This window comes from Oncorhynchus nerka, unplaced genomic scaffold (genome assembly GCF_034236695.1).
Source record: "Oncorhynchus nerka isolate Pitt River unplaced genomic scaffold, Oner_Uvic_2.0 unplaced_scaffold_18___fragment_2___debris, whole genome shotgun sequence".
In the NCBI taxonomy this organism is placed as follows: Eukaryota; Metazoa; Chordata; class Actinopteri; order Salmoniformes; family Salmonidae; genus Oncorhynchus; species Oncorhynchus nerka.
In genome coordinates, this window is record NW_027040324.1 from 78,431 (window position 1) to 222,609 (window position 144,179).

Genomic DNA, 144,179 nt, shown 5'->3' on the forward strand with positions numbered 1-144,179 from the left:
TATTGATCTCTCAAACTGTCTGACTCATTTTAGAAGTAGTTCTTGAAAGAAGTAAAAATTGCTCGGGTCACTTCCCTTCATTTTGAACATTAAATAATCACGCAAATCAAGAAAGCAATGTTTTAATGTGAAATGCTTAGGCCAATCCCAAGGGCTATGCCTCAAATGACACCCTATTCCCAATAGTACACTACTTTTGAGCATACCCCTATGGTCAAAAGTAGTGCACTACTGTATATTGGGGATAGGGTGCCTGTGTTACAATTGTGTGAGAACTGACTGAGTCATGTTGGTTGTTTCTACCAGTTATATGTGCTTGTGTCTGTGTGTGACAGCATGGCAGAGGCACTGAATTGAACCAGCGGAGCTAAGACGTCTGTTCTGCATGGCGTGTCCTGATAGATGTACTCTGCTCTGTGCGGCTGCCCTGGCAGAGTAGGGAAAGCAAGGTTGGGATTGAGGGCTAACATTAGGGCCTCAGAGCCAGCTGATAGGGCAGGAATCTAGCTCAGTGAAGAGCAATTTAACAGGATTCTGCTTCGCTGAACCCATGGTTGTCATTAGATGATGACTTAAGGTCCCTACCCCTTCACATGAGCCATCAACATGGGAAATCTTTCTGCAGTTGAAACACAACACCACTGAAACAGGCTCTAAGTGTGTGTATGTGTATACTCTATGTCCTCCAGGGGAAGGGGCGGCGGGGTATTGGGGAATAGCATGGTATGTCAGACAAATATCACCATTCTTTTAACCCAGTTCAAGTGTGGACACTGGAATGTGAAAATTATTTAAACCTCATAAAAATAGCAGGGGCATACACTCTTGCATCAAACCACACAACTACTGTAAATGTAGACAAATCCAGAGTCCATGTCACCTACAGGGGACAAAACAACAAATTTCACCTTCATTGCACCTCAGGATAAATACATTCAGCTTTACTGAACACTTTTGATGTGCACCTGTGGGTTGAGAATTATTTACAAGTCTCTGTTGTGACTTGTATACTGCCTGGCTCTCTGTTTTGGAGTAGCTGTGTGCAGAGGGTGGCAAGCGTGCCAGGGAGGAATAGATCTGCTATTGGTTGTGTGAGGTTTTCTGACCCCTGAAATGTGTCCTGATGGACCATGATAATGGGCTTTAAAAATAAAGATTCCGTCTGTATATCGATCAGATCATCAAGGCGCCATGCCCCACCCTTGTTCCAGTGAAATGGATGTTGTATTTATGCATTTGGTTTATTGGGAATGTCACAGAGTATTAAAGCACACAGCTCTTTTGCTTACTGTGAAATGTAATGACTGACTATGAACACAACAGTTGTGATACAATGGAGATTTTTTCTGAACAAAAGTAATTGCACAATGGCTGTTTAAACATTTCTGTGCAGACAAACTTTCTGTTGTATGAAATACGTTATCAAATTGTTGTACAACTTGAGTGTTTACGGGGCATGTGAGGTAGGCATCAATATCCTGTTAGGAGGGTTGCTAGTTCAAATCAAAGTATTTGTCACGTGCGCCGAATACAACAGGTGAAATGCTTACTTACAGGCTCTGACCAATAGTGCAAAAAATGTATGAGGTGAACAATAGGTAGGTAAAGAAATAAAACAATAAAAAGACAGGATATATACAGTAGCAAGGCTATAAAAGTAGCGAGGCTACAAAGACACTGGTTAGTCAAGCTGATTGAGGTAGTATGTACACTGTACATGTAGATATGGTGAAAGTGACTATGCATATATGATGAACAGAGAGTAGCAGTACCGTAAAAGAGGGGTTGGCAGGTGATGGGTGGGACACAATGCAGATTGTCCAGTTAACAGTGCGGGAGCACTGCCCAATTGAGGAAGTATGTCCATGAATGTATAGTTAAAGTGACTATGCATATATGATAAACAGAGAGTAGCAGCAGCTTAAAACGAGGGGTTGGGGGTTGGGGGGGCACACAATGCAAATAGTCCGGGTAGCCATTTGATTACCTGTTCAGGAGTCTTATGGCTTGGGGGTTAAAACTGTTGAGAAGCCTTTTTTCCCTAGACTTGGCACTGCTTTAGTAGAGAGAACAGTCTATGACTGGGGTGGCTGGGGTCTTTGACAATTTTTAGGGCCTTCCTCTGACACCGCCTGGTGTAGAGGTCCTGGATGGCGGGCAGCTTAGCCCCCGTGTTGTATTGGGCCGTACGCACTACCCTCTGTAGTGCCTTGTAGTCAGAGGCCGAGCAATTGCCGTACCAAGCAGTGATGCAGGATGCTCTCGATGTTGCAGCTGTAGAACCATTTGAGAATCTCATGACCCATGCCAAATCTTTTTAGTTTCCTTAGACTTTGTCGTGCCCTCTTCACGACTGTCTTGGTGTGTTTGGACCATTCTAGTTTGTTGGTGATGTGGACAACAAGGAACTTGAAGCTCTCAACCTTCCTCACTACAGCCCCATCGATGAGAATGGTGGGCGTGCTAGGTCCTCCTTTAATAATCTCCTTAGTCTTGGTTACGTTGAGGGATAGGTTGTTATTCTAGCACCACCCGGCCAGGTCTCTGACTTCCTCCCTATAGGCTGTCTCGTCGTTGATCAGGCCTACCACTGTTGTGTCGTCTGGAAACTTTTAATGATGGTGTTGGAGTCGTGCCTGGCCATGCAGTCGTGGTCGAGATGATAGGAACACTATGACAATTTTCAGCAGTTGGCAACTTTGAAATATACTTAAACAGTTTTAAATAAATCAAATCAAATCAAATTTTATTTGTCACATACACATGGTTAGCAGATGTTAATGCGAGTGTAGCGAAATGCTTGTGCGTCTAGTGCCGACAATGCAGTAATAACCAACAAGTAATCTAACTAACAATTCCAAAACTACTGTCTTATAAGGGGATAAAGAATATGTACATAAAGATATATGAATGAGTGATGGTACAGAGCAGCATAGGCAAGATACAGTAGATGGTATCGAGTACAGTATATACATATGAGATGAGTATGTAAACAAAGTGGCATAGTTAAAGTCGCTAGTGATACATGTATTACATAGGATGCAGTAGATGATATAGAGTACAGTATATACGTATGCATATGAGATGAATAATGTAGGGTACGTAACATTATATTAGGTAGCATTGTTTAAAGTGGCTAGTGATATATTTGACATAATCTCCCATCAATTCCCATTATTAAAGTGGCTGGAGTTGAGTCAGTGTTAGTGTGTTGGCAGCAGCCACTCAATGTTAGTGGTGGCTGTTTAACAGTCTGATGGCCTTGAGATAGAAGCTGTTTTTCAGTCTCTCGGTCCCAGCTTTGATGCACCTGTACTGACCTCGCCTTCTGGATGATAGCGGGGTGAACAGGCAGTGGCTCGGGTGGTTGTTGTCCTTGATGATCTTAATGGCCTTCCTGTAACATCGGGTGGTGTAGGTGTCCTGGAGGGCAGGTAGTTTGCCCCCGGTGATGCGTTGTGCAGACCTCACTACCCTCTGGAGAGCCTTACGGTTGTGGGCGGAGCAGTTGCCGTACCAGGCGGTGATACAGCCCGCCAGGATGCTCTCGATTGTGCATCTGTAGAAGTTTGTGAGTGCTTTTGGTGACAAGCCAAATTTCTTCAGCCTCCTGAGGTTGAAGAGGCGCTGCTGCGCCTTCTTCATGATACTGTCTGTGTGAGTGGACCAATTCAGTTTGTCTGTGATGTGTATGCCGAGGAACTTAAAACTTACTATCCTCTCCACTACTGTTCCATCGATGTGGATAGGGGGGTGTTCCCTCTGCTGTTTCCTGAAGTCCACAATCATCTCCTTAGTTTTGTTGACGTTGAGTGTGAGGCTATTTTCCTGACACCACACTCCGAGGGCCCTCACCTCCTCCCTGTAGGCCGTCTCGTCGTTGTTGGTAATCAAGCCTACCACTGTTGTGTCGTCCGCAAACTTGATGATTGAGTTGGAGGCGTGCGTGGCCATGCAGTCGTGGGTGAACAGGGAGTACAGGAGAGGGCTCAGAACGCACCCTTGTGGGGCCCCAGTGTTGAGGATCAGCGGGGTGGAGATGTTGTTGCCTACCCTCACCACCTGGGGGCGGCCCGTCAAAGTCCAGTACCCAGTTGCACAGGGCGGGGTCGAGACCCAGGGTCTCTAGCTTGATGACAAGCTTGGAGGGTACTATGGTGTTGAATGCCGAGCTGTAGTCGATGAACAGCATTCTCACATAGGTATTCCTCTTGTCCAGATGGGTTAGGGCAGTGTGCAGTGTGGTTGAGATTGCATCGTCTGTGGACCTATTTGGGCGGTAAGCAAATTGGAGTGGGTCTAGGGTGTCAGGTAGGGTGGAGGTGATATGGTCCTTGACTAGTCTCTCAAAGCACTTCATGATGACGGAAGTGAGTGCTACGGGGCGGTAGTCGTTTAGCTCAGTTACCTTAGCTTTCTTGGGAACAGGAACAATGGTGGCCCTCTTGAAGCATGTGGGAACAGCAGACTGGTATAGGGATTGATTGAATATTTACATTTACATTTAAGTCATTTAGCAGACGCTCTTATCCAGAGCGACTTACAAATTGGTGCATTCACCTTATAAACATCCAGTGGAACAGTAGTGCATCTAAATCTTTTAAGGTGGGGGGGTTACTTTATCCTATCCTAGGTATTCCTTTAAAGAGGTGGGGTTTCAGGTGTCTCCGGAAGGTGGTGATTGACTCCGCTGTCCTGGCGTCGTGAGGGAGTTTGTTCCACCATTGGGGGGCGAGAGCAGCGAACAGTTTTGACTGGGCTGAGCGGGAACTGTACTTCCTCAGTGGTAGGGATGCGAGCAGGCCAGAGGTGGATGAACGCAGTGCCCTTGTTTGGGTGTAGGGCCTGATCAGAGCCTGGAGGTACTGAGGTGCCGTTCCCCTCACAGCTCCGTAGGCAAGCACCATGGTCTTGTAGCGGATGCGAGCTTCAACTGGAAGCCAGTGGAGAGAGCGGAGGAGCGGGGTGACGTGAGAGAACTTGGGAAGGTTGAACACCAGACGGGCTGCGGCGTTCTGGATGAGTTGTAGGGGTTTAATGGCACAGGCAGGGAGCCCAGCCAACAGCGAGTTGCAGTAATCCAGACGGGAGAAGACAAGTGCCTGGATTAGGACCTGCGCCGCTTCCTGTGTGAGGCAGGGTCGTACTCTGCGGATGTTGTAGAGCATGAACCTACAGGAACGGGCCACCGCCTTGATGTTAGTTGAGAACGACAGGGTGTTGTCCAGGATCACGCCAAGGTTCTTAGCGCTCTGGGAGGAGGACACAATGGAGTTGTCAACCGTGATGGCGAGATCATGGAACGGGCAGTCCTTCCCCGGGAGGAAGAGCAGCTCCGTCTTGCCGAGGTTCAGCTTGAGGTGGTGATCCGTCATCCACACTGATATGTCTGCCAGACATGCAGAGATGCGATTCGCCACCTGGTCATCAGAAGGGGGAAAGGAGAAGATTAATTGTGTGTCGTCTGCATAGCAATGATAGGAGAGACCATGTGAGGTTATGACAGAGCCAAGTGACTTGGTGTATAGCGAGAATAGGAGAGGGCCTAGAACAGAGCCCTGGGGGACACCAGTGGTGAGAGCACGTGGTGTGGAGACGGATTCTCGCCACGCCACCTGGTAGGAGCGACCTCAGGTAGGACGCAATCCAAGCGTGGGCCGCGCTGGAGATGCCCAACTCGGAGAGGGTGGAGAGGAGGATCTGATCTGAATATGTCCGTAAACACACCGGCCAGCTGGTCTGCGCATGCTCTGAGGGCGCGGCTGGGGATGCCGTCTGGGCCTGCAGCCTTGCGAGGGTTAACACGTTTAAATGTTTTACTCACCTCGGCTGCAGTGAAGGAGAGTCCGCATGTTTTCATTGCAGGCCGTGTCAGTGGCACTGTATTGTCCTCAAAGCGGGCAAAAAAGTTATTTAGTCTGCCTGGGAGCAAGACATCCTGGTCCGTGACTGGGCTGGTTTTCTTCTTGTAGTCCGTGATTGACTGTAGACCCTGCCACATACCTCTTGTGTCTGAGCCGTTGAATTGAGATTCTACTTTGTCTCTATACTGACGCTTAGCTTGTTTGATAGCCTTGCGGAGGGAATAGCTGCACTGTTTGTATTCGGTCATGTTACCAGTCACCTTGCCCTGATTAAAAGCAGTGGTTCGCGCTTTCAGTTTCACGCGAATGCTGCCATCAATCCACGGTTTCTGGTTAGGGAATGTTTTAATCGTTGCTATGGGAACGACATCTTCAACGCACGTTCTAATGAACTCGCACACCGAATCAGCGTATTCGTCAATGTTGTTATCTGACGCAATACGAAACATATCCCAGTCCACATGATGGAAGCAGTCTTGGAGTATGGAATCAGCTTGGTCAGACCAGCGTTGGACAGACCTCAGCGTGGGAGCTTCTTGTTTTAGTTTCTGTCTGTAGGCAGGGATCAACAAAATGGAGTCGTGGTCAGCTTTTCCGAAAGGAGGGCGGGGCAGGGCCTTATATGCGTCGCGGAAGTTAGAGTAACAATGATCCAAGGTTTTTCCAGCCCTGGTTGCGCAATCGATATGCTGATACAATTTAGGGAGTCTTGTTTTCAGATTAGCCTTGTTAAAATCCCCAGCTACAATGAATGCAGCCTCAGGATGTATGGATTCCAGTTTGCAAAGAGTCAAATAAAGTTCGTTCAGAGCCATCGATGTGTCTGCTTGGGGGGGAATATATACGGCTGTGATTATAATCAAAGAGAATTCTCTTGGTAGATAATGCGGTCGACATTTGATTGTGAGGAATTCTAAATCAGGTGAACAGAAGGATTTGAGTTCCTGTATGTTTCTTTGATCACACCACGTCTCGTTAGCCATAAGGCATACGCCCCCGCCCCTCTTCTTACCAGAAAGATGTTTGTTTCTGTCGGCGCGATGCGTGGAGAAACCCGCTGGCTGCACCGCCTCCGATAGCGTCTCTCCAGTGAGCCATGTTTCCGTGAAGCAAAGAACGTTACAGTCTCTGATGTCCCTCTGGAATGCTACCCTTGCTCGGATTTCATCAACCTTGTTCTCAAGAGACTGGACATTGGCGAGAAGAATGCTAGGGAGTGGTGCACGATGTGCCCGTCTCCGGAGTCTGACCAGAAGACCACCTCGTTTCCCTCTTTTACGGAGTCGTTTTTATTTTGGGTCGCCGGCTGGGATTCATTCCGTTGTCCTGGTTGAAAGGCAGAACACAGGATCCACGTCGCGAAAATCATATTCTTGGTCGTACTGATGGTGAGTTGACGCTGATCTTATATTCAGTAGTTCTTCTCGGCTGTATGTAATGAAACCTAAGATGACCTGGGGTACTAATGTAAGAAATAACACGTAAAAAAACTGCATAGTTTCCTCGGAACGCGAAACAAGGTCTAAAACATGTTTAAAACCTCTTCGGGCTAGGGGGCGATATTTTCATGTCCGAAAGAAATGCGTGCCCAAAGTAAACTGCCTGCTACTCAGGCCCAGAAGCTAGGATATGCATATAATTGGTAGATTTGGATAAACTCTAAAGTTTCTAAAACTGTTAAAATTATGTCTATGAGTATAATAGAACTTATTTGGCAGGCGAAACTCCGAGGACAAACCATCCAGGAAAACATTTTTTTGAGGTGACTGTGTTTTCAATGTGAATCTAGTTTTCTGAGGCATCTGGTTGCAGTTCCTATGGCTTCCACAAGATGTCAAAGGTCTTTAGAAATTGGTTGGTGTTTTTATTTTGAGTAATGAAGAAGTAGCCCTTTCCTTTCTGGGTGTATAGCCAAGTGGACTGTTTTGTTTGGGGCGTGTGACCTGGAGCTCGCTCCACTTTCATTTTGTCCACTATTGAACACAGTTTATCCCGTCTTAAATGTTATCGATTATTTACGTTTTAAAATACCTAAAGTTGGATTAGGAAAGTTGTTTGAAATGTTTGGACAAAGTCCACAGGTAACTTATTAGATCATTTGCAGTCATGTTGGTCTTTTTCTGTATCAAACGCACCAAATAAATTGACATTTTGGAGATATAACAACGGAATTTATCGAACAAAAGGACCATTTGTGATGTTTATGAGACATTTTGGAGTGCCAACAGAAGAAGATCTTCAAAGGTAAGGCATGAATTATATTGTTATTTCTCAGTTTTGTGTCGCTCCTGGCGGATTGAAATGTGATTTAATTGTTTGTATGATGGGGTGCTGTCCTCAGATAATCGCATGGTTTGCTTCCTCCATAAAGCCTTTTTGAAATCTGACATGGTGGCTGGATTAACAAGAAGTTAAACTTAAATTTGGTGTATTGCACTTGTGATTGAATGAAAGTTAACTATTTCTAATAATTATTTTTGAATTTCGTGCTCTGCAATTTCAACGGATGTTGTCAACGTTCCACTAGCGGAACCCCTAGCCGTAACATTCACGCAATTTGTAAGTACAAATTTATGCAGTACTGGTAGTCGAGATGATTGGAACAATATGAGACAATTTTCAGAATGTTGCAACTGTGAAATATAGTTATAAACAGTTTTCTATAAACAAGGTCTAAAAACATGTTTGAAGCCATTTGTAAGTAAAAACTGGCGCAGTACTAGTAGTAGAGATGATAGGAACACAGACAATTTTCAGCAGTTGGCAACTTTGAAATATAGTTATAAACAGTTTTCAATAAACAAGGTCTAAAACATGTTTGATGCATTTAGTAAGAACAAATTCGTGCAGTACTGGTGGTCGAGATGATTGGAGCACTCTATGAGATCATTTTCAGCATGTTGCAACTGTGAAATATAGTTATAAACAGTTTTCCAGAAACAAGTTCTAAAATCATGTTTGACGTAATTTTAAGTAAAAATGGGTACAGTACTGGTAATAGAGATGATAGGAACACTATGAGACAAATTTCAGCATGTAGCAAATGTGAAATATAGTTATAAACAGTTTTCCATGAATAAGGTCTAAAATCATGTTTGACGCAATTTGTAAATAATAATTAGTGCAGTACTGGTAGTAGAGATGATAGGAACACTGAGACAATTTTCAGCATTTTGCAACTGTGAAATGTAGTTATAAACAGTTTTAAATAAACAAGGTCTAAAACATGTTTGATGCAATTTGTAAGTACACACTTGTGCAGTTCTGGTAGTCGAGATAGGAACACTATGAGACAAATTTCAGCATGTTGCAACTGTGAAATACAGTTACAGTTTTCCATAAACAAGGTCTAAAAACATGTTTGATGCCATTTGTAAGCCAAGGTTAGTGCAGTACTGGTAGTAGAGATGATAGGAACACTATGAGACCATTTCCAGCAGTTGGCATCTTTGAAATATAGTTATAAACAATTTTAAATAAACAAGGTCTAAAATCATGTTTGATGCAATTGGTCACCATAGCAACACCCACCCGTAGCACGCTCTCCAGCAGGTATATTTCAAATCCCCAAAGCCAAGTCCTCCTTTTGTTGCCTTTCCTTCCAGTTCTCTGCTGCCAATGATTGGAACGAATTGCAAAAATCACTGAAGCTGGAGACTCATATCTCCCTCACGAACTTTAAGCATCAGCTTACCGATCACTGCACCTGTACACACCCCATCTGTAAATAGCCCACCCAACTACCTCACCCCAATATTATTTATTTTTGCTCTTTTACACCCCAGTATCTCTACTTGCACATCATCTGCACATCTATCACTCCAGCGTTAACGCTAAATTGTAATTATTTTGCCGCTATGGCCTATTTATTTCTTTACCTTCCTAATCTTACACATTTGAACACACTGTATATAGATGTTTTTATTGTTTTATTGACTGTACCTTTGTTTATTCCATTGTTAACTTGTGTTGTTTTTGTCGGAATGCTTTGCTTTATCTTGGCCAGGTCGCAGTTGTAAATGACAAATTGTTCTGTAGATTTTGCCAGATGTTCACTGTCTGAGGAACAGGCCGTGGAAGCTTTATTGCGGCGCAAGCTCGCAAATTTTAAAGGAAGAATCACTCTGCAGTACCCTCCAAATTCACCATTAAGCTCGATACCATATGTCTCGACCCTGCCCTATGCAACTGGGTCCTGAACTTTGACGGGCCGCCCCCAGATGGTGAAGGTAGGAAACAACGTATCCACCCCACTGACCCTCAACACTGGGACTTCACAAGGGTGTGTTCTCAGCCCTCTGCTGTACACCCTGTTCACCCATGACATGATTGTTGCAAATGATCGGGAATAACCAATTATTTATATGTACATGAGATAACTACCAGCGGGCACTGCTTGAAGCCACCTCTCCTCTATCTTGACTTTCCCCCACCTTTGAAAAATATATTTTGTAAGCTTTAGAAATACACTGCTCAAAAAATAAAGGGAACACTAAAATAATACATCCTAGATCTGAATGAAGGAAATATTATTATTAAATACTTTTTTCTTTACATAGTTGAATGTGCTGACAACAAAATCACACAACAATTATCAATGGAAATCAAATGTATCAACCCATGGAGGTCTGGATTTGGAGTCACACTCAAAATTCAAGTGGAAAACCACACTACAGGCTGATCCAACTTTGATGTAATGTCCTTAAAACAAGTCAAAATGAGGCTCAGTCGTGTGTGTGGCCTCCACGTGCCTGTATGACCTCCCTACAATGCCTGGGCATGCTCCTGATGAGGTGGCGGATGGTCTCCTGAGGGATCTCCTCCCAGACCTGGACTAAAGCATCCGCCAACTCCTGGACAGTCTGTGGTGCAACGTGGCGTTGGTGGATGGAGCGAGACATGATGTCCCAGATGTGCTCAATTGGATTCAGGTCTGGGGAACGGGCGGGCCAGTCCATCTTGCCTTCCTCTTGCAGGAACTGCTGACACACTCCAGCCACATGAGGTCTAGCATTGTCTTGCATTAGGAGGAACCCAGGGTCAACCGCACCAGCATATGGTCTCACAAGGGGTCTGAGGATCTCATCTCAGTACCTAATGGCAGTCAGGCTACCTCTGGCGAGCACATGGAGGGCTGTGCGGCCCCCCAAAGAAATGCCACCCCACACCATGACTGACCCACCGCCAAACCGGTCATGCTGGAGGATGTTGCAGGCAGCAGAACGTTCTCCACAGCGTCTCCAGACTCTGTCACGTCTGTCACATGTGCTCAGTGTGAACCTGCTTTCATCTGTGAAGAGCACAGGGCGCCAGTGGCGAATTTGCCAATCTTGGTGTTCTCTGGCAAATGCCAAACGTCCTGCACGGTGTTGGGCTGTAAGCACAATCCCCACCTGTGGACGTCGGGCCCTCATACCACCCTCATGGAGTCTGTTTCTGACCGTTTGAGTAGACACATGCACATTTGTGGCCTGCTGGAGGTCATTTTGCAGGGCTCTGGCAGTGCTCCTCCGGCTCCTCCTTGCACAAAGGCGGAGGTAGCGGTCCTGCTGCTGGGTTGTTGCCCTCCTACGGCCTCCTCCACGTCTCCTGATGTACTGGCCTGTCTCCTGGTAGCGCCTCCATGCTCTGGACACTACGCTGACAGACACAGCAAACCTTCTTGCCACAGCTCGCATTGATGTGCCATCCTGGATGAGCTGCACTACCTGAGCCACTTGTGTGGGTTGTAGACTCCGTCGCATGCTACCACTAGAGTGAAAGCACCGCCAGCATTCAAAAGTGACCAAAACATCAGCCAGAAAGCATAGGAACTGAGAAGTGGTCTGTGGTCACCACCTGCAGAACCACTCCTTTATTGGGGGTGTCTTGCTAATTGCCTATAATTTCCACCTGTTGTCTATTCCATTTGCACAACAGCATGTGAAATTTATTGTTAATCAAATCAAATCAAATGTATTCATATAGCCCTTCGTACATCAGCTGATATCTCAAAGTGCTGTACAGAAACCCAGCCTAAAACCCCAAACAGCAAGCAATGCAGGTGTAGAAGCACGGTGGCTAGGAAAAACTCCCTAGAAAGGCCAAAACCTAGGAAGAAACCTAGAGAGGAACCAGGCTATGTGGGGTGGCCAGTCCTCTTCTGGCTGTGCCGGGTGGAGATTATAACAGAACATGGCCAAGATGTTCAAATGTTCATAAATGACCAGCATGGTCCAATAATAATAAGGCAGAACAGTTGAAACTGGAGCAGCAGCACGGCCAGGTGGACTGGGGACAGCAAGGAGTCATCATGTCAGGTAGTCCTGAGGCATGGTCCTAGGGCTCAGGTCCTCCGAGAGAGAGAAAGAAAGAGAGAAAGAGAGAATTAGAGAGAGCACACTTAAATTCACACAGGACACCGAATAGGACAGGAGAGGTACTCCAGATATAACAAACTGACCCTAGCCCCCTGACACATAAACTACTGCAGCATAAATACTGGAGGCTGAGACAGGGGCGGTCAGGAGACACTGTGGTCCCATCCGAGGACACCCCCGGACAGGTCCAAACAGGAAGGATCAGTGTTAATCAGTGTTGCTTCCTAAGTGGACAGTTTGATTTCACAGAAGTGTGATTGACTTTGAGCAGTGTACATTTATTAATGTCTACATGTTATTTTTTCTCTCACTTTATTTACTCTATTAAATGTCAACTTTGGGTATGAAAAACAGTCAAACTCCACCTCTTTATTTTGAAATAGAAATTGGGGTGTGCCTTCGGTGGTTGATCAATGATGACAATAAGTTACTTTTTCTGACGAGTGAAAGTAACTGTATTAGTTGACAGTGGAGGGTTTCTATCGTAGCTATCCACTGTAGCTACAGTTAGCTTACGTAAGATAACATAGCACTAGTAGCTAGTACTATGAAGATGAGCTTACTGTAACGTAGCTGATTCCACTATAGTATCTGGGCAGAGAGGGAGATGTGAAAGATAGATTTGCATCTCCCCCTTTTCAGAGTCTGCTGTGCCGACTCCTCCAATATTTGTTCACGCTATTTCAGAGGATTTAATTTAGGACGGAAGCTGTAGAGATCGATAAGTAGCATTTCTGTAGCCAAATATCTTATCCATAAATGTTTGCAGTTGTTTTTAAGCATTAAATGACATGGTATTTTATTTTTATTGTATTTATTTCACCTTTATTTAACCAGGTTGGCAAGTTGAGAACAAGTTCTCATTTACAATTGCGACCTGGCCAAGATAAAGCAAAGCAGTTCAACACATACAACACAGAATTACACATGGAGTAAAACAAACATACAGTCAATAATACAGTAGAAAAATAAGTCTATATACAATGTGAGCAAATGAGGTGAGATAAGGGAGGTAAAGGCAAAAAAAAAGGCCATGGTGGCAAAGTAAATACAATATAGCAAGTAAAACACTGGAATGGTAGATTTGCAGTGGAAAAAAAGTGCAAAGTAGATATAGAAATAATGGGGTGCAAAGGAGCAAAATAAAGTGCTTAAAGCTAATGTATGAAGCGAGGGCCAGCCCCTGCGACCTGTATGCTCTCGTTGGCTGGCCCTCGCTTCATACTCGTCGCCAAACCCACTGGCTCCAGGTCATCTACAAGACCCTGCTAGGCAAAGTCCCCTCTTATCTCAGCTCGCTGGTCACCATAGCAGCACCAACCTGTAGCACGTGCTCCAGCAGGTATATCTCTCTGGTCACCCCCAAAAGCAATTCTTACTTTGGCTTTGGTGACAAAACGGATGGCATTGTGATAGACTGCATCCAATTTATTGAGTAGGGTATTGGAGGCAATTTTGTAAATGACATCGCCGAAGTGGAGGATCGGTAGGATGGTCAGTTTTACAAGGGTATGTTTGGCAGCATGAGTGAAGGATGCTTTCTTACGAAATAGGAAGCAAATTCTAGATTTAACTTTGGATTGGAGATGTTTGATGTGAGTCTGAAAGGAGAGTTTACAGTCTAACCTAAATATTTGTAGTTGTCCACATATTCTAAGTGAGAACCGTCCAGAGTAGTGATGTTGGACGGGTGGGCAGGTGCAGGCAGAGATCAATTGCCTCGTAGGCATGCCCAATTTAGGTTGCCTGGCTACACAGACTCGTTGCTCCGGTCAAACGCTACACCACGTCCACAGACATAGTTTCTTCTCCACCCAATTGACTCCCATTCACTCCTTGAAGGAGAGCTTTCCTTGTCCCAGAATCGTCCAGAATGCACAGCGAGCCCAATTGACGAAATGGGCAACGTACATAATATGCGTTAATACAATTACAATGGTTTCCCATCTCCTCAAAAGTATCCCTGGTACCTCCCCAAACCTTCACCGAATGCGAACACATTCGGGACCACCTGATTGGTCCAGAAACGGATGTTTTGGACAAGAGCCAGAACACACGTGGGCAAAACAGCAATTCAAAGATGATACGCTTATTGGTTAAAGGCAATCCTATCACTGATTACTTTGTTTTGTACAACACCCTCCGTGCCCCTTTGCCATCATTGAAGTAAGTTGTGGTCTCAGACTAAAGTATGTAGAGAACGACAGAGCACATCAAAATAATCTGTTCTCAGTGGCAACACTCACTACCAAGTTACAAACTGCCTCAGGAAGCAGTCAGCACAATAACTGTTCGTCGGGAGCTTCATAAAATTTTCCATGGCCGAGCAGCTGCACACAAGCCTAAGATCACCATGCGCAATGCCAAGTGTCGGCTGGAGTGGTGTAAAGTTCGCTGCCATTGGACTCTGGAGCAGTGGAAACGCATTCTCTGTTCTTGTGCTGACATCTGGCAGTCCGACAGACGAATCTGTGTTTTGCAGATGCCAGGAGAAAGCTACCTGCCCGAATGCATAGTGTCAGCTGTAAATTTTGGTGGAGGAGAAATAATGGTTCGGGCTTTACCCTTAGTTCCAGTGAAATCTTAACATCACAGCATACAATGACATTCTAGACTATTCGGTACCTTTGAGATTAATTGGAATGTCGACTGCGAGCCAGGTCTAATCACCCAACATCAGAACCCGACCTCACTAGCAACTCCATACTAGTGTCCATGATTTTGAAATTAGATGTTCGACCACATACTTTTGGTGATGTAGTGTATGTGGTGGTAATTGTTACCAGTGTGCACTTGACCGTACAAAGGAATGATGAGGGGGCCATCTTGTGGCCAAGAAATTAAAAACAATAGGTCAATCCCCAAATAGGTCAATTCTGGCTCATAGAAATCATCAACATGTATTGATCACTTCTTTACTAATGCTGCAGAAATTTGTTTGAAAGCAGTATCCAAATCCATCAGATGTAGTGATCACAATATAGTAGCCATAAAACCAAAGTTCCAAAGGCTGTGCCTAATATAGTGTATAAGAGGTCATACAATACGTTTTGTAGTGTTTCCTATGTTGTTGATGTGAAGAATATTTGTTGGTCCGTGGTGTGTAATGAGAAGCAACCAGGCACTGCACTGACACATTTATGCACCCATTATGACTGTACAAACTTAAATCCCAGTGGCTTGATGAGGAATAAAAAATGTATGGTTGAGAGGGGTGAGGCTAAATAAATGGCAAATAGGTCTGGCTGCACAACAGATTGGCAAACGTACTGCAAATTGAGAAATCATGTGACTAAACTAAATTAGAAACTACACTATGAAATAAAGAAGCATAGTAAAAAGCTATGGAGCACCTTAAATTACATTTTGGGCAAAAATACCAACTCTGCTCCATCATTCATTGAATCAGATGACTAATTCATCACAAAACCCACTGATATTGCCAGCTACTTTAAGATAAGCAAGATGGAATATTACTGAGGATAATAGCGGATGATATTGCCACTCCTAAACTCAGCAAAAAAATAAATGTCCCTTTTTCAGGACCCCGTCTTTCAAAGATATGTAAACATCCAAATAACTTCACAGAACTTCATTGTAAAGGGTTTAAACACTGTTTCCCATGCTTTTTCAATGAACCATAAACAATTAATGAACATGCACCTGTGGAATGGTCAATAAGACACAAACAGCTTACAGACGGTAGGCAATTAAGGTCACAGTTATGAACACTTAGGACACTAAGGAGGCCTTTCCACTGACTCTGAAAAACACCAAAAGAAAGATACCCAGGGTCCCTGCTCATCTGTGCGAACGTGCCTTAAGCATGCTGCAAGGAAGCATGAGGACTGCAGATGTGGCCAGGACAATAAATTGCAATGTCCGTGCTGTGAGACGCCTAAGACAGCGTTACAGGGAGGCAGGACTGACAGCTGATCGTCCTCGCAGTGGCAGACCACGTATAACAACAACTGCACAGGATCGGTACATCCAAACATAACACCTGCGGGACAGGTACAGGATGGCAACAACTGCCCGAGTTACCCCAGGAACGCACAATCGCTCAATCAGTGCCGACTGTCCACAATAGGCTGAGAGGAGCTGGGCAGAGGGCTTGTCGGCCTGTTGCAAGGCAGGTCATCACCAGACATCACCTATGCTCTTCACTGACGAGTCGCGGTTTTGTTTCACCAGGGGTGATGGTCGAATTCGCGTTTATGGTCGAAGGAATGAGCGTTACACCGAGGCCTGTACACTGGAGCGGGATCAATTTGGAAGGTCCGTCATGGTCTGGGGCGGTGTGCACAGCATCATCGGACTGTGCTTGTTGCCATTGCAGGCAATCTCAATGCTGTGCATTACAGGGAAGACTTCCTCCTCCCTCATGTGGTACCCTTCCTGCAGGCTCATCCTGACATGACCCTCCAGTATGACAATGCCACCAGCCATACTGCTCGTTCTGTGCGTGATTTCAGATTTCAGTGTTCTGCCATGGCCAGCGAAGAGCCTGGACCTCAATCCCATTGAGCACGTCTGGGACCTGTTGGATCGGAGGGTGAGGGCTAGGGCCATCCCCCCGAGAAATGTCCGGGAACTTACAGGTGCCTTGGGGGAAGAGTGGGGTAACATCTCACAGCAAGAACTGGCAAATCTGGTGCAGTCCATAAGGAGGAGAGGCAGCTGGTGGCCACACCAGATACCGACTGTTACTTTTGATTTTCACCCCCCCCCCCCCCTCTGTTGAGGGACACATTATTCAATTTCTGTTCATCACGTCTGTGGAACTTGTTCAGTTTGTGTCTCAGTTGTTGAATCTTATGTCATACAAATATTTACACATGTTAAGTTTGCTGAAAATAAACACAGTTGACTGTGAGAGGAGTTTATTTGCCATATCTTTAATTTAAGCATACTAGAAAGTGTGTGCCCTCAGGCCTGGAGGGAAGCAAAAGTTATTCCCCTACTTAAGGATAGTAAAAGCCCCCTTTACTGTCTCAAATAGCCAACCAATCAGCCTGTTACAAACTTTTAGAAAAACATTTGACCAGACACAATTTTAAAGTAAACAAATTCACAACAGACTTTCAGCACTCTTATAGGGAAGGGCATTCAACAAACTTACACAAATGACAGAGAAATTGATAATTAAAAAGATTGGGGGGGCTGTGTTGTTATTCAGTGTGGTTGACATTATCGACCACAGTTCATAGAAAAACTTGTGTTATGGCTATATTGTGGGTGTTCCCTACAATAAAATCCAGGAATTCCCCAGGGCAGCTGTCTAAGCCCCTTACTTCTTTCAATCATTACTAATGACCCTTGCTTTTATTTATTTTTTATTACTAACGACATGCCAGTGACCGAGTAAAGTCAGTGTATCTATGTATGCGGATGACTCAACACTATACACGTCAGCTACTACAGCGACTGAAATGACTGCAACACTTAAAGAGTTGCAGTTAGTTTCAGAATGGGTCGCAAGGATTAAGAGTCCTCAATATTTAAAAAAACGATACGCATTGTATTTGGGACAAATAATTCACTAAACCTCAACTAAATTTTGTAATGAATAATGTCGTAACTGAGCAAGTTGAGGAGACTGAACTGCTTGGAGTAATCCTGGACTGTAAACTGTCATGGTCATAACATATTCATACAACAATAGCGAAGATGGGTAGAAGTCTGTCCATAATAAAGTGCTGCTTCGCATTCTTAACAGCACTATAAACAAGACAGGTCCTACAGGCCCTAGTTTTGTCACACCTGGACTAGTGTTCAGTCCTGTGGTCAAGTGCCACAAAGGAAAATTGCAATTAGCTCAGAACAGGGCAGCACGGCTGGCCCTCAAGTACAGAGATAGCTAACATTAATAATATGCATGTCAATCTCTCTTGGCTCAAAGTGGAGGAGATTGACTTCATCACTACTTGTATTTGTGAGAAGTATTGACATGTTGAATGCACCGAGCTGTCTGAACTACTGGCAGACAGCTCGGACAGCCATGCTTACCCCACAAGACATGCCACAATAGGGCTCTTGACAGTCCCCGAGACCAGAACAGACTATGGGAGGCGTACATAGAGCCATGACTACATGGAATGCTATTCCACATCAAGTAACTGATGCAAGTAGTAAAATTAGACTTAAAATACAAATACACCTTACAAGAGAGCGGGGACTGTTAACCAACACAAACATAGGCACAGACACATGCATACACACGATAACATGCGCATTTATACACACACGTACACAGAGTAGGGGCATGAGAGCACACACTTAAGATGTTGTGAAATCTGTGGTAAAATGTATTGTAATGTTTTTAAAAATGTATAACGGCCTTCATTTTGCTGGACCCCAGGAAGAGTGGCATCAGCTAATGGGGATCCAAAAAGACATACAAATATTCACAGATAACGAAGGAAAAACAATTCCCCCACTCCTAAGTCAAAGACTTGACCATTTGGCCTTGTTTCTATCTCAATGGTGTTCAGATTGACTTGGTTGGTGGCACTGCTCTGACTGCACATTTTCTGAAGCTGGGGTAAGAATCATATTTTCCCTTTCTTAGTACATGTCTGAGGGGTATCCTACAAAGCAAGATCAATGACTTAGCCAGCTAACTTACAAGAATATTCTGAAATAACTATGTATTATTTTAAGAAGATAAGCATAACATGGGCATGGTCTAACTGACTCATCAACCAAAAACACCTATGAACCAGAAAATCAATAGTTATTTCAGGTTGTTTATCAATTTTAGCTGGCTTGATCCTGCTTTGTAGTAGCTGGGTAGATAAGCATCCGAGTGGCCATCGATGAGCCCCCTCCCTGACAACTTGAAGTTAGTAAAACTAAATGAAAGACAACTGTTGCTCATGGAGTCAGTTTGCACAGTTGAAGTTGAGTGGTGAGCGATGTGCACAAAAGGTTGAGAGTTTGTGTCACAGATGGGATGGAACTCACTGTTACAATGGTCCGTCAACTGAATGATGCTATATTTGGACTAACAGAGCAGTTTGATATAACCTATTGTTTATTTATGTTATGGAAGTTAGTGTAATTTTCAAAAATGTAAAACATAAAGTGGTTAAGGTAGAACAATTTATAAAGATTCCATAAATATGCAAGAAATGTTATACCATATGGGCAGGTACAATGGTGAGTTAATGACACTGAGGCATCATGAGTTAGTAAAAAAATTATACTATGCTTTGTACAAACACCATCTGTTCATCTTATTATATAGCTACTAGTAACAATGTTGAGTATCAAACCAAATCAGACGCATTTGTGTCAATAATTTGGCAAATATAAAAACCAAACTGTAAAAAAAACACACAGAATAACCCATAAAAATCTATAACAACCACCTAAATAAAATCATTAAAGCTCCGGTGAATAAACAGGCAACATGTTTGCATTATTAATAATAAAGATATTTAAAATTCAGCCCCCAAACATCAGAGATTGTTATTTTTCCATTACACATTTTTCTCATGTTGAAAAACTGATGCTTTTCATTAAAAAATTGAATTTAAGTAGTGTAAATCTTTTTTTCTTATCAAGCAAAACTCATAGGTTACTACTGTATGACTCTTTTAGGAAACGACAGGTCATTAATGCAATTTCACGAGGAGAAAAAAATGTATCCCACAATTTCATAGTGTAGTTTTAAGACTAAGTGAAATGAGCACACGGCAGTTTATGTTAGCAAGGCTCCTGTGGTCCACTTGATGTCCCATGTGAGGGACTTATGTTCTGAAGAGGAGATTTATGCAGATGAGTTGATGCTCTGCTTGTAGACGGCATGGTAAGCGTTTCTCAGTAGCACGTAGGGGAAGCATGACTCCAGGAGGTCCATGGTGAGGAATGGAGACTCTTGTACAATCTGAAACCAAACCAAATACATGTATTTTGTGACGAAACCTAGTTGTAACGCTTCGGACTCCAGACTAACCATTGCCCCATGCAGCATGGGTTTAAAGCCCACCTGCACCTTGTGTATTTCTCTGTCTTCCCCACTCACTTATGACTTTATCTCAATAAAAAAGAAAATATGAATAAAAAAAATACAGTATGTATAAAAAAGATTCTCAGCGAAAATGTGTGGGTGTGAACTTTTATTTATCAAACATATGCATAATGATAATGGGTGACATTCATAGATGGGATGGGACATTATTTAGGCAATTTGCTGTTTTAAATAATTGTCTACTTCCCACGAACATCACATAATAAAAGTAGCTAAATAAATTACTAGTTGCAGTATTCGAAATCTCCTTGGGTAATGTGCCATACCGTATTGTGCCATCCCAAATATATTGAATCTGCACAAATACTCACCATGTCCAGCAGCAGGTACACAGACTCCCTGTTTCGTGTCGTCATTTTGTCCGTCTCCTGGCCAATCTTCAGCAAGCTGGAAGATGCTAGCTGTAAATACCAAAACAGCAGAGGATTAAAGATCTACAGCAAAACTGATTTATTTTAAGTTGCTCATCAATTTCAAAAATAAGTTTGAAGTTTTCAAAGATCATGCATTTCAGAGACTGCTCAGTAGTGGGGAAAATCCTTCTCACCCCCCCCCCCCCCCTTAAAAGATTTAGATGCACTATTGTAAAGTGGCTGTTCCACTGGATGTCATAAGGTGAATGCACCAATTTGTAAGTCGCTCTGGATAAGAGCGTCTGCTAAATGACTTAAATGTAAATGTAAATGAAAAAAAAGTTGTGACAAATCTATTTGTAATGTTAAAGTGAATCTGGGATTCAAACAACAAAGCGGTCACCTAGCCACTTTTTTGACCAACAGCTGAGGGATGGGGCTGGAGAAATGTAGTCACTCTCAAATTCATAGACAGAGCCATAATACAGTGCCTTGCGAAAGTATTCGGCCCCCTTGAACTTTGCGACCTTTTGCCACATTTCAGGCTTCAAACATAAAGATATAAAACTGTATTTTTTTGCGAAGAATCAACAACAAGTGGAACAACATTTATTGGATATTTCAAACTTTTTTAACAAATCAAAAACTGAAAAATTGGGCGTGCAAAATTATTCAGCCCCCTTAAGTTAATACTTTGTAGCGCCACCTTTTGCTGCGATTAAAGCTGTAAGTCGCTTGGGGTATGTCTCTATCAGTTTTGCACATCGAGAGACTGAAATTTTTTCCCATTCCTCCTTGCAAAACAGCTCGAGCTCAGTGAGGTTGGATGGAGAGCATTTGTGAACAGCAGTTTTCAGTTCTTTCCACAGATTCTCGATTGGATTCAGGTCTGGACTTTGACTTGGCCATTCTAAAACCTGGATATGTTTATTTTTGAACCATTCCATTGTAGATTTTTCTTTATGTTTTGGATCATTGTCTTGTTGGAAGACAAATCTCCGTCCCAGTCTCAGGTCTTTTGCAGACTCCATCAGGTTTTCTTCCAGAATGGTCCTGTATTTGGCTCCATCCATCTTCCCATCAATTTTAACCATCTTCCCTGTCCCTGCTGAAGAAAAGCAGGCCCAAACCATGATGCTGCCACCACCATGTTTGACAGTGGGGATGGTGTGTTCAGGGTGATGAGCTGTGTTGCTTTTACGCCAAACATAACGTTTTGCATTGTTGCCAAAAAGTTCAATTTTGGTTTCATCTGACCAGAGCACCTTCTTCCACATGTTTGGTGTGTCTACCAGGTGTCTTGTGGCAAACTTTAAACAACACTTTTTATGGATATCTTTAAGAAATGGCTTTCTTCTTGCCACTCTTCCATAAAGGCCAGATTTGTGCAATATACGACTGATTGTTGTCCTATGGACAGAGTCTCCCACCTCAGCTGTAGATCTCTGCAGTTCATCCAGAGTGATCATGGGCCTCTTGGCTGCATCTCTGATCAGTCTTCTCCTTGTATGAGCTGAAAGTTTAGAGGGACGGCCAGGTCTTGGTAGATTTGCAGTGGTCTGATACTCCTTCCATTTCAATATTATCACTTGCACAGTGCTCCTTGGGATGTTTAAAGCTTGGGAAATCTTTTTGTATCCAAATCCGGCTTTAAACTTCTTCACAACAGTATCTCGGACCTGCCTGCTGTGTTCCTTGTTCTTCATGATGCTCTCTGCTCTTTTAACGGACCTCTGAGACTATCACAGTGCAGGTGCATTCATACGGAGACTTGATTACACACAGGTGGATTGTATTTATCATCATTAGTCATTTAGGTCAACATTGGATCATTCAGAGATCCTCACTGAACTTCTGGAGAGAGTTTGCTGCACTGAAAGTAAAGGGGCTGAATAATTTTGCACGCCCAATTTTTCCGTTTTTGATTTGTTAAAAAAGTTTGAAATATCCAATAAATGTCGTTCCACTTCATGATTGTGTCCCACTTGTTGTTGATTCTTCACAAAAAAATACAGTTTTATATCTTTATGTTTGAAGCCTGAAATGTGGCAAAAGGTCGCAAAGTTCAAGGGGGCCAAATACTTTCGCAACGCACTGTACATGGACTGGCCCTCCATGAGGTCAACATTACATGTTCTGAAGCTATACAGTGTTTGTTTACAATTACTTTTTTTTACAAACAATGAAGTAAAACAAGCTCACATTTTGAGTTTAGATGGGGTAAGAAAGCTTAACTAAACTTCTAAGTTATATCCAAGAATCAATGGCTAAATATAATTAATGTAAAAGTACAAAAATGGATCCACCAATCCAATGTGATAAATCGCAGGGAGGGAAAGGAAAATATGCATATAATAGATCAATGTTGACAAGCGCGACATGTTGCACTTACAGCCAGAAATTCTTTGAGACGATCTTCAATGCTTCCCTTGTGAATGGTGAACAAGGCAGCAGCTATCTGGTTGACAGCTTTCGCCAGACAGTGAATATTGTTGCAGTGTCCTTAGAAAGATTGAAGAAAACATTTACTTCTCAGTTATCACAGTCCAACAACAATTGCTTGACTGTTTACCTTTGATACCTCAAATCTCTCTATAGTTATATACAAAATCAATAGAAAGTAGTAGCCAAATAGTTATTGGTTACTACTTACTAAAACGACATACTGTGTACTAATCATAATACGTACAACTATGGAACATACTGTTCTAATAAAAAAATATGCAGTAAGCAACACATATCAATATGCTAGGCTCATTCATACTGAGAAGGCATCACATAACATGCAATCGCGCCTGTTCCCCGCCATTCATTTATTTTGGAAGCGCACGTCTCCTTATCTGATGATCAGCTGTTTCCGAACACACGGGTCTGAAAAGACGTTTTTCTTGTTCAATAGCATTCGTACTAGATGAAAAGCTGAAATGAGCATACCATACTGGCATATACAGCATACCAAATGTTCCATATTTCACATAGACCTACTAAAAAAGATTATATTTTCGCATACCTGATCAGAGTACTTACTATTTAGAAAGGGTATTCAGACATGGCCACTGTGTACTAACCATACTACTAGTGATGCACCGGTATGACATTTTTGGCCGATACCGATATCCGATATTTTCCTTGCCAAAAAACCTGATACCGATATTTACGTTTTTAGTGACCTTTTAAGCATTCTAGTACAGTTAAATAGTTCACACACACAAGGACGCAGCAGTCTAAGGCACTGAATCTCAGTGCAAGAGGCGTCACTACATCCCTGGTTCGAATCCAGGCTGTATCACATCCGGCTGTTGTTGGGAGTCCCATAGGGCGCCGCACAATTGGCCCATTGTCATCTGGGCCATTATTGTGCTTTTATAATTCTACTATTTGTATTAATTTGCATCACTGTCAATGAAATACTTTTATTTTGAAGGCAAACCGCAAATTCCACTATTGTGCCTAATCCTTATTGTGGCTAGCTTCACAACACATAACCGGGCCCGGTCGAGCCTCACTAGCAAGATGAAGCTAGCTGGCTGCTTATAACGTTAGCTTTGGGCAACAGGGTTAAGTAGATGGCTAGCTATTTGTTTTCATGAACTGAAGTTCAATTTCAATTAGCGAACAACAAGTGGCAACCTAGCTAATACTTACTCACAATGATTCCTAAATCATTGCTAAGAATAATGAAAATGAGTGCAGTTTCTACTGGTCATTGTTTTCAGGCTGGTTGTATTGGTGCTAGCTAGGTACCCCAGAAGCTGCGGTCGAACAAATGATGCTTCATTACCAACACAGTATTGTAAACACATCGTTTGTGGCCGGTGTTTGTAGTCTTTTGTACAGCTTTGACAGTGCTACGGTATCTTTTTTGACACACAAAGACCCAAACGGCGTTCAATAGTATGTATGTCTTGAAATGAATAGCAGTGACGCTATTACTGTCTAACTCCGGTAGGGTAACATCTGAAAAATAGCACCCTTGGTAGTGTGTACCGTTGCTCGACCAGTTGGCGAAAGCCAACATCACCCACGACAGAGAACGGTTGATTGTCAAGGGGAATGAATTCCATTATCTTGGCTTTAATGGATTTTGCCCTTGAGTTGTCTCGCTGAAATTTTCTTACTCTTTCAAATGACTGCTCTATCCACACAGAAGACATTTTGGCCTAGGTTAGGAATGCTGTGTTGCATGTGTAGAGCAACATTTTACGTGGCGTCATTACGTCATATAGGTATGCAAGGCAGTTTTGACATCAGTTTTTAACATCGGCATTAAACTAGACATCGGGCCCGATACCGATGTTGGCATTTTTAGCTAATATCGGCTAGTTCTGATATGTTCACCGATATATCGTGCATCCCTACATACTATTAAGGATATAGGGCCTGTCCGAATACCCATACTTGTGTTCTAAAAAGTACTCAGACATATCTATGTCTGCGCCTGGTGGGCTCTATGGTTAATCAGATATGGCCACTATTACCCAAACGGCCATTGACATATAGAAATGATAGAAATACCTTCGATTGCAGGGCTATATTGAGACATGACGTTGCTGGCCAGAGTTGGCATGGAAACGGCAACGAAGACCATGAGCAGACAGGCGATCTTATACTCCTCCTCTGGGCTTATGTTTTCTGGAAACAGTGGTATTATGTACAGTTAATAACTGGATGACAATCAAACAGTTGCTCTTAGAAAACAATGTCAAAGCTCTGCCAACTACACCACAATCATGTTTATGTTTTTCCAGGTAGCAGTATTCAGTACGGCCAGGCTTTCCTTTTGTAATGAATTGAAGATACACATGAGAAACCTGCACACTGTGCGGGTTTCTTCTTTTTTTCTCATCTTATTCGCCTGTTACCATGCACCTGCAAAAAAGATAGCTCAGATGTGCGAGTGCCTTTAGAATTTTGAACATACACATAAAATGAACATCTTCCTCAAATGTGTTTATTTCCATTGGCAAACACTGTCAGCCCTTTGCAGGGGCCTAGTTTTGGCTTTCACCTGATTTCTGTGAAGAAAGGGCCACCACTAAGGCTGGGTCTATCTCACAGGGCAGGCCTGCTGCAGACGACAGCTCATACACATTCATGGCCACCTGACAGGAAGAGGAAATCATAGACTCAGCCATAAAAACATCAGATCATCATCTGCAAAAGTGTTTCCAAAATCTATCCTCCAGTACCAGGGACACCAGTTCCACCTATTTTATGTATTCCAGAACTAGCACAACTGATTCAACTAATGCAGGACTTGGTGATTGGTTAACCAATTGAATCAGGTGTGCTCATACTGGAATACATCAAAAAAGTCTAACTGTATATGGGGTACTCAAGAGAGGTTTGGGAAAGACTGATCTAGACTGTTGTCTCCATTGTAACCCACCGAGAAAGGTCCTATATACACACACACGTTGCCTCCTACCTTCATGTCAGTCTCTCTGGGAATGTGGTCCTTGAAATCCTCGACGGAGCTCACCAGGAAAGGAATGTGGAAGGACAGCACCTGACGACAGGTGATGGGACAGAAAAATGGGTCACATTTGAGTGCCGGTATGTTGTCATGTTAAATCTAGTTACTGGCATCTTTCTTTCACATCTTTCATATTTTTATACATTTTATATGGACAGAGAAAGTGGGGAATAATAGGACGAGAGTGCGTTTTCAAACCCATGTCGACACTGGTATAGAAGTGCTGTAGGCGGTGGCACTAACTGTTATGGCACCCAAGCTAGATTAATGGCAATTTTGACTTGATCTTATTTGTACCCAGATATACAGCAGAGGACTTCAGTGATGATACAGAGGCCTAGTTAGTGAGAGTGATACAGTATTGGCCAGGATAAGTGTTGTGACTGGACTTACGTCGCGGAGTGCTTCCTGGGCCAGTGATCGGAATGACAAGATGACTCCAATAATGGTCATCCTTTTCAGGACGCTGTCAACAGCTACAGAACACAGACAAAGACACAAACAAGGCTTTAACCTCCCGTAAAAGAGTTTCAAAATGAAAAAACCGAACTAAAGAGACTTCAATGCTCAGTGCTGATCTGAGGGAAAACCATTTAGGGAGCACATCTTGAGTCATTACCACATACAGGATGTGCTTAATATGGCAACAAGTCACACTGCGTCTTCTGTTTTGGGGCTACAAGACATGGGCAAGGCAAGAGAGAGACAGACGTACATGAGAGCTTTTTAAAGAGGGCAGCCATCTGCTCTGGCTTATCAAAGCTGGTCCTCATCTGGTTCAGAACTTCCACGTTGTCCACCACCAGTTTCTATGGAAGTGAGAAGGAAGGGGGAGAGCAAGAAAGAGAGCCAGACACAGAAAAAACAGAAAGAACAAAATAAAGGAAAGATACTATTCATGAGATTCATGAAAAAGAGCCCAGGGGCATCAGCATCAGTACAAAAAGCTCTGAAGGAAAACAAAAAAACGCCTCTGATTCAGTCAGTGACCACACCTTGAGTTCTGCCACCTGGGAGGATATGTGCCACATGAGGCTCTCGCTAAGGAACTTCATGCCATAGGGTCCCAGCAGCTCTGAGAGTGACCTCATCTCTGTGGGAAAGACAGCGAGCAGGGGGATGTCAGAAATGCTTTGTGTCAACGCGTCACGATTCATACTCCTCTCGTTTATCCCCAATGCTTTTGGGATTTAAGTATGTAGGTGGCCATGATTAAAATGTACACATATTTAACCTGATAAAGGCTGCAAGTCTTTCCCCCAAAAATGATGTGTCCTAGAGTGGCGGAATATTCACAAAACTATATTCACTACACAGTAGCCTCAGCATACACTGTACCCATCACGTCACATTATCCTATTCAGGACAGGCTACAAATTCCTGCTCAAAGTATTGCAAGCCTCTATTATGTCTAATAAATTATTCTGATGGTCTCACCGGATATATCGGAGTACTCCTCAGCATTAAAGGTGAGCTCGTTCTCCGTAGGCAGGTTGACAAAGGCCTTCATGGCAGGGAAGTAGGCAATGTGGCCATTACTTACCTGCCGGAGCAAGGTCTCCAGATACCTATGGACACACAAGCAGACTCAATCTCACTGGGTGACACGATCGAATGGATATCTATCAAGAGTGCTGATCTAGGATCAGGTCCCCCAGTCCATGTTATCTTATTCATTGTGATCCCAAATAAGCACTGCTACTCTGAGACGCTTAATACATATGGCCCAAAACTCCATCTACGCATTGGACATTTTTTTGTCCTGGTTTTGTGAGGAATCACCTAGGTGACATAATACAGTGCCTTGCGAAATGATTAATCCCTCTTGGTGTTTTTCCTATTTTGTTGCATTACAACCTGCAATTTAAATAGATTTTATTTGGATTTCATGTAATGGACAAAAATTGGTGAAGCGAAAAAAATTACTTGTTTCAAAAAAATTCAAAAAAAAAAGAAGTGGTGCGTGCATATCTATTCACCCCTTTGCTATGAAGCCCTTAAATAATATCTGGCGCAAACAATTAACTTCAGAAGTCACATAATTAGTTAAATAAAGTCCACCTGTGTGCAATCTAAGTGTCGCATGATTGGTCACATGATCTCTGTACATATACATCTGTTCTGAAAGGCCCCAGAATCTGCAACACCACTGAGCAAGAGGCACCACCAAGCAAGCGGCATCATGAAGACCAAGGAGCTCTCCAAATAGGTCAGGGACAAAGTTGTGGAGAAGTACAGATCAGGGCTGGGCAAAAAAAAAATCTGAAACTTTGAACATCCCACGGAGCACCATTAAATCCATTATTAAAAACTGGAAAGAATGGCACCACAGCAAACCTGCCAAAAGAGTGCCGCCCACAAACACTCACAGACCAGGCAAGGAGGGCATTAATCAGAGGGGCAACAAAGACCCCAAAGATAACCTTTAAGGAGCTGCAAAGATCCACAGTGGAGATTGGAGTATCTGTCCATATGACCACTTTAAGCCATACACTCCACAAAGCTGGGCTTTACGGAAGAGTGGCCAGAAAAAATATATTGCTTGAAAAAAAATTATAAGCAAACACATTTAGTGTTCGTCAAAAGGCATGTGGGAGACTCCCCAAACACATGGAAGAAGGTACTCTGGTCAGATGAGGCTAGAATTGAACTTTTTGGCCATCAAGGAAACTGCTATGTCTAACGCAAACCTAACACCTCTCATCACCCCGAGAACCCTATCTCCACAATGAAGCATGATGGTGGCAGCATGTTTTTCATCAGCAGGGACTGGGAAACTGGTCAGAATTGAATGGTGCTAAATGGTGCTAAATACAGGGTGCTAAATACAGGGAAATTCTTGAGGAAAACCTGTTTCAGTCTTTCAGAGATTTGAAACTGGGATAGAGGTTCAGCTTCCAGCAGGACAATGACCCTAAGCATACTGCTAAAGCAACACTCGAGTGGTTCAACGGAAAACATTTACATGTCTTGGAATGGCCTAGTCAAATCCCAGACCTCAATCCAATAGAAAAGCTGCATTATGACTTTGCTGTACACCAGCTGAACCCATCCAACTTGAAGGAGATGGAGCAGTTTTGCCTTGAAGAATGGGCAAAAATCACAGTGGCTAGATGTGTCAAGCTTATAGAGACATACCCCAAGAGACTTGCAGCTGTAATTGCTGTAAACGGTGGCTCTACAAAAGTATTGACATTGGGGGTGAATAGTTACGCACGCTCAAGTTATTCATTTTCTTGTTTGTTTCACAATAAAAAAATATTTTGCATCTTCAAAGTGGTAGGCATGTTGTGTAAATCAAATGATACAACCCCCCCCCCAAAAAAAAAAACTTTAATTCCAGGTTGTAATGCAACAAAATAGGAAAAATGCCAAGGGGGTGTATACCAAGCCGACGTATGTAAACTGAGGACTGGTGTGTTGGTTGGGTGGGACTCACCAGTTGGTGTAGAGGCTGGTGATGGTGGGCTCCCCATGGCTGTCCAGGTGCTGGGTCTGCTGCAGCAGCACGTTGTTGAAAACCCGCGTGATGTCAATCTGCACATAGTTCTCGATGGACTGCAGCACCGTCATGTAGGAACGCACGCTGGTGAGCAGCTCGGAGGGCTTGGCGATTTCTTGCGTGGCCTGGTTGTACATGGTCATCCCCACGATGGACCTGAAAGAAGAGGGAGCATCATGAGTCTTGGATTGATCTATAGATTGTATCTATCGATCACATTGTTTCAATCCATGGTAATGTATCATACAGTTGAAGTCAGAAGTTTACATACACCTCAGCCAAATACATGATGCTGCCACTCCCGTGCTTCACGGTTGGGGTGGTGTCCTTCGGCTTGCAAACCTCCCTCTTTTTACTCCAAACATAACAATGTTCATTATGGCCAAACAGTTCTATTTTTGATTCATCAGACCAGAGACATTTCTCCAAAAAGTACGATCTTGTCCCCATGTGCAGTTGTAAACCATAGTCTGTTTTTTTTATGGCGGTTTTGGAGCAGTTTTTTATTATTTTATTTCACCTTTATTTAACCAGGTAGGCTAGTTGAAAACAAGTTCTCATTTGCAACTGCGACCTGGCCAAGATAAAGCATAGCAGTGTGAACAGACAACACAGAGTTACACATGGAGTAAACAATTAACAAGTCAATAATACAGTAGAAAAAAGGAGAGTCTATATACATTGTGTGCAAAAGGCATGAGGAGGTAGGCGAATAATTACAATTTTGCAGATTAACACTGGAGTGATAAATGATCAGATGGTCATGTACAGGTAGAGATATTGGTGTGCAAAAGAGCATGAAATAAAATAAAAAGTACGTTCATCTCTAGGAGACAGAACTTCCTGAGCAGTATGACGGCTGCGTGGTCCCATGGTGTTTATACTTCAAGTTTAAAAAAAAAAAAAGAAGTTATTTATTTATGTATTATTTTTTTCTCCCCAATTTCGTAGTATCCAATTGGTAGTAGTTAGTCTTGTCTCATCGCTGTAACTCCCGTACGGACTCGGGAGAGGCGAAGGTCGAGAGCCATGCGTCCCCCAAAACACAACACAACCTAGCCGCACTGATTCTTGACACAACGCACATTCAACCCGGAAGATAGCCGCACTAATGTGTCGGAGGAAACACCGTATACCCGGCGACCTGGTCAGCGTGCACTGCGACCGGCCCGCCACGGGAGTCGCTAGTACGCGATGAGAAAAGGATATCCCTGCCGGCCAAACCCTCCCTAACCCGGACGAAGCTGGGCCAATTGTGAGTCGCCCCATGGACCTCCCGGTCGCGGCTGGCTGCGACAGAGCCTGGGCTCTGTCACAGCAGAGGCTCTGGTGGCACAGCTAGCACTGCGATGCAGTGCCTTAGACCACTGCGCCACTTGGGAGGCCCCATGGTGTTTATACCTGCGTACTATTGTTTGTACAGATGAATGTGGTACTTTCAGGCATTTGGAAATTTCTCCCAAGGATGAACCAGACTTGTGGAGGTCTACTATTTTTTTCTGAGGTCTTGATTTCTTTTGATATTTCCATGATCTCAAGCAAAGAGGCACTGAGTTTGAAGGTAGGCCTTGAAATACATCCACAGGTACACCTCCAATTGACTCAAATGATGTCAATTAGCCTATCAGAAGCTTCTAATGCCATGACATACTTTTCTGGAATGTTTCAAGCATTTTAAAGGCACAGTCAACTTAGTGTATGTAAACTTTTTACCCACTGGAATTGTGATAGTGAATTAAGTGAAATAATCTGTAAACAATTGTTGGAAAAATGAAGTAGATGTCCTAACCGACTTGCCAAAACTATAGTTTGTTAACAATACATTTGTGGAGTGGTTGAAAAACGAGTTTTAATGACTCCAACCTAGGTGTATGTAAACTTCTGACTTCAACTGTATATATCGTATCATATCCATAGTATTTATTGTATCGTATGATATCCTAAAACAGCATAAATACTTGAGGACCAGAGGGATAGGAAACACTGCTGCTGAAATATGGTTGTGTCCCAAATGGAAGCCTATACCCTATACCGGGCACTTAGGGCCCTTGTCAAAAGTAGAGCTCTAAATAGGGAAAAGCGCACCATTTGGGAGGCATTCTATGTGTAGGTGGGTGGACTCACTTGGTGAAGCGGATCTCCAGGTGGGAGGTGAGGTATTCGCGGGGGGTAAAGGTGTGTTCCCACACCACCATGTTGGGCACGTAGTTAATGGAGAAGCACAGCTCTGACAGCGCCGTGTGCAGCTTGTCCAGGCTGGAAGACACAACAAGATAGAAATGAACATCAGCAACTACTAACATACACCATGACACACGCAGGCACGCACAAACAGTCACACACACGGACAACTCACTTGGTGACCAGGAGCCTGTTCTTCCTCATGCTCTCAACACCCGGCTTCTCTCGCTCCGGCTCGCCTTTCTTCCCAGTCAGCTTTTTGGACTTCTTGTTCACTGCCTGACTGATGGTTTTCGCACAGTGTTTAGGAAGCAGCTGCAAAGAGATAAAATCTAATCTGAATGAAAATCCATGTGCAATAATTTTATCTATACTTTGATAAGAAGGTAACATAGGATTCCATGAAACTGTCATATATTGTCAATAAGGCTTACATCAATATGGCCTCTGTCCATTCATTATAAAAGGCAAAACTGATCCTAGAATCAAGCACTCCTACTCTGGATCACATACTAAAAGTATATGCATTCACTGTACTGAAGTCACTATGGAAAAAAAGAGACCGCTAAAAGTGACAAACGCATCATTATATACCCTATTCCACAAGGACATGGGTCTCCATGCCGATGACCCCTCACCTGGTCACTGAGCGTGCACTGCTCTGTGCAAATGTCGGTGATGAGGTTGCGCGCCTGCTTGGCCATCTCGTCCAGGAACATGTTGCAGAGCGACAGACTGCGATCGCCAATGTGATGCCGCTGGGAGAACGCAGGGAAGGGACAGGTAGTTAACCACTCAGGAACAGTGTGAGATGGGAATCATAGGGGCAACACTTCCGTAGTGCAAAATAATTATTCAAAATGCAAAACTGACAATAAACCTCAATCTCGCAGTCTTCAATTTGAAACGTTTCAATTTGAAACGTTTCTTGACCAATGTGCTTTATTAGCAGGCTCCTTTTTAAATGTTTACTTCAGTTTAGTAAACTGATCAATACAATCACTTTGTTATGCACATTGTTGAAGAAAAGTGTCAATTATATAACACTGAGATGATTATAATGACATTTATAGTAAGTTTTGTACTTTGCACAATGAAAAATGCTGCCCTTAGTGTTTTATGAGAATCTCAAGTTGCAAAATTCCAGAAACTTTCCCAAAGTTCCCAGGTAAAAAAAAAAAAATCCCAGTTGGAGGATTCCCAGAGTCAGAAGGAAAAATGCAGGGAGGGAAACACTCCAACTGGGAATCCTGCAACCGGGATTTCTTTAAGAATGTTTCCTGAATTTTGCAGACATAGCCTTACAAAACAAATTGTAGATATGGATGTGATGTATGTTATGCTTCATAAAGGTTTCTTTCAACCATTGGTTGCGGGGCCTTACCTCTTCGGGACAGAGCTCATGGGTGCAGCTCATGAAGTGTGTGCACAGCAGGGGGAATGAGATGGAGTGGCGCGACTGTGAGGGCAGTTCCAAACACTGCTGAAACATCTTCTCAAAGGCTCGGCTGTAGAAGCTATCACCACCAATGAGACGAGGATACAGAGAAAGTGAAACTCAAAATCAATCTAGAGCAATCATATCCAAAGCAATAAATTAATTTTCATAACTTGTCATTAACATATATTTTCAAATATTTATTTATGCAATTATTCTTTACATTTGTGTTATGCCGATTTATTATTGTTAGCTCTCATGTTTATGGCAAAATCATGTGACCGCGCGCCTTGATGTCATTCAATGTTTTTTTTGTAAAAAGAAAATAAGCCCTTACTTGACTGTATTATTTACTATAACTCTATTACTAAGGTAAATTAAAACATGCTACGTGTTGCAGGAGGCCTTTAGAATAATACAAAACATATCCTTGACTATCCGAGGTGACGAGTGAGAGGAAGCGAACTACACCTAACTATACCGAAACTAATTTCACACATAAATTAGCCTAAAGACAAGATTAAATTGACAATAATGTGATGACCGATAATATTATCAGTTGTAAAATTGTACATGAAGAGATGGGCGGAGAGCATGGAATTAATTGAACGAGGCAGGGAAAGGAGCACCACTTTATCAAATCCTCCTTTAACTGCAGTCACATGCAGGTAAAACGTTTTGATTTATTTATGAGACTGTTAGAATGCTGACCCGTCATTGGCTGGATGCTATGTGTATGCTAATGGTGCCCCTGACAACATTCTCTAGTGGATACTTATAGACTAATGAGCTGAAGGATCGGATGATCACGCATCAAGAGGAGACTGAAGAGTAGTTTTTATACCCCCAGCTCATGGAATAGCCTTGAGGCCATTGCTGGTCTGCAGTGGACAGATTAGAAGTTTAAGGATGGTGATATGTGAGACTTGTGTTCTTTTTTTGATTAATATTGTTGTACAGATAGTCATTGTATTACATTTGATTGTGTTTGTACATGCTTTTGCAGCTCCCTTGTATATGAGACCCTGGTATCAATGCTGACCTACTCTGTATGAACAAAATGAAATGTATGTATATATTTTCTGTCTGTTGGGTTATGCATTACCAGAAGATTGAGATGTCTGAGGTTTCCACTAACATCTCCACCAGGGAGTCCACCATCTTGGTGTGGAATATGATGGTGTTCATCATCTTGCCCAGTTCACGGTGGTCAGCGATGCCCAGAGAGGCTTTTGACACACTAGTGTAGGCCTGGGGAGAGAGCGTGAGAGACAGACAACAGTTTCATCACATCAATCAAAATACCTTGAATTTCAAATCAAAACCATTCTCCCTTTCAGCTAGCATCATATTACAGTCTCTCTTACAACTGGTGTTTAACCCCCTAGAGTCGATTGACACGTCAATCTAAGTTACATATCACATCCGGCCGTGATTGGGAGTCCCATAGAGCGGCGCACAATTGGCCCAGCTTCGTCTGGGATGGCTGGGGTAGGCCGTCATTGTAAATAAGAATTTGTTCTTAACTGACTTGCCTAGTTAAATAAAGGTTAAAAAATATATATATATATATATATAATAATAACGAAAAAAAGAGGGATATCAGTTTTTTTTTCTTCCATTGATGAGTCTCAATTCACTGCATCCGCCAGTGTCACACTTCTGCTTCTTGTTCCCATGTTTAATGACCAGAAATGTTCCATTCGCACAACAGAGCTTATTTCTCCCAAATGTTGTGCACAAATTTGTTTACATTCATGATAGTAAGCATTTCTCCTTAGACAAGATAATCTATCTACCTGACAGGTGTAGCATATGAAGAAGCTGCTTAAGCAGCATGCTCATTACCCAGGTGCACCTTGAGCTGGGAACAATAAAAGCCCAGTTTAAATGTGCAGTTTTGTCACACAATGCCACAGATGTCTCAAGTTCTGAGGGAGCGTGCAATTGGCATGCTGACTGCAGGAATGTCCAGTAGAGCCGTTGCCTGACAATTTAATATTCATAAGCTGCCATAAACATTGTTTTAGAGAATTTAGCAGTACGTCCAACCGGTCTCACAACCTTGGTGCAGCGTATATCCCGCTAGCTGAATATCCATGTCGTCATTCAGCCATAATTCTGTGAAACATAGGATATTACAGTTTTTGATGTCACGTTGGTAGGATATTCGTGATCGTACCTCGTCTAATTTATTGTCCAATGATTGCACGTTGGCGAGTAATATTGAAGTTAACGGCAGCTTTCCAACTCGCCTTTCTGACGGCTCCTCACGAGACATCCCGCTCTGTGTCCTCTGTGCTTGCGTTTCTTCCTCTTGCAAATAACGGAGATGTTGGCCCTGTCGGGTGTTTGGAGAATGACCTGTGCGCCTTGCTTGTTGGAGAAAAAATCTTTGTCTAATCTGAGGTGAGTGATCGCTGTCCTGATATCCAGAAGCAATTTTTTCCCGCAAGATAAGACAAATAATGCACAAAAAAAAACACATAACAGCACAATTGGTTGGGCGCCCGTAAAACTGCTGCCATGTCTTCCGGCGGCAATTTATTTGGGCTTGCAATTTCTGAGGCTGGTAACTCTAATGAACTTATCCTCTGCAGCAGAGGTAACTCTGGGTCTTCCTTTCCTGTCGCGTTCCTCATAAGAGCCAGTTACATCATAGCGAATTATGGTTTGAACCTGAAGCAAGGATATGCATATTCTTGATACCATTTGAAAGGAAACACTTTGAAGTCTGCAGATGTGATGTGAAATTAATGTAGGAGAATATAACACATTAGATCTAGTAAAAGATAATACAAAGAAAAAAACATGCGATTTCAATTTTTTTGTTTTGTTCCGTCCTCTTTGAAATGCAAGAGAAAGAATTTAGATTCTGACCACTAGATGGCAGCAGTGTATGTGCAAAGTTTTATAATGATCTAATGAACCATTGCATTACTGTTCAAAATGTTGTATCAAGACTGCCCAAATGTGCAGAATTGGTCAATTGATACATTTACAAGTACATAAATATAGAGAACATCCAAAAAATATATGGTAATAACAAATGTAAGTTTACACACTCCCAGGAATGTCATAAATGGATAATTAGCATCCCTACAGAGAAGACACAAACCTTCACATCTAGGGGCAGACAGAGCAGGGGTTCAAACTGTAGAACCCAGTTCCTACATTTGAATATAAACATTGATTTTATCAAATAAAACTGATGCTACATTTTATCTCTGGGACGCTCAGGATGACAAAACAGCAAGATTACTGAATTTAAGTACATTATTTACCTTCAGAGGTGAATGTACCAAACCAGTTGCTGTGATAAATGTTTTGTTGTGCATGCTCCTCAAACAATAGCTATTACAGTGAAAAAATACCATGCAACTGTAAATTGGACAGTGCAGTTAAATTAACAAGAATGTAACCTTTCTGCCAATATAAGACATGTCTAGGTTTTAAAGTAATGATGGACTGCCATTTCTCTTTGCTTATTTGATTTAGTCTTTTAGGGCCATCTTCTGTATACCGCCCCTACCTTATCAAAACACAACTGATTGGGTCAAACGCATTAAGGAAATACATTCCACAAATTAACAAGACACACCTGTTAATTGAAATGCATTCCAGGTGACTACCTCATGAAGCTGGTTGAGAGAATGCCAAGAGTGTGCAAAGCTGTCATTATGGCAAATGGTGGCTACTTTGAAGAATCAAATATAAAATATATATGTTTAGGTTACTACATGATTCCATGTGTGTTATTTCATAGTTTTGATGTCTTCACTATTATTCTACAATGTAGAAAATGGTACAAATAATGAAAAACCCTTGAATGAGGTGTGTCCAAACTTGTGACTGGTACAGTATAGTTTTTATACTTAAAGGGGTCCTAAAGTTCTAAACCAAATAGCTAAATGATCCATAGTATGACCAGTTTAAAACAATTCCATGTCAGTTCAGCAATCCCCCCCTACCCCAAAGTCTTATATTGAAAAGAATGAAGGGGGTAAACACCACCGTTTATGTGCTGTAAATGCTGCAAACTAGCATATAGTAAACCAGGATACAATGCCAAAACGCAACGGTTTTGTTCAATTTATATTGCTCTTGAAACATTTCACTCGCCAAATCACTAGCTGTAACCCCCTATCGAATAATACATGGAGCAGATTGTTTACAAATAGACATAATATTCATAGGGACAGCTTCCCAGACACAAATTAAACCTAATACTAGTCTAAAAAGCACTTCCAAAGGAGATTATAATCTGGGTCCAAAAAAACTGTCCCATAAGGGTATAACTACAGTAGCATAGAGTTATTGAGCTTTGTAATACGAGGACTGTTTTTGATATGGCTACCATGACCAGCCCTGGTCTGGCAGTGGCTTACCTGCAGACGGAACCAGTCAAGCCTCATGCCCCGGAAATCAAACATGTCTCCGTCCTCCACTGCAACACAAGCACAAACACTCATATCCTGATGTCAACATCCGCACCCACCACAGTGTCTATACAAAAAGCAACACTTGGGAAGGAGGTAGTGGCAGGCAGTTCGAGTATCGTAAGTGGCAGGCTGAATACCTTGCTTCACGCTGAGGGAGGTCATGGTGTTCACAAAGGAGGACATGATGATGGACTCATCCTCAGGGCAGACGGAGAGGTTCTGGAAGGGGAGATATACATGTAACTGTCTTGTTGTTGCAAAATGTTGTTGAATGCAAAAAAACTAGTATTCGTGTGGCAGCGTGCACGTGTTAATGTGTGTATGGGGGGGTGGGGGGTCTCACCTGCACAAGCTCATTGAGAATCACAGCGTCAAAGCCGGACAAGTACTGCACATAGTACCGTTGCATTACGGGACCATACTTCCTGATGTGTGCCCGGAGCTCCTCCATGTAGAAGATGAGCTCTGCAACATGCCTGAGAAGTAACAAGAGAAAAGGAAAAGTCAGGGGTGTTATTGATTGGTGAACACTGTAGCAAAACAAGTGTTTCTTATGGAACAAGTTCAGGTTAGTCTAAGGCAGCCAAGCCATACTCACAGACAGACCTTGGAGAGCTATTTATAACCGGTCAGAAATGTTCAGTTGATCAACTACTAGCCCATGTTAGGTAAGTAAGGTAAACCAGCCATCTAAATCTTGTAGTTATTATGACCAGATTACGTGACCAGGGGACTTGACCACAAGGGGGCCCCCATTTTTTTTTTGTTGATTTATTAGGATCCCCATTAGCCAACACTAATGGTGACAGCTAGTTTTACTGGGATCCGACATATACCGAAAAATACATTAGACAAAATAATGTCAATTTACATGTTAATGTTTTTAAATGTGTGTGTCTGCGTCGATCAGTCACACATACATGTCAGTATATACACACAACAAGTAGGTCACATGTGGGAGAGGCGTTGTGCCGTGAAGTGTTGATTTATTTGTTTTTAGAAACCAGGTTTGCTCTTCACTTGCACTATATAAGGGAGTTCCATGCTCTTATGGCTCTGTATAATACTGTACATGTCCTTGAATTTGTTCTGGACCTGGGGACTGTAAAAATAACCCCGGTGGTATGTCTGGTGGGATAAGTGTATGTGTCAGTGCTGTGTGCAAGTTGACTATGCAAACAATTTGGATGTTCCAACACATTGTTTATTTTAAAAACAAGAAGTGACGCAGTCAGTCTTTCCTCAACTCTTAGCCAAGAGAGACTGTCATGCATAGTATGAATATTAGCCCTCTGATTTCAATGAGTCAGTCGCAAGACGTGTCGCTCTGTTCTGGGCCAGCTGCAACTTAACTTCACAGCATTCAACATTTTGGATGAAAAGCGTGCCCAAATTAAACTGCCTGCCACTCAGTCCCAGAAGATAGGATACGCATATAATTAGTAGATTTGGATAGAAAACACTAATGTTTCCAAAACTGTTAAAATAATGTCTGAGAGTATAACAGAACTGATATGGCAGACGAAAAACAGAGGAAAATCCAACCAGGAAGTACTATTATTTTGAAAGGCTGTTTTTCCCATTGAAAGCCTATCCACGATACAAAGACTTAGGACCCAGTTCACGAGCTCCGTGGCTTCCCCATGTGACCAGTCTTTAGGCATTGTTTCAGGCTTTTACTGTGAAAAAATGAGGGAGACACAGCACTTTCAATCAGTGACCAATTAAATTTTCCATTCATCAGCCATGCACCCTGATCGAGAATGCGCCTTTCTTGTATCTCCTTTCCTATTGACGAAGCTTTTATCCGGTTGAAATATTATTGATTATTTATGACACAAACAACGGGAGGATTGATTTTAAACATCTTTTGTCATGTTTCTACTAACTTTTATTGTATTTTTATTTTATTTTAAACTTTTCGTCTGGAATTAGTGCACGCGCCTTCTGGATTCGGATTACTGGACAAAACGAGCAAACAAAAAGGAGGTTTTTGCTCATTAAGAGGGACATTATCGAACAAAACATTGTATAACATGGAGACCTGGGAGTGCCACCAGATGAAGATCATCAAAGGTAAGTGATTAATTTTAATGCTATTTCTGACTTTTGTGACACTTCTCTTTGGCTGGAAAAATGGCTGTGTTTTACTGTGACTAGGTACTGACCTAACAATCTTTAGGTGTGCTTTCGCAGTAAAGCATTTTTGAAATCTGACTCAGCGGTTGCATTAAGGAGATTTTTATCTATAAAATGGTGCCTAATACTTGTATGTTTGAGAAATTTGATTTATGAGATTTCTGTTGATTTGTATTTGCCGCCCTGCAATTTCATTGGCCCCTAGCGGCAAACCGTTCCCAGTCAGGTTAACTATGTCTTTCTTTGCAGCACTTGACCAAATGTGTTTTTATTTTTTATTTAAATAGTCAAGTCAGTTAAGAACAAATTCTTATTTACAATGATGGCCTGGGCCAATTGTGTGTTGCCCTATGGGACTCCCGATCACGGCCGGTTGTGATACAGCCCGGGATTGAACCGGGTCTGTAGTGACACCTTAGACCCCTGTGCCACTCGGGATCCCAGTAATGGAGATCAGATGAAACTAGAGCCTGCAAGACTTGCTTTGTGCAGTGTGCTGTCAAAAAAGTAGAGCATCTTTTTACTAAGAACAGACCTCTCCCCATCTTTACAACCACTAAATCTATATGTTAAGACCATGACAGTTTATAATCTAAGGTAACAACTAATTTAGTCTCCTCAACTTGTTCAACAGTCACACCATTCATTACCAGATTCAGCTGAAGTCTAGAACTTAGGGAATGATTTGTATCAAATACAATCCTCTTAGTTTTAGAAATGTTTAGGACCAGTTTATCACTTCTTTGGGACTGGGGGGCAGTATTGAGTAGCTTGGATGAATAAGGTGCCCAGAGTAAACGACATGCTACTCAGGCCCAAAAGCTAGAATATGCATATAATTATATGCATATAATGTTTGAATGATGTCTGTGAGTATAACAGAACTCTTATGGCAGGCAAAAACAGAAGAAAAAATCCAACCAGGAAGTGGGAAGTCTGAGGTTTGTAGTTTTTCAAGGGATTGCCTGTCCAATATACAGTGTCTATGAGGTCATATTGCACTTCTTAAGGCTTCCACTAGATGTCAACAGTCTTTAGAACCTTGTTTCAGGCTTCTACTATGAAGGGGGAGCGATTAAGAGCTGTTTGAATCAGGGGTCTGGCAGAAAGCCATTAGTTTAGTCACGCGCGCGAGCTCCGTTCCGTTTTCGATTCTAAAGACAAAGGAATTGTCCGGGAGGAATATTATTGAAGATTTATGATTAAAAAAAACATCCTAAATATTGATTATATACATCGGTTGACATGTTTCTACGAACTGTATTGACTTTGTCTGAACTAAGTGCCCGAAGCCTTGTGAATTTGCATTTGTGAACTAAACTCTCAAACAAAAAGGAAGTATTTGGACATAAATGGACTTTATCAAACAAAACAAACATTTATTGTGGAACTGGGATTCCTGGGAGTGCATTCCGATGAAGATCCAAGGTAAGTGAATAATTATAACGCTATTTCTGAGTTGTGACACCTCTCCATGTTTGGAAAATGGCTGTATGGTTTTCTGTGGCTAGGCGCTGACCTAACATAATTGCATGGTGTGCTTTACCATAAAACGTTTTTGAAATCTGACACAGCGGTTGCATTAACTTCTTATGGTATAGGGGACGCTTGAGTCCCACTTGGCCAAAAGCCAGGGAAAATGCAGCGCGGCAAATTCAAATAAAATTATATAAAAATCAAACTTGCATTAAAATCACACATGTAAGACTAAATTAAAGCTACACTCGTTGTGAATCAAGCCAACATGTCAGATTTTAAAAAGGCTTTTCGGCAAAAGCATAAGAAGCTATTATCTGACGATAGCACAACAGTAAACAAATAGAGTAGCATATTTCAACCCTGCAGGCGCTACACAAAACGCAGAAATAAAATAGAAAACATGCCTCAACTTTGACGAGCTTCATTTGTTGGCACTCCAATATGTCCCATAAACATCACAATTGGTCATTTTGTTCGATTAATTCCGTCCATATATATCCAAAATGTCCATTTATTTGGCGCGTTTGATCCAGAAAAAAAACAGCTTCAAAAATGCGCAACGTCACTACAAAATATTTCAAAAGTTACCTGTAAACTTTTCCAAAACATTTCAAACTACTTTTGTAATACAACTTTAGGTATTTTTAAACGTTAATAATCGATCAAATTGAAGACAGGTCTATCTGTGTTCAATACAGGAAGACAACACACCAACGCTACTTTTCAAGTCTTGCTCAACTCTCAACAGTGTTACCCATTTCCTAGATGGCCATACTTCATTGCACAAAGGAATAACCTCAACCAAATTCCAAAGACTGGTGACATCCAGTGGAAGCGGTAAGAACTGAAAACAAGTGCCTAAGAAATATTGGTCCCAATGAGAACTCACTGAACAGACACCTAAAAAATCTGAACGGTTAGTCCTCTGACTTTTGCCTGCTACGTAAGTTATGTTATATTCACAGACATGATTCAATCAGTTTTAGAAACTTCAGAGTGTTTTCTATCCAAATATACTAATAATATGCATATCTTATATTCTTGGCATGAGTAGCAGAAAGTTGAAAATGGGCACGCTATTTATCCAAAAGTGAAAATGCTACCCCCTATACCTTAAGAAGTTAAGGGGAACTGACCTCAACCCTCACCTCCTGACCTCAACCCCTCCACCTAATCCACAGATATCCATCTGTCTTCCCTATATCAACACATCGCTCTACTCCAAACACATTCCAAAGCCTCTTGGCTTTCTACAGACAGCCTATTCAAGGCTTCTTCTCTATCATTTATGTAATATCTCAATGTTCAAAGTTTAGCAGATTCCAACAAAAGTACCAAGGGATGTTCCATAGTTTGAATAGAGAAGTATATCAAGGCAATTTTGTCAACTTTTCTGCTGTCTGTGATGATGGAACCAACCTCAGCACTGCTGCTGTTGATGCTTCATTCGATGGGTGCGGTTACAACATGTAGGTAAGGCAGGTCAGGATTGTTTGTGAATGGTAGATAATTTTTTGAAACATGGTGCAGGTGCTGTAACGCAGTTGAGGTGTGCTTTGGTTGATTATGAGCTGACAGACTCAATCCATATGTGTGAGATGCCGCAAATGCTGATGTTATAACAAAAACGCTCATAAAAGCGTGCTACCCATGATAGAGGCATTTCCTATTTTACTGAAAAACATTTGCAAATGAATTGCCAAAGCCAGATTTATCGCCCACCGCTACCTTAGTCTAACCCCATTTTGGCTGTTTGCTTTCGTTTGGTTCCTAGTGAATACATCCCAGGTGAGGATTTCATATAAGCAAACCACTATTAATTTGAAGCTAAAAATCTGCATTATCCCCCACAGATGGTTTGTACCATTAAGAATACAGCTTACTTGTCAATGAAGTCATCTGTGCTTTTTTTCTGTATGTTGTCTGCATGGCGGAGGAGCCAGATGATCTCATCCCGGGCGAAAGAGAGAGCCATGAACACAAACAGAGCCTGTGGAAAAACAACCTGGCCTTTAGACTCAGACATCCTATTACACTATCACACAAAAAGGGAAGGGAACACAGATGCAAAACACATGAATTGAGGCGCAAACTGAAGTGAAGAGGAAATTCAGCAACTCTTGGAGGACAGTGGAAGTTGATCAAAATAAGCCTTCATCGATTCTGGGTTCGAGCCCAGGCTGTGTCGCAGCCGGCCGCGACCGGGAGGCCCATGAGGCGGCGCACAATTGGCCCAGCGTTCTCCGGGTTGGGGAGGGTTTGGCCGGCAAGGATATCCTTGTCTCATCGCGCACTAGCGACTCCTGTGGCGGGCTGGGCGCAGTGCACGCTGACCAGGTCGCCAGGTGTACGGTGTTTCCTCCTACACATTGGTGCGGCTGGCTCCCGGGTTGGATGTGCATTGCGTCAAGAAGCGGTGCGGCTTGGTTGGGTTGTGTTTCAGAGGACGCATGGCTCTCGACCTTCGCCTCTCCCGAGTCCGTACGGGAGTTGCAGCGATGAGACAAGACTAACTACTACCAATTGGATACCACGAAATTGTGGAGAAAAAAAGGGGGTAAAATTTTCAAAAATGTTTTTTATTTAAAAACCTTTATCAACTTCCACTGTCCTTTTTGCCTGCCAAGTTAGCTGAATTTCCTCTTCAGACTATCACACATAGATAACGTGTGTTAAAATTTGAAGATGACTTGTTAGTGACAGAAGCAAATTGCACACTTAATCAACAACAATAACAATACATATCCATCGACAGATTAAAAAAGGGGTTATTTTTTACCTTTGGGCCCAGCAGTCCAGGCTGGTCAGACAGAACTGTGGCCAACTCTTTCAGGGCAGACCTAAGAAACTTGCGCCTTTCTCTATGCATGGACCCACTGCAATGAATGCAAAATGAATGCTTTATTGATTTAGCATGATGAACATTCTATTGCAAGGCAGTATAAAAAAAACTACTGGGGACAATGAAGACGATATACTTACGCTTGCGATAGTGCTTGTTCTTTGCATTCTTTGATGTCATTTAGACGTTTATTGTAGCTGGAAAACAACAGACATCATTTTAACATGGAAGGCGAAGGGAGACTTCTGTACACATTTACTAAGGTACTTTTATTTTGTAAAAATGTCACACAATATTCTCAAGGCTCCATTTACAGTACAACAACAAAATGTGACTGAATTAATTTATTACGTCTCTCTTTGCAAAGGTACTTGGTTCTTACATGGACTAGTTACTCAGCTATGATAAAAAATACACTCTGCCCTTGAAACTAATGCCGGAGTTCAAAGTTGCAGCTAGCAGTCTTTCCACACTGAGATTTCAAAAGAGAGATTTACACAGCAGTGATTTGACACTTGACTTAGAATTCAACAGTCCTGTCATTTGTGCCAGTTTGATGACATATCTGGCAGATTCATTGCTAGTACTGGTTGAGCAGATTTCAAAATCAAGGATCAACCCACCAGGAAAAAACATGTTGAATCAATGTTCTATCAACGTCATCTTTTGTCACAATTTAATGTTGTGTTTTAGTTGACCATTCTGGTTCCACTTTAAATGCAGCTGATAACGGCTTCATAAACACTACATAAATGTGTTACAAATCATCTATAACTGTGTCATGTTTTATAAAGGGTTCATAAATGTGACATAACAGTGTGACGTTACCCAGAGTCAAATTTAACATAAACCTGTGCTTTATAAAGGGTGGCGAAAGTACTGCTTAATAAAGGCCTTATGAATCATATTAAATTGAGGCTTCACAAAGCATTTATAAGCATCTCATGTATCTTGGTAGAGCATTGCAACGCCAGGACAGTGTGTTCGAGTTAAAAAATGTATTCACCCATGGCTAAGTGGCTTTGGATAAAAGCGCCTGCTAAATGTTACATATTTTATTATTACTCTTAAAACATTTCTTGGATGGCCCAGCTTCTTTCCCTCTTGGGTGCATAATCAATATTGGAGCTGACCTCAAGCCGTGCTGCAGGATGACAGCACATACACAGCAAAATACTTGTGAGGCCTTTGAAAGTCTGTTTACTTGCATTTTTTCCCCCAAAGTACTTTTTCTCAGTTGGGTTTTTCCAGGTTTTGAATTTCCCCCATTTTTTCCCCCGTTTGGCAACACTTTTTAAATATAAACACATTTCATTTTATGTATTCACAACAATGCTTATGAGGTCTGAGAAAATTTTTAGAAAATTTGATTTGAGTGTAGTTTCCCTTACATTCAGTGTGCATGCCCTGCAGTGTAGTTTGGTTAGAAGGTTTTCAGCACGTGGTGATTATGCATTCCCTATAGTGATTGGCATTGTGGCCTCCAATGGAATGGGTGGAGTAAAAGTCCAGCAACACTCGGTGTGTGTGTGTGTGTGTGTATATATATTATATATATTCTACAAACCCTACTGAGTACTCTCTACAATACTTTCACTGCGGTACCCAGAATAGTTTTTGTTCTATAAGCCAATATGTATTCCATATGCAGTGATTTGCAATGGGGGCATTTAAATGACCTTGGAACATGTTTAAAGCCCACATTTAATGAAAAAGTCACTTAAATATGACAATTACTTTTCATTTAACATCAATAAATACAGGTTGTTGACACATACTATTACGTGGGGGACTTTTATTTAGCAAATTTGTGACCCCAAAGTACTTTTTTTTTGTGTTGGTGACGAGACACTGATCATATGATGAGTACACAAATCAAATGCCCAATTATGGTACCACCGGACAGCGAAAAACAAGCAAGTTAACCTTTATTTATTGTCATTTAAATTGTGCTTGCAGTAGTTAAGTGTTGAGTTTGATTACATACTGTAGCGACCTGTCGTTATTTCAAATCATTTCAAAATTTAGCCAGCTAGCAGGCTCAGCTAAACAAATTCCCTTAGATATATCCCCATCTCATAGTCATGTTATGCGATTTGTAAATAAAAGATGAATATAATAATACGAATAGAATGGAGATTCCCATCACCCCATTTAGAGTTTCTGGCAAAGCACAGAAATGTTCTTATCCAGATGGTGTCAAAGGCTTTTCCTAACAGACATGCTAACTTACTTTGTTATTACTTTTAAGGTTGGAACCAGCATGCAGTACCTCTAGCAGGCAGAGAGGCAAGAACCATTATTCCTCCAGCTCAGGGACAAGCTACATTACTGTGTAATGCTCAATATAATTGATTTGCTGGACTTTTTGAAACTTTATGTATTTTGTATTGTTTTAAAAATGTCCACATAATAGGAAATGTATGGTTTAAACAGGTCTTTAATGTTTATTTGTTTTAGCTGTTAGTGTTAATACGTGTGTTTACATCATTAAGCCTTTATGTATGTGTTATGAATGACCAAAAGGTGTCTCATTTCAAACTAAGTATTACAGAACACTACATAAAGTGTCTAATATGTTATTAACGTTCTGCTGATTTATGAAGGTGCTCTCGTGATCCACAGGTTACCGTAGGGTGTGAGAGGTATTTAAATGGGTTGATGGACCTGCAAAGCCTGTGAGTGTGAGAGCCAAGATGATTTAGAGTAGTCCAACCTCAGACCACTGCACCAGGTATTCCTTTCCTGTTCCCATGCTGGAGACCAGGGCTTAATTAGAACCGGTTACAATGGTGCCAACCTTTTGTGGAAGATCTTTCAGCGGGGGAGTGGGTGAATGTGTCAAGGACCTGATGTGCCCAACACTGTGCGGTATGGGTCGTTTTTGTTGTATGCGTGTTTGTGTACAGAGGAACATGTAACTTGGTTGCAGAAAGCCACTTTCAATTTCATTAGGTTAGGTGCTTTCATCAAGGTAAGTGTTTCTTGGTGTAACGTCATCCCCAGGCTATTGCACAAACAGCACATATACAGTGGGGCCCCAAAAAAAAATTTCAACCACCAATTGTGCACGTTCTCCAACTTAAAAAGATGAGGCCTGTAATTTTCATCATAGGTACACTTCAACTATGACAGACGAAATGAGAAAAAAAAATCCAGAAAATCACATTGTAGGATTTTTAATGAATTTATTTGCAAATTATGGTGGAAAACAAGTATTTGGTCAATAACAAAAGTTTCTCAATACTTTGTTATATACCCTTTGTTGGCAATGACAGAGGTCAAACATTTTCTGTAAGTCTTCACAAGGTTTTCACACACTGTTGCTGGTTTTTGGCCCATTCCTCCATGCAGATCTCCTCTAGAGCAGTGATGTTTTGGGGCTTTTGCTGGGAAACACGGACTTTCAACTCCCTCCAAAGATTTTCTATGGGGTTGAGATCTGGAGACTGGCTAGGCCACTCCAGGACCTTGAAATGCTTCTTACGAAGCCACTCCTTCGTTGCCCGGGCAGTGTGTTTGGGATCATTGTCATGCTGAAAGACCCAGCCACGTTTCATCTTCAATGCCCTTGCTGATGGAAGGAGGTTTTCACTCAAAATCTCACGATACATGGCCCCATTCATTCTTTCCTTTACACGGATCAGTCGTCCTGGTCCCTTTTCAGAAAAACAGCCCCAAAGCATGATGTTTCCACCCCCATGCTTCACAGTAGGTATGGTGTTCTTTGGATGCAACTCAGCATTCTTTGTCCTCCAAACATGACGAGTTGAGTTTTTACCAAAAAGTTATATTTTGGTTTCATCTGACCATATGACATTCTTCCAATCTTCTTCTGGATCATCCAAATACTCTCGAGCAAACTTCAGACGGGCCTGGACATGTACTGGCTTAAGCAGGGGACACGTCTGGCACTGCAGGATTTGAGTCCCTGACGGCGTAGTGTGTTACTGATGGTAGGCTTTGTTACTTTGGTCCCAGCTCTCTGCAGGTCATTCACTAGGTCCCCCCGTGTGGTTCTGGGATTTTTGCTCACCGTTCTTGTGATCATTTTGACCCCACGGGGTGAGATCTTAACTTAATTGAAAAGTGAAAATAGTATAATAGCGTGGTACAGATGACTTTGGAATGATACTTCAAATTCAGCATGAACAAAAAACAAAAAATAATTTAAGTGTTTCAAATGTATTTACTACTTGTATCAGTCCTATAAAACAAAACAATTACAAGACACACATTCGTGGCCAAAAGTTGAGAATGACAAATATACATTTTCAAAGTCTGTTGCCTCAGTTTGTATGATGGCAATTTGCATATACTCCAGAATGTTATGAAGAGTGATCAGATGAATTGCAAAGTCCCTCTTTGCTATGCAAATGAACTAAATCCCCCAAAAACATTTCCACTGCATTTCAGCCCTGCCACAAAAGGACAGCTGACATCATGTCAGTGATTCTCTCGTTAACACAGGTGTGAGTGTTGACGAGGACAAGGCTGGAGATCACTCTGTCATGCTGATTGAGTTCGAATAACAGACAGGAAGCTTCAAAGGGACGGTGGTGCTTGGAATCATTGTTCTTCCTCTGTCAGTCATGGTTACCTGCAAGGAAACACGTGCCGTCATCATTGCTTTGCAAAAAATGGCTTCACAGGCAAGGATATTGCTGCCAGTAAGATTGTTGTGAAGAAGGCTTCAGGGCGCCCAAGAAAGTCCAGCAAGCGCCAGGACCGTCTCCTAAAGTTGATTCAGCTGCGGGATCGGGGCACCACCAGTACAGAGCTTGCTCAGGAATGGCAGCAGGCAAGTGTGAGTACATCTGCACGCACAATGAGGCAAATACTTTTAGAGGATGGCCTCATGTCAACCATCCAGGAACAGTTTGGTGACAAACAATGCCTTTTCCAGAATGATGGAGCACCTTGCCATAAGGCAAAAGTAATAACTAAGTGGCTCTGGGAACAAAACATAGATATTTTGGGTCCATGGCCAGGAATCTCCCCAGACCTTAATCCCATTGAGAACTTGTGGTCAATCCTCAAGAGGCTGGTGGGGTGGACAAACAAAAACCCACAAATTCGGACAAACTCCAAGCATTGATTATGCAAGAATGGGCTGCCATCAGTCAGGATGTGACCCAGAAGTTAATTGACAGCATGCCAGGGCAGATTGCAGAGGTCTTGAAAAAGAAGGGTCAACACTGCAAATATTGACTCTTTGCATCAACTTCAGGTAATTGTCAATAAAAGCCTTTGACAATTATGAAATGCTTGTAATTATACTTCAGTATTCCTTAGTAACATCTGACAAAAATATCTAAAGACACTGAACTTTGTGGAAATTAATATTTGTGTCATTCTCAAAACTTTTGGCCACGACTGTACTTCATGAATCCTCCTGCAGCTCCTCATAAGAAAGGCACCGAGAGTGGTGTATTCTGAGTGGATCGAGGGTGGTGTGTTGGCGAGCGGCTTACCCACGGATGTTGACGAACAGGTCCTCACAGGCCTTGTGGATGTGAAAGACCTCATCCCTGAAGAGACAGAGGCAGGTGCTGCTCTGGAGGGCCAGCTTCCACAGGCTCAGCGCTGCTGGGTCAGTATTCAGCACCGCGTGGCACAGGACGAACCCGACTAGTGGAGGGACGGGTTAGTACTGTAAAAACTGCTGAATCCTGCTCTACAATTGCAAATATAGTAACATTGATTCCCCTTTTTGTTCAGTCACTGGCTTTATCAATAAGTGCATTGAGGACGTCGTCCCCACAGTGACTGTACGTACACAACCCCAACCAGAAATCATGGATTACAGGCAACATTCGCACTGAGCTAAAGGGTAGAGCTGCCGCTTTCAAGGTGTGGGAATCTAACCCAGAAGCTTATAAGAAATCCCACTATGCTCTGCGACGAACCATCAAACAGGCAAAGCGTCAATACAGGGCTAAGACTGAATCATACTACACCGGCTCTGACGCTCGTCTTATGTGGCAGGGCTTGCAAACTATTACAGACTACAAAGGGAGGCACAGCCACGAGCTGCCCAGTGCCTAACAGACGAGCTAAATCACTTTGCTCGCATCGAGGCAAGCAACACTGAGGCATGCATGAGAGCATCAACTGTTCCGGATGACTGTGTGATAACGCTCTCCGTAGCCGACGTGAGTAAGACCTTTAAACAGGTCAACATACACAAGGCTGCGGGGCCAGACGGATTATCAGGACGTGTGCTCCGGGCATGTGCTGACCAAATAGCAGGTGTCTTCACTGACATTTTCAACATGTCGCTGACTGAGTCTGTAATACCAACATGTTTCTAGCAAACCACCATAGTCCCTGTGCCCAAGAACACAAAGGCAACCTGCCTAAATGACTACAGACCCATAGCACTCACGTACGTAGCCATGAAGTGCTTTGAAATGCTGGTAATGGCTCACATCAACACCATAATCCCAGACACCCTAGACCCACTCCAATTTGCATACCGCCCAAACAGATCCACAGATGATGCAATCTCTATTGCACTCCACACTGCCCATTCCCACCTGGACAAAATTAATACCTATGTGAGAATGTTATTCATTGACTACAGCTCAGCGTTCAAAATCATAGTACCCTCAAAGCTCATCACTAAGCTAAGGATCCTGGGACCAAACTCCTCCCTCTGCAACTGGATCCTGGACTTCCTGACGGGCCGCCCCCAGGTGGTTAAGGTAGGTAGCAACACATCTGCCACACTGATCCTCAACACTGGAGCTCCCCAGGGGTGCGTGCGCATTCCCCTCCTGTACTCCCTGTTCACCCACGACTGCATGGCCAGGCACGAATCCAACACCATCATTAAGTTTGCAGACGACACAACAGTGGTAGGCCTGATCAACGACGAGACAGCCTATAAGGGAGGAGGTCAGAGACCTAGCCGGGTGGTGCCAGAATGACAGCATATCCCTCAACGTAACCAAAACTAAGGAGATGATTGTGGACTACAGGAAAAGGAGCACCGAGCACACCCCCCATTCTCAACGACGGGGCTGTAGTGGAGCAGGTTGAGAGCTTCATGTTCCTTGGTGTGCACATCAACAACAAACTAGAATGGTCCAAACACACCAAGACAGTCGTGAAGAGGCCACGACACAGCCTATTCATGGGTCCTGAGATCCTCAAAGGGTTCTACAGCTGCAACATCGAGAGCATCCTGACCGGTTGCATCACTGCCTGGTACGGCAATTGCTCTGCCTCTGACCGCAAGGCACTTCAGAGTGTAGTGCGCATGGCCCAGTACATCACTGGGGCAAAGCTGCCTGCCATCCAGGACCTCTACACCAGGCGGTGCCAGAGGAAGGCCCTAAAAATTGTCAAAGACCCCAGCCATCCCAGTCATAGACTGTTCTCTCTACTACCGCATGGCAAGCGGTACCGGAGTGCCAAGTCTAGGACAAAAAGGCTTCTCAACAGTTTTACCCCCAAGCCATAAGACTCCTAAACCGGTAACCAAATGGTTACCCGGACTATTTGCACCCTTGTGCCCCCTCCCCAAAACCCCTCTTTTACGCTGCTGCTACTCTCTGTTTATCTTATATGCATAGTCACTTTAACTATACATTCATGTACATACTATCTCAATTGGCCCGACCAACCAGTGCTCCCGCACATTGGCTAACCGGGCTATCTGCATTGTGTCCCAACACCCGCCAACCCCTCTTTTTACACTACTGCTACTCTCTGTTCAAAATCTAAGTTCATTTGTCACTTGCGCCGAATACAACAGGTATAGATAGACCTTACAGTGAAATGCTTTCTTATAGGCTCTAACCAATAGTGGATATATATGCATAGTCACTTTAACCATACCTACATGTACATACTACCTCAATAAGCCTGACAAACCGGTGTCTGTATATAACCTTGCAACTCTTATTTTCAAATGTCTTTTTACTGTTGTTTTATTTCTTTACTTACACCCACCCACACACACACACACACACGCACACACACTTACTTTTTTTTTTGCACTATTGGTTAGAGCCTGTAAGTAAGCATTTCAATGTAAGGTCTATGACCTGTTTTATTCGGCGCACGGGACAAATAAACTTTGATTTCTTTCACTGAGACCCACCTGAAGCATTTTAATATTTCTTGTGACTGTTATAAAACAAGATTTTGGAGTCCGGATCTAGTTTTAAGTAAGCAATCCTTGTTAAAGTAAATCCTTAGGGGCAAGAGCCTAACTCCTGTTAATGTAGAGCGAGGCAGATTGATGTACAAGTAAACCCTAGTAATCTGTCGCAGGGCCTTACCCCCAATCAATCTCAGGAGTGCCAAGCAGGGGCATGAAGTCCCATGTTTCGGTATGACTTGACCAGGGATCGAACCCCCAACCATCCAATCTCAGGGCAGACACTAAGCAAAAGGCCAAAAGGAATCCTCCCTGACCAATTTGGAGAAAAAAAACCTTAACACAATAACTTGAGCAGTAAACTTACACACAATCCATTTCTCCATACAGTCTAAGGAGAGGTATTCACAGGGCATCTAGAACAGAGAACAGAAATTTGTCACGATGTATTCACAGATTAAGTTAAGTAACTGAAAATATAATATTGGCATGCTAATAATGTGGACTTTAAAAACAGCTTGTAACATCTAACACAATTTTCCAAATGGCAGAGCTGGCTACTACATTTACAAAATGAGTAGAATAAATTGGAGAACACATGGCATGTCAACAAGATAAGGTGTTGGATGGGTGAGAGGTGTTAACTGATTGGTGTGAAGGTGGGTTTAGTAGCAGTTTAGTAGTAGTAGTAGTAGTAGTAGTAGGGGCTTAGGAAAGTGACTGGGCAGTAGGCACTGACTGTGTCTGACTGGGCCGGGTTGAGCATGGTACTGGGGGCGCTAATCAGGCTCAGAAGCTGGGCGTTCCTCCACTGGTCAGCGGACAGGTTCCTCCTGGGGTAGACCATCTGCAGCGAGATGAGTGCGTCTGACAAAGACTATCGCCATCAGAACAGAAAGAGAAGAAGATAAATTGGAGGTATTTCTGGGTGCATAATCATTTCTATAGGTATTTACTTGGTAGTTAATAGAAAATTGTGGACATTTCTTACATGGTGCTATCTGTGCCGTGTATGTAAAACAGTGCTATCTATTTTTCATTTGTATATTAGTGTTACTGAGGAATATATTCACAGATGTCTAGTGTCTCACCTTCCCATGAGGGACAAACTCTTCCATCATTTTTTTCAGAGGATTCTCATAGTCCACGATCATTTGGCCCAGCCTTGGGTATTCCCTGTCACTGGTTGCAGAGGAGAGAGGGAAAACAGTCAAAAGACATCACATAATACATTTCAGAGGATAGTCCTGCTCATAGCTCGAGCTGTACCTGGCCCCGTGTGTCATTTCATGGGCGTAGTTGTAGAGTCCAATGATTGCTTTCCGCTCTTCAATACGGGACAGTAGCATCATTAGTGTAGTGTAGGTGACAACTAAGTCAAGGTAGTTCTTGGTGAGATCAAAGTTAACCGTCTATAAAGACAGAAAGAAAAACTCCAGTTAGCTTTGATTAGGATTATAAAAAAGGTATAATCTGAGGAGATTTGAAAAACATTTATTTGTATACCAAGTAAAGGGAATTGTGGAAAGATGAATACTTACAACATCAAAGAAAACCTGGCAAGCGTCAATAGTGTTCAGCAATTCAGAAACATTGTCCTAGAAGAAATACAAAACTCTCATGTCTGGATTGTATAGGTACAACATAGCTAAATCGTATATGATTGTACAGGTGCAGTATTTTCCTACCACTATTCAGAGTAATGAAGAAATGGTTACTCAGACATTGATCTATCCTAATTAACACAGCTAAAGACACATCTATGAGCGTTGGATTTGTAACCGAAAGGTTGCAAGATCGAATCCCCGAGCTGACAAGGTAAAAATCTGTCGCTCTGCCCCTGAACAGGCAGTTAACCCACTGTTCCTAGGCAGTCATTGAAAATAAGAACTTGTTCTTAAATTACTTGCCTAGTTAAGAAAAGGTCAAATAAATAAATATATATAAAAAGCATATTACATTATGCTTATTATTACATGAATATACCTATTAAAGTAGTTTAACATTGAGTAAAACATTTTTTTAAATCCTTACCTTGAATTCCATGACATCCACAAATGTGAAGTAATATAGAGATAGATTCTTTAGTATTTCAGACTTTTCTTTTTGAAGCTGTGTAAGCTGTTGCTGTAAATGTAGAATAAACAATTTGTTAGGTCTCTCAAGGAGCATGTCAAAGTAGTCATGTCAAACTTATCTGTAAGGTTCACTTTTTCACCAGCAGTCACACACACCATGTCATTCTCCTGGTTTGATGGTTGACGTTTTACGGCACGATTGTTTTCTATATTTCATTGCATATCTAACTTTTGAATTTGGCCAATAACCTATAACTTCTTGAGTAAACCATTTGTCAGTGTTAAAGTTTAGATTGTTTCACTACACCAGTCTCCAGATGTTATTAGCTAATGACTTTGACAAAAATGCATTGTAGGGAACCCTTAGGTACCGAGTGACGATCCAGTATTTAATTTTTTAAATTATCATTATCCTTTTTTAATTATTAGCCAATTTCTTGGTATCCAATTGGTAATTACAGTCTTGTCTCATCGCTGCAACTCCCGTACGGACTCGGGAGAGGCGAAGGTTGAGAGCCGTGCGTCCTCCAAAACACAACCCAACCAAGCCACACTGCTTCTTGACACAATGCCCACTTAACCCGGAAGCCAGCCGCACCAATGTGTCGGAGGAAACACCGTACGCCTGGCGACCGTGTCAGCGCCCACTGCGCCCGGCCCGCCACAGGAGTCGCTAGAGCGTGATGGGACAAGGACATCCCTGCCGGCCAAACCCTCCCCTAACCCAGACGACGCTGGGCCCATTGTGCGCCGCCCCATGGGTCTCCCGGGTCACGGCCAGCTGCGACAGAGCCTGGACTCGAACCCAGAATCTCTAGCGGCACTGCCTTCGACCACTGCCACACTCAGGAGGCCGTTATCCAGTATGGTTTGTAGTATGTATGACAATTACCATGAGCTATGCTTTATTGCCAAATTGAGACTAAATATTGGTCTAGCTAGGTTTACCTAAATCAGCTCTAGCATTAGCCATATACAATTATTAATTGTATTTTCTTACATATATTATAGGACTGTCTTGTATGTCAGTAAAATGTTAATGTAACAATAAGGACATGTTTGTTCTGAAGTTAGTAAGTCATTTCAGGCGGTTAGGTTAACCAGATTACCCATGCCCTATATTACAATTCATGGAAGACCAATACAATACAAATATTGTCTATTATTAACTCAAAAAACATTTCTCTCCTGCGAAAATGGAAATACAGTCTTAGTTGTTACATTTTCACGTGAATAATGCTCCAATCAAAATCTCAACCATACAATTCAATATTTGATTTTTTTTTAGCTGGGCCAACCAGTTCTGACATAACATTGCCTCAGAATGGAATAGCATGAGGGTAAAGGCTTTTACATCTTTTCAAGACAAATTAGCAAGAACAAGTTGTGTTTGCATGTGCTACTTTCCCCACTGATACGCAGTGTTTACACAGGCAGCTCAACTAATATTTTTTTTCCCACTTTTGACCAATCAGATCCTTTGCCAAAAATATCAGAACTGGGCTAACTGTGTAAACCCAGCCATATATGCCTAGCTTGTACGATAAATGTATAGTCTAATTGGTAAGAATAATGACAGAGTATTCAAATAAAATGGTTTAATGACCAGATAACCTAGTTGTCAAGATGCATTACTAGGCTATACGAAGTAATCTAAGAGCTGAAGCAGAATTAAACCGATTTCCCCCTTAACCTAGATGGGGTGGGTAAAATGAAACTTAGATTCCTTTGCATAGTCTATCAGGATAAGAAGCAATAGGCTAGATGAAAACTAAAACTCTTCCACTACAAAAGGCAGACTAAGCAAAGCTAAGCAAAATGGCACTACAAATAGTACAAAATTACCAAAAAGGAATATCCAGAAAAAAGCCACATTAACAGGTTATGGCTGCATCCCTTTGTTCTCAATTTCCACCTGAAGACATACCCAAATCTAACTGCATGTAGCTTAGCCCCAGAGGCAAGGATATGCATATTCTTGGTATCATTTGAATGGAAACATGCTGAAGTTTGTGGAAATGTTAATTGAATGTAGGAGAATATAACACAGTAGATCTGGTGGAAGAAAAGAGAAAGAGAATACGTTTTCTGTTTTTTATTGTTGTAGTATCATCTTTCACATGTACTAGAATAGCCACACAGTCAGATAGGATGCTGAAGATTATTTTGATGGATAACACAAGAGGGGAACTGTAGGTATGCAACGTTTCAGACTGATAACTTCAGGAATGGGTGAGCTACATGACATTTAGCATGAAGTCACCCAGGTGTCCCACACAAGTTGCCCAAATGTACCCAAGTGGCCGAATTGGTGAAATGACCTACATCTCTATACAGCAGTGCAAATAACTATATACAACACATCAAAAAGCAATTCTAACACACACACACACACACACACACACACACACAAAATATGTTTACAAAAATATTAGAAAATAAATATAAAAAATATATTTTTTAAAACAGTACACCCCTTGGAAGTCCTCGTCACAATATTTTGATGCCTGTGCCATGTCCCATAGCAGTCTCTTTCTGATGTAAAGCAGAGGCAAACTGAACAAGTGGTGCATTTCATGCGACACAGAACACAACGACGCCTCCATGCTGTGCCCTTTTGGCCCTGAGGCACAGTCATGCCTACAGTAATGAACTGTGGCATATGAACACCACTGGGGGCATAGGTAGAGCGGGCAGCTTGGCACCGGTGGCTCCCAGTCGGAGTCGCTATCACTGTGAAAGAAAAACAATATATATTTGTATTGTATGAGCCTTTTATCATCACAAAATAAACAGATATTTGTTGTATAGAGCAGAGGGAACAGTCACTAAGGTGAAGTGCTGTTCCATTCAACTCCGGCCATTGTATGTATATATATATATATATATATACACACACACACACCCAAACAAACCAACACACACACAAACCACACATTTCATTGCTAAAAAAAAATATATATATATATATATTTTTCTCATAAAACAGCATTAGCACTTACCCGTCCAGAAGTACATCCTGTCCTTGAAGAAACAGCTCCTCAGTTCGTTTGAATCATAACACTCAAAGACTCCGCAAACAAAAAAATCTGTCTCACTTTCACTTTTGACTTCGCTTTACCCGATTTATTCGCCATGATATCTTTAATGAAATCGTTGAAAATACAACTTTCCGAAATACAGCTGCGCGTAAAAAGCCTTACAGCAACTCCTCTGATCGTCAAGGCGAGAATGGAGTTCCCTGCGCGTGCGATTACAAACAAGGAATTGTGGTCCAACCCAAAACCATTACATACTGGCGTTTACCTCAGCTCATTGGCTATCTACCCAGCTAGATTTCAAGAAGATCAGTGGTCATTGGGCAGAAAAATAGTCAATCAATGAAGCTTCGCTAAACTTATTGGTGCGTAAGGTAGTCATTGATCCTTGTCTTCAAATCAGCTCACCTCGGTCAATACTCCCCGCAAGAAAAACAATGACATTTTGCTGTGTTGCAAACATCCAGAGGAATGCACTGAAACCAACCATGACTAGATAAACGATTGTTTACGGGGGGGGTAATCACGTCGAATGCTCCGTAAAAAATTGATAGAGATGGAATTCACGGCTTTACAAAATGTTTCGATTTAGGCTATAAAAATGGATTTTAAAGAAAACAGCACTTCATTTGATCAGGAAGAGAAATAAGAGCAAGATATCAGAATGTAAGTCATAATTTTACCTTCAGATGTGAATGTGTAAAAACTGTCATGGCGGAAAATGTTTGTTGTTGATTGCTCTTCTCAAACAAAAGCATGGGATTTGTTTTCTGTAATAGCTATTTTAAATTGGAAAACGTAGTTTGATTACCAAGATTCTAATCTTTTGAAGGGTGTAAGACACTTGGATTTTCAAGAATGTTTAATGTTACGAAGTTGTATTTTTATGAAGGTTTTTACGAAGTTGTACGGGGATTGCCGCCATAACAGGTTAAGCATGCAAAACATTGAACAAAAACAAACAAAGAAAAAAACATAAGGGACATAATGACACAGTTAAATATAATTAAGCTCAAAGTCATTCCAATAGGCAGTTAGCTACACATTTCACACAAACACAGCAAAAGCAAATAGTAAGAAAGTAGCATATATGACAACACAAATGTACAGTACACATAATGTACATACGGTATGACTATGTGATCATACATTTAGAAGTTACCATTTTTAAATGATGAAAGAAAATGTCCGGCGACGCCATGTCTAAAATAATTGTATATACACTGAGCATACAAAACATTATGAACACATGCTCTTTCCATGACAGACTGACCAGGGGAATCCAGGTGAAAGATATGATCCCCTATTGATGTCACTTAAACCCACTTCAAATCAGTGTAGATGTATTTTTGAAATTTATTTAACTAGGCAAGTCAGTTAAGAACAAATTCTTAATTACAAGCGACGCCCTATGGGACTCCCAATCACGGCCGCGTGTGATACACCCTGGAATCAAACCAGGGTGTCTGTAGTGACACCTCAAGCACCGAGATGTAGTGACACCTCAAGCACAGAGATGTAGTGACGCCTCAAGCACTGAGATGCAGTGCCTTAGACTGCTGCGCCACTTGGGAGCCCAGGTGAGGAGACAGGTTAAAAATATATTTTTAAGCCGCGCGACAATTGAGACATGGATTGTGTAATGTATGCCATTCAGAGGGTGAATGGGGTATGGTAGTAGGTGCCATGCAGACCAGTTTGTCTCAAGAACTGCAACGCTACTGGGTTTCACAGTCAACAGTTTCCTGAGTGTATCAAGAAAGTGTTCTTAATGTTTTGTACACTCAGCATATTTAATTTACAATTTAGTCATTAAGCAGACTATCGTATCCAGAGCGACTTACAGTAGTGAGGGGATACATTTTCATACTGTTCATCTGTGGGAATCGAACCCACTACCCTGGTGTTACAAGCGCCATGCTCTACCAAATGACTACATGGCAGTTACTGCCTCTCGAACGCTCACAGACAAAATCTATAACATTAATGCAATATCCTACTGCATAAGGTCATTTGAATAAACTTAAAACAGAACTTACATTATTGTTTCGCGTCTCTATTGCAGGGAATTTTCGTACGATAAACTTAACCACCGACTCCAAGTTTTTGTCCACCAGGTATGATGGCTTTGCTTTGGGGTCGCCGCATGCCTAAAGTGGAAAGGGAAGAGAACAGAAAGATGCTACAGCAGTCATCTTTGAATACTGGCTGATTCTCATTGAGCAGCATTGTTAGTCAAATAAGAAGGTTGTTAATTAAGTTCATGATTGACAGGATGAACAGGCAGAGTGAAAATGGTTTCATTTTTGCTGAAAAATGGAGTGAGCAGAGAGAGAAAGGAGAACAAAACATTCTGCACAAGGTCTCCTGTTTAGGTCTCATAATTTAAAAATGCCATCTAGAACCAATAGGTTAAATGCAGTTTTTTGTTTTAAATTATGATCAGTTTTTCATTGGGCAGTTCTCTACAAAAGAGATTGTTCTTAAAGGGGAAGTACACCTAAAATAAAACATTTCCCAAGTAATTCCATACATTGAAACTAGTTAGGTGGAGTTAAGACTTCACCCCCTTTCTCCCTGCAGTCTAGAACAGGAAAGCTGCAAAAACGGGTCACGTGATTCCTCACGTTTCTTTGGAAACTACTAGCTCTGCTCCGTTGTCATTCAAAGACCTATTGTAGACTAATTCTTTGTTAACCTATTTAGCCGTATGCCTTCAATTTATCACATTCATAAAAAGAAACGGCCCTTTTTCAGGACCCGGTCTTACAAAAATAATTTGTAAAAATCCAAATAACTTCACAGATCTTCATTGTAAAGGGTTTAAACATGGTTTCACATGCTTGTTCAATTAACCATAAAAAAATAATGAATATGCACCTGTGGAACAGTCGTTAAGACACTAACCGCTTACAGACAGTAGGCAATTAAGGTCACAGTTATGAAAACTTAGGACACTAAGGAGGCCCTTCTACTGACTCTGAAAAACACCATAAGAAAGATGCCCTGCTCATCTGCGTGAACGTGCCTTAGGCATGCTGCAAGGAGGCATGAGGACTGCAGATGTGGCCAGGGCAATAAATTGCTATGTCCGTACTGTGAGACACCTAAGAAAGCGCTACAGGGAGACAGGACGGACAGCTGATCGTCCTCGCAGTGGCAGACCATGTTTAACAACACCTGCACAGGATCGGTACATCCAAACATCACACCTGCGGGACATGTACAGGATGCAACAACTGCCCAAGTTCCATCAGGAACGCACAATCCCTCCATCAGTGCTCAAACTCAGCCTATTGCGGACAGAGAGACTGGAATGAGGGCTTGTAGGCATGTTGTAAGGCAGGTCCTCACCAGTCATCACCGGCAAGAACGCCGCAGGGGTGATGGTCGGATTCGCGTTTATCATCGAAGGAATGACCGTTATACAGAGGCCTGTACTATGGAGCGGGGTCGATTTGGAGGTGGAGGGTCTGTCATGGTCTGGGGCGGTGTGTCACAGCATCATCAGACTGAGCTTGTTGTCATTGCAGGCAATCTCAACGTTGGTCGTTACAGAGAAGACATCCTCCTCCCGCATGTGGTACTCTTCCTGCAGGCTCATCCTGACATGACCCTCCAGAATGACAATGCCACCAGCCATACTGCTCGTTCTGTGTGTGATTTCCTGCAGGACAGGAATGTCAGTGTTCTGCCATGGCCAGCGAAGCGCCCGGATCTCAATCCCATTGAGCAAGTCTGGGACCTGTTGGATCGGAGGGTGAGGACTAGGGCCATCCCCCGAGAAATGTCCGGGAACTTGGGTGTGGGGTAACATCTCACAGCAAGAACTGGCAAATCTGGTGCAGTCCATATGGAGGAGATGCAGCTGGTGGCCACACCAGATACTGACTGTTACTTTTGATTTTGACCCCCCCTTTGTTCAGGGACACATTATTCCATTTCTGTTAGTCACATGTCTGTGGAACTTGTTCAGTTAGTCTCAGTTGTTGAATCTTATGTTCATATAAATATTTACACATGTTAAGTTTGCTGAAAATAAACAGTTGACAGTGAGAGGAGGTTTCTTTTTTGCTGAGTTTATAATGAATTAAAATGACTTTATTTGTATGGCATGTTCAATGAAAACAAAGAAACTGACGCCTTTCGGCTGAGCTACTTTGATCAAAAGTAGTATCAGTTTTGAGTCAGGAAATGTATACTTTTCCACTTTAAATATGATGCAAACTGATGCACAGTGCATTCAGAAAGTATTCAGACCCCTTCCCTTTTCCCAAACTTTTTTAGCGGTACAGCCTTATTCTAAAATGAATTAAATGAATGTTGTTCTTCAACAATCTACATACAATACCCCATTATGACAAAGCAAAAAAGGTTTAGATTTTTTTGCAAACGTATTAAATAAAAAACAGAAATACCTTATTTACATAAATATTCAGACCCTTTGCTATGAGACTTGAAATTGAGCTCAGGTGCATCCTATTTCCATTGATCATCCTTGAGATGTTTCTACAACTTGATTGGAGACACCAAGACTCTTCTTAGAGCTGGCTGCCTGGCCACACTAAGCAATCGGGGGGAGAAGGGCCTTGGTCAATGAGGAGGTGACCAAGAACACGATGGTCACTCTGATAGAGCTCGAGAGTTCCTCTGTGGAAATGGGAGAACCTTTGAGGATATCCTTTTCTGCAGCACTCCACCAATCAGTTATTTATGGTAGAATGGCCACACGTAAGCCACTCCTCAGTAAAACGCGCATGACAGCCTGCTTGGAGTTTGCCAAATGGCCCCTAAAGGACTCTCAAGACCTTGAGAAACAAGATGCTCTGGTCTGATAAAACCAAGATTGAACTCTTTGGCCTGAATGCCAAGAATAATGTCTGGAGGAAACCTGGCACCATCCCTACAGTGATGCATGGTGGTGGCAGCGTCATGCTGTGGGGATGTTTTTCAGCGGAAGGGACTGGGAGAATAGTCCGGTTGAGGGAAAGATGAACAGAGCAAAGTACAGAGAGATCCTTGATGAAAGCTAGAGCGCTCAGGACCTCAGACTAGGGCAAAGTTTTCACCTTCCAACAAGACATTGACCCTAAGCATACAGCCAAGACAACGCAGGAGTGCCCCAGCCAGAACCCAGACTTTAACCCCATCGAACATCTCTGGAGAGACCTGAAAATAGCTTTGCAGCAAAGCTCCCCATCTAACCTGACAGAGCTTGATAGGATCGGCAGACAAGAATGGGAGAAACTCCCCAAATACAGGTGTGCCAAGCTTGTAGCATCATACCCAATGAAGACTTGAGGCTGTAATCGCTGCCAAAGTACTGGGTAAAGGGTCATAATCCTTATTTAAATGTGAAATTTCTATTTTTAATTATTAAAACGTAAACATTTTTTTAAACAAATTTTGCTTCATCATTGAGGTATTGTGAGTAGATAGATAAAGGAAAATAAGAATTTCATACATTTTTGAATAAGGCTGTAACGTAACAAAATGTGGAAAACATCAAGGAGCCTGAATAATTTCCGAATGCACTGTTTATGTACTCATTTGGAGCTTGACACCACACGGTATGCACTTTATATAAGACATCTAGGGAAGGCAAAGTTCCACTATTTTCCATTGAAAGATAGCCAGATGGAGAAGATGGCTAGTAGCGATAAAAACGGCAAATACTATGTAAACATTCCTACAGACAATATTGCAAATGTATCATGAAGTCCCATGGTGCCACAAATAACTGAGGTCAATATCCCCATCTCACTCACAGGTTCTGGCCTCAATAGATCGGTCTTCAAACAACTAAGCAACAGCAAGCGCCTCTGGCACCCATGTGAGTTGATGTTGTGTGAAAATATCCAGTAGACCTTTTCCCAATGTGTTGGCTAGCCATGATTATTTTCATGACAACATTTCAGGCAACTGTATAGCCTTGTGTGGAATAACTGGCCGCAGGACCCACCTGGGGTATATTATTTCCCAGTCTGGTCTATTGTTTCTCTGTAACTCCCTCCCCCTGTCAATAGGATGTCATAAGATGAATGCACCAATTTGTAAGTCGCTCTGGATAAGAGCGTCTGCTAAATGACTTAAATGTAAATGTTAAATGTAAATAGGGGCCATGAGTATCCTAACAATATAATTTACATGAAGCACAATGGCCATAACAAAAATGCTTTATAGGTTAGTAAACATGGCATCACTTGACTTATGTTTGGGCGGAAGTTACTCCTTTCTCAATACACATAACACTAATATGGATTATAATAATGAGAATGTGGACAGGGAACAAGCTACTTGAATAACTTGATAGACCTCATTTCCTTTATATAAGCATTTTTATTATAAAATAGATCATATTATGCTATGTGATGTACATGCGTGAAGTAATATGAAGTACCATATTTCCTGTTACAACATAAGCTACCGGTATTTTGTGAAACAAAAATGATCATTAAGAATAAATCTGTGTGTGTACCATGTAAACATGTCTAACTGCCCTTGTCTAACTGCATTAATTGTGTAGGTGAGAAACACTTGATCCTAAAACAAAGTGCAAGCAGTGGGTGGCCAAACATTTGTTTTTAAATAAATGAACAAAAAAACTTTTGCAGTTCAGGGAGAAACTGGTTGACCAGGTGCTGGAGTGGTAACAACATCCAACGGTGATTTACAAGAATCCTTAATCCCACCTGCCCAAGCCTACTTTAATCTTCCAGCCAACATTACTAGAGGAGAGACCTGAGAAAGGACCTGGTTAGAAGATATCGCTCCAGAATGAAGTAGACACAAAGACTTTCATGATGCACATACAATAGGTTGCTAACATTATGTAGTATACTAGTTTAAATATTTGTATATGTAACTAAACAATGTTTGAATGTTTTGTATTCCAGTTGTGGTCGATTTGCATGGATATTCTTTATTTTTGCAGTCACAGTACCTAACCTGACAAACAAATCAGTCTGGGAGCAGCACAACCTTGGGAGTCTTTCACTTCCTGAAAACCAGGGGAGACCCCCTAAGGCAGTGGATATTTGGCTCGGACGGTATTTAACACGCAGGATGGGAGAGGAATCCGGACTCAGTGACTCACCGCAGAGGACCCACTTCAAAGCTATGCTGAATGAGACTAGGGATGGGCATTTGACTGTTGAGAACTCACATGAAATATCTAATTTACACCCAAGTCAATATTTTGTAGAAGTACCTTTGACAGCGATTACAGCTGTAAGTCTTTCTGTGTAAGTCTCAAAGAGCATTCCACACCTGCATTGTGTAACATTTGCCCATTATCTTTTCAAAATTCTTCGAGCTCTGTCAAATTGGTTGTTGATCACTGCTAGATAACCATTTTCAGGTCTTTCCATAGATCTTCAAGTAGATGTACATCAAAACTATAACTCTGCCACTGTCACCGTCTTCTTGGTAAGGAAGTCCAGTGTAGATTTGACCTTGTGTCGTAGGGTTATTGTCTGCTGAAAGGTGAACCAGGTTTTCCTCTACGATTCCGCCTGTGTTTAGCGCCATTCCGTTTATTTATTATACTGAAAAACTCCCCAGTCCTTAAAGATTACAAGCATACCCATAACATGACACAGCCACCACTATGCTTGAAAATATGGGGAGTGGTACTCAGTAATGTGTTGTATTTGCCCCAAACATAACACTTTACATTCAGGACAAAAAGTGAATTCCCGCCTATGCGGCAACTGAGTTAGGAAGGACGCCCGTATCTTCATAGTGACTGGGTGTATTGCTACACCATTCAGAGTGTAATTCATAACATTACCATGCTCAATGGGATATTCAATGTCTGCTTTTTATTTTACCCATCTACCAATAGGTGCCCTGTTTTGTGCGGTATCAGAAAACCTCCTTGGTCTTTGTAGTTGAATCTGTATTTGAAATTCACTGCTCGGCCGAGGGACCTTACAGATAATTGCATGTGGGGTATATAGATAAGGTTAGTTAAACACTATTATTGCCATGAGTCCATGAAACTGGTTATGCAAATTTTTACTCCTGAACTTATTTAGGCTCACCTTAAAAAAGGGGTTAAAAACTTAGACTCAAGACATTTCAGCATTTCATTTTTAAATAATTGTAAAGGTTTCGAAAAACATAATTCTACTGTAACATTGTGATATTGTGTGTAGGCCAATTTTTTTTTTTAAATGTGTGCAATTTAATCCATTTTAAATTCAGGCTGTAAAATGTGTGACTGACAGCAGAGCTAGCAGTGCACAAAGACATCACGTGACCTGTTTTTTTCCAGTTCTAGACTGCAAGGAGAGAGGGGGAGAAGGAGAACTCCACCTAACTAGTTTCAATGTATGGAATCACTTGGGACATTTTGGATTTTAGGTCAACTTCCCCTTTAACATGGTGGTAAAGCGGCATGCATTTTGGGTACACGTATCATAAGGTGAACAGGATGCTGTGCATGCATGTGTTGTCATCACATAGGTTAATAATGATAGTTACTAAACCTTATGGTGTGTGTGTGTGTGTGTGTGTGTGTGTGTGTGTGTGTGGACACTAACTGTAATACTATACCACAAATCGTTGGAGGAAGTAGGCTTGTATTTGAAAACGGTGGGCAGTCAAAACATCAGGGTCAAGCTCATTAGGGCACGCAAACAATTTGCCACATCAAAATGAAAATACACAGAATGATACGTCACCTACAGAGGCTATTGTGTATCTTCATCCACTATAAAGCCAGTCACCGTTGGTCAACAATTAACTGCCAATAACACAACTATAAAAAGTATTAAAAAGCTTTCAATTAGACAATTAAGCTCTTTTTCTGCACTTAAAACAGTGATTGGATAAATTGGTTGAACTGGTTAACGAGGCTCTGTGGGGTGTCAAGCATTCTAATGCTGTCCTGGTGTTGCCTACAGTGGGGGTGTCATAAAACCAGTTTCCCGATATTCAGAAGTATTATGGCAAAGAAACAAAACATGCCCTTGTTGACACTAACCAGATGGCCACAGCTAGATGATTACCTAGCAAGATGGCAAAGAAACAATTTAATTCACACTCCATAATCCCATACGGCCAGTGTCAGACCATAGCTAGCTAGCTAAACATTTGGCTAACGATAACATATTCACTAGCTAGCACAACATAGCTAGCTAGCCAGCCAGCCAAGGACACTGCACTAACTTGGCAGCTAACAACCATTGTGATTAATTATAGTGTCAATACTACCTACAGTGGTTAGCTAGCTTGGAAGTATGTAGTGTTGTGTGCATTGCAACTCTACACTTAGCTAGCTACCATCCCATAGCCTACATTGCATTTGAAGTGTGACTGGCTCATCCGTGGACGTACGAAGAAAATGCCCTTACTTGTCATTTTTTGTTGTTGACTCCCCCACGTGGGGGTTAATGCTCTCAAAATGGCTCAAAGTCAAGTTGTTGGCCACTGACAAGTATTGCGATTCTAGGTTCGTCGCTACCGGGTCGGCAGGCAACAGGTACTGCTTTTGTTCTAGCAAGAGAAGGGAGGGCCACCAACTGTGATAATCTAACTGCCGATAGGGACTTCTCTGTGCATTTCATGCTTTACGTTATTGAAGAAAACAGTCCTAATGTTGGAAACAAACAGCCTTATGTAGTCTAGTCAGCCAGTGTCACATTTGTTTATTTTCCAAGATATAGCACAGCAAGCGCTTAAAAGGATCAAAGGATTTAATCCAATAGAACATTTTGCATAGCAGCATCGTGACAGTTATTGTGAGGACCCTAGCCTATAGTAGCAGTTAGTATGGATGATGTTGCTAGCTACATAACGGCAGTCTTCATTTGAGAAAGAGGGGCGATACGAAGATCTGAGACGAAACAGAGCCTGTAAGTCTAAAAGAGTGACATTACGTGTTTGTTTTTTCAACAAATAGGTTAAAAAGCTACAACAGGAATGGCATGCAAGTATCTAGACTATACTACACATATAGGCTCGGTGGTTTGCAACACAAAACTACTGAAGGGCAAGGATTTAAGAACGGGAGAGAAAAGTACAACACGAAACACCATGTTTCTCAAAACACACAGCAACACAGTAGCTGTCAATCAAAAGCATTTCTATTGTAATTCTGCTTTTAAAGACCATTTTTCTGGCAATTGCTCAATGAGACGGGAAACAAAAGCGCTCCGATTTGGCAACACAGACCTCTTATAGCAGCTGTACCAACACTATGCGCTAAGGCACTGTGGTTAACATAGAGAAGGGTCATGAAACATGAGGACTAGGTAGAAGGCGATAGGAAAGGAAGGTTGAGATTTAGGGAAAGGCGAAAAGCTGTGCAAACCTTCCAAACTTGTCCTTGCTGGAGGAGGAGCATTGTAACAGAAAGAGAGAAAGGTATACATCAACACAGGCTCTTCAGTAACTAACATGCATATCTAATTGCAAACAACTGGTTTTGGAGATAATTCTACATTCTAATATGTTAGTTATACAGGCCAAGGACTTAGGCCTATGTTATGCCACATAGGGGACCTTCTTATCTAGGCCTATGTGAGTGTCCCAAACTGTCATTCATTCAATACTGATGGTATTAATTATGGTGTAGTCTACGTTGTCCCTATTATAAGAACCTTGACCTCCAGGAGTGGGGTGCTCTGTAAGCTTCTCTCCGTCTAGCCTATAGGCTTCCTGAGGACACTGAAGATTCGAGGGTTGTAAGGGTGAATAAGCAGAAAGAACAGCATGCAAGAGAAGCATAAATCAGGGATGCAAACTCGTGAGGGACAAAAGAGGCATCACTTTCCCTGCTAGGGGGAAATTCAGGTTAACTAATTAAAACAACAAAGAATATGATCTACATGATCAATCTCTGTGTGTAAAATAAAAAGTGGTTCATGTGAACCTAACTCTCAGCTGAAAAATTTAAAGAAAGCAATCCAATGTTAGTTGTTGCTTAGACTTTACTGCAAATGACGCTCAAGTCTTGAGAAAAAAAACAATACACGAATATTGCAGTTAGCCATGACAGACTTTATAATAGAATTCTTGTGACCACACACATCTACAGTTGAAGTCGGAAGTTTACATAAACTAGTTTTAATGACTCCAACCACTCCACAAATTTCTTGTTAACAAACTATAGTTTTGGCAAGTCGGTTAGGACATCTACTTTGTGCATGACACAAGCAATTTTTCCAACAGTTAACAGAGATTATTTCACATATAATTCAATGTATCACAATGTCAGTGGGTCAGAACTTTACATACACTAAGTTGACTGTGCCTTTAAACAGCTTGGATAATTCCAGAAAAATGATGTCATGGCATTACAAGCCTCTGATAGGCTAATTGACATAATTTGAGTCAATTGGATGTGTACCTGTGGATGTATTTCAAGGCCTACCTTCAAATTCAGTGCCTCTTTGCTTAACATCATGGGAAAATCTAAAGAAATCCGCCAAGACCACAGAAAAACTCCTGAAGGTAACACGTTCATCTGTACAAACAATAGTATGCAAGTATAAACACCATGGGACCACGCAGCTGTCATACCGCTCAGGAAGGAGATGCGTTTTGTCTCCTAGAGATGAACATACTTTGATGCTAAAAGTAAAAATCAATCCCAGAACAACAGCAAAGGACCTTGTGAAGATGCTGGAGGAAACAGGTACAAAAGTATCTATATCCACAGTAAATCGAGTCATATATCGACAGCAAGGAAGAAGCCTATGCTCCAAAACCACCATAAAAAACAGACTACGGTTTGCAACTGCACATGGGGACAAAGATGGTACTTTTTGGAGAAATGTCCTCTAGTCTGATTAAACAAAAATAGAACTGTTTGGCCACAATGACCATCGTTATGTTTGGAGGAAAAAGAGGGAGGCTTGCAAGCCGAAAAGCACCATCCCAACCGTGAAGCACGGGGGTGGCAACGTCATGTTGTGGGGGTGCTTTGCTGCAGGAGGGACTGGTGCACTTCACAAAATAGATGGCATCATGACGCAGGAAAATTATGTGGATATATTGAAGCAACATCTCAAGACATCAATCAGGAAGTTAAAACTTGGTCGCAAATGAGTCTTCCATATGGACAATGACCGCAAGCATACTTCCAAAGTTGTGGCAAAATGGCTTAAGGACAACAAAGTCTAGGTATTGGAGTGGCCATCACAAAGCCCTGACCTCAATCCTATAGAAAGTTGGTGGGCAGAACTGAAAAAGTGTGTGTGTTCAAGGAGGCCTACAAACCTGACTCAGTTACAAAATTCACCCAACTTATCGTGGGAAGCTTGTGGAAGGCTACCCGAAACATTTGACCTGAGTTAAGCAATGCTACCAAATTCTAATTGAGTGTATGTAAACTTCTGACCCAGTAGGAATGGGATGAAAGAAAGAAATGCTGAAATATAGAATTCTGTTATTCTGACATTTCACATTCTTAAAATAAAGTGGTGATCCCAACTGACCTAAGACAGGGCATTTTTACTAGGATTAAATGTCAGGATTTGTGAAACTGAGTTTAAATCTATTTGGCTAAGGTGCATGTAAACTTCCGACATCAACTGTAGTATCCTAGCAAAACTAGTGCATGATTGTGTGAAGACAGTTTGCCTGACTCAGTAAATTGGATTATGGCCTACACTTGCAGACAGGAAAGTGAATAGAATATAAGCATCACATGACAGACACTGGGCTCCGATACAGTCCTGTCGTTATGGTTCAGAAAGACAGAGACTGGCTAGGCCAACAGCTCACTTTGCCTCATTCACACTATAGCCCTACAGCCAAACCAAGCCGAACAGTAGGCCTGTATTGGGCTTGCCTGGTTACACATCCACCATAGTTGCTAGAACTGTGATGGAAACGACAATGTGAAAGGAAAATAGAGCCAACATAGTACAGTTTGCGTAGGGATGGACACATCCATTTAGATATCCGGATAAACGTTAGTATTCGATTACTTGAGTGACTGCCAAATTATTATTTGATATGTTACTTTGGTTTTGATTTTACAGATACAATCCATAGCATTTCCTGACGTTCAATAGAGAGCAATAATAATGGTATATTTTTGTAGGCACTACTCCGCCATGGCTCTTTGGCCAAAGCTTATGGGGAAATTAATGTTTTTTTAATGGGGAAATGCCGAAAATAAGGTCTGTAGTTTAACACAGGTTTATGAGATTTTATACGTTTTGTGCTATGATATACAGTGTATGTAACCACTCAAATTCATAGACATAGCTTTGACCATTCATGATATCAAAATTATAGTTTTAACCATGTTGAGGCTATAGGCCTACAGTGTTTCTTTACAATTACATTGTTTACAAATAGTGGAGTAAAACAAGCTTATATTTTGGGTTCTGATAGGGTACAACAGTTGAGTTGAACTAAACTCATTCGTTTTTTTTGTTATATCCTCAAGAATTATTGAGCTTGACATTAACGCTTGTCCGCTTCGCAAGTAAAAAATACAAATAAATTAAAAAGCAGATTATAGATTGTCCATACGGGCAAGTAAAAAATTGTTTAAAAATAATGTTAAAATCTATGTCAAACAATTAAGCTACACCGATCAGCACCGGATCAAAGGATGTGCCGTGTTGCGCACTGTCCTCCCAATCTCTGCAGAGCGCATCAGTGTACAATTATTGTAGGCCTGCATTGACAGGCACTAGCAGTCTTTCAATCCTGCAGTCAAGAGATGCATTTCTTTTTTATATCAAAATGTGCCAAGCCACACGTGTTGATATTCATTGCTAGTTAGTGAGTTACTTGCCCAGTTACAGCAAATGTTTGGTCAGCAAAGAAAATCCTGGAAAAAGTCCAGATGTGTGCATCACCTCCGTGTGTGCCAGTGGGCCGTTGCCAGAGGAGAGAGAGAGACATTGCAGCAGCAGGTAAAATAATACAACAAACTAGCTAACTATTAGCATGTATTAATATAATTGTCATGTGTGATCCCCCCATTTTTTTTATAAATAAAACCACTTTCCACCTGCACAAGTGTATAACCGCAAAAGGCCTACAGCCACAAAATGTATATGATGCACAGTTGATGAAACCAATGCTGGTTGTAAAACCGCCTTCCAAGCGCTCAAAATTGGGTGCTAAGAAATAATTCTGACACTCTTGGAAAAACTTGAGATTCTCCTCTATACAATGTACTTCTGACAATGTAAAAAAATATTGTCATACTGGTATCGTCCCGGTGTTGTGCCGAAAATCTCCCCCGCCTGAATTCTCCACCCTTCGAATTTACTTCATTTTGTGACTAGAGTCAAATATTTTGTGGCACACAAAGTCAAATACTTTCTATATAACAAACTTCACGTCAGGATAGGGAAACGAAATAAGCAATAAACATTTTAGAACTACGGCTGAATTATTAACGTTACACTTTTAAAAATACTAGTTGAATAAGACATGGGCATTTTGGCAAAGAGATGTATTTATAGACTAATACAAATCAGTAGCGGATTTAGGTGCGGGCAGCATCTTGTGCGGGCGCTGAATGTGTGTGTGTGTGTGGGGGGGGGTTCGCCCAGGGCGCCATATTGAAACAAATAGCCAAACCAAAAACTGCAGACAAAAATGCTTTCTGCTACTAAGATTTGAGAAATGTAGGCTAAACTGACAACGGAGTGAAGAGCAGAAATCTCAACGAGCAAGCAAGTCGCAGCAATGAAGAACGAGAAGAATTCTGTCAGGGGGAGATTTTCAGCACAACACCATCCCTCATGTTTTATTTTACCTTTATTTAACTAGGCAAGTCAGTTAAGAACAAATTCTTATTTTCAATGACTGCCTAGGAACAGTGGGTTAACTGCCTGTTCAGGGGCAGAACGACAGATTTGTACCTTGTTGGGGAATCGATCTTGCAACCTTTCGGTTATAAATCCAACGCTCCGACCACTAGGCTACCTGCCGTTTTCTCTAAACAGCTACTATAAGGTTCAGCTAACTTTAGGCACCAATAGCTAAATTACTTAAATGTAAATGTAATAGGAATCAATGGGAGTGATATAGTCTCGCAGTGTCAGACATAGGAGCAAGAGGACCTTGTTTGGCGAGGATGTCGGATTATCTTGGACATTTCGAAATGGGGAAAAAACATTTTACTGGGAGGGTCCTCTTTAAAATGCACACAAATCGTTAGCTACTTTGCTTAGAAGTTGCCCACCTTAGCCATTTGGTACCTGAATCATTGAATGAGGGAATTAATTAATAAATAGTATTTGGTTGCAATTGTAATGTTGCATGCTGGCCAACAATCCAGGAGAGATACTGGGTGTACAGGCTTTTGCTCAAGCCCTGCGCTAACACAACACACACAAAAAGTCAGCTGCTCAACAAGACCTTGATAAAGATTAGATCAAAATCATGCACACCCAGTAGCGCTCCAAATGGAGGGTTTTATACCGTAGTCTATCATTGCAGTATTTTACTTTGCTTCACACCCAGTATTGTGATTTGATACTGTGATTTCAATGCGATTCGATGTTCTAAATATATTGCTCATCACGTCTCTGCTGCAGATGGACAAGAGCGAGCCATGAGAAACTCGTTTTGATCAATCATGGAAATAAGTGCTCTAAACATATTGCGATAGTCAAAACTATATCGACTAAAATACACCCCCCATCACTACTAGCATGCTACCTAAATTGCTGTCATCAACACGTTCACTTATCACACTCAACAACAAACTATCAATTGAAGGGTTTGGGGGCTGACCATAGTTAGCTAGCTAATGTTGTGTGGATTCTTGAAATCAGATCTATTATCTATAATGATAGTTAGATAGTAGACCGTACATTATGCCGTTTCTGGCTATGCACCCACCCGAGCTTTCTGCCTAACTACCTAACTACTACAAGAGGATGGCGATTAGCTAGCAGTCTGTCTACCATTACAAGCAGGCTAGCTAGTATTAAGGCCTTCACAATTACTCCTGACCATTCCCGATGCTTTGCACCAGTCATGTAACGTTATATTATTAGAACCAAACACAGGTTTATATTTAACTACCTAAGAATGGATGCATATATATACACATTTATGAACTTAAGAAGAATGTAACACAGACATATCTTAGTTACCTTTTTGATGTTATAGATCCGGGTGAGCATCCCGATTCCCCTGTCGTTAAGGATGGTAAATTTCTCTGCCAGCTTTTGCTGGCTCGGCTGCAATGCCCCCCGTGACATTTTACTTGTTCAAGGTGTTCCTCAAACCAAAATGTGTCCTGTATCTTCGCAGTACCAGTGTTGGTATAGAATAAATACTTGCTGTAATAAAAATCGTGTTATAGTGTTACAATTCGTCCATTTAAGGAAAACATCAAGGCTAACAAACCCACCCCTCGGTCTCCCTGTTTTTCCTTTCTCGCTACCTAGGTGTTGCCCCCTCTCAGAACGAGGCTGCACCCTGCAACACGACTCTGTTCACGTGACACAATCCCGTTCATATTTCCCATTTGTATCATTGTGACAGGGGGTAGCCGGATTGCTAGCGTTCGGAAATACGTTAGTTTACAATAAAACGCGAGCACTTCATTGGATTACAATACACTGTTGCGAAAACGTTTTTTCTGGTATGTGCTGCTAGCTAGATTAGCGTCTCTCAGTATTTGTGCTTGCAAAGACCCATTTGACAGATGCAATGCATTCACTTGCACAGGAAATTCAAGGATTTTCGAAAACAAAACTGAAAAAGCAAAGCACTGTGGTGACAAATGTGCTCGGGCGACGGCACATAGAAACAATGGACGACTCCAACGTGCACGAAAATGAGGACCCAGGGATGTCAGGCTGTGGATTTGTTCAAGATACCAGTTTGGATCTTCATGTTGGCATTATCAAGCCATTTCTACTGCTCTGTAAGACATCATCATTAGTTGTTTCCATTAAATTGTCCAGTGACATTTTGTTGTTGTCGACGTTTAGAAAGTTTGCATATAAAATGTTTGCGACAATTATTCTATCGAGCGTTTCATTTTAACTGTCTCGTGCAGACAACGTAATGTGATCATCCACAAAAGGGGGTCGCACCAACAGATTAATTTAGACCATGTTTTAAGGGAAACTAAATTTAGATTAGAGGAAGGATTTACATTTTTCTAGGTTTACAATTTGGTGCAACAAGATTAATTGCTGATTTTTAACCCAGTTTAAGAGTTAATCCACGTTGGTGTAACCCACCCCAAGTGTTGAATAACAGTGCCATATTCAAATAATCATCATGTGCCAATGTATCGCCATGGTCCGTGCCATGGTGAAATTTGCACTACTTTAGATCTTAAATAATTGGATGGTGAAACTTGCCAGCCAACTAGAAAAGCAAGTCTTGAAAGTATCTTGTGGGTGTAAAGAAAACTTTTATAGTTGAAAAATGTGCTTTTAAAAGCAGTAGTCATTTTATAATAATCCTATTAAATGTAAAGTCCTCTGTTTAGGGGACCTGCGCGGTACTGGTACCGGTTCCAACCGACATTTCCGCTTATAAATTGATCTGTGTACACAATAGATCGAAATGGCTTGCATTGAGCAAGTTCCCACAGACGGGTATATTTTCTGAGCCTGTGTGATGTAGGACGTGAAATTGGAAACCGGTTGAAGTTGTGATGGCCCTCCTACCATTTAATTTGCTCTTCCGACTGTCCGTCAAATCCTGGCTGAGCTATATGTATTCGTCTTTGATTCATTGGCGATCGCACATTTGTTTATGCATCCTGCAAACTAATTTATTTTTATTTTTAATGTAACTAAATCAAACCACTTCTGTAGAAAAAAAAGTAATATATATATATATACACACATACACACACACACACACAGAGTTGAAGTCTGAAGTTTACATACTCCTTAGCCAAATACATTTAAACCCTATCAGAACCCAAAATATTAGCTTGTTTTTTACTCCACTATTTGTAAACAACGTAATTGTAAAGAAACACTGTAGGCCTATAGCCTCAACATGGTTAAAACTATCATTTTGATATCATGAATTGTCAAAGCTATGTCTATGAATTTGAGAGTGGTTATATACTGTATCTCATAGCACAAAACATATAAGATCTCCTAAACCTGTGTTAAACTACAGACCTTATTTTCAGCATTTATCCATAAAAATGTTAATTTCCCCATAAGCTTTGGCCAGAGAGCCATGGTGGAGTAGTGCCTACAAAAATATGCCATTACTATTTCTCTCTATTGAATGGCAGGAAATGCTATGGATTGTATCTGTAAAATCAAAGCCAAAGTAACATATCAAATAGTAATTTGGCAGTCACTCAAGTAATCAAATACTAACGTTTATCCAGATATCCAAATGGACGTGTCCATCCCTACGCGAACTGTACTATGTTGGCTCTATTTTCTTTTCATATTGTCGTTTCCATCACAGTTCTAGCAACTATGGTGGATGTGTAACCAGGCAAGCCCAATACAGGCCTACTGTTCAGCTTGGCTTGGTTTGGCTGTAGGGCTATAGTGTGAATGAGGCAAAGTGAGCTGTTGGCCCAGCCAGTCTTTGTCTTTCTGAACCATAGCGACAGGGCTGTATCGGAGCCCAGTGTCTGTCATGTGATGCTTATATTCTATTCACTCTCCTGTCTGCGAAGTGTAGGCAATAATCCAATTTACTGAGTCAGGCAAACTGTCTTATTCGCACAATCATGCACCAGTTTTGCTAGGATACTACAGTTGAAGTCGGAAGTTTACATACCTTAGCCAAATAGATTTAAACTCAGTTTTCACAATTCCTGACATTTAATCCTAGTAAAAATGCCCTGTCTTAGGTCAGTTAGGATCACCACTTTATTTTAAGAATGTGAAATGTCAGAATAATAGTAGAGAGAATGATTTACTAAAGCTTTTGTTTCTGTCATCACATTCCCAGTGGGTCAGAAGTTTACATACACTCAATTAGTATTTGGTAGTATTGCCTTTGAATTGTTTAACTTGGGTCAAATGTTTAGGGTACTCTTCCACAAGCTTTCCACAATAAGTTGGGTGAATTTTGGCCCATTCCTCCTGACAGAGCTGGTGTAACTGAGTCAGGTTTGTAGGCCTCCTTGCTCACACATGCCTTTTCAGTTCTGCCCACAAATTTGTATAGGATTGAGGTCAGGGCTTTGTGATGGCCACTCCAATACCTTGACTTTGTTGTCTTTAAGCCATTTTGCCACAACTTTGGAATTAAGCTTGGGGGTCATTGCCCATTTGGAAGACCCATTTGCGACCAAGCTTTAACTTCCTGACTGATGTCTTGAGATGTTGCTTCGATATAACCGCCCAATTTACTTCCTCATGATGCCATCTATTTTGTGACCTGCACCAGTCCCTCCTGCAGCAAAGCACCCCCACAACATGATGCTGTCACACTGGTGCTTCATGGTTGGGATGGTGTTCTTTGGCTTGCAAGCCTTCCCCTCATCTCTAGGAGAAAGAACGCATCTCCTTCCTGGGCGGTATGACGGCTGCGTGGTCCCATGGTGTTTATACTTGCGTACTATTGTTTGTACAGATGAACGTTGGTACCTTCAGGCTTTTGGAAATTGCTCCCAATGATGAACCAGACTTGTGGAGGTCTACAATGTTTTTTCTGAGGTCTTGGCTGATTTCTTTTGCTTTCCCATGATGTCAAGCAAAGAGGCACTGAGTTTGAAGGTAGGCATTGAAATACATCCACAGGTACACCTCCTATTGACTCAAATTATCATATCAGAAGCTTCTAAAGCCATGACATCATTTTCTGGAATTTTCCAAGCTGTTTAAATTCACAGTCAACTTAGTGTATGTAAACGTCTGACCCACTAGAATTGTGATACAGTGAAATAATCTGTCTGTAAACAATTGTTGGAAAAATGTATTGTGTCATGCACAAAGTAGATGTCCTAACCGCCTTTCCAAAACTGTAGTTTGTTTGCAAGAAATTTGTGGAGTGGTTGAAAAACGAGTTTTAATGACTTCAACCCAAGTCTATGTAAACTTCCGACTTCAACTGTATATATACAAATATACAAACTACCGTTCAAAAGTTTGCGGTCAGAAACAACTTTTTTCTGAAACTCATCAGTCTATTCTTGTTCTGGGAATTGAAGGCTATTCCATGCGTGAAATTGCCAAGAAACGGAAGATCTGTTTCCTTAACAGAACAGCGCAAATGGGCTCTAACCAGAATATATTGAGGAGTGGGTGGCCCCGGTGCACAACTGAGCAACAGGACAAGTACGTCAGAGTGTCTAGTTTTAAAAACAGACGCCTCACAAGTCCTCAACTAGCAGCTTCATTAAATCGTACCTGCAAAATTGATGAGTTTCAAAAAAAGTTATTTTTTTCTGGACGTTTTGAGCCTGTAATCCAACCCACAAATGCTGATGCTCCAGATACTCAACTAGTCTAAAGAAGACCCGTTGTATTGCTTCCTTAATCAAAACAAGTTTTAGGCTGTGTTAACATAATTGCAAAAGGGTTTTCTTTTAAAATTATAAACTTGGATTAGCTAACACAACGTGCCATTGGAACACATGGTTGCTGATAATGGGCCTCTGCACACCTATGTAGATATTACATAAAGAATCTGCCGTTTCCAGCTTCAATAGTCATTTACAACATTAAGAATGTCTACTCTGTATTTCTGATCAATTTGATGTTATTTTAATGAAGACAATTCCTGGTGTGGTTGATGCCCGGCGTCTGACACGCTGGGGGAATGAGGAAAAATTAAATTTAAATAAAGTTTTTTGATAAAGAGCAAAAACCCACGCATATGAAGCTTGGTTATGTAAAATATACTGTAAGCGCTTTCGTCCTCAAACCATTGCAATTGGAAGGATTTGTAAAAGATTTGGCCATGTTGCAAGGGTGTGCAGACGGACAGAGTATATTGAAGAACGGTGTGTAGAAGGACGATGTTGTTGCACTTGTGGTGGGGATCATGATCCCGATTTCCTGAAGTGCCCTGTAAGGGTAAAGGAGATTGAGGTGGAAAAGGTTTGAACGGTCAATCGAATCTCCTATGCGGAGGCGATTTTAAAATAATTGAGAAAACAATTGATGCCAGTGAACATATGGTAGTGGACGCACCACAGGCTGCAGTAAATGTTTGCTGCCAGTCAAAAGATGGATTTTGTGGAGGTCATTGCCAAAGTTATAAACTGTACGGCACAAGTCTCAAGGAAATCTAAGAAACTGGACATTATTGTGAATGCGGTCAGAAAAGTTTTTGGGACTCAAGGATTTTACATTTGAAGAGTTGCAAGGGATACTGGCGCCAGAAGACCCGCCCTCCCAGGTTTCCCTTGAGCCTGTGTAGGGATCTGATATGCACTACCATTCAAAAGTTTAGGGTCCCTTAGAAATGTCCTTGTTTTTGAAAGAAAAGCACATATTTTGTCCATGTGTTTACCCTTAATATATGTCGTCACCCCTGAGATGACTCCTTTGATGGGTGCTCTACTCCAAAGTTCAAAACACAAAACTTCCGTTGTCCGGATTCTTTTGAGGCTCATGGTCACTCTGACAGACTCCACTTTTCCCAGCGCATACTTCACCAGTTAACATCTCAAATGGGTTTCCCACATATGCATCCTTACTCAACAAACGCATCCCAACAAGAAGCGATTCAATATCATTCATGCACATCCTCCACTCCGATTTTAGACAATTTCCTTTTTGTTCCAGTTTTCACTACTGCTGTTGTTCATTCAGAACATTCATTTTCACCAACTATCTTGACGCACTGCTTGCCTCGAACTCAGCATCCACTTCCGCCATCTTTTCCTACCGACCCTTTGAACCCTATGTCAAACACACGGACAAAGCACATGCCTGTAATTGTAGTGCAGCAGGAGAGACTGGTGTCATCACAGTAGCACCGGTATTCCCAAACTGGGGTACGCAATGCAGTAGGGGGAACACCAAATAAAATGTGATTCCCTTTTTTTTTACATTTTATTTTTCTTCACATTTTCGAACAGTACATTTTATACTTATTTTCCACCATAATTTGCAAATAAATTCATTAAAAATCCTACAATGTGATTTTCTGGATTTTGTTTCTCATTTTGTCTGTCATAGTTGAAGTGTACCTATGATGAAAATTACAGGCCTCATCTTTTTAAGTGGGAGAACTTGCACAATTGGTGGCTGCCTAAATACTTTTTTGCCCCACTGTATATTCAATATGCGGGACAAAACTGAGGCTATGATTAAGAAGTTGGAGCTCTTTTCTGTCTGCATTAACAAGGACAACACACAAGTCTTTCCATCATTGTTGATTTTTTTGTGTGCAAATGAACTCAAGCTTACGGACAGTGTTAAATGTGATATAGCGAAGCACCTGAGTGAGCAGGGTGTGCAATTACGCAGGTACTTTCCCAAAACGGACGACACAAACAACTGGATTCATTATCCCTTTCATTCCCTGCCTCCAGTCCACTTACCGATATCTGAACAGGAGAGCCTCATCGAAATTGCAGCAAGCGGTTCTGTGAAAATTGAATTTATTCAGAAGCCACTGCCAGATTTTCAGAGTTTCTTGCCGTGGCAAATCGCGCTGTTAAGACAATGATGCCCTTTGCAACCCACGTATGTGAGAGTGGATTCTCGGCCCTCACTAGCATGAAAATTAAATACAGGCACAGACTGTGTGTGGAAAATTATTTAAGACTGAGACTCTCTCCAATACAACCAAACATTGTAGAGTTATGTGCATCCTTTCAAGCACATACTTCTCATTAACCTGTGATGAGTTATTCACAATTTGACAAACAAATAAGGTTTTATCTGTAAGATGGCTAAATAAAGAGCAAAATTATTGATTAGTATTATTATTTGTGTCCTGGTCCTATAAGACCTCTGTCACTTCCCACGAGCCGGGTTGTGACAAACTCTCACTCTTTCTTATGTTTAATAAATTTACCGTATAGTGTGTGTTGTCGGGTGATAAGCTTACAATGATGGCAAAAAAAACATTTGAGAGTGCACTCACCCTGGTGCTAGAGGGGGTATGCAGCTGGAGGTTGAATGTTTGAAGGGGTACAGGACTAAAAAGTTTGGGAACCACTGCAGTAGCACTTTCAGAGATTGATTAATATCCATTAATATAAAATAATATATTTTAAACAAACACTTTGTTTGTCTTAGATGGACAAGATTAATATGAGAGGAAATAAAAAGTTATGGAAGCCAAGTCAGAGCTCTAGACATTCACAGCGATGGGGGCATACATTTTGATCAAGAGAGCCCTTTAGAAAATATGCACAAAAACCTGGGTCAATGGAAAACTGCCTAGTGTTTGTGTTTATTCTACACCCTCGTGTATATTAGTGGTTCTCAACCAGGGGTCCTAGGAAAAGCAAAGAGACCTAGCAAATAGAAAATAACTGCATTTAAGTCCAAAATATTTCACATTATGGAAGATAAGTGTTTTCAAATACTTTCAAATATTACAATGTTTTCAATTTCAGATTGAGTGTCGACAATAAATTAATATTGAGCATGTTTGACTGTTTACTCTTAAATGGGATCTCCGATGTAGGGGGTCCTCAGAATATCCGGAAGTGTTTTAAGGGGGACTTGGAACAACTTTTAGAACTGCTGTGAATGTGACTGGGTTCAAACCCAGGTCTCCTGTGTGCCTCAAGACTGTAGGTTTGAGTTTATTTTATTTTTACAGGGACAGTGCACATTAATCAACGTTTCAGTAAAAGTGTCGGTTTTAGCCAGCCGGCTAATTTTCAACCGCAGTCCCTGGGCAGGTTATTAAAAACAATTACAATATAGACAATCATTGAGCAGTAGCAACATAGGACAAGCAAGACGTAGCATACAGACAGAGCAACATAGAACTAAAATCAGCAAGACAAAATTCATAAAAGCAACAAAGTGTTTCCACACCTCACAAGCTACAGACAACAGACAACATGGAAAGCGGCAATACACAGCTAGGAATTATGATCACAAATCTGATTGACCTTTAGCCATGTATTCATACATTTTGTGAAAGTGTGATAGTTGGTGCAGTTATGCGTGTCTGATGGCAGTGTATTCCAGACATGGGAAACTCTCACAGAGAAAGCGGATTTACTAAAAGGTGCTTATCCTTAAGGGAACTAACAATACAGTCAATAAAGGTTGTATTTGCCCACTGAGCTAAAGCTTAGACATAAGCTCAGGTCGATGACACAATTCTTCAAGTCTCAGTCAAGGTTACTCATCACACAAGCGTGATTCACTGAACCATTAACTTCAGTCTAAATTGTTATTTTATGTACTGTCTAGTTGACACATAGTAGCCTGCCTTGTTACAACATTGTGTAGGCATTCATTTTTGTTTTTTTGTTGCAGCATCCCAAGACGTAGCGCAAGATATAGAAACTTTGAAGAAATTTAAGGTAAAAACGTGCCTATTGTGGTGTACATTTCAATTAAACAATAAAAAATATATACATTTCCCTAACGCAACACTTCTTCCTTCCAGGTTTCACATATATTGAATGTTGCCTATGGTGTTAAAAATAACTTCCCAGATCTATTCAGTTATAAAACAGTGACCATTCTGGATATTCCAGAAACAGACATCACCTCATATCTCCAAGAATGTTCACAGTTCATAGATCAAGCCAAAACTGAGGTAATATAAGAATGGTTATTATGTGCATGTATAAATTAATGAATCTTTGTGTTAACTGACCGTGCAAGACAATAATTGGGATTTGCCGTAACAACAAAAACAAGGAAATAAGGAGTGGGTAGGGTATTTGCTATGAATAGTAACCTATGCACTGTATTACATTTTGTATAACTGTAACACCTTATTGCCACATTTCTCAAGTCGTTAATTTAGATATCTTTCCCCATTTTCTCCAGAGTGGGGTGGTCCTGGTTCATTGCAATGCTGGAGTCTCCCGTGCTGCCTCAGTATTAATTGGGTACCTCATGTACAGAGAAGGTTTGGGGTTTGATGAAGCATTTGCCGTTGTGAAGGAAGCAAGACCCTCTATCCGTCCCAATCCAGGATTTCATGAACAACTGAAGAATTACAAGCCATAGACAACTAACACAATGTAAATGAAAAACAAGAAATATAAATGCAGTGTCTTATGTAGGCCGAACATCCTGAACATGCAAGACACTAATAATACAATCCAAATCATTACAAACCATAGGCAAATATGTTTGTTATGAAGCCAATGGAACAGAGGGGTATACTACAAAGCAGGATCAAGTTAGCCAGCTAACTTACCTAAATATTCTTTCATAACTTTACATTTTTTTAGAAAGATAAGCTTGAAATAGGAATGATCTAGTTGACTCAACAACCCCAAAAAATGTAAGTTTAGCATTGTTTATCAAAGACAGCTGGCTAACTCATTGATCCTGCTTTGTAGTATACCCCTCTGATGGACAACATTGAAACATGTATTCAGTGTATTGATAAGCAATAAATTCTTATTTACAATGACGACCTACCCCGGCCAAACCAGGACGACGCTGGGCAAATTGTGCACCGCCCTATGGGACTCCCAATCACGGCCCGTTGTGATACTGAGATGGGAGTCCCATAGGGCGGGAGTCCCCCTATGAAGAAAGCAACCTTTCATAGTTAACTGTATCGGAGCGCTGCCTTGCATCGAAATTGTCAATACAGCTACAGCCTACGTTTTCCCTGAGTTCTTATTATTTTATTTATTTATTTATTTATTAACCTTTATTTTAACAAGACATATTGAGACCTAGGTCACTTTTTCAAACATGCCCTGTATAATACGCAACCATTTTTAAAATGTCACTGCGTAACAGTTAATGAGGAAGTCACTCAATTGAAATTCATTAGGCCCTAATCTATGTATTTCTAATGACTGGGAATACAGAGATGCATCGGTTGGTCAAAGATACCTTAAATAAATGGGCCTCACAATGGGTGTCAGGATCTTGTCACTGTATTTTTGTGCATTCAAATTTCCATCGATAAAATGCAATTGTGTTCGTTGTCCATAGTTTATGCCTGACCATACCATAACCCCACCGTCACCATGGGCACTCTGATGTCAGCGTTGTGAACAGCAAACCCCTCTCCCACACGACGCCATACACAAATAAAATAAAATGCTCTCGATTGTGCATCTGTAGAAGTTTGTAAGTGCTTTTGGTGACAAGCCAAATTTCTTCAGCCTCCTGAGGTTGAAGAGGCGCTGCTGCGCCTTCTTCACGATGCGGTCTGTGTGGGTGGACCAATTCAGTTTGTCTGTGATGTGTACGCCGAGGAACTTAAAACTTACTACCCTCTCCACTACTGTTCCATCAATGTGGATAGGGGGGTGTTCACTCTGCTGTTTCCTGAAGTCCACAATCATCTCCTTAGTTTTGTTGACGTTGAGTGTGAGGTTATTTTCCTGACACCACACTCCGAGGGCCCTCACCTCCTCCCTGTAGGCCGTCTCGTCGTTGTTGGTAATCAAGCCTACCACTGTTGTGTCGTCCGCAAACTTGATGATTGAGTTGGAGGCGTGCGTGGCCACGCAGTCGTGGGTGAACAGGGAGTACAGGAGAGGGCTCAGAACGCACCCTTGTGGGGCCCCAGTGTTGAGGATCAGCGGGGTGGAAATGTTGTTGCCTACCCTCACCACCTGGGGGTGGCCCGTCAGGAAGTCCAGTACCCAGTTGCACAGGGCGGGGTCGAGACCCAGGGTCTCTAGCTTGATGACGAGCTTGGAGGGCACTATGGTGTTAAATGCCGAGCTGTAGTCGATGAACAGCATTCTCACATAGCTATTCCTCTTGTCCAGATGGGTTAGGGCAGTGTGCAGTGTGGTTGAGATTGCATCGTCTGTGGACCTATTTGGGCGGTAAGCAAATTGGAGTGGGTCTAGGGGGTCAGGTAGGGTGGAGGTGATATGGTCCTTGACTAGTCTCTCAAAGCACTTCATGATGACGGTAGTCGTTTAGCTCAGTTACCTTAGCTTTCTTGGGAACAGGAACAATGGTGGCCCTCTTGAAGCATGTGGGAACAACAGACTGGGATAGGGATTGATTGAATATGTCCGTAAACACACCAGCCAGCTGGTCTGCGCATGCTCTGAGGGCGCGGCTGGGGATGCCGTCTGGGCCTGCAGCCTTGCGAGGGTTGACACGTTTAAATGTTTTCCTCATGTCGGCTGCAGTGAAGGAGAGTCCGCATGTTTTAGTTTCGGGCAGTGTCCGTGGCACTGTATTGTCCTCAAAGCGGGCTAAAAAGTTATTTAGTCTGCCTGAGAGCAAGACAGTGTGAGTCAGTGTGTTGGCAGCAGCCACTCAATGTTAGTGGTGGCTGTTTAACAGTCTGATGGCCTTGCGATAGAAGCTGTTTTGGTCTGCGGTTGTGAGGTCGGTTGGATGTACAGTACTGCCAAATTCTCTAAAATGACATTGGAGGCAGCTTATGATGTGAAATACACATAAATTCTCCGGCAACAGCTCTGGTGGACATTCCTGCAGTCAGCATGCCAATTGCACACTCCCTCCAAAGCATCTGTGGCATTGTGTTGTGGGACAAAACTGAACATTTTAGAGTGGCCTTTTATTGTCTCCAGGACATGGTGCACATGTAACGATCCTGCTGTTTAAAATCAGCCACTTGATATGCCACACCTGTCAGGTGGATGGATTATCTTGGCAGGGGAGAAATGCTCACTAACAGGGATGTAAACACATTGATGCACAAAATGTGTGCTTGTGGAAAATTTCAGCGATATTTTTTTTCAGCTCATGAAACATGGCACCAACACTTTACATGTTGCGTTTGTGTTCAGTGAAGTTCATAAAATAGTTATGTAGTTGTAAGATCTCTTTACAGTTGGTCTTGTGTCTGTAGCTGTTAAAGAGCTGTACCATTTTGAAAAACAACCACTTTAGGCTGCCATTGACACCCATGTTTTACGTCATTTCAAATAGTTATAATGCACAGTAATGTTTCTTGGCAGGACTTGTGCTATTATCAGACCTTCCGTGAAAAGAAGAATATGTTGTAAGTGAAATATTAGCTTTTGTCTGAAGCTGAAAAAGACAGGAAATTAAAATGCAAATTTCACCTATGCACTAACAATGCTTTCATCATAAGCAGCTTGACTACTGCTAGAGTACTGTGGCTTCATTGAGCTACTGTACTTCAACAGATGTACTTACATTGGATGGGTTGATTAGGATTCAAACCTCTCAAACAGCCTACTCAATATTAGGAAGTTGTTCTGGATGTTTTGTACACTCAGTGTAGACACATTTTCACCTAACAGACTCATAAACAGAAACATGCATACGTTACATCTCGCTTCACAGCTTTTCCCCGTCCAAATACAGGGAAACTCACTGTGGTCTCCATCCACTGCGTTGGACCCTCGCGGTCATGTTTTGGTCAAACAAAAGACACGCAATCTAGATATCTCTTAGCGTGGGAGTTGGCACGTCATGAGTGCATGAAGAATAATTCACCCATCCCATTATAGCTATTTCTGGGAGGGGGGGGGGGGTGAGAAATTATTACATGGTGCCTGTGATATTTAAAGGCATTTTCTTTAAAGATGCAATCTGTAACTATGGGAAACCCTACCAAATTCACATAGAAATGTGTGTTAGACTTGCTTTCAAAGAGTGACAGATCTAAGAAGTGGTAGATCTGTTCTGTGTGTGCTATTTCTATGCTCCCAGTTCTTAAGTTTTGTTTTTGCTTCTTTAACTTTCAGTTTTGTACACCAGCTTCAAACAGCTGAAAATACAATATTTTTGGTGATAGAAAATATATTTCACAGCATTTTAGATGGTACAATGATTCTCTACATTACACATTGCTTGTTTTGTCACAAACTGACTTTAGGCAAACTATATTAGAATTTCAGCAACCAGGAAATGGCGAAGCGATTTCTGCATATTGCACCTTTTTAAGAAGGTACAGTCTCATGGTTTCAGACAATGTTCCACGTAGAATACAATGTAACATAATATTCCCACTTACTTTATACATTTTGCTTACCTAGATACATTATTTACAAAATGTCTAAAACACCTGACTCTAATCAAATTTAAATTACATGAAATTACATCTTGTCTTTACATTTAAAAAAAAAAATCCCTTTATGTTGTACAATACACTTTGTTTTTTTTAAAGAAATAGGCTCCTGAGCTCAAATCGAATCAAATTTGATTGGTCACATGCAAATGTTATTGCGGGTTTAGCGAAATGCTTGTGCTTCTAGCTCCGACAGTGCAGTGATATCTAACAAATTACACAACATATACCCAATACACACAAATCTTAGTAGGAAGGAATTAAGGTTATATACATATGGACGAGCGATGTCAGAGCAGAAGAGACTAAGATACAGTAGAATAGTGTAGAAAACAGTATATACACGTGAGATGAGTAATGCAAGATATGTAAATATTAAGTGACTAAGAACGTAGAATATAGCATATACATATGAGATGAGAAATGCCAGATATGTAAACATTATTAAAGTGACTAGTGTTCCATTCCTTAAAGTGGCCAATGATTTCTAGTCTATGCCTATAGGCAGCAGCCTCTAATATACTAGTGATGACTGTTTAACAGTCTGATTGCCTTGAGATTGAAGCTGTTTTTCAGTTCTCTCTGTCCCAGCTTTGATGCACCTGTACTGACCTCGCCTTCTGGATGATAGCGGAGTGAACAGGCAGTGGCTCGGGTGGTTGATGTCCTTGATGATCTTTTTGGCCTTCCTGTGACGTCGGGTGCTGTAGGTAGTGTCGGTTCTAGGTTGTATGGCTCCGTGGGCGAACCCCCCTCCCATAAAAAGCTCCATTCAACTGTAATTTTTAGTCAGACATTTGGAACACAAATAATAATATTAACAACTTAATAAAAACAAAAATAAGACTCATAAATATCAAAAAGTAGTAAAAGACAAATGTTGATTTGGCACTCAAGCATTAATACATTACCTATCCCCCAACACTGTCAATCAAGAGTCAAGACTAAACCAATTCACCTTGGTTGTAACAGTTTTCTTCCATTGAAGGAGAGGAGGACCAAAATGCAGCATGGTTAGTGTTCAACATGTTTAATAAGGACAATAAATGTGAAAAATACAAAACAACGAAACAGTCCTATCTGGTGCATAGACAGAAGACACAATCAATCACCCACCAAAATACCCAAAGAACATGGCTGCCTAAATACGATAACGATAAACACCTGCCTCTAATTGAGAACCAATCTAGGCAACCATGGACTTACAAAAACACCTAGACAGAAAACACCCCATAAACATACAAAACACATAAATCCCCCATGTCACACCCTGACCTAACCAAAATAATAAAGAAAACTAAGATAACTAAGGCCAGGGCGTGACATTGGTGGTGTGCAGACTGGTTTTATTTTATATTATATTTCGCACAAACCAGAAGAAAATGCAACAATATGTCTGTGAAACTATATACACTGCTCAAAAAAGTAAAGGGAACTAAAATAACACATCCTAGATCTGAATGAATGAAATATTCTTAAAAAAAAAAAAAATCTTTACATAGTTGAATGTGCTGACAACAAAATCACACAAAAATTATCAATGGAATAAAATGTATCAGTCCATGGAGGTCTGGATTTGGAGTCACACTCAAAATTGAAGTGGAAAACCACACTACAGGCTGATCCAACTTTGATGTAATGTCCTTAAAACAAGTCAAAATGAGGCTCAGTAGTGTGTGTGGCCTCCACGTGCCTGTATGACCTCCCTACAACGCCTGGGCATGCTCCTGATGAGGTGACGGATGGTCTCCTGAGGGATCTCCTCCCAGACCTGGACTAAAGCATCCGCCAACTCCTGGACAGTCTGTGGTGCAACGTGGCGTTGGTGGATGGAGCGAGACATGATGTCCCAGATGTGCTCAATTTTATTCAGGTCTGGGGAACGGGCGGGCCAGTCCATAGCATCAATGCCTTCCTCTTGCAGGAACTGCTGACACACTCCAGCCACATGAGGTCTAGCATTGTCTTGCATTAGGAGGAACCCAGGGCCAACCGCACCAGCATATGGTCTCACAAGGGGTCTGAGGATCTCATCTCGGTACCTAATGGCAGTCAGGCTACCTCTGGCAAGCACATGGAGGGCTGTGCAACCCCCCAAAGAAATTCCACCCCACACCATGACTGACCTACCGCCAAACCGGTCATGCTGGAGGATGTTGCAGGCAGCAGAACGTTCTCCACGGCGTCTCCAGACTGTCACGTCTGTCACATGTGCTCAGTGTGAACATGCTTTCATCTGTGAAGAGCAACAACAATGGTGTTAGGCTGTAAGCACAACCCCCACCTGTGGACGTCGGGCCCTCATACCACCCTCATGGAGTCTGTTTCTGACCGTTTGAGCAGACACATGCACATTTGTGGCCTGCTGGAGGTCATTTTGGCAGGGCTCTGGCAGTGCTCCTCCTGCTCCTCCTTGCACAAAGGCGGAGGTAGCGGTCCTGCTGCTGGGTTGTTGCCCTCCTACGGCCTCCTCCACGTCTCCTGATGTACTGGGCTGTCTCCTGGTAGCGCCTCCATGCTCTGGACACTACGCTGACAGACACAGCAAACCTTCTTGCCACAGCTCGCATTGATGTGCCATCCTGGATGAGCTGCACTACCTGAGCCACTTGTGTGGGTTGTAGACTCCGTCTCGTCTCATGCTACCACTAGAGTGAAATCACCGCCAGCATTCAAAAGTGACCAAAACATCAGCCAGGAAGCATAGGAATTGAGAAGTGGTCTGTGGTTGTCACCTGCAGAACCACTCCTTTATTGGGGGTGTCTTGCTAATTGCCTATAATTTCCACCTGTTGTCTATTCCATTTGCACAACAGCATGTGAAATTTATTGTCAATCAGTGTTGCTTCCTAAGTGGACAGTTTGATTTCACAGAAGTGTGATTAACTTGGAGTTACACTGTGTTGTTTAAGTGTTCCCTTTATTTTCTTGAGCAGTGTATATTCACAGTATTATGAATGAATTGTGGTTTATTTGGTAGCATTTCATAGAGTGACTGATTTGACTAATTGCATTAGTACTGTACAAAGTTAGAGGTGCGCTATTTGATAGATTCCCCCGCTCCCCCTACCTCGGGCTTCCAGTTGGGAGACCTGAGGTCAACGCCTCATACTTCTGAGTGGGGGACCTTCCCAGGCAGTAGCCTGCCTAGCACACAAACTAGAATCAGGGTGCCTACACCGACAAGGTTAATTGACCCACAGTCTCACACGATGACATGATGTCATTGACGTGACATGCAAATGAGCGATAGAAAACCGATCGCGCAAATGTCACCATTCCAATTTTTTTGGGTGCGGGCCACCGTGACATTTAACCTTATGTAAACTTCCTAACTGGATTGCAGATAATGGTGATACACTGTAGCCTGTCACAAGTTAACTTGTGTCAAACAACCATTATTTATACATATTTATGTTATTGGATGCTATATCCTAGGTTGTGTTTATTAGAGCACACAGCATAAAACGTTTTAAAATACTTTGCAACGGAAAACAAAAATGAGTAGTCCCTCCATGTTCCAGTACGTTTTCTTGGTGCTTAATGTTTACAACCCTGGACTCTTGTGATTGGTTAGTTGGGAGGATTCATGTTGTGGTCTATCCATGAGAAAATTTCATCTAGCTTGGTCCTATGCCTCATCTCTCCATAACAAGAAGAGAAACCCTGTGATCTTGCATGCATTCACGATACAGATTGATCTGCAATCTAAATAAAGTGTCTGTAAATAGACAATGACAGAGAGCACACATATGCACAGACTCCCGCCACACAAATACAGTATGCATGCACACACAAGAACTATTCAAACTCTGTATTCAACATTTCTTTTGAAACCTAAGCTTACTTTTAATATTTTTTTTATATACAAAAAATCCCAGATTCAAAAACATCTTGATGTTATAATGTACCATGATGGCCCTAGATACAGATTTGGAGGTGAATGGATCAAGGTTAGTTTGGATTGTCAAATAAACTGATAGGATTGTTATTCTGCCCTGTTCAATGTATAAAGTGCACTCATCCACTTCAGAGTATGCTCACTCATATACATGCATAGTCATGTTCTGCATCCCAATTGGCACCCTATTCCTTATAGTTCACTACTTTTGACCAGAGCCTTACGGATGCCAATTAGGACACAGACATGCACACTCCTGATTGTGCCAATTGGGATGCAAACCAATGATCCTTCTCCTTTCTTATACCTTCTATATCTCATGCCACTGCATGGGAACTTGAATGGTTTTCCTCACAGAGGAAAAGGAAATTACTGTCTTGCCGATGTATCTGAATGGTAGGCTATAATATTGTATGACTAATATGCACTGGCTGACAATTGCTGCTGTTCTCCCTAGTTGATATAAGCAGTTTTGGCTTCCTATGTACACATGTGAAATAATCTAGCATGCACTGTATGGCAAACAAGAAGGAAAAGTAACTGTACCCTTTGAGGGAGGAAACACAACTGCAATTTTACCTTTATGGCGCCGGAGTAGAAGGCAGACGTTTTACATGCCCCCAGCCGATTGTGTTTTTTTGTTCATTTATTTGCATTGTTTGTAACTTATTTTTTTACTTATTTTGTACATAATGTTGCCGCTATCATGACCGAAAATAACTTCTAAACATTAGGACTGCGGTTACTCACCATGGACTAGCAGAATACTTCTTTCCTTTCACGACTCTGACGAGCCCGACGCGAAGGATATACTGCTTCCTCGGGAACAGGACCTGATCTGCGTGATCTGCGTGAAGAGGAGGCAGAGAAAGAGGGGCCGAAAGAGCAGGCTGCATTCTGAGAATTCATAGGCTATCGAATAAGCCCCCACTTTCCTCCATTCTGCTAGTAAACATGCAACCCTTGGAGAATAAAATTGACGAGTTACGCAGAAGATTAAACTTCCAAAGGGACATTAAAAACTGTAACATCTTATGCTTCACGGAGTTGTAGCTGAATATACAGCTGGCTTGTTATACGATGTACCGGCAGGATAGAACAGTGGCGTCTGGTAAGACAAGGGGCAGTGGACTATGTATTTTTGTAAATAACAGTTGGTGCACGATATCTAAGGATGTCTCGAGCTATTGCTTGCCTGAGGTAGAGCATCTCATGATAAGCTGTAGACCACACTACCTACCGAAATAGTTTTCATCTGTATTTTTTGTAGTTGTTTACATTCCACCACTGTCAGAAGCACTAAGACAGCATTGAATGATCTGTATTCTGTCATAAGCAAACAAGAAACGCTCACCCAGAGGCGGTGCTCCAAGTAGCCGGGGACTTTAATGCAGGGAAACTTAAATCCGTTTTACCAAATTTCTATCTGCATGTTAAATGTGCAACCAGAAGAAAAAGAACTCTGGACCACCAATACTTCACACACAGAGACACATACAAAGCTCTCCCTCTCCCTCCATTTATCAAATCTGACCATAATTATATCCTCCTGATTCCTGCTTACAAGCAAAAATTTAATCAGGAAGCACCGGTGACTAGATCAACAAAAAACTGGTCAGATGAAGCAGATGCTAAGCTACAGGACTGCTTTGCTAGCACAGACTGGAAAATGTTCCGTGATTCCTCCGATGGCATTGAGGAGTACACCACATCAGTCATTGGCTTCATCAATAAGTGCATCGATGACGTCGTCCCCACTGTAACTGTACGTACATACCCAACCAGAAGCCATGGATTACAAGCAGCATCCGCACTGAGCTAAAGGCTAGAGCTGCCACTTTCAAGGAGCGGGACTCTAACCCGGAAGCGTATACGAAATTCCGCTATGCCGTCAGACGAAACATCAAACAGGGAAAGCGTCAATACAGGACTAAGATCGGATCGACCTACACCAACTCTAAAGCTCGTTGCATGTAGCAGGGCTTGCAAACCATTACAGACAACAAAGGGAAGCCCAGCCGAGAGCTGCCCAGTGACACGAGCCTACCAGACAAGCTAAACTACTTCTATGCTCGCTTCGAGGCAAATAATACTGAAACATGCATGAGAGCACCAGCTGTTCCAGAAGACTGTGTGATCACGCTCACCGCAGCCAATGTGAGTAAGCCCTTTAAACAGGTCAACATTCATAAGGCCGCAGGGCCAGACTGATTACCAAACGTGTCTTCACTGACATTTTCAACCTCTCCCTGTCACAGTCTGTAATGCCAGCATGTTTTAAGCAGACCACCATAGTGCCTGTGCCCAAGAACATTAAGGTAACCTACCTAAATGACTAATGACCCGAAGCAGTCACATCTGTAGCCATGAAGTGCTTTGGCTGGTCATGGTCACAACATGGTCACAACACCATCATCCCAGAAAACCTAGACCCACACAAATTTACCACCCCAACAGATCCACAGATGATGAATTCCTTATTGCACTTTGACTACAGCTCAGCGTTCAACACCATAGTGCCCACACAGCTCATCACTAAGCTAAGGACCCTGGGACTAAACACCTCCCTCTGCAACTGGATCCTGGACTTCCTGATGGCCCACCCCCCAGGTGGTAAGGGTAGGTAACAACACATCCACTACACTGATCCTCATCACAGGGGCCTCTCAGGGTTGTGTGCTCAGTCCCCTCTTGCACTCCCTGTTCACTCATGACTGCACGGCCAGGCACGACTCCAACACCATCGTTAAGTTTTCCGATGACGCAACAGTGGTAGGCCTGATCATTGACAACAACGAGACAGCCTATGGGAGGGTCAGAGACCTGGCCGTGTGTTGACAGGACAACAACCTCTCCCTCAACGTGATCAAGACAAAGGAGATGATTGTGGAGTACAGGAAAAGGAGGACCGAGCACGCCCCCGTTCTCATCAACGGGCTGCAGTGGAGCAGGTTGAGAGCTTCAAGTTCCTTGGTGTCCACATCAACAAACTAACATGGTCCAAGCACACCAAGACAGCTGTGAAGAGGGCATGACAAAACCTGTTCCCCCTCAAGAGACCAAAAAGATTTGGCATGGGTCCTTAGATCCTCAAAAGGTTCTACAACTGCCTCATCACTGCCTGGTATGGCAACTGCTCGGTCTCCGACCGCAAGGCACTACAGAGGGTAGTGTGAATGGCCCAGTACATCACTGGGGCCAAGCTTCCTGCCATCCAGGACCACAAAACCAGGCGGTGTCAGAGGAAGGCCATAAAAATTGTCAAGGACTCTTGCAACCCTAGTCATAGATAGTTCTCTCTGCTACCGCACGGCAAGCGGTACCAAAGTGCCAAGTCTAGGTCCAAGAGGCTTCTAAACAGCTTCTACCCCAAGTCATAAGACTCCTGAACATCTAGTCAAATGGCTACCCAGACTATTTGCATTGCCCCTCCCCGTCTTTACACAACTGCTACTCTCTCTTGTCATCTATATATAGTCACTTTAATGACTCTACTTACATGTACATACTACCTCAACTAATCAGCGCCCCCGCACATTGACTCTGTATCGGTAACCCCCTGTTTGTAATCTCGCTATTGTTATTTTACTGCTGCTCTTTAATTACTATTTACTTTAATCTCTTATTCTTAATCAATATTTTTTTTGGAACTGTATTGTTGATTAGGGACTCGTAAGTAAGCATTTTGGCACATGTGACTAATAACATTTGATTTGGTTTGCCCTGTCTGATTTACTATAGACTTTACAGTGAAAGCATGCCATGCGATTGTGTGAAGACGGCGCCCCACATCAAAATAGTTTTCCACCAGCACAGGTTTCATAAATTCACAAATAGCGATTACATTTTCACTTTTTGAAAATCTTCCTCTGATTTGTCATCCAAAGGGTCCCAGCTACAGCATGTAGTGTCTTTTTGTTAGGTAAAATCCTTCTTTATATCCCAAAAAGTCAGTATAGTTGGCGCCATCATTTTGAGTAATCCACTCGTTCAACGTGCAGAGAAAGGAATCCAAAAAGATACCTCTAAATTTGTTAAAACAAGTCAAAATATATTTCTATTTAATCCTCAGATACCCTAAAATTTAATTAAACTATAATATTTCATACGGAAAGAAGTATGTTCAATAGGAAAACAATATTAGCAGGTAAGCGTCCTCTTCATCGCGCGCACATAGACTGATTTCCAACTCAGAGTCCCAGTACTAAAACTCATTAATCTTCCTTGTTTGGGAAGCATGAAATGTTGATCAAAGACTACTAACATCCAGTGGAAACCATAGGAATTGCATACTGGGAGCTGGATTTAATTTTTCCCCTATAGGTTCTAATGGAAAAGCATATGCTCTCAATTTTTTTTTATTCTGGTTGATTTTTCTTTGGATTTTCTCCTACCATATCTATTGTGTTATAGTCCCCTATAACTTCAGAGTGTTTTTTTCCAATGGTACCAATTATATGCATATCCTGGCTTCAGGGCCTGAGCAACAGGCAGTTGACTGACCTTCATGTCTTAAAGTAATGATTGACTTTAATTTCTCTTTGCTTATTTGAGCTGTTCTTGCCATAATATGGACTTGGTCTTTTACCAAATAGGGCTATCTTCTGTATATCCCCCTACCTTGTCACAACACAACTGATTGGCTCAAACACAGAGATATAGGGGAGGTAATGACAGAGGTGACTTGAGTCCAGGTGAGTCCAATAATCGCTGATGCGCGTGACGGAGAAAGGCAGGTGTGCTTACTGATGGTGGCAGGAGTGCGTAATGATAGGGAGCCTGAAGCCTGGCGCCTTCCACATGCCAGGGAGGGAGAGCTGGAGCAGGCGTGAAAGAACACCTACTCATTCTATTCCCTGCTGCAGCAGTAATTGTCGGTTTGTACGCATGTGCTGACGCTGTTCTTGTCTTGGTCTTTGTTCATTTCCTGATTAAATGTTGACTCACCGTACCTGCTTTTCATCTCCGGCGTCGGTCCTTACATGTTCTAAAACTTTTGACCGGTAGTGTAGCTCAAAAACAAGTAACAAATGAAAATTACAAGTTAATTTAGTTTTAAAGACTGATTAACACAACATATATTTTTTAGTATTTATATTGCAGTAAATTAGACTAAATTACTCACTCAAAATGTACATACATGGAGTGTACAAAACATTAAGAACATACCCCTCCTTTGCACTCAGAACAGCCTCAATTAATTGGGACATAGATTCTACAAGGTGTCGAAAGCATTCCATAGGGATGCTGGCAAATTTTTGACTCCAATGCTTCCCACAGTTGTGTCAAGTTGGGTGGATGTCCTTTGGGTGGTGGACCATTCTTGATACTGAAGGGGTTAAACCAAGGCCTCATCCCTTTTAAAGGGTTAATAAGTTGTGTTATGATAAAATGTGTGTGTATTAACACCAGTTTTGAGTGTTTTGCCCTTCAGACAGTATCAGAAGAAGGAATCCGCCTACGTTCATACATATGCCTCCTGTCTGGGCCCCACCTGGCTATCTGAGGTTCTGAGAATACGACTGGTTTTCTGAGAACACAAGGCTGCCGCAGGCCTAATGAAAACAGCCACCTGTCAGAAGATGCTTGGACTCGTTCACCTTGTTATGACCCTATACTTGTGATGAAAGGTCAAGTTTCAGTCTAACCCACTTCGGAGCTTTTAATTGCTGACAAGATGGCTGGAGGTTAGATTTATTAAAATGTTGTTGCCAGGGAAAATCACACAAGGAGGAATGGGAGAGGCTATATGAGTTACAGGATGTTTTAGACATTTTGCAGAACCTGGGTAGAGCTATCATATACTGTACCAAATTCTGCCTACAATTGTATTACAAAAGGATCATTTTAATACTTAAACAAAGAGTCTGTGTTTCCATTACTAATGTACAGTTGAAGTCGGAAGTTTACATTACTTAGGTTGGAGTCATTAAAACTCGTTTTTCAACCACTCCACAAATTTCTTGTTAACAACGCAGCTGTCATACCGCTCAGGAAGGAGGCACGTTCTGTCTCCTAGAGATGATTGTACTTTGGTGCGAAAAGTGCAAATCAATCCCAGAACAACAGCAAAGGACCTTGTGAAGATGCTGGAGGAAACAGGTACAACATTATCTATGGTATGGTATATATAAACTTCTGACTTTAACTGTAACTATCAAACACACACTTGAAGTCAGAAGTTTACATGCACCTTAGCCAAATACATTTAAACTCCGTTTTTCACAATTCCTGACATTTTAATCCTCTTAAAAGTTCCCATTCTTAGGTCAGTTAGGATCACCACTTATTTTAAGAATGTGAAAGGTCAGAATAGTAGAGAATGATTTATTTCAGCTTTTGTTTCTTTCATCACATTCCCAGTGGGTCAGAATTTTACATACACTCAATTAGTATTTGGTAGCATTGCCTTTTATATTGTTTAACTTGGGTCAAACATTTTGGGTAGCCTTCCATAAGCTTCCTACGATAAGTTAGGTGAATGTTGGCCCATTCCTCCTGACAGAGCTGTTGAAACTGAGTCAGGTTTGTAAGGCCTAAGTAAATGCTGTAATTCAACAAGTTATTGTGCGTATAGTACCTGAGTTAGAGGCAAGGAGGATTTGATTCCTATGAAAAGTTCTACAAATAGGACTACTTCACTGTTAGTCACCCTATTATCTTTGGTTGAAGTTTGTTTGAACAGTGTAAAACAATCAGAATGGAGAAATCCCCAATTAAACCACTTAGAATTATGTGGTATGTTGCCATCTTTGGGTAATGCATTCAAAAAAGTCATCAAATATAAAATAAAATATTGTGATGTGACATTTTGACCATATCACCCAGCCCTAGTAGTGTAACAATGAGTAATTACAATACATTTTAACTGTACTATCAGAATAATTACACTGTTACATAATGTGAATAAATGCATTGTTACGTAAAGTGTTATCAAGTAGCATGATTTTTTATTAAATACATTATATTATGCCTTTCTGCCCCAGAAATCAAATTGCTTCAGCCTGGATTAAACAATATAAAAGGCAATGCTGCCAATTAGGTTAAATTAGATTGTCTTTGACGTCAGTTATAGCATTATTAATTCGTATAATTAAACATGAAACAGTGTATTGATTTTGCTGCGCTATTTGAGTTAGCGACACATTGAGTTTTTGAATGCGTATGACTGGCTGTGGGAGTTACTGTAATTACTGTCTCGTCACAGATGGCTTCTCGACACTGAGGATGAGCTCTGTGATATCCAGGCTGACTCTGTTCCTCCTGAGGTCCATGATTGGCTGGCCTCCACCTTCACCAGGAAGATCGCCGTGTCACAGCAGTGGCGGCCGGAGGAGAAGCCGCGGTTTCGCAGTATCGTCCACGCCGTCCAGGCTGGCATCTTTATGGAGAGGTACAGGATTTTCTTATTCAAAAAAGGAGAGTGGAGTTCCAGATAATAATTTATTTTAACGATCTTTAATAAACTATTTATAAGGCATTTCAAACAGTTTTGCACGCTATTTATCAATCATTACTCACACATTTTGAAATGTTAATAATCTAGTTACTCACACATTTACATAACATTTTCAGTAATGCTTTAAACAAAGTGAATCTTATGAAGGCTTCTTAAGAACTTCATAAAGGCTTCATAAGCACTACATAAATGTGTCACAAATAATCTGTAACCATATGTCACGCTCTATAAAGGGTTCATAACTGTGGCAGAACTGTGTGACATAACCACCAATGTCATATGATACAAGGCATTTATGTATGTATTATAATAATAATAATAATAATACATTTTATTTTAAGAGCTTTTCACAACAGCCAACGTCACTTTACATATGGTTCACATTAAAATCACCAGGATAAAAATGGAAATAAATCACACATTAAAATAAGTGAGTATATAAAAGTACACTAAACGTAATGACAGACTAGCCATGGAGAACACTTAATGATGACAGACTAAACAAGAAAGTCAACAAGAGAGAAGATAAAAGCTAACACAGAGAATATTAATGTGTGTAAGGATTGTGAGGTTCTGACATGGAGAGAAAGGGAGTTCCAGAGTTGGGGAGCTGCACTTCTAAAAGCCCGGTCTCCCATGCCTGGTGCGAGGGATTGTGAGGAGGCCAGTGTCAGGGGAGCACAGTCAATAGGTAGGAGTGTAGGGGTGCAGGAGGTCAGTAAAGTTCAATATGTTGCCACCAGTCCATTGAGTGCTTTGTAGCTGAGCATGAGCAACTTTAATTAATGTGATCTTGTATTGAACTGGGAGCCAGTGTAGTTTGATGAGGGTGGGGATGATGTAGTCCCAAGGTCTGGTGTGTGTGAGGACTTGTGCAGCTGAATTTTGGATATGTTGAAGTCCAGGCGTGATAATACAAAGGTATGAATGTGGGTTTCAGCAGGGGATCAGTGAGAGAGGGTCTGAGTCATGAGATATTTTTGAGGTGGAAGAAGGCTGACAGTGATTTTCTGGATGTGGGATTCGAATGACACCAAGGTTCCTGACTGTGGAGTTGGAGTGGATGGTGCACCCGTTGATTGTCATGTTGACCCAGTTTCTTGTTGAGGGAGTTGGGGCCTATGAACTTGATTGTTCATCCAAGTTTTCACTTCACTAAGACAGTGAACAACAGAAGGGGGTGGCAGAGTGTAGTTGGGTTTTGTGTGGACGTAGATTATAAATGACTGAAAGTTTCGGACTTTAAAGTAAGTACAGCATCTTGTGATAAAGAGTCTAAATGGCCATGTTATGAATGACCGAAACTGTCTCACTTCAAATAAAATATTACAGAACCCCATTTGAAGTGTTAATAATTAGGTTATAAAAGTTCGGCTAATTTATGATCCACGGGATACTGTACCGTGTGAGGGGTATTCAGATGGGTTGATGGCCCCGCAAAGCTTGCGTTTGTGTTTGTGTACAATACCAGACAAAAGTTGACACACCTACTCATTCCAGGGGTTTTCTTTATTTTTGTACTATTTTCTACATTGTAGAATAAGACATTAAAACTATGAAATAACACATAACAGAGATCATGCTCATTGAGAGACTGCCAAGAGTGTGCAAAGCTGTCATCAATGCAGGGTGGCTACTTTGAAGAATCTCAAATATAAAATATATTTGGATTTGTTCAACATTTTGGTTACTACATGATAGTAAAATTAAAGAAAAACCATGAAATGAGTAGGTGTGTCCAAACTTTTGACTGGTACTGTATGTGTCAGAGCCAAGATTATTTGGAGTAGTCCTAAAGGAGACTACCTAGCCACCAGGTATTCCTTTACAGGTAATTTATTAGATACTTTGTAGTCATGTTGGGCGAGTTGGAACCAATGTATTTCTGAATCAAACGAGCCAAATAAATTGACATTTTGGGGATATAAAGAAGGAATTTATCGAACAAAATGACTATTCATTGTGTCACTGAGACATTTGGGATTGCAAAAAGAAGATCTTCAAAGGTAAGGCATTTATTATATCGTTATTTCTGACTTTTGTGTTGCCACCTGCCTGGTTGAAAATTATTTTCATGTGTTTGTATGCGGGGCGCTGTCCTCTGATAATAGCATGGTCTGCTTTCACCGTAAAGCCTTTTTGAAATCTGACACTGCGGCTGGATTAACAATCAGTTAAGATTTATTTTGATGTATTACACTTATTTTCGTGAATCTTGAATATTGATATTTCTGTAGTTTGAATTTGGCGCTCTGCAATTTCACTAGATGTTGTCAAATCAATCCCGCTAAAGGGATTGGCACACGAAGGGAGCACTAACAGGTTTTAAGTGTGCCTTGAATTCCAAATAAATCACAGGAACGGTCACAAGCAAAGCACCCCCACACCATGACACCTCCTCCATTCTTTACGGTGGGAAATGCTGAGATCATCCGTCCACTCACACTGCGTCTTTGGGGCGGCAGGGTAGCCTAGTGGTTAGAGCGTTGGACTAGTAACCGGAAGGTTGCAAGTTCAAACCCCTGAGCTGACAAGGTACAAATCTGTCGTTCTGCCCCTGAACAGGCAGTTAACCCACTGTTCCTAGGCCGTCATTGAAAATAAGAATTTGTTCTTAACTGACTTGCCTGGTTAAATAAAGGTAAAACATAGAATAGAAGCTGTTTTTCAGGCTCTCTGTCACAGCTTTGGGACCTGTACTGACCTCGCTGTCTAGATAATAACGGGGTGAACAGGCAGGGGCCCAGGTGGTTGTTGTCCTTGATGATCTTTTGGCCTTCCTGTGACATCAATTGCTGTAGGTGTCCTGGAAGGAAGGTAGTATGCCCCCGGTGAGAGGTTATTTCCATGATGCGGTGATGCCCTGCGGTTGTGGGTGGTGCAGTTGCCGTACCAAGCGGTGATACAGCCTGACAGGATGCTCTCAATTGTGCATCTGTAAAATGTTGTGAGGGTTTTAGGTGCAAAGCTACATTTATTCAGCCTCCTTAGGTTTAAGAGGCACTGTTGCTCCTTCTTCACCACACTGTCTGTGTGGGTGGACCATTTGAGTTTGTCTATGATGTGTACGCCGAGGAACTTGAAGCTTTCCACCTTCTCCACTGCGGCCCTGTCAATGTGGTGCTCCCTCTGCTGTTTCCTGAAGTCCACGATTATTTCCCTGGCACCACACTCCCAGAGCCCTCCCTGTAGGCTGTCTCGTCATTGTTGGTAAACAAGCCTACTACTGTTGTGTTGTCTGCGAACTTGATGATTGAGTTGGAGGCATGCTTGGCCATGCAGTCTTGTGTGAACAGGAAGTACTGGAGGGGGCTGAGCACACACTCTTGTGGGTCCCCAGTGTTGAGGATCAGTGAAGTGGAGGTGTTGTTTCCCACCTTCACCACCTGGGGGTGGCCGTCAGGAAGTCCAGGACCCAATTGCACATGGCGGGGTTCAAACCCAGGGCCTCGAGCTTAATGATGAGCTTGGGGGGTACTATGGTGCTGAGCTATAGTCAATGAACAGCATCCTTACATATGTATTCCTCTTGCGCAGTGTGATGGTGATTGCATCATCTGTTGATCTATTGGGGCGGTGAGCAAATTGAAGTGGGCCTAGGGTGATAGCTAAGGTAGAGATGATATGATCCTTGACTAGTCTCTCAAATAACTTCATGATGACAGAAGTGAGTGCTATGGGGTGATAGTCATTTAGTTCAGATACCTTTACTTTCTTGGTTACAGGAACAATGATATATCCTGGTCCCAGACCTCTTGCCAACTCCTATGGTAATTGGCCAAACAACAGAAACTGAGATCTGGGACCCGATTAGTATGATGCTGTAATCAAAGCAACAGTGAAGTTCCAATAATGACTAACAATTACCCTCTGAGACTGACATCAGTTATTAATGGGACAGTATACCCAAATTACAAAATGTCTTATTCTGTCACGGTTTCCCAATGCTAAAATTTTAAGTCATGTCAAGTCATGATACCAATATTAGCATTTTTATCACATGTTCAAAACTTCTATAAGTTACTTTGTTGAGCTTCACAATCAATTTTAGATACTTTCGGATGATTTGGACATGATGCATGAAAAATGCTATCGGTACCATGACTTGAATGGGATTTGTGTCCCAAATGTTAAAATGTTAGCATTTGGAAACAGTGCTAGGGAAATAAAACCAAAGCATTGATTGCTCTCATACATTGTCCATAAACTGCTTACATCTTCACATGATTCTACATGTAAAATCATGTTGGACTCAGTTTGCAAAATACGTCTGGCACTCTGTTCAGAGGGGCTAAGTAATCTCGGTAGGCAAACGCTATTGGTGTGTCCGAGCCTTCAGGAAAACAATGTGTTATTTTGTAATTTGGGTGAAAAATCCCTTTAAGACTATGACTTATGTTCTTTATATAACTGTCAAACTCAGTAAACTTTTAAAGTAGTATTTTCTCTTGTTGCCTGCAGGATGTGGACAAGTGGTCATTTGATGTCTTTGTGCTCCATGAAGCTAACGGGGAACATGCACTCAAGTTCTTGGTCTATGAGCTCCTCAACAGATATGACCTGATCAAACCCCTTTTGGGTCAGATGTTCAAAAATATTCTCATCAATCAGACCTGGGTTGAAATATTTGAAAAAGCCGTTCAAATACTTTGAGCGTTTTCCCGAGTCTGCCTAGAGTGCCAGATGGGCAGGTTTGCCGTTTTGACACTTTTATATTGGTTTATTTAACCAGGACAGCTCCAACAGGCACATATAAAGAATGTTAAATGACTTACTTAGGCTTGAGGTGTAAATGTCCTATCCTCCCTTCATCAGATACCTATGTCTTCCCTGGTATCCTTTGTGGAGGCTCTGGAGGTGGTCTACAACAAGCACTGAAACCCCTATCACAACCTGATCCACGCTTCCGATGTCACGCAGACCGCACACTACCTAATGCTTCACACCGGTGTTATGGTGAGTTAAGCCTAATTTATACCCTAAGTACGTTCACAATGCAATAACACAATTAGCTCTGCAAAATGGCAATCCTGCCTCCTACCTAACAATGCAGTGTTGCCATTTTGCATAGCTAATTGTAGTTATTGTGTTGCATACACACACACTGTCACACATGCAAAGAAGCTATACTAGATCTCTAACCTAGATATTCATTTTGCAGCACTGGCTCAATGACCTAGAGATTTAGCCATGGTGTTTGCTGCAGCAAATCATGACTTTGAGCACACAGGGACCACCAACAACTTCCATATCCAGACCAGGTCAGTCATCACTCTCCCTCTTTCGTATGTCTCATTTAGAACTGGGTTGGGGGTCAATTCAGAAAGTGATTTGAATTTCAAATCCCAAAATTGAAAGAATTGAATAAATACCTTCTCCTTTTAGCTTACTGACCAGTTATTGAATTGTAATTTCAGTTTACTTCCTGAATTGACTGACTTCAATTCAAATTGACCCCAACCCAGATTTAGAAAGACAAATGGTTCTGTGGATCACCAACACTTTTCAGTTGTGAAATGTAATTTGACACTTTTTTTTATATGAAAGGGAACAGTTCTCAGTATTGAATAGAGTGGAGTAATGACTAAATGTGGGGAAAGAGCAGGATATAAATATATACTGTTAAAACTCAACCTAAAGATGACTGGCAGTAAGGGGTTATCCATTAGTAGATCCAGGGAGACACAGAGGAAACAACGGAGCTAACAACAGGTATCCACGTTTGTGTATGCATGTGTGAACTTGTGTGTGTGCCTGCATGTGTTTGCAGGGAGCTCGGTGCACTGGTAATTGAGATGGTCATGCACTGGTAATTGAGATGGTCATGCACTGGTAATTGAGATGGTCCTGACCAATTGTGCCACTTTCAGCAGATCAAGACCATGAGGAGTGCTTTGCAGCAGTCAGACAGACGGGTGTGTCTTCACACTCTGTCCACTCCTTTCTCACTGTTCCTCTCCTCTATCTGTTGCACTCCAAACTACCCCGCCAATCTTCCTTCCCACTCTACTCAAGAGGCTTTGAGACACTTCGGATCTTCTAATCGCACCTCTTAACAACACTTTCGTCCTGAAGATTCCTCTCTAAACAGAGGAGCACAAACACACACACGCATACACAACTGACCCTTTCTTTCCTTCCTCTGTGTGTCTTTGTGTGAGCTTGTGTGTGTTTGCATGCATATGTGTGTGTCTGCCTGTGTGCGTGTCTATATGTGCATTTGCATGTACGCTTGCATTTTTGTGTGTATGGGCTGATGTATGCTTGTCTGTGAAGTTCAGTGTGGACAAGGCCAAGGTTCTCTCTCTGATGCTACATGCGGCTGACAGAAGCCACCCAGCCAAGGACTGGCCTTTGCACTACCGCTGGACACAGGCCCTCATGGAGTTCTTCAGACAGGTACTGAAGGTTTTGTGGACATCTTTTTTTGTGATTCACATTTCTTTATTGATTTTCACACCCAGAAATGAACAGTGACAAACAGAACAGACTCAACAAAAACAGTCAACACCACACAACGTCCTATAAAGAGCTCCAGACCATCATAAATCATGATAATTCAAATAAGCATGGTGCCAGAAGCTGATCACTCCTGTGGCTTAGTTGAAATTAGTTGTTTTAAAGTTATGTTTTTTGAGATTGTTGCTGTTTCCATTGGGTAAAATAGTATGTTAATGGTGTATACAATTCTCTAAAGCCTTGTTCACATTGGCATGTCTGATTCAAATTTGTTCTTTTTCCTCCAGTCTGAAACACCCAAAAAGCACATAGAATCAGATATATCAAGACACATTTCACAGGTGGTTTGAAATCAGATATAAATCTGATTCCTGGCCATGCAACTTGTGTCTTAAAGGTCAAATCTGAAATATTCCCCTCAAGTGATTTTTAGACTGTTATTTGGCATATCATGTTGCTTGCTTGCTAACTACCCTGTTGATAGTTTTGACAAGAACATGTGGTAGCTGTGGAGCAAACTATTATTGAATGTGCTAGAAAGCTAAACATCTACCTAGTTAGCTAGTTGACAGCTGTGGCTGGCCAAAAAGGACTAGTCTTGCAAGTTGGATCATCTTATCTATCCTTTGAGGCTTTAAAAGTGTTCTTACACTAAGCAACTGGGAAACGTCCGTAGCAGGCATTGTTGTCACCCTAGCTTGCTACATAACTTCTAAGTGATAGGAGCACCACCACCAATCAGCCTACACCACTGTGCACACACCCGTTGTTACTATGACAACAAGCATAGCCATGTCATCAAATTAATGCTGTCTGAACACATACAGTGGATCCTCCTTTAAAAGTTGCATCATACCCCAGCACACCTTGCAGGCTGCTGCAGCATTCTGTGGCGCGTTATCTATATGCAGCCATTTTTCTGTCAATGCAAGTTATTGCTAGTTTGACCAGCAGAGGGCGTCTTTGAGAAGCATTTGATACTCTTCCATGTTGCAGGCACGCGGGAGACCGGGGTTCAATCCCCCAACGGGGAAGAAGGAGTAGACTGTCCTTGTAAATAAGAATTAGTTCTTAACTGATGCCATATGTGTTATTTCATAGTTGTGATGTCTTCACTATTATTCTACAATGTAGAAAATAGAAAAAACATAGAACAATCCTGGAATGAGTAGGTCTGTCCAAACTTTTGACTGGTACTTGCTTAATTAATTTGATTAATATTATGGTGTTTCTATTCCATGAAAAAAAAAAAAAAAAACTGACGGTCGGCAGTACAGTACTGGGATATTTAGCTAAAGAATCCCTGTGTTGTGCGGACCGGAAGGGAGACCGGGGTTCAATTCCCCGACGGGGAGGTAGGCTGTCCTTGTAATTAAGAATTTGTTCTTATTAACTTGATTTCATAGTTGTGATGTCTTCACTGTTATTCTACAATGTAGAAAATAGTACAAATAAAGAAAATCCTGGAATGAGTAGGTGTGTCCAAACATTTGACTGGTACTTGCTGGGTAAATTCAGACCGTTTCTCTCTCTGAGCACACACTGGACGTTCGGCCGAGGAGTAGGGTTGATATGAGCATTCTGGCCTTACAATGGCAGTCAAGCTCCCAAGCTAGCTACTTCCAGACAAAATGAGACCACTCTGACCATTTTACTCACCCAAGGAGAGCTGGTAAGGCAGTTTTTGTGTTAACCAGAGCGATGGTGACTGTAACTGCTGCTTTTTTGTCGACGTTTACTGACACCGGCCATATTCAACAGGTGTTGAGCGCTCGTACACTCAGACGTGAGTGCTCTGAAATCGGAGTAGATAGCCAGGGCGAATTTACAAATGCACCCGAATGTCCATTCAGAGCGCACAATGACTATACCATTTAGCTAAGCTAAGAAATGGGAATCATCAAGTCAATAAATGTTGGGTTTCACACCTAGCTCGGCTATTAGACTAATATTTAGTACAGGTTGAATAGTCTATTGTTCAGCTATTAGCCCACCTCCCCAACTTGCAACAAATGTATGTATTTTGGTCTAGAGCAAAACGTTTTTATTTTCAAGTCAAAAATAATTTTTCTTAAAGCAACTTTTTTATTTTAAATCCAAAAAGAATTGTTCCGACAGCAAAAACGAGGCAAATAATTTGTGATAGAGTGCAAAACGTTATGCATTTTATTCCCTCAAAATAATTTTTCTTTTGCTATCAACCACCCTCCATTTTGACCATTTATTGTCAGTTTGGCCACAACCAATATTGTTCAGCCTTTCTTTCCGACACAAAGGAATAGCGGACACCTACGAAGATGGACTGTGTGATGATGGCATCTCAGGTAAGCAGCACTGGGCATTCTTCCTTCCAACTTTTACATTTCTAGTAGTTAGCTCCTATGATTCAGTGTCGGTTCATAACATTGTACTATATTACATACATACATACATACATACATACATACATACATACATACATACATACATACATACATACATACATACATACATACATACATACCGTAGAATGATAAATCATGCACTTATTATTCTCAAACTAACCAAAATCATTTAGCCTGTTCTCGCCATTTTCAGTTTAATTAATCTAATTCATCTTTTGAATTAATCTTTCTTTCATAGCAACTCATAAGCAGGCCATGTCCTATTTATTTCATTGTCAATATAACTTAAACTCACTCACTTTTGTACATCGTCTTGGTCCGTACAATTGACCTTATTTTAGCGCCGCAAAAACGTAATACTTCCAGATCAACTGTAATGTCAATACTATTGTAAAGCACAATTTCTCACCTTTCCAACAGAGTCAATTACAATGACCCCACGCTGCCCGTTTCTGCATGATTAAAGAAGGCAATGAGCCCCGTCAGGTCTTTTTAAAAATGGCGGGTGGGGAAGCGAAACTAATGCGTGGTAGTGAGAAGGAGAGGTGTTGTGTGGGAAAATTGCTTTTTTTTCACTCGATCTGTCCAACTTATCACCTTATCGCCTCTAAAATGTAAAGAAAACACTATAAAAGAGTTTATATAATGTGCCATTACATACCTATTTGAAGGTTTGTGTCGAATTTGAATCAGGTTTTTAGGGCGGTGCTAAAGTGATCTTCAGAAGTAAACAGCGGCTTTGAGAGTCATGATCGCATGCAGTGATGACACAAAAAATGACTAGGTATCCCCCCTTACCCGTCACTGTCCATTTCTTGTTTTTAAACAATGAGAGAAGTGCTACACCTGGTGGAGAGAGATTGTAAGACATAAATAGTTGCTTTATGCTGCGTGCTGTACATTACAGCATGACACGTCATGATGTAACGGAGAGTCCGTTTTTTTTCAACTTTTCTCCAATACTATATAGCCGTTACCATGTCGATCAACGCTTGAATAGAAACGTAGTTCACACCCCAGATTTTCAAGTCAACACAGTCGCTACAGTCCCATTCGTTTTCTTTGTAGCCTTGTTTGAATGTTGCGGTTGCGCACATTTGTACGGAATGGGGTGAGTTTACATTATAATCATATTTCATGACAGTGTAACGTTACCTTTTTTTTTTTACAGAAGGATGAAAGAACACAATATGTTTGTCAGGGAATGCTATTCTGATATGTCATATAAAGAGTTAGACCAGAAAGTCAGCGCCATTAAGACAAGGATTCCCCATGCTGGCTTTAGAATGGTCAAAGGATGTCTCAGAGCAATGGGCCATCGTGTACAATGGTGAAGAGTTAGCGTGTAGATGGTGGAGGTATCATTGCCAGAATGATCCAGCTTTGTTGCATTGCTCGGCAAAAATACTCTGTTCCTGCACCCCCTGTCTTGCGTCCACATTGATACAAATCATAAATTGATAAGGTATTAAGATATATAATGTCTCCATCAAATCTAAGAAGTTATTTAATTTTTTAAAATTCTTTCTTATTCCTAGAAAAATGTGAAATGATGTATGAAATTAGAGTTGTTCTTCATCAACTGGTAATACATAAATAAGGAAGCAGGTTAATAGGTTAAACGTTTCACTTTTAATTCCAATGCTTTTTTTCAAGATACAACATTTTGTATACATATTGCATATTTCCCATCACCTAATGAACAACCACAATACCAGTCTGGTGTTAAGCTTTCTGTGCTGTATTGACGTATCCTGAAAATGACATTCGCTGCTTTAGATTGAGCGGTCATATCTCAGTTATTGTTTTCATATATACAAAAAATAAGCTATTTTCTTTACTTTCAGAGTGCGAGTTGATCAAGGGGTCGAAAATGTAGACATTGTCAGATGTTCACTGTCCGAGGAACAGGCAGTGGAGCTTTATTGCTGGCAAAAGTGTCCATAACCAGAGGTAATTAAACTGTTATTTTTCTCTCTTCCTCTCTGCCTGTCTTGTTGCACATGGAACCTGTCTCACATGCACAGTTTGGAGGAAGAAGAATATCCATCTCTTCTGTGTGGGATATGTGTTCCTACCTCGTCTGTGGGCAGATCTGCAGCATTTCACAGAGAGTTGGAATAATCACCCTTTAAGTACAGAGGTGAACCCGACACCTCACCAGCTGTGGAATATCGGAATGCTCCAAACACCTGTGCACATTTTGGGTTTTGCCTTAGCACTACACAGCTGATTGAAATGATCAAGTCATCATCAAGCTTTAAGTGGTATTTATGTCTAATAATGAATTATCTTCTATTGTTTGTCTTCATGTGTCTGTTTTTCAGCATAAAGTACTCTGTAGGCCCTTACTGTGGACACCAGGTGAGACCACACACACACAATAACATTCTCTCTCCTTAACAACTTCATCCCTCTCCCCCTTCTCCCTAAATCCTCTAGGTTATATCAGCAGTGTTGGTGAACCCCTCCCGCATCTGAACTGGCTGACACAGAGAGCACAGCATGATCATAGCTGAGAGGTCACGACTTCCGCCAAAGTCGGTTCCTCTCCTTGTTCGGGCGGCGTTCGACGGTTGACGTCACCGATCTTCCAGCCATCCACCTTTCATTTTCCATTTGTTTTGACTTGTTTTCCCGCACACCTTGTTTACATTTCCCTCATTACTCGTCCTGTATTTAACCCTCTGTTCCTCCCATGTCTGTGTGTGTAATTGTTTATTGTCAGGTTTGCACACTTCCGGCTGGTTTGCGCCGGGTTCTGTTTTACACCCGTGCTTTGTGGCAGACGGTACTTTGTACGTGGTTATGGTACTTTGTGCTGCCTCACTTGTTCTTTGGGCATTTCTTTTTGTGACGCGTTTGCGTTCTGTTATAATGATTGCTTCAGTAAAGTGCTTTGTCCACTCATCTCTGCTCTCCTGCGCTTGACTTCTATGCACCAGCTACACCCACTGATGACATGGTCGGGTCAACAGGATGTATTATTAAAGAGATGCTTTCCATTGAAATACAGACAGAGATGTAGTAGTCCCAGAGTTAATGATCCAAGGTCAGATTTGCATTTCACCTGATGATTCTGATGACTGACCGTGTTAGAATAAAAAAAAAACAAGGCTTAATCATGCTCTTTCTCTATCCATCTGTCTCTCATCTCCAGGTATGTTTTTATGTGAGAGAGGAAGCCAGTCCCGTCATCGCCACCTCACCCGCTCTTAAGATAAGCTTTGGGCCAACTGGGGTCCCAAGGCTGGTTAGGAGACACTGTTAGAGACACTGTAATTGTGATGAACTGAGAGAATATTAGGGTAGCACTGTAATTCATTTAATCATATGCTGTCTGCTTCTGTTCTTACCTCTTTCCCTTTCGGTCTTCTACACCTCTCTCCCCACCTCGTATTTCTTCCACGTTTTATAATGCACTCCATATGTGCATTGAAGTACAGATTGAACTTGTATTTATAATATAATATTTCAATTATCATAATTATAATGCATGTGTTATGTATTTATGACACCTGGATAATGAACTTCTTTCAATAAAACGTTTCACATTCTCCACTTGTTGAAATTAAGTATCTCATTGAAATACTATCCTGTGTCCCTCAGATTAATGCAGATGAATGGAGTTAGATATGCAAAACATTTTTTTCCTGTATTCATGAATTACAAATAAGCTTTTACTGAAATCATGTTTCTAGTCTATTGTATAGTTACAATGTGTAATCATTGATGTCCCAGGAGCAGGAGTGGTAAACACTGTTTAAGTGTATAATTGTAATACATACATCCAGACACAGCATCATTCAAAAAATGGAGTTTGATACACCTGGTATTGGATATGACTGAAAAAGAATGTCTCACAGATATAAATACCTGAACCACACCTTTATTTGTCAACGAAGAGTACATGATCAGTGAATATATTCAATGTACAGGCTACAATGTTCCCAAGATGACAGCCTGGCTTGCTGACTTTCTCATTAGTCCCTAAAACATGAAACAACACATATTACAATGTCATACTGTACTCATGTCATAACACCAGCTAAATCGAGATTTTCATAAATGAACTTTATGACAAAAGAATATGGACAATTGTTAGTCTCTACATTAACTAATATATTCTTCTCAATGGTAAATGTTTTGCTTGACTCATTATGACTTTATAATTGCTTCCCCCGTAATGTTTTGTCAGACATCTTTGCTGAAAAAGTCACCAGGGACGGGTGACAAGGACGGGCGTCAAAATCCAGGGACGGGTGTCAAATTCGTCATTGGAACCACTCAATATGATTGGTAATATATAATCTTGGGACCCAAATGCATAATGAGTGTTATAACTCCCCCTTGTAGTGGTCTGGAGCAATGAAGCCGTGATGCTGGGTACCTCTAAGTCCCGCGGAGGCAAGCTTGCAACTTTTAACCTCTGGGATATGTGTGACGGTAGCGTCCTCGCCAACAGCCAGTGAAAGTGCAGGACGCCAAACTCAAAACAACAAAAATCTCATAATTAAAATTCCTCAAGCATACGAGTATTTTACACCATTTTAAATACAAAATTCTCATTAATCCACCCACAGTGTCTGATTTTAAAAATGCTTCACAGCGAAAGCACCACAAACTATTATGTTAGGTCACCTCCAACTCACAGAAAAACACAGCCATTTTTCCAGCCAAAGAGAGGAGTCAGAAAAAGCACAAATAGAGATAACGTTACGTTCAGTAGTTCTAAAACATGCGGTGATTGTGCAGAGAGCCACATGAATTCAGATAAATACTCATTATAAATGTTGATGAAAATTAAAGTGTTATGCATTGAACTTTAGATACAGTTCTCCTTAATGCAACCGCTGTGTCAGATTTCCCAAAAACTTTACGGAAAAAGCATAATCTGAGTACGGCGCTCAGAGCCCAAACCAGCTAAAAGAAATATCCGCCATGTTGCGCAGTCAACATTAGTCAAAAATAGTATTATAAATATTCACTTACCTTTGATGATCTTCATCAGAATGCACTCCCAGGAATCGTAGTTCCACAATAAATGTTTGTTTTGTTCGATTATGTCCATCATTTATGTCCAAATAGAATCTTTTTTTAGGGAGTTTGGTAAACAAATCCAAAAGCGCGTTCAGGTCCAGCCGAATGTCGGACGAAAAGTTAAAAAAGTTCTGTTATAGCCCGTAGAAACTTGTCAAACTAAGTAAAGAATCAATCTTTAGGATGTTTTTATCATAAATCTTCAATAATGTTCCAACCGGAGAATTTCTATGACTGTAGAAAAGCAATGGAATGAGAGCTAACTCTCTCATGACCGCGCCTCAGAGCCTTTGGCAATCTGCCAGACACCTGACTCATTCCTCTCTCATTCGGTCCCACTTCACAGTAGAAGCCTGAAACAACCTTCTAAAGACTATTGACATCTAGTGGAAGCCTTAGGAAGTGCAACATAACCAATATCCCACTGTATCTACAATAGGGGCTGAGTTAAAAAACTACAAGCCTCAGATTTCTGACTTCCTGGTTGGATTTTTCTCAAGTTTTCGCCTGCCATATGAGTTCTGTTATACTCACAGACATCATTCAAACAGTTTTAGAAACGTCAGAGTGTTTTCTATCCTATACTATTACTAATATGCATATATTAGCATCTGGGACAGAGTAGCAGGCAGTTTACTCTGGGCACCTTATTCATCCAAGCTACTCAATACTGCCCCCCTGTCACCAAGAAGTTAAAAGAAGAACCACTGTACACATTTTTTATGGTGAGCATTGCGCCTTTTCCTTTCCAATTATGGAACCATACCAAACAAAACGTAACATAATTATAGTGTTCCGTATTTACGTTTATTATGTTTATCTGACACTAGAGCAGATGTATTAAACAATGGCATTTACTTCCGTGTGTTCTGGTATAAGTCAATTCAAAGCATGCGTGTGTGTGCTTATACGTGAGGGTGTTTGCTTACATGTGTGCGAGCCTGCACGTGCATGTGTTGGTCTTTGCGTTTGTACATGTCGGTCTTTCTTTTAGCATGACTGGCACAGACGCGGGGACAGTGATGGAGTTGGTTCAGAGACATATTGGCTGTGGAGCTCCATTTGACTACTCCCTGCCCAGCATAGACCTCAGACGGGTACACCGCAAGATAGCTGACACTATCCAGCACAACAAGGAAAGATGGAACGAGCTAGCTGAGCAAGGTAGCCCAACCTAACTGAGTTTTTTATTGATTTAGCAAACATAACAAACAGACCAGTCTTGTTTAGCGTCTTCTAGAGTAGAAGCTTAGGAGGCACATCCAAAAAGTCAACAGAATGCAGACTAACTGTTTATAAACATAGACAAAATAAAGAACACTGTACACTATAATATTCCCAGCTCTCACAGTATATTACCACATGACTAAATGGTCTAACCCTAACACTGTCTATGCCTAGCCAGCACAAAACTGTCTCACCATGTGTTTCACACAACTCAAGTCTATTCATCCAGAATTGTATACAAAGTGTGTACTACACTTTTAATGCATGTGTAATAATAACACAATAATATCTAGTGAGCTGTCTCAGTGTCATGGTCTTCTGTTGTTTGCTGATAACCAGAGTTCGCCAGCAAAGAGAGGTTGTATCAAAGAAAGGAGCATGGACGAGACCAGTCGAGCACAGTCACAGAGGGGTCAAAGGTTTCACGGACACAGACAGCTTTGGAGAGGAGTGATGATATAAACGATACAGAAGATACAGAGGGTCTAAATGAACTGGATGATACCCATAATGCCCTACCACAGGACTGCTGGCCCTCCTCTGTAGACAAAGGGGTGGACGCACCCCAGAAACACCCATCTCGAGTTTGACCACAAGGACACACAGACAGACAAATGCCATGTGCACTTGCGAGCACGCACACACACACACACACATACACAACTGTGTGTGTTGAGTGTATATATTTATCAGTTCTGCATAGGCCACATTGTTATGCTGTATTGGCACCATTTTCGGGGCGCTAAAGAGAACAGATCTGTGCAAAAAGTACTGATTTGATTTGAAACCTTTCTTAAAAAATAAACGGAGGCGACATTATGCATATCTCCGTTTTTCAAAACTCTGTTTACAGTAAATACTGTATGTGCTCCCTTATATCACACATTGTTAAATTCATTATTTAAATAATTAAATCATGCTAAATCAGGTGTCCACCCCCCCACCCTTATACAATGGATTATGGAATTTAATAATTAATCATCTACTGTGCTCTGTAACATGCAAGGATAAACATGTACAAGGACAAATATGTTACTTTTCTCCAAAAATATCCAAACAAGAAATAGTGCCAAAGCATATGGTTAACATAAATGTTTGTACCTTGAACATAATGTTAGGCCTGTAGTACATGTTGGCTACAAAATAATAGACAAGAAGAGTCAAAGACAGATGGAGGATTGGCAGGTTTCCCTCTGGAAATATGGACCCATCATGGATGTGTCAGCTGAAACCTAACACTCTAGTCTTGTCTAATGAAGAGGAGCACAGCACTCAGTTTGATTCAATTTCCTTTTGATGGCCATTAGGGGCCATGCTAAAAGCATTCGCTTAAAGGTATGGGTAGTTCTGGCTTGGGTAGTTCTGGCTTGGACAGATGCATTATTTGATATAGCCTTTGCAGCAAACCAATTCCACCATATATACTGAACAAAAATATAAATGCAACATAATCATTTTTGGTCCCATGTTTCATGAGCTGAACTAAAAGATCCCAGAAATGTTCCATATGCCCAAAAAATACTTATTTCTCTCAAATGTTGTGCACAAATTTGTTAATTTAAGATAAGATAATCCATCCACCTGAAAAGATGTGGCATATCAAGAAGCTCATTAACCTTCCTGTTGTGTTGGTTTCATGTTAATTCATTCTGTGTTCCCGGTGCAAAATGACCTCCCCATTATAGCTGATTATAAATCCATAATAATCCATATATTATCACCTAATGTTGTGCTAGATGTTTTTATCAACTTCAGTTCTTGTGAACATTACACGTTTTGAACTTCTATTTGCTATTTATGGCCTGTAGGCCACATTGACCTGAGCTCATAAAAGCATAATGTATGGATTATTTTGACTAAAACAAATACTCAGATGAATGCTATTTATCACAGACTACTTTGTGTCAAAGTTTAACAAGGATTCTCTCCTCCTCACCAGTGTCATGATCAAAGATATGATCAAGAGCCTCACATAAAGTATATTGTTTGGTCATTGTGCTGCCACAGAATTAATTGTGAGTAAGGCCTAAAAAAAGCTTTATATACCAGAGCCACAAGAAAATATCTATATATTATTGAAACAATGTTGAGATTGTTTGTGAGAATGCTAATAGTTGTGGTTCCCATGTGGGAAAGATTCTATTGGGGAAAGGTTCCCGTGGGGGTTGACATAGAAGCCAAGAAGGGGAGCGAGGTGTGTGTGTGTGTGCTCAAACACACATACATGTGGGGGTCTGGGAGAGGAAGTGTGTCCATCTGATGAATGGGCATGTGCCTGAACTCAATTTTATACACTAATTGTAGTCTCACTCACATTTCTAATGACCAGTCATTTTTGACCGGTGTCACGCCCTGATCTGTTTCACCTGTCCTCTGTGCTTGTCTCCACCCCCCTCCAGGTGTCGCCCATCTTCCACATTATCCCCTGTGTATTTATACCTGTGTTTTCTGTCTGTCTGTTGCTAGTTCATCTTGTTTGTTCAAGCCTACCAGCGTTTTGTCGCAGCACCTGTTTGTCCCTAGTCTCTCTTTTTCTCTTCCTCCTGTTTTTTTTAACCTTTGCCTGTCCTGACCCTGTACACACCTGCCTGACCACTGCCTGTCTCTGACCCTGAGTCTGCCTGCCGTCCTGTACCTTTACTCCATCTCTGGATTACCGACCTCTGCCTCACCTGACCCTGAGCCTGCCTGCCGTCCTGTACCTTGGCCTCTGCTCTGGATTATCGACCCCTGCCTGCCTTGACCTGTCAATTACCTGCCTCTGTGGTTACAATAAACATTGTTACTCCACACAGCTTGCACTTGGGTCTTACCTTGATTCCTGATAACCGGGAACACCACAGGTGTATAAAAGTTTAACAAAACACCCCATATTTTATGAAAATGTATTTTGTTTATTCAGATGCCCTGTGTGGACAAAGTCATGGAACCTTATGACAATCAGATTAAATTAACTACATTTTTCAGAGAGAAAACCGGAACACAGCTGGAGGGTTAAACAAAATTATCATTACACAGGTGCACCTTGTGCCGGGGACAATAAAAGGCCACTCTAAAATGTGAATTTTGTCACACAACACAATGCCACAAATGTCTCAAATTTTGAGGGAGCATGCAATTGGCATGCTGACTGCAGAGCTTGTGCCAGAGAACGTTGTTATCGAGAATTTGGCAGTACGTCAAACCTTAATAAATTAAGTAAATTACATTGTATCTGCGATACAATTATTGCTTATAGTTTAAAGTTTGTCCTCTATCAGGTTGAATACAATTGTACATTGTCAGCTATTATTTCCCCCCTCACTGCTGAGTTGAATAAGACTTTTACACGGTAGCCTGTCTGAGGGAATGAAAATAATGTATGTGCACGAAAGCAAACTCAGGAAAGACATGAACATGATGACAGATCATATCTTATCCAGGTACGAAAAGAGAAGGCTGAGTTTTTGGCTCCAACAAGGCTCTGTCCTTCAGTGCTCATCCCTCCCTCCCTCTGGGCTTTGAATGTGGAGCAGAGGCCTCTGTCTTCTGGGTTTTGGATATTCCCCTAGTGTGAAAACACAAACATGTAAAGAACTATCATGGTAACCAGGCTGACATTGCACCCCTCCCTCTTCAACCACATTAAATCATGCATACAAATTCATACGCACTCACAACAGTTAAAGGGGAAGTTCAGGATTTTACAACTTGATGTTAAATGGTTCCTCACCCTGAAAGTAGTCTATGAGCCAGGAGAAACTATAATCCATGTTTTTTTATCTGTACCTTTATTTAACTAGGCATTTCAGTTAAGAACAAATTCTTATTTTCAATGACGCCTAGGAACAATGGGTTAATAACCTTGTTCAGGGGTAAAACGACAGATTGTTACCTTGTCAGTTTCAGGATTCAATCTTGCAACCTTTCGGTTATAAGTCCAACGCTCCAACCACTAGGCTACCTGCCGTTTTCTCTAAACAGCTACTATAAGGTTCAGCTAACTTTAGGCACCAATAGGAATCAATGCGAGTGATATAGTCTTGCAGTGTCAGACGTAGGAGCAAGAGGACCTTGTCAGGCGAGGATGTAGGATTCTCTTGGACATTTCGAAAGGGGAAAAAAAACATTTTACTGGGAGGGTCCTCTTTAAAATGCACACAACAAATTACAAGTTTGGGTAGGCATGGTTAAAAATAAGGGCATGAATTGTTCTCATGTTTAGGGAGTCCCATTTCTGTCTCACCCTCTCTGTCCCAACTTCAACAGTCGTGTAAGCAGGAGCATTGGTACATTATGGAAGGTCTGTTTAGAGAGACTAGGGGTGTTTCTGAAAATGCATACTACATTTACATTTACATTTAAGTCATTTAGCAGACGCTCTTATCCAGAGCGACTTACAAATTGGTGCGTTCACCTTAAGACATCCAGTGGAACAGCCACTTTACAATAGTGCATCTAAATCTTTTAAGGGGTGGGGGGTGAGAAGGATTACTTTATCCTATCCTAGGTATTCCTGAAAGAGGTGGGGTTTCAGGTGTCTCCGGAAGGTGGTGATTGACTCCGCTGTCCTGGCGTCGTGAGGGAGTTTGTTCCACCATTGGGGGGCCAGAGCAGCGAACAGTTTTGACTGGGCTGCGCGGGAACTGTACTTCCTCAGTGGTAGGGAGGCGAGCAGGCCAGAGGTGGATGAACGCAGTGCCCTTGTTTGGGTGTAGGGCCTGATCAGAGCCTGGAGGTACTGAGGTGCCGTTCCCCTCACAGCTCCGTAGGCAAGCACCATGGTCTTGTAGCGGATGCGAGCTTCAACTGGAAGCCAGTGGAGAGAGCGGAGGAGCGGGGTGACGTGAGAGAACTTGGGAAGGTTGAACACCAGACGGGCTGCGGCGTTCTGGATGAGTTGTAGGGGTTTAATGGCACAGGCAGGGAGCCCAGCCAACAGCGAGTTGCAGTAATCCAGACGGGAGATGACAAGTGCCTGGATTAGGACCTGCGCTGCTTCCTGTGTGAGGCAGGGTCGTACTCTGCGGATGTTGTAGAGCATGAACCTACAAGAACGGGCCACTGCCTTGATGTTAGTTGAGAACGACAGGGTGTTGTCCAGGATCACGCCAAGGTTCTTAGCGCTCTGGGAGGAGGACACAATGGAGTTGTCAACCGTGATGGCGAGATCATGGAACGGGCAGTCCTTCCCGGGAGGAAGAGCAGCTCCGTCTTGCCGAGGTTCAGCTTGAGGTGGTGATCCGTCATCCACACTGATATGTCTGCCAGACATGCAGAGATGCGATTCGCCACCTGGTCATCAGAAGGGGGAAAGGAGAAGATTAATTGTGTGTCGTCTGCATAGCAATGATAGGAGAGACCATGTGAGGTTATGACAGAGCCAAGTGACTTGGTGTATAGCGAGAATAGGAGAGGGCCTAGAACAGAGCCCTGGGGACGCCAGTGGTGAGAGCGCGTGGTGAGGAGACAGATTCTCGCCACGCCACCTGGTAGGAGCGACCTGTCAGGTAGGACGCAATCCAAGCGTGGGCCGCGCCGGAGATGCCCAACTCGGAGAGGGTGGAGAGGAGGATCTGATGGTTCACAGTATCGAAGGCAGCCGATAGGTCTAGAAGGATGAGAGCAGAGGAGAGAGAGTTAGCTTTAGAAGTGCGGAGCGCCTCCGTGATACAGAGAAGAGCAGTCTCAGTTGAATGACTAGTCTTGAAACCTGACTGATTTGGATCAAGAAGGTCATTCTGAGAGAGATAGCGGGAGAGCTGGCCAAGGACGGCACGTTCAAGAGTTTTGGAGAGAAAAGAAAGAAGGGATACTGGTCTGTAGTTGTTGACATCGGAGGGATCGAGTGTAGGTTTTTTCAGAAGGGGTGCAACTCTCGCTCTCTTGAAGACAGAAGGGACGTAGCCAGCGGTCTGGGATGAGTTGATTAGCGAGGTGAGGTAAGGGAGAAGGTCTCCGGAAATGGTCTGGAGAAGAGAGGAGGGAATAGGGTCAAGCGGGCAGGTTGTTGGGCGGCCGGCCGTCACAAGACGCGAGATTTCATCTGGAGAGAGAGGGGAGAAAGAGGTCAGAGCACAGGGTAGGGCAGTGTGAGCAGAACCAGCGGTGTCGTTTGACTTAGCAAACGAGGATCGGATGTCGTCGACCTTCTTTTCAAAATGGTTGACGAAGTCATCTGCAGAGAGGAGGAGGGGGGGGGGAGGAGGATTCAGAAGGGAGGAGAAGGTGGCAAAGAGCTTCCTAGGGTTAGAGGCAGATGCTTGGACTTTAGAGTGGTAGAAAGTGGCTTTAGCAGCAGAGACAGAAGAGGAAAATGTAGAGAGGAGGGAGTGAAAGGATGCCAGGTCCGCAGGGAGGCGAGTTTTCCTCCATTTCCGCTCGGCTACCCGGAGCCCTGTTCTGTGAGCTCGCAATGAGTCGTCGAGCCACGGAGCAGGAGGGGAGGACCGAGCCGGCCTGGAGGATAGGGGACATAGAGAATCAAGGGATGCAGAAAGGGAGGAGAGGAGGGTTGAGGAGGCAGAATCAGGAGATAGGTTGGAGAAGGTTTGAGCAGAGGGAAGAGATGATAGGATGGAAGAGGAGAGAGTAGCGGGGAGAGAGAGCGAAGATTGGGACGGCGCGATACCATCCGAGTAGGGGCAGTGTGGGAAGTGTTGGATGAGAGCAAGAGGGAAAAGGATACAAGGTAGTGGTCGGAGACTTGGAGGGGAGTTGCAGTGAGGTTAGTGGAAGAACAGCATCTAGTAAAGATGAGGTCGAGCTTATTGCCTGCCTTGTGAGTAGAGGGGAAGGTGAGAGGGTGAGGTCAAAAGAGGAGAGGAGTGGAAAGAAGGAGGCAGAGAGGAATGAGTCAAAGGTAGACGTGGGGAGGTTAAAGTCGCCCAGAACTGTGAGAGGTGAGCCATCCTCAGGAAAGGAGCTTATCAAGGCATCAAGCTCATTGATGAACTCTCCGAGGGAACCTGGAGGGCGATAAATGATAAGGATGTTAAGCTTGAAAGGGCTGGTAACTGTGACAGCATGGAATTCAAAGGAGGCGATAGACAGATGGGTAAGGGGAGAAAGAGAGAATGACCACTTGGGAGAGATGAGGATCCCGGTGCCACCACCCCGCTGACCAGAAGCTCTCGGGGTGTGCGAGAACACGTGGGCGGACGAAGAGAGAGCAGTAGGAGTAGCAGTGTTATCTGTGGTGATCCATGTTTCCGTCAGTGCCAAGAAGTCGAGGGACTGGAGGGAGGCATAGGCTGAGATGAACTCTGCCTTGTTGGCCGCAGATCGGCAGTTCCAGAGGCTACCGGAGACCTGGAACTCCACGTGGGTCGTGCGCGCTGGGACCACCAGATTAGAGTGGCCGCGGCCACGCGGTGTGGAGCGTTTGTATGGTCTGTGCAGAGAGGAGAGAACAGGGATAGACAGACACATAGTTGACAGGCTACAGAAGAGGCTACGCTAATGCAAAGGAGATTGGAATGACAAATGGACTACACGTCTCAAATGTTCAGAAAGTTAAGCTTACGTAGCAGGAATCTTATTGACTAAAATAATTCAAATGATACAGTACTGCTGAAGTAGGCTAGCTGGCATTGGCTGCGTTGTTGTTGTTCTATCTCTCTATAGTGCTGTTTCTTGTATTATGGTCTCTTGTTTCTTTAGAGAAACTACTACCGTGCTCCACACTCGCATGCTCCGAATGCGTTCCTTGAGAGCATTCTCTTGAGTATGTTCTTATTAGGATGAGAGTGTGGAGAACGCTCCGTTGCTACTGCATTACCTTTGATATTTTAGTAAGTAAATTGAGTAAAATGTGTCAGCAACATGTCGGCTGCTTATCTATGCTGGACTTTCCTGGATCACCCTCTGTAACTAATGTTATATCCAGTGTTGGGGAGTAGTGAACTACATGTAGTGCAGTCAGTAATTCAGCTGCATTTTGCACGAGCTTGGTGGTAGTTGAAGTAAATCACAATCTTGGTCGTGTATTCAGTAGTTAATTACTTTTTGCCATCTAACTTCTGAAACTACACACTACTTTTTTGGTAAAAATAAAGTATAGGTGAAGGCGAGAATATCCTTTATTTTTTGATGTCAGACTTGCCTAATTATCACTTGAAACATATTTCTTTGTTTAATACAGAGGGATCTGTTCTTGCAATTTGTATTCTGACATTTCAGATTTACATATGAAATTGTTTCACAAAGTAGTTTGGATGTATTGAACTACTTTAGTTATGTAGCTTTAGTTAAGTAAACTATATTTTTCTTAACGGTAGCATGGCTGTAGCTCTTCCAGTGTAAGTAAATGGTAGCTTGGTAAACTATCTTTTCAGTTTAGCTTCTCCAACACTGTTTGTCAAACATTTGTAGATCTGAACATCAGATTTAGTTTAATATTGCATTATTGTTAGTGAAGAAATTGAGACGGTTAATCTGTTGTTATTTTGTGTTATATAGCTACATAGAAATGTGGTTAAAGAAAGTAGCTTGCAAGAGACATTATATAAATTATTTTGCAACATATTTAACAAAACGTTAACATAGAACATTAGCATAGGCAACGACCCTACTTGTCTAATACAAAGGGTAACTTGCTAGTGCAGTAGCTAGATGTTACCCCTCATCATGATCCATGGTTATTTAGCAAGCAGCCCAAGTTAGCTGGCTAGCTAATCTATCACTCATCATAACCCATGACTACATGGGCTACTACACAGCCTGCAAGGACTCTGTCAACCCTGGGAAAACATGCCAATATAAAAACCTGGTACTAAACCTGGTACTAGCTACACTACAAATAAACATCCGGACAATACGGACCCAGCTAGAGGAGCAGTGGAAGAAAGCACTGAGAGCTGCTGTCGTGGCGATGTCAGTGAGTGTAGGTATCTCTTGTGGTCTTCCCAATGATTACAGGTGATGAGTTGTGGTTTGCTGATATCATCAGGCAGTCAGCACTGGTCGCCATCTTCTGCGTCAGATTACATTTTTTAAGTGAGAGGGTGAGAGTCGGCAGACGAGAAGAGTGAGTGCCTGTGAGTGCCCTGTAACATTACAGGGCACAACTATGGCCTGTAATGTTACTGCCTATTCTCTTAATCTGCTGCCTGCCAGACATCCAGGCTAATGGTAATACAGATGAAACTTGATAACTACATAAAGAAAAGTTTTAAGTTCATAATTATCAGCTAACTATAGGTGAATCATAACAATCGAGCTAGGCAGCTAGTTTAACTGGCAAACCAAAACGAATGGAATACTAGGTAGATGACTAGCTAGCTGTCAATTATTCATGGATAGCTAACGTTAGCTACAAATTCTTGTGGATAGCTACAGTTGAAGTATGAATTTTACATACACCTTAGCCAAATACATTTAAACTCAGTTTTTCACAATTCCTGACATTTAATCCTAGTAAAAATTCCCTGTCTTAGGTCAGTTAGGATCACCACTTTATTTTAAGAATGTGAAATGTCAGAATAATAGTAGAGAGAATGATTTATTTCAGCTTTGATTTCTTTCCTCACATTCCCAGTGGGTTAGAAGTTTACACACACTAGTAGTACTTGGTAGCATTGCCTTTAAACTGGATAATTTTGGTCAAACATTTCGGGTAGCCTTCCACAAGCGTCCCACAATAAGTTGGATGAATTTTGGCCCATTCCTCCTGACAGAGCTGGTGTAACTGAGTCAAGTTTGTAGGCCTCCTTGCTCGCACACACTTTTTCAGTTCTGCCCACAAATGTTCTATAGGATTGAGGTCAGGGCTTTGTGATGGCCACTCCAATACCTTGACTTTGTTGTCCTTAAGCCATTTTGCCATAACTTTGAAAGTATGCTTGCGGTCATTGTCCATTTGGAAGACCCATTTGAGAGCAAGCTTTAACTTCCTTACTGATGTCTTGAAATGTTGCTTCAATATATCCGTATAATTTTCCATCCTCATGATGCCATCTATTTTATGAAGTGCACCACTCCCTCCTACAGCAAAGCACCCCCACAAAATGATGCTGCCACTCCCGTGGTTCACTTTTTCCTCCAAACATAACGATGGTCATTATGGCCAAACAGTTCTATTTTTGTTTCATCAGACCAGAGGACATGTCTCCAAAAAGTACGATCTTTGTCCCCATGTGCAGTTGCAAACTGAAGTTTAAAATTAGTTTTTATGGCGGTTTTGAAGCAGTGGCATCTTCCTTGCTGAGCAGCCTTTCAAGTTATGTCGATATAGGACTAATTTTTCTGTGGATATATATACTTTTGTACCTATTTCCCCTAGCATCTTCACAAGGTCCTTTGCTGTTGTTCTGGGATTGATTTTCACTTTTTGCACCAAAGTACGTTCATCTCCAGGAGACAGAATGCGTCTCCTTCCTGAGCGGTATGACGGCTGCGAGGTCCCATGGTGTTTATATTTCTGTACTATTGTTTGTACAGATGAAAGTGGTACCTTCAGGCATTTGGAAATTGCTCCCAAGGATGAACCAGACTTGTGGAAGTGTACAATTCTTTCCTGAGGTCTTGGCTGATTTCTTTAGATTTTCCTATGATGTCAAGTAAAGAGGCACTGAGTTTGACGTTAGGCCTTGAAATGCATTCACAGGTACACCTCCAATTGACTCAAATTATGTCAATTAGCTGCTTATAAAGCCATGACATAATTTTCTGGAATGTTTCAAGCTGTTTAACAGGATTTACAGGACTATGGGCTTGCGATATACTCACATTACCGTGAGTATTGTAGGAAGGTAAACATGCCAAAATGAAAACAATATATTTATTAATGTATCAAGAAAAAATATTGTAGTCAGGCAACATGTAAGATATGAATGGGCAACATTTTATTCCAAAGCCTGAATTTATTTTCTTTCATTTCAGCCCAAATAATGGGCACCATGGATTTCACTATATTTTTTGTTTGAGTTTTATATCATATTTCATATTTCATGCATATTCATGCATCATATTTCTGTCCATACTTTTCATTGAGGCTTGCATCGATGCATACTTCGAAATGTGTACAAGCCGAGTACACATCAGAGAAGTGCCCTCCATGCTTCGTTTTGCATACATTGATTTAGACTCATTCTGACTGATGTGTGAGAAACACCCTGGGAGTGATACGGTCACTTGTCCAATTGACAAAATCTCATGGCCAAATCAACTTATTTGGGTTAAGGTTTTTTCATTTTTTTATTTCTCACAATATCCCTTTATCACTGTCATTGATTGTCAGCTAGCGGACGTTAAAGTTAGCTGATGTATGTAATGGTTGTAAAGAAAACAAAACCACAGATCACAGTTTTTCTTACGCTTTCAGGGTAGTCAGTGGGCCAAGTTGTAAAATCCTGAACTTCCCCTTTAACGTGCATACACTGTTTATAAACCAACATACAGTACCAATCAAAAGATTGGACACACCTACTCATTCAACGGTTTTACTTCTTTTTACTATTTTCTACATTGTAGAATAATAGTGAAGACAAAACTATGGAAAAACACATATAGCATCATGTAGTAACCAAAAAAACAGCTTAATGAGTGAGTCCCCTGGAATTGCATTTCAATTAACAGATGTGCCTTGTTAAAAGTTCATTTGTGGAATTTCTTTCCATCTTAATCCATTTGAACCAATTAGTTGTGTTGTGACAAGGTAGGGGTGGTATACAGAAGATAGCCCTACTTGGTAAAAGACCAAGTCCACATTATGGCAAGAACAGCTCAAATATGCAAAGCCCATCATTACCTTAAGACATGAAGGTCAGTCAATACGGAACATTTTAAGGACTTGCTCTCATGAGGACCACCACAGCAATGAAAGACCCAGAGTTACCTCTGCTGCAGAGGTAAGTTCATTAGAGTTTCCAGCCTCCGAAATTGCAGCCAAAATAAATGCTTCACATAGTTCAGACCTTCATTGTCGATTTACTGCAAAGAAACCACTACTAACGGACACCAATAATAAGAAGAGACTTGCTTGGGCCAAGAAACACGAGCAGTGGACATTAGACCGGTGGAAATCTGTCCTTTGGTCTGGAGTCCAAATTGGAGATGTTTGGTTCCAACCGACGTGTCTTTGTGAGACGCGGTGTGAGTGAACGGATGATCTCCGCATGTGTGGTTTCCGCCGTGAAGCATGGAGGAGGAGGTGTGATGGTGTGGGGGTGCTTTGCTGGTTTCACTGTTGGTGAATTCAAGGCACACTTAACCAACATGGATACGACAACATCCTGCAGCGATACGCAATCCAATCTGGTTTGCGCTTAGCGGGACTATCATTTATTTTTCAACAGGACAATGACCCAAAACACACCTCCAGGCTGTGTAAGGGCTATTTTACCAATGAGAGTGAATATGCTGCATCAAATGACCTGGCCTCCACAATCACCCTTCCTCAACCCAATTGAGATGGTTTGGGATGAGTTGGACTGCAGAATGAAGGAAAAACAGCCAACAAGTGCTTAGCATATGTGGAAACTCCTTCAAGACTGTTGGAAATGCATTGCTCATGAAGCTGGTTGAGAGAATGCAGAGAGTGTGCAAAGTTGTCATCAGGATTTTGGTTAATACATGATTCCATATGTGTTATTTCATAGTTTTGATGTCTTCACTATTATTCTACAATGTAGGAAATAGTACAAATAAATAAAAACCCTTGAAAAAGTAGGTGTCCAAAGTTTTGACTGGTACTGTATATACGACAGATACCGCATACTATTCAGTCAGATCCAATGTTATGGCAGTGTCGGAGGTGGAACTGCATTAGATCTGTCAAATACTGAATCAGCTCCAGGCCTTATACTTAAAGTGGACATTGTTATTAACTGCACAGAGTCGCATTAAGATAAATACCACACAACCATGTTTACAAGGGAAAACACTGGAATTTCAGATGTAATCTAGACCTCAAATAGGCTAATAGAAATCCTCATTATTTCTATATATTCTACACTTTCTTGTTCTGAACTTCTAACACGTGTGGGATGAGTGTGGCTTTGTGACAATGACCATGAGCAGCTGTTCTCATATTTGACAGCTCCAACGCAGTCACACCTCCGACAGCAAAACATCAGCTATGTGGGTGTCGGCTATTGCTGGTTAATGCTTGATCTGATTGAATCAAGGCCTAAGACGGACAGAAGCATACTTGTAATAACCCTCCTGTTGGGAATCATCTAATTGTTCCATGATGTCACCCACCACCCTTCTGGAGTACTTATGGTATACACTGCCCTCTTTAGAGAAACCTAAACCCCTGTTCTCTACTTAGTGTCAGAGCTGACATAGTGCTCTCAAAGAACTGAGCCATTATTGGCCCAATAAGGAGAAGAATTTGTCTATCCCTACTGCTCTGAGATCAGAGGTCAGGTTTTTTGCCTTCCCACAGAGTGTCCCAACTGGTGAGGGTCAGAGTTGCGTAAAAGTATGTCCTTAACATGGTCCCATAAGTGAGTAAGTCGGTCGGTCGGTCAGTCGGTTGGTTGGTCAGTCAGTCAGTCAGTCAGTCAGTCAGTCTCTGTCTCTCTGTCTCTGTCTCTCTCTCGCTCCTCTAATTGGAATCTATATGACATGTTTTATGCTTGTGTCAGGTGCTAGAAGTTTTGTTTGTGCTTTTACAGCTATGGGAATGCTGACTCATGCGCACCAAAGCCAGACGTTGGTATTTTCATGGTGTTGCTGTGCTAGTCGGGCCCCTATCCATTTACTGTACTGTGAATCCTTGTTTTATTTCAATGTACCAGAGAATTATGTGGCATTTCATAAAACACATTTTATTTGAACAAGTTCCATTCATTTTTGCAAGATACATCTTAAGAACAGTACATACCAACATATTAATACCAAGAGACCAACTACAGTATAAATTGACTAAAAACTAACAAACAAACCAATAAGCTTTCTGAACAAAAATGTAATTTGAATGATGTCTTAGACCTCAATAATTACATAAATGATGTAACATTCAGTTGGATAAGCAATGAAAATAATCAAATCTTACACTTCTGAGACACTTCATACATCAGGAGAGCTGGAGCTGTATAGTTTATGGAAACATAACTTCCAGGGATAACAACCATTGTATAATTAGAAGAGGAAACAGAGGACCAGGGTTTTGTTCAGTAGGCACAAAACAGAGTAAAACTTTTGAAGCTTAAAGAGATGGGGAGGTACGATGTCAACTTGTCCTTTTCCATTGCAAAACGTTTTGCGACGTTTTATGCCCTAATGAACACAACCCAGGAACAAGCGATAGACAGAAAGACAAAACAGAGTGACGCTATCGAGAGATAGACGTGGGACTGGAGAGATTGCTCTGCTGGCTTGTAGAAGTCTCTAATAATAACACAAATATGATAATGACAATAATAATGGTAATAATGAAAACAAAAGAGGGAGAGAAAGAGAAAAGAGATATATTAGTAACATGTTGGAAAATTCACCCCTTCCCCCAAAATCTGAAGAGGAATAGAGAGTACAGCACAAACTTTACATCTTCCATATTGATCTTTATTATATTTTCATTATGTGTTTATGATATTTTGTATAGAGAAGATTAAAACTGCTTTTTTTGTGGATGATGGTGCAGGTGATAAGCAACTTAGTGTCCTTTGTGAAAACATGGAGATTTCAAATAGTTTCCTCATTTTTAAGGTGAGGTGGGACAGCGGAAAACACTGAGCCACACTTACCCCCAGTACAGTTGCTGTCTGCGACTGGGAGGCCCCCATTGGCTAGCAGTCGATGATTGGCATACAGCTCATTGCCATTTGGCTCATCAGGCCCGTTATGATTAGCCTGTTGGGCAGTATTGCCATAGTGCTGGGCTGTGATTGGGCTGAGCTGGTCAGTGTTTTCACAGAGGCCCTCTTCCAGATGTTCCGGTTTCTGAAAGTTTTGGTCCATCACCATCTGTAGCTCTGAACTCGACAGGGGAACACAGAAGCATCGCCTATGGTGGGAAGCTGACAGCTGAGCTAATACATTTTAAACATTCATTAATAGTAATCTGCTTATGTGGATCTTTGAGGGGTCTTTGAAACTGAACCAAGGAGATAAACTATAGTTTGGTTGAAAATAAGGGGGGAAATAAGGGTCGTAAATAAAAGCATAATTAAGAGTGTGATGGCAACAGAGAAGTATCAGAGGAATGAGCCATATGAGAAACGCACACACCATGACATGATACTTTCCAGATCTATGCCCAAAACGTTCAAACTTCTAATTGAAATAATGAATCTCTCCAGAAATAAGTCGCTCACTGTTGCAGCCTATTATAGACCCCACTCAGCTCCCAGCTCTTCCCTGGACACCATATGTGAATTGATTTCCCCCCATCTATCTTCAGAGTTCGTTCTGCTAGGTGACCTAAACTGGGATATGCTTAACACCCCGGCAGTCCAACAATCTAAACTAGATATCCTCAATCTCACACAAATTATCAAGGAACCCACCAGGTTCAACCCTAAATCCGTAAACCCGGGCACCCTCATAGATATTATCCTGACCAATTTGCCCTCCAAACACACATCTGCTGTTTTCAATCAGGATCTCAGCGATCATTTCCTCATTGCCTGCATCCTTTATGGGTCCACGGTCAAACGACACCCCTCATCACTGTCAAACGCTCCCTAAAACACTTCTGCGAACAGGCCTTTCTAATCAACTTGGCCCGGGTATCCTGGAAGGATATTGACCTTATTCCGTCAGTAGAGGATGCCCGGTTGTTCTTTAAAAGTAATTTCCTCACCATCTTAAATAAGCATGCCCCTTTCAAAAAATGTAGAACTAAAAACAGATATAGCCCTTGGTTCACTCCAGACCTGACTTCCCTCAACCAGCATAAAAACATTCTGTGTAGAACTGCACTAGCATCGAATAGTCCCCGCAATACAAAACTTTTCGGGGAAGTCAGGAACCAATACACACAGTCAGTTAGGAAAGCAAAGGCTTTTTCAAACAGTAATTTGCATCCTGTAGCTCTAACTCCAAAACGTTTTTGGACACTGTAAAGTCCATGGAGAGTAAGAGCACCTCCTCTCAGCTGCCCACTTCACTGAGGCTAGGAAACACTGTCACCACTGATAAATCCACGATAATCGAGAATTTCAATAAGCATTTCTCTACAGCTGGCCATGCTTTCCTCCTGGCTACCCCAACCCCGGCCAACAGCTCCGCACCCCCCGCAGCTTCTTGCCCAAGCCTCCACAGCTTCTCCTTCACCCAAATCCAGATAGAAGATGGTCTGAAAGAGCTACAAAACCTGGACCCGTACAAATCAGCTGGGCTAGACATTCTGGACCCTCTCTTTCTAAAATTATCGGCCGCCATTGTTGCAACACCTATTACTAGTCTGTTCAAACTCTCTTTCGTATCGTCCAAGATTCCTAAAGATTGGAAAGCTGCCGCGGTCATCCCCCTCTTCAAAGGGGGAGACACTGTAGACCCAAATTGTTACAGACCTATATCCATCCTGCCCTGCCTTTCGAAAGCCAAGTTAACAAACAGATCACTGGCCATTTCGAATCCCACCGTACCTTCTCCGTTCTGCAATCCGGATGGTCACGGGTGCACACCAGCCACGCTTAAGGTACTAAACGATATCATAACTGCCATCAATAAAAGACAGTACTGTGCAGCCCTCTTCATCGACTGGGCCGAGGCTTTTGACTCTGTCAATCACCGTATTCTTATTGGCTGACTCAACAGCCTTGGTTTCTCAAATGACTGCCTCGCTTGGTTCACCAACTACTTCTCAGTATGTCAAATTGGAGGGCCTGTTGTCCGGACCTCTGGCAGTCTCTATAGGGGTACCACAGGGTTCAATTCTCAGGCTGACTCTTTTCTCTGTACATATCAATCATATCGCTCTTGCTGCGGGTGCAGGCGGGCGGGTGATGATCCACCTCTACACAGACGACACCATTCTGTATACATCTGGCCCTTCTTTGGACACTGTGTTAACAAACCTCTAAATGAGCTTCATTCCCATACAACACTCCTTCCGTGGCCTCCAACTGCTCTTAAATGCTAGTAAAACTAAATGCATGCTCTTCAACCGATCGCTTCCCGCACCCGCCCACCCGACTAGCATCACTACTCTGGACAGTTCTGACTATGTGGACAACTACAAATACCTAGGTGTCTGGCTAGACTGTAAACTCTCCTTCCAGACTCGTATTAAGTATCTCCAATCCAAAATTAAATCTAGAATCGGCTTCCTATTTCGCAACAAAGCCTCCTTCACTCATGATGCCAAACATACCCTCGTAAAACTGACTATCCTACCGATCCTCGACTTCGGCGATGTCATTTACAAAATAGCCTCCAACACTCTACTCAGAAAACTGGATGCAGTCCATCACAGTGCCATCCGTTTTGTCACCAAAGCCCCATATACCACCCACCACTGCGACCTGTATGCTCTCGTCAGCTGGCCCTCGCTACATATTCGTTGCCAGACCCACTCACTCCAGGTCATCTATAAGTCTTTGCTAGGTAAAGCTCTACCTTATTTCAGCTTACTGGTCACCATAACAACACCCACCCATAGCACGCGCTCTAGCAGGTATATCTCACTGGTCATCCCCAAAGCCAACACCTCTTTGGCCGCCTTTTCTTCCAGTTCTCTGCTGCCAATGACCTGAACTAATTGCAAAAATCGCTGAAGTTGGAGACTTATATCTCCCTCACTAACTTTAAGCATCAGATATCTGAGCAGCTCACCGATCACTGCATCTGTACATAGCTCATCTGTAAACAGCCCATCCAACGACCTACCTCAATCCACATATTGTTTTTATTTACTTTATTTTGCTCTTTTGCACACCAGTATTTCTACTTGCACATCATCATCTGCACATCTATCACTCCAGTGTTAATTTGCTAAATAGTAATTACTTCGCTACTATGGCCTATTTATTGCCTTACCTCCTTACTCCATTTGCACACACTATATATAGCTTTTTCTATTGTTATTGACTGTACTTTTGTTCATCTCATGTGAAACTCTGTGTTGTTGTTTTTTGTCGCACTGCTTTGCTTCATCCTGGACAGGTCGCAGTTGTAAATGAGAACTTGTTCTCAACTGGCCTACCTGCTTAAATAAAGGTGAAATAATAAAGATACAACATATTAACCTATTCCACTATTTGGTTCAACTAACTAATCACCCAAGACACCACATTCCCTGACACATTGCTACAATACTCATCATGAACCATTTAAAACGGTGTCCATTGCATTGAACAGAAAAGTATTTGTAATTAACTGATGCTCAAGCACTTGATATGCCCGCAGTAGCAGAGCAACTGGAAGTCCATTACAGCTCTGTTACAGAGCGGCTCAAGGTAGCTAGCTAAGTGCCTGCACACAACTCAGCCTTGGGCGTGCACCACCAGTCCATTTGCAGCCATTTACTGCATGCCCACTCTGGCTGGATCAATAACAGAGATAAAGACGCATTTAGCGTTAAGCAGCACAACTATTCCAGGAATGAGCTGCTCTGTTAAAGTGAGTCAGCATGGAGATCCTAGCGCTCACCCCCTACCTCTTTGAAAAAACACCCACATTTCTCTTTGCTTCCCAGCTGAGGTAATGGCTCTGCAGAAGATGGTTCATTTGAGTCCAATGGTATTTCTGTCCTGTTTATATGAATTGTGTTATTTCACTAACTGCCTCCGCATTTGTGGGACTTGCAAGAGACTATGGTCCAATCCATGTAGTTTAAGTTCATCAGTTCTAGAGTATAGAGCATTATTTATTATAAAGATGATTTTTTGTATTCTATTACAGTTATGTAAAATGTAAAGGGTAATCAGCATGACCTCCAACATCAAATAAATTATAGGTATTGCATGTGTGTGTGTGTGTGTAACATAATAGTAAAAGTAATAATATATACAGTACCAGTCAAAAGTTTGGACACACCTACTCATTCAGGTATTTTCTTTATTTTTACTATTTTCAACATTGTAGAGTAATAGTGAAGAAATCAAAACTATGAAATAACACTTATGGAATCATGTAGTAACCAAAAAAGTTTTAAAAATCTAAATATATTTTAGATTTTAGATTCTTCAAAGTAGCCACCCTTTGCCTTGATGACAGCTTTGTACACTCTTGGCATTCTCTCAACCAGCTCCATGAGGTAGTTACCTGGAATGCATTTCAATTAACAGGTGGGCCTTGTTAATTTGTTTTGATTTCTTTCCTTCTTAATACATTTGAGCCAATCAGTTGTGTTGTGACAAGGTAGGGGTGGTATACAGAGGATTGCCCTATTTGGTAAAATACCAAGTCCATATTATGGCAAGAACAGCTCAAATAAGCAAAGATAAATTACAGTCTATCATTACTTAAAGACATGAAGGTCAGTCAATACGACTGAAAGCAGTCGCAAAACCCATCAAGCGCTATGATGAAACTGGCTCTCATGAGGACCGCCACAGGAAAGGAAGACCCAGAGTTACCTCTGCTGCAGAGGATGAGTTCATTAGTGTTAACTGCACCTCAGATTGCAGCACAAATCACTGCGTCACAGAGTTTAAGTAAAAGACACATCTCAACATTAATTGAACAGAGGAGACTGCGTGAATCAGGCCTTCATGGTCGAATTGCTGCAATTGCCCTCCCCCCTAAAAAAAAGGGCAAATCATATGAAAATATATTGCATTTTTAGAATGAATACCCTCATACTCCTGTTCTGGTGTGTATCTAGTAGAAAATATTAGAGTACACATGAAATGGCTGATGGGAGGTGGGCATTATGGTGGTACCTTTCACAGTTGGCGGAATGAAGGCGCTCTGCTTCCTCTGTGCTGGGGACAAATCTGCACCCTGGAGCTGATGGGAAGAGAGGAGTAAACCAAATAAAAAGAATCAAAGGTACCGGGTGAGACGTGCTTCCATAAAATAACCTCTCAAGAAACCATGTGCCTCCATAAAATAACCTCCCAGAGGACTACTGAAATGATGTCTAGGAGAAGGAAGTCTATCAGACTCTAGTATTACACAACATAAACAATAACACAATGGTCAACAATGATTGTTCATGAATCAGAAGGTTTCTCATGGCAATATTCCACAGCATGTCACATTGGTAAAAACCTGCAAAAAGGGAGCCCTGGCGCCCGACGATAGCCTCCAATCCCAATCTAACCCATAGGCCTTACCCCTCTGCGTTGCATGTAGATCTAGAAGGATTGAATTGGTGTAAGCAATATGGTAATTGTTAAACTTTGCTGCCATGATAGTCTTGAAATTTTGGCCATGTTGTTTATGTTTACACCTCTCCAATCCTGAAAGATATAAACAAGTACCTAGGGGGTTAGGGGCTAGTTGTTAGAAATCAGTTTGGGATTGGGTGTGAATGTCGTAGATGATGGTAAAAGTCCGAATCCTCCCCCTACATTCAGACAATAGTCCAGGGTGAAGTTTCCCAAGGTACATAAACTCAGCAAAAAAAGAAACGTCAATTTTTCAGGACCCTGTCTTTCAAAGATAATTAGTAAAAATCCATATAACTTTGCAGATCTTCATTGTAAAGGGTTTAAACACTGTTTCCCATGCTTGTTCAATGAACCATAAACAGTTAATGAACATGCACCCGTGGAACGGTTGATAAGACACCAACAGCTTACAGAAGGTAGGCAATTAAGGTCACAGTTATGAAAACTTAGGACACTAAAGAGGCTTTTCTATTGACTCTGAAAAACACCAAAAGAAAGATGCCCAGAGTCCCTGCTCATCTGCATGAATGTGCCTTAGGCATGCTGCAAGGAGGCATGAGGACTGCAGATGTGTCCAGGGCAATAAACTGCAACGTCAGTACTGTGAGATGCCTAAGACAGCACTACAGGGAGACAGGACGGACAGCTGATCATCCTCGCAGTGGCAGACCACGTGTAACAACACCTGTACAGGATCGGTACATCCGAACATCACACCTGCGGGACAGGTACAGGATGGCAACAACAACTGCCCAAGTTACACCAAGAAACCACAATCCCTCCATCAGTGCTTAGACTGTCCGCAATAGGCTGAGAGAGGCTGGACTGAGGGCTGGTAGGCCTGTTGTAAGGCAGGTCCTCACCAGACATCACCGGCAACAACGTTGCCTATCGGCACAAAACCACTGTAGCTGGACTAGACAGGACTGGCAAAAAGTGCTCTTCACTGACGAGTCGCTCACCAGGGGTGATGGTCAGATTCGTGTTCATGGTCGAAGGAATGAGTGTTACACCGAGGCCTGTACTCTGGAGCGGGAACGATTTGGATGTGGAGGGTCTGTCACGGTGTGTCACAGCATCATCGGACTGAGCTTGTTGTCATTGTAGGAAATCTTTACATTGTGCGTTATAGGGTAAACATCCTCCTCCCTCATGTGGTACCTTTCCTGCATGCTCATCCTGACCTGCATGACAATGCCACCAGCCATTCTGCTCGTTCTGTGCATGATTTCCTGCAAGACAGGAATGTCAGTGTTCTGCCATGGCCAGCGAAGAGCCCGGATCTCAATCCCATTGAGCACGTCTGGGACCTGTTGGATCGGAGGGTGAGGGCTAGTAGGGCCATTCCCCCCAGAAATGTCCGGGAACTTGCAAGTGCCTTGGTGGAAGAGTTGAGTAACATCTCACAGCAACAACTGGCAAATCTGGTGCAGTCTGTGAGGAGGAGATGCACTGCAGTACTTAATGCAGCAAGTGGCCACACCAGATACTGACTGTTACGTTTGATTTTGACCCCCCCTCTGTTCAGGGACCCATTATTCCATTTCTGTTAGTCACATGTCTGTGGAACTTGTTCAGTTTATGTCTCAGTTGTTGAATCTTGTTATGTTCATACAAATATTTACACATGTTAAGTTTGCTGAAAATAAGCACAGTTGACAGTAAGAGGACATTTATTTTTTTGCTGAGTTTATCTAGGATCAGCATCCCCTCTCCGAATCCTAACCTTAACCACCAGTGGCAAAAATGAAGAACTGACCGAAGATCAGTGTCTAGGGCCAACTTCACCCTACACCAAATAGAGTTGTACATATATCTTTACTTACATCTTCCATACTGCTGCTTGTTGTCAGCTTCTCCTCTGCTTCTAGAAGAAAAAGGGAAACAAGCACACTGATTTGGAAAAGGAGGTGGGCATACAGTTTTCAATTACATATATGTGAAAAGGGAATCTTACCAATGTAAGTTGTATTCCAGCCCAGAGGTCACAAATAGATTCCATTTCATTCTAAACATGCATGAAGCATAACTGACTTCTAGAAATGTCTACAGCATTGAGAAAAACATTTTTGCACATCCAATCACCTACAAAATTATTTACACCCTTGATCAGGAAGTATACAATATAACATCATATAATATACACAGTGCATTCGGAAAGTATTCAGATCCCTTGACTTGTTCCACATTTTGTTAAGTTACAGCCTCATTCCCAAAAAAATTTGATCATCTATCTACACACAATACCCCAAAATGACAAAGCGAAAACAGGATTTCAGAATGTTTGCAAATGTATTAAAATAAAAAAACAGAAATATCTTATTTACATAAGTATTTAAACCCTTTGCTATGAGACTCGAAATTGAGCTCAGGTGCATCCTGTTTCCATTGATCCTCCTTGAGATAATCCTACAACTTGAGTGGAGTCCACCTGTGTTAAATTAAATTGACCGGACAGGGAAGGCACACACCTGTCTATACAAGGTCCCAAAGCTGAAAGTGTATGTCAGAGCAAAAACCAAACCATGAGGTCGAAGGAATTGTCCATGGAGCTCAGAGACAGAATTGTGTCGAGGCGCCGATCTGAGGAAGGATACCAAAAAATGTTTGCAGCATTGAAGGTCCCAAACATCACAGTTCTTCATTCTGAAATGGAAGAAGTTTAGAACCACCAAGACTCTTTCAGAGCTGGCTACCCGGCCAAAATAGCATTAATGGGAGAAGGGCCTTGGTCAGGGAGGTGACCAAAAACCAGATGGTCACTCTGACAGAGCTCAAGAATTCCTCTGTGAAGATGGGAGAACCTTTCAGAAGGTCAACCATCACTGCAGCACTCCACCAATCAGGCCTTTATGGTAGAGTGGCCAGACAGAAGCCACTCCTCAGTAAAAGGCACCTAAAAGGCACACATACAGGCACCTAAAGGACAAGATTCCCTGGTCTGATGAAACCAAGATTGAACTCTTTGGCTGGAATGCTAAGCGTCACGTCTGGAGGAAACCTGGCACCATCCCTACGGTGAAGCATGGTGGTGGCAGCATCATGCTGAGGGGATGTTTTTCAGCGGCAGGAACTGAGAGAGAAGTCAGGATCGAGGGAGAAATGAAAACCTGCACCGGAGCGCTCAGGACCTCAGACTGGGCGAAGGTTCATCTTCCAACAGGACAACAACCCTAAGCACACAGCCAAGACAACGCAGGAGTGGCTTCGGGACAAGTCCCTGAATATCCTTAAGTGGCCCAGCCAGAGCCCAGACTTGAACCCGATCTAACATGTCTGGAGAAACCTGAAAATAGCTGTGCAGCAACGTGCCCTATCCAACCTGACAGAGCTTGAGAGGATCAGCAGAGATACTCCCCAAACACAGGTGTGCCAAGCTTGTAGTGTCATAACCAAGAAGAACCAAGGCTGTTATCGCTGCCAAGGTGCTTCAACAAAGTACTGAGTAAAGGCATATATATTGGCATATACAGTGGGGAGAACAAGTATTTGATATACTGCCGATTTTGCAGGTTTTCCTACTTAGAGGTCTGTATGCAAATGAATTACTTAAAAATCATAAAATGTGATTTTCTGGATTTTTGTTTTCGATTCCGTCTCTCGTTAAAGTGTACCTATGATAAAAATTACAGACCTCTACATGCTTTGTAAGTAGGAAAACGGCAAAATCGGCAGTGTATCAAATACTTGTTCTCCCCGCTGCTCTGGCCCCCCAATGGTGGAACAAACTCCCTCACGACGCCAGGACAGCGGAGTCAATCACCACCTTCCGGAGACACCTGAAACCCCACCTCTTTAAGGAATACCTAGGATAGGATAAAGTAATCCTTCTCACCCCCCCCTTAAAAGATTTAGATGCACTATTGTAAAGTGGCTGCTCCACTGAATGTCATAAGGTGAATGCACCAATTTGTAAGTCGCTCTGGATAAGGTCAACCACGTCTGTGTGTGTGTGTGTGTGTGTGTGTGTGTGTGTGTGTGTGTGTGTGTGTGTGTGTGTGTGTGTGTGTGTACCTGATAAGAAAATAAAAGAAGGTTAGACAAGTTGCAGCCCTGCCTAGCCCTCTCCTTCCTCTCTCTCCTTCCTCTCCTTCCTCCCTCTCCTTCATCTCTCTCCTTCATCTCTCTCCTTCATCTCTCTCCTTCCTCTCTCTCCTTCCTCTCCTTCCTCCCTCTCCTTCCTCCCTCTCCTTCATCTCTCTCCTTCATCTCTCTCCTTCATCTCTGTCCTTCATCTCTCTCCTTCCTCTCTCTCCTTCATCTCTCTCCTTCCTCCCTTCTCCTTCCTCCCTCTCCTTCCTCCCTTCTCCTTCCTCTCTCTCCTTCCTCTCTCTCCTTCCTATCTCTCCTTCCTCTCTCTCCTTCCTCCTTTCTCCTTCTTCCCTCACCCTCTCTTTTACAGCCCTCCTCACTCTCCTTCCTCCTTCATCCCTCTCCTTCTCAGAGAAATAAGACTGGCCCCACCCTCATTATTAAGGCCTCGTCTGGTCTCCGAGAAATAAGACTGGCCCCACCCTCATTATTAAGGCCTCGTCTGGTCTCAGAGAAATAAGACTGGTCCCACCCTCATTATTAAGGCCTCGTCTGGTCTCAGAGAAATAAGACTGGTCCCACCCTCATTATTAAGGCATTGTCTTGTCTACTGTATATTCAATGTACAGATTTAGGCTACTGTATATTCTGTATATTCTAGAGTATATTCTACTGTATATTCTACTGTATATTCTAGAGTATATTCTACTACATATTCTATATACAAGTTTAGGCTACTATATAGCCGACCGTATATTCTACTGTATATTCAATATACAGATTTAGGCCACTGTATATTCTAGAGTATATTCTACTATATATTCTACAATATATTCTACTGTATATTCTAGAGGATATTCGACTATATATTCTATATACAAGTTTAGGCTACTATATATTCTAGTGTATATTATAGAATATATTCTAGTATATATTCTACAATATATTCTACTGTATTTTCTAGAGTATATTATACTATATATTATATATACAAGTTTAGGCTACTATATATTAGAGTATATATTCTACTGTATATTCTACTGTATATTCTACAATATATTCTACAATATATTACATTGTATATTCTAGAGTATATTCAACTATATATTCTATATACAAGTTTAGGCTACTATATATTCTACTGTATATTCTAGAGTATATTCTACTATACATTCTACTGTATATTCTACCTCTCAGATGGTGTAGGGTTTTCCTCTTTGGTGAGGACAAAGATTTTGAGTCGTCACTATTTACCACAGCCACAAAGTCATAATCTTCCTCACATTGAAAACAAGCAACAACAAAAAAAAAGATTTTAAACTGACCTATAACCTTAACCACACTGTTAACCTTATGCCTAACCGTAACCTTAAATTAGCCAAATGAGCCAAATAATAAGGTCTGTGGTTAACACGGGTTTAGGAGATCTGATTTAGTTTTGTTCTAGAAGTTAATATCAGTCAAGTTAAAACGTGACCTTTATGATTTATGAAGCCATTATGTTGTTCATCTGATTTGTATTTATTCTAATAATGATTAATTAAACCTTGTGTTTACCGCGGACCATCTGCCTTCATCCAAAACCCCATAATTTCCATGGTGGAGCCATGGTGGAGTTACAGCCCACCAAAAGATGCCATCACTATTGATCTCCGATAAAGAGAATGACCAGAGGAGGTGTGTAGTGTAACCTCTACCAGAGGGGGGTTGTGGGTAGTGTAGTTTGTTCTGTACCTCTGTGGAAATCATCCTGTCAAAGGAGAACATAATGTTTGAGAATGAACAGAGGAGGGTGTGTGTGTCGTGTAGCCTCTACCAGAGGGGGGTTGTGGGTAGTGTAGCCTCTACCAGAGGGGGGTTGTGGGTAGTGTAGCCTCTACCAGAGGGGGGTTGTGGGTAGTGTAGTTTGGTCTGTACCTCTGTGGAAATCATCATGTCAAAGGAGAACATAATGTTTGAGAATGAACAGAGGAGGGTGTGTGTGTAGTGTAGCCTCTACCAGAGGGGGGTTGTGGGTAGTGTAGCCTCTACCAGAGGGGGGTTGTGGGTAGTGTAGTTTGTTCTGTACCTCTGTGGAAATCATCCTGTCAAAGGAGAATATAATGTTTTTTATCACAAAATTCACATTTGATTCTTTGGCTTTGAAAATCCTCTTTTTAATTTTCCCGTACTGACTGTCCCGTACTGACTGTCCCGTACTGACTGTCCCTGTCCAGTACTGACTGTCCCGTACTGACTGTCCCGTACTGACTGTCCCTGTCCCGTACTGACTGTCCCGTACTGACTGTCCCGTACTGACTGTCCCTGTCCAGTACTGACTGTCCCGTACTGATTGTCCCGTACTGACTGTCCCTGTCCCGTACTGACTGTCCCGTACTGACTGTCCCGTACTGACTGTCCCGTACTGACTATCCCGTACTGACTGTCCCGTACTGACTGTCCCGTACTGACTGTCCCTGTCCCGTACTGACTGTCCCGTACTGACTGTCCCTGTCCCGTACTGACTGTCCCGTACTGACTGTCCCGTACTGACTGTCCCGTAATGACTGTCCCGTACTGACTGTCCCGTACTGACTGTCCCTGTCCCGTACTGACTGTCCCTGTCCCGTACTGACTGTCCCGTACTGACTGTCCCTGTCCCGTACTGACTGTCCCGTACTGACTGTCCCGTACTGACTGTCCCTGTCCCGTACTGACTGTCCCGTACTGACTGTCCCGTACTGACTGTCCCGTACTGACTGTCCCGTACTGACTGTCCCTGTCCCGTACTGACTGTCCCTGTCCCGTACTGACTGTCCCATACTGACTGTCCCTGTCCCGTACTGACTGTCCCGTACTGACTGTCCCGTACTGACTGTCCCTGTCCAGTACTGACTGTCCCGTACTGACTGTCCCGTACTGACTGTCCCGTACTGACTGTCCCTGTCCCGTACTGACTGTCCCGTACTGACTGTCCCTGTCCCGTACTGACTGTCCCGTACTGACTGTCCCGTACTGACTGTCCCTGTCCAGTACTGACTGTCCCGTACTGACTGTCCCGTACTGACTGTCTCGTACTGACTGTTCCGTACTGACTGTCCCTGGCTGACTGTCCCGTACTGACTATCCCGTACTGACTGTCCCTGGCTGACTGTCCCTGGCTGACTGTCCCGTACTGACTGTCCCGTACTGACTATCCCGTACTGACTGTCCCTGGCTGACTGTCCCTGGCTGACTGTCCCGTACTGACTGTCCCTGGCTGACTGTCCCGTACTGACTGTTCCGTACTGACTGTCCCTGGCTGACTGTCCCGTACTGACCGTCCCTGGCTGACTGTCCCGTACTGACTGTCCCGTACTGACTGTCCCGTACTGACTGTCCCTGGCTGACTGTCCCGTACTGACTGTCCCGTACTGACTGTCCCTGGCTGACTGTCCCATACTGACTGTCCCTGGATGACTGTCCCTGGCTGACTGTCCCGTACTGACTGTCCCTGGCTGACTGTCCCGTACTGACTGTCCCTGTCCCGTACTGACTGTCCTGTACTGACTGTCCCGTACTGACTGTCCCTGGCTGACTGTCCCGTACTGACTGTCCCTGTCCCGTACTGACTGTCCCGTACTGACTGTCCCTGGCTGACTGTCCCGTACTGACTGTTCCTGTCCCGTACTGACTGTCCCATACTGACTGTCCCTGGCTGACTGCCCCGTACTGACTGTCCCGTACTGACTGTCCCTGGCTGACTGTCCCGTACTGACTGTCCCGTACTGACTGTCCCATACTGACTGTCCCGTACTGACTGTCCCTGGCTGACTGTCCCGTACTGACTGTCCCGTAATGACTGTCCCGTAATGACTGTCCCTGGCTGACTGTCCCGTACTGACTGTCCCATACTGACTGTCCCTGTCCCGTACTGACTGTCCCCACTGACTGTCCCGTACTGACTGTCCCTGGCTGAAATTGTCCCGCACTAACTGTCCCGTACTGACTGTCCGTGCTGACTGTCCCGTACTAACTGTCCCGTACTAACTGTCCCATACTGACTGTCCCGTACTAACTGTCCCGTACTGACTGTCCCGTACTAACTGTCCCGTACTGACTGTCCCGTACTGACTGTCCCGTACTGACTGTCCCGTACTAACTGTCCCGTACTAACTGTCCCGTACTGACTGTCCCGTACTGACTGTCCCGTATTGACTGTCCCTGGCTGAAATTGTCCCTGGGGTGTTTCGTACAGCCTACCATGTTGTTTTCTATAGGGGGTCAATATAACATCATCGAGTCCACCAGGCATAGTATCTGCATTGACAAGGTTGTGAATGTCAGTCACTAGATTTTTATTAGTAAGGTGATTCCCCAAGGACTACCCTATTCCCTATGAAGTGCACTACTCCCCCCCCCCCCCCCCCCCCCCCCTCTGTGGAAATCATCCTGTCAAAGGAGAATATAATGTTTTTATCACAAAATTCACATTTGATTCTTTGGCTTTGAAAATCCTCTTTTAATTTTCCGTACTGACTGTCCCGTACTGACTGTCCCGTACTGACTGTCCCTGTCCAGTACTGACTGTCCCGTACTGACTGTCCCGTACTGACTGTCCCTGTCCCGTACTGACTGTCCCGTACTGACTGTCCCGTACTGACTGTCCCTGTCCAGTACTGACTGTCCCGTACTGACTGTCCCGTACTGACTGTCCCTGTCCCGTACTGACTGTCCCGTACTGACTGTCCCGTACTGACTGTCCCGTACTGACTATCCCGTACTGACTGTCCCGTACTGACTGTCCCGTACTGACTGTCCCGTACTGACTGTCCCTGTCCCGTACTGACTGTCCCGTACTGACTGTCCCTGTCCCGTACTGACTGTCCCGTACTGACTGTCCCGTACTGACTGTCCCGTAATGACTGTCCCGTACTGACTGTCCCGTACTGACTGTCCCTGTCCCGTACTGACTGTCCCTGTCCCGTACTGACTGTCCCGTACTGACTGTCCCTGTCCCGTACTGACTGTCCCGTACTGACTGTCCCGTACTGACTGTCCCTGTCCCGTACTGACTGTCCCTGTCCCGTACTGACTGTCCCGTACTGACTGTCCCTGTCCCTGACTGACTGACTGTCCCTGTCCCGTACTGACTGTCCCGTACTGACTGTCCCTGTCCAGTACTGACTGTCCCGTACTGACTGTCCCGTACTGACTGTCCCGTACTGACTGTCCCTGTCCCGTACTGACTGTCCCGTACTGACTGTCCCTGTCCCGTACTGACTGTCCCGTACTGACTGTCCCGTACTGACTGTCCCTGTCCAGTACTGACTGTCCCGTACTGACTGTCCCGTACTGACTGTCTCGTACTGACTGTTCCGTACTGACTGTCCCTGGCTGACTGTCCCGTACTGACTATCCCGTACTGACTGTCCCTGGCTGACTGTCCCTGGCTGACTGTCCCGTACTGACTGTCCCGTACTGACTATCCCGTACTGACTGTCCCTGGCTGACTGTCCCTGGCTGACTGTCCCGTACTGACTGTCCCTGGCTGACTGTCCCGTACTGACTGTTCCGTACTGACTGTCCCTGGCTGACTGTCCCGTACTGACCGTCCCTGGCTGACTGTCCCGTACTGACTGTCCCGTACTGACTGTCCCGTACTGACTGTCCCTGGCTGACTGTCCCGTACTGACTGTCCCGTACTGACTGTCCCTGGCTGACTGTCCCATACTGACTGTCCCTGGATGACTGTCCCTGGCTGACTGTCCCGTACTGACTGTCCCTGGCTGACTGTCCCGTACTGACTGTCCCTGTCCCGTACTGACTGTCCTGTACTGACTGTCCCGTACTGACTGTCCCTGGCTGACTGTCCCGTACTGACTGTCCCTGTCCCGTACTGACTGTCCCGTACTGACTGTCCCTGGCTGACTGTCCCGTACTGACTGTTCCTGTCCCGTACTGACTGTCCCATACTGACTGTCCCTGGCTGACTGCCCCGTACTGACTGTCCCGTACTGACTGTCCCTGGCTGACTGTCCCGTACTGACTGTCCCGTACTGACTGTCCCATACTGACTGTCCCGTACTGACTATCCCTGGCTGACTGTCCCGTACTGACTGTCCCGTAATGACTGTCCCGTAATGACTGTCCCTGGCTGACTGTCCCGTACTGACTGTCCCATACTGACTGTCCCTGTCCCGTACTGACTGTCCCGTACTGACTGTCCCGTACTGACTGTCCCTGGCTGAAATTGTCCCGTACTAACTGTCCCGTACTGACTGTCCCGTACTGACTGTCCCGTACTAACTGTCCCCTACTAACTGTCCCATACTGACTGTCCCGTACTAACTGTCCCGTACTGACTGTCCCGTACTAACTGTCCCGTACTGACTGTCCCGTACTGACTGTCCCGTACTGACTGTCCCGTACTAACTGTCCCAAACTAACTGTCCCGTACTGACTGTCCCGTACTGACTGTCCCGTATTGACTGTCCCTGGCTGAAATTGTCCCTGGGGTGTTTCGTACAGCCTACCATGTTGTTTTCTATAGGGGGTCAATATAACATCATCGAGTCCACCAGGCATAGTATCTGCATTGACAAGGTTGTGAATGTCAGTCACTAGATTTTTATTAGTAAGGTGATTCCCCAAGGACTACCCTATTCCCTATGAAGTGCACTACTCCCCCCCCCCCCCCCCCCCCCCCAGGGTTCAAAGAACTCTGGCCGAAAGGTGTGCACTACATAGGGAATAAAGAGCCGTTTGGGACACAATTATGATTTGCCCGTCATGCAAGCCTTTCAGCGTATAAAAACATTTTACGCAATTGTTGTTGTTTTTTTGTTTGTGTTTTTTTTTTTTTTTACAAAAACCCACACTCATCTGTCCCCTAAAAAGAAAACAACAAGCAACATATTGAGTGCACAGTTGGGCTGGTAGGAACATTTGTAACTTGTTTGTAAGTTCTTGAACTAACAGTGGATTTGAAGACTGAGGAATAATTGAGAGCAGCAATAAGTCGCTGGCTTCAAGAGGAAATGCTTGGAACACCATCCAATGTTTCTCTCTTCTCCCCTCAGGCTGTTTTTAATGCCATCTGCATCCGTTATGAATGAAAATAGGACCAGGGAGTTCTCTCT

At 42.3% G+C, this 144,179-nt stretch overlaps 2 protein-coding genes and 1 pseudogene across 4 annotated transcripts; 2 read left to right on the forward strand and 1 right to left on the reverse strand.

Annotated features, from left to right (window-relative positions):
- Window positions 1-17,089: 17,089 nt before the first annotated feature.
- Window positions 17,090-73,714, reverse strand: LOC115134642 (nck-associated protein 1-like). 3 transcript variants are annotated; one of them, XM_065016488.1, is made up of 31 exons: window positions 73,422-73,713; window positions 59,376-59,486; window positions 54,255-54,347; window positions 53,762-53,818; window positions 53,490-53,632; window positions 53,312-53,402; window positions 52,960-53,097; window positions 52,588-52,636; window positions 49,585-49,741; window positions 44,251-44,307; window positions 44,048-44,144; window positions 43,152-43,258; window positions 37,994-38,126; window positions 37,788-37,869; window positions 37,597-37,655; window positions 34,314-34,459; window positions 33,155-33,287; window positions 32,409-32,525; window positions 31,946-32,085; window positions 31,714-31,845; window positions 29,527-29,745; window positions 27,525-27,655; window positions 27,083-27,180; window positions 26,803-26,896; window positions 26,481-26,563; window positions 26,040-26,120; window positions 25,620-25,713; window positions 25,127-25,243; window positions 23,004-23,113; window positions 20,570-20,659; window positions 17,090-20,114 (listed from the first exon to the last, which is right to left on the reverse strand). In XM_065016488.1, exons 1-31 carry the CDS (start codon window positions 73,527-73,529, stop codon window positions 19,998-20,000), a joined length of 3,384 nt encoding a protein of 1,127 aa, XP_064872560.1. In that variant the 5' UTR covers window positions 73,530-73,713; the 3' UTR covers window positions 17,090-19,997. The 3 variants fall into 3 exon arrangements, with proteins under 3 accessions (XP_064872560.1, XP_029524710.1, XP_064872561.1); XM_029668850.2 differs by having other exon boundaries at window positions 32,409-32,528; XM_065016489.1 differs by lacking the exons at window positions 17,090-20,114; window positions 20,570-20,659; window positions 23,004-23,113 and having other exon boundaries at window positions 25,151-25,480; window positions 32,409-32,528; window positions 73,422-73,714.
- A 90-nt stretch (window positions 73,715-73,804) lies between these two features.
- LOC115134668 (dual specificity protein phosphatase 19-like) lies at window positions 73,805-83,264 on the forward strand. The gene is made up of 4 exons (XM_029668863.2): window positions 73,805-74,200; window positions 81,675-81,721; window positions 81,808-81,960; window positions 82,197-83,264. The coding sequence occupies exons 1-4, from the start codon at window positions 73,984-73,986 to the stop codon at window positions 82,377-82,379; spliced, it is 600 nt and encodes a 199-aa protein (XP_029524723.1). The 5' UTR covers window positions 73,805-73,983; the 3' UTR covers window positions 82,380-83,264.
- A 9,884-nt stretch (window positions 83,265-93,148) lies between these two features.
- On the forward strand, window positions 93,149-104,254 carry LOC135570470 (dual specificity calcium/calmodulin-dependent 3',5'-cyclic nucleotide phosphodiesterase 1A-like; annotated as a pseudogene).
- Window positions 104,255-144,179: the final 39,925 nt, after the last annotated feature.

Excerpts from the sequence above, each read along its gene's own strand:
- LOC115134642 (XM_029668850.2), bottom strand. The coding sequence starts at position 73,529 with ATGTCACGGGGGGCATTGCAGCCGAGCCAGCAAAAGCTGGCAGAGAAA. Across the intron at positions 44,308-49,584 it reads CTGTTCGTCAACATCCGTGG|CTACAATAAACGTCTAAATG; the intron begins GTAAGCCGCTCG and ends GTTGTTTTCCAG. Across the intron at positions 27,181-27,524 it reads GGAGTACTCCGATATATCCG|AGATGAGGTCACTCTCAGAG; the intron begins GTGAGACCATCA and ends TCTTTCCCACAG.
- LOC115134668 (XM_029668863.2), top strand. The coding sequence starts at position 73,984 with ATGCATTCACTTGCACAGGAAATTCAAGGATTTTCGAAAACAAAACTG. Across the intron at positions 81,722-81,807 it reads AAACTTTGAAGAAATTTAAG|GTTTCACATATATTGAATGT; the intron begins GTAAAAACGTGC and ends TCTTCCTTCCAG. Across the intron at positions 81,961-82,196 it reads TAGATCAAGCCAAAACTGAG|AGTGGGGTGGTCCTGGTTCA; the intron begins GTAATATAAGAA and ends CATTTTCTCCAG.